Raw genomic sequence first — 144,179 nt, 5'->3', positions numbered from 1 at the left:
TAAAGATATGTCTACTCAGACCATGTGAATGTGATCTTATTGGGAAAAACCATCATTGCAGATGTAATTAATATAAAGCTCTCCAGATGTTCTCATCTGGATTAGGGTGGACCCTAAATTCATGACAAGTGTTTTCGTAAAAGAAGAGAAAGGTAGAAGATGTGAAGAAGAGAAGGCCATGTGAAAGCTGACGCAGGGATTGGACTGAGAGCCACAAGCCAAGGAATGCCAAGACCCACCAGACGATGAAAGAGGCAAGGAACAGGATCTCCCTAAAGCTGCTGGAGGGAGTCCAGCCCTACTGACACTTGATTTTGGACTTCTGGCCTCTATAATTGTGAGAAAATAAATTTCTGTTGTTTTAAGCCACTAAGTTTGTGGTAATTTGTTATAGCAGCCCAAGGAAACTAATACAGATACTAAACCTTTATTTCAGTGGAATTTTTCTGTGAATTCCGATATGTAAAAAAGTTAGAACTGTTCTGGCTCTTGAATAGGACGTCCTGCCCCACCTGCCCCATCTCTGTGTCACCACAGAGACACCAGGCCTGCTGGAGCACAGCTGGAACACCACTGATTTAGCCCAAACCCCTTTCTGTACAGATGAGAAGAGTGAGGCTTGAAGAGTGCCCCCCACCTTTTGACAAGCTAAGTAAACTCAGGCAACTTTATACCCCTTTCTTAATTTCTCCCTTGGAAGACCTGGGATCATTTTGCGTTCTTTATCACAGTTGGGTGTAGTTCAGTCAACTCTTCTCTCAGCAGGACGTTGATAATGGCATTTTTTTGCTTTTCACAAATGCATTTTGCTACCACACAATCACTTTTGTAAAGTTTTATTAACTTTTTTTCATGTTTCCTTTGGGAAGGATTTTGCATAACCCACCAGTGTCTTGCTGTAGATGCCTAGATATGCATCTTTCACTGGAAGTATGTATCCCTGGTGAATTCTTAATTCTGTGTCTCTGATTCATCATATGACTAAACTAAGCTGAGAATTCCCCTCACATCACTGCATGCAAAAAGCCCAGGATGGAAAAATGCTTGAGAAGGCAGGGCATTAGGGGTGCAGAAAGAATGAGTGCACCCTGTGTGAAATCAGGGAAGAGGGAAAAAAGTGCTGAGCAGCTACAATTAAGGTTCCATGTCACACAATATGCCACAGGATTCCTGTAGAATGAGGTATACATTTTTCCCCAACCTGGATGCTTCTTTATTCCTACCAAAAAAGAATTTTCCACCTTCCTCAAAACAGCATCACAAGACAACTGAGGCTGAAAAGGCTCCGAAGAGCTCGATGAGGTGCAGAGGCATGAGAAGGACCATTTTTAGGTGACATCACAGCCATCACCTTGCAAAGCTTATATGGATGTCTTCCAGAGTTTGAGCTCAAGATATGTCTTGTGCATTGGAGAACAGAGTTAGCTGAAGCTGAAGAAATAGTTTACAAAGACCTTCCACTTGACTCTTTAGCAATCACACAAATATTGTGAGAATTTTCAACAGTAGGTTTAAAAAACCATGATTGTTACATATTGGCATGGGGAATGTGGAAAGCAAGGTATGAAGAAACGATGCAGAATCAGGATGATCAATACAGAAATAAACACAAAAACAAATGGGGTGGAGCTTTTCCTATTTATCACAGCTAAGGGGTTTTATATATTTATAATGAAGAAGGGCACAGATGATACCATAACCACGCTGGGTATATTTGTAGTTTCTGATATATATAAAAAAAATATTTGGTGTGGCACATATATACAATGGAATATTACTCAGCCATAAAAAGGACGAAATTGAGTTGTTTGTAATGAGCTGGATGGACCTAGAGTCTGTCATACAGAGTGAAGTAAGTCAGAAAGAGAAAAACAAATACTGTATGCTAATGCACATATATGGAATCTAAAAAAACGGTACTGATGAACCTAGTGGCAGGGCAAGAATAAAGACGCAGACATAGAGAATGGACTTGAGGACACAGGAGGGGAAGGTGAAGCTGGGATGAAGTGAGAGAGTGGCACGGACATATATAAACTACCAAATGTAAAATGGATGGCTAGTGGGAAGCTGCTGCATAGCACAGGGAGATCAACTTGATGCTTTGTGACCACCTAGAGGGGTGGGATAGGGAGGGTGGGAGGGAGGCTCAAGAGGGAGGGGATATGGGGATATATGTATACATATAGCTGATTCACTTTGTTTTATGGCAGAAACTAACACAACACTGTAAAGCAATTATACTCCAATAAAGATATAAAAGAAAAAAAAAAAGAACGAAAAGGCAATTCATAAAATCAAGGGGAAAATAAAATAAATGACTCTAATTGCACATTGAGTTGATAGCTTAATTATGCAGAGGTGTGTTATTTTAAATGGTTTGAAAATACAGTAATTCACCTATATGTCTCTGGTAGGATATACCTAAGAACTGCAATAACAATAATATTTTCACTAATCATATATTTGATATTGATCTTATTTGAATATATGGGTGTGTTAAAAATGGGGTAAAGCAAATAAGCAATTATGCTATTGTCATTAAGAACTAAGATTTTTAGCATAAAAGGAAAAGATTCAAAATAAAATCACAGAAGTTAAGCAAAAAAAAAAAATTATATTTGGTAAACTGTTTACAATTTCTATTCCATTTTGTAATGTGGGTTCAGTCCTTTTTGTTGGGCTTTTATATAGTATAAATATGTCCCAAATATTGCATAGCACATATTGTACTTCCACTAATTTTTAAAAAATATTTATATGAAATTCAAATTTAACTGGGCGTTTTGTGTTTTTATTTGCTAAATCTGGCAACCCTATTCTAAGAAGTTGTTTGTGTCTTATTTTTAAGACAGAGAACTTTCCTGCTTCTTAGATCTAAATGAAATCACCTCACTGATTCTACTATGTTGAAGTCTCAAGGGATCTTCCAAATTTTTGGCAAATTTACAGGGAACTTATATTCTCAGATCTCTCCAAGTCTTTGGGTTTCTGCATCCTTGCATACTGTACCTGTCCTACAGCTCCTCAATCTGTCGTGATGCTCAGCCCTTTCTTCCGTTTTCATGGACAGCCCCTGCACACATTGCCACACACGCATACCAGGACTCCAAGAATTTGGTGTTTTGATTGTTTATTTGGTGGATGGATCAGCATGAGAGGCAATAATAACACCATAAAGTCCTCCTTTCCTCCCCTTCTTTCATCTTCTGTACTCAAATCCATTCTTCCTGGCAGCCCTCAGACAGCTAAATTCTTCACTGTAACTTCAGGGTCAGCCCTTTAGGCCCTGATGGTAGAAATTGGGAAGGGAGAGGAGCTCACCTTCTACACTAAAAAAACATTTTTCCCAAAGGAGGTTGATCTCTCTTGAGGAGGAATTCTGCTACCAACTGTGAAGATAATGCATTTTCTCCATCTTATTACATATTTATTATAAGTGTAAAAGCAAGTCTACAAGAAAAGCTGGGTTCAGTAATATGTTACATTGGAAAATCAGTGTGAATTCATGTCCTTAAAAGACTTACTTTCCAGCTCTCTCATTATTATAAATGGCCCAACAGCAGGGGCACTACTCTAATTTATTATCAACCCTCATGTACACCCCTAGCACACACATTTTGATCCCTGGAGGGTAGATGACTCTATGTCTGGTGCAAAGACAAAATGAGATGGATTCAAAACAATCTGTTGTTAAGCAGAAATCAAAGCTGCTTCTTGAAACATCATGGTAGAGCTTCAATGACAAAAGAGCTGGCAAATAAGGACAGAAGTAATAATGCTAATGGTTAAATTGGAACAAGTTAAGCCTGAAAAAAGCCAGGAGTTTACAGTAATACTCAAAAGAGGAAACACAAAGTGTGCAAAGAGGTACTTGTAATATAAAAAAAGAATGATTCCAGCAGGATCTTTGCATCTTTATTAATTTAAACAAGTAGGAAATTGTTGACACGTAACGTTTTATTCTCTGTTTAGCATATATTTCCATATGTTTAGCACATATACTCATTTGTGTAAAAAAGAAAAAGGAACAAAGATATATAAATGAACCAATAAGACACAGGATTTCTGCACAATAAGGTAGACGTTTTTCTTGAGGTAGAAATGACCGGGAAAAGAGGGCATACTAAATACTAAAGGAGGACCAGAATTAATGGTCTTATATAATAATGACTTACAAGGTTATTAACATTGATTACAACTATGGCATACAGGCATACACCATGGCCATTACAAAACGGGGTGTTTCAAAATTATAAATGATCCAAATGTTCTGAGAGGAAAAGCACAAAAATTCAATCCCTCATCTCCTAGGAGATGAAGTATCTACTTATTATGAATAAATCCTTATGAATTTTAATAAAATAGTAATAAGAAATATGTATATTTCAATACTTGAAACAAACCAGGTCAATGTATCATAATATCAAGTCAATGGCATAGGGACTTCTGGCTATGAGAAACTTAGGGAAAGAAAAGTTTTCAAAAATTAAAATTTATATTAAAGACAGGGATACATGGGTATCAGGATGTAATGAGTGAAAGTTTGATATAAAAAGGCAATCAGCCTGTTGCAGAGACATACGTTTGCTTTATCTTGGACCATACAACTAAGTGTCACACCACAAATGTAAATGAACGCCAAAAACCTGGATTCTGGTATTCTAAATTAGCATTGTTTTTCTTTTAGATCTGGAGAAATTTTTTTAAATCCCTGGAAGGATTGTAAACATTGGGTCTGGTAAAGCTTCAGAAAGCTTAGGAAGGTATAAATTAGAACCCTGAAAAGATGTAAAAATAAGAATTAAAGCACATTTCATTCATGGTATTAGCGCTTTTGCTACTAGTATTATTTTAAGGTATTGGGCATTATGAGTATTGTGTTTCTGTATATTTTTCTTGCTGTTTAGGGTATTTAAAGTATCCAGAAGAATCAGTAACCACTAAGTTGCTAATTGCAGTTCAAATTGTTTAAAGGAATTTAATCAATCAACCTTAAAATAATTAAATGTCCACAAAAATGGATTTTCCAAGTTTTGTTTTTTAGATATGTGGATTTAATGAATTAAGCATTGAATGAAAGGAACCATTACAGTTGAACTAAAATAACTCCTGAGATGTAATTATAAAATAATTTTGTTTTTGTCTTTTGCTGTTTCTTTAAATCTATTCTCTAAGGCTAGTTCTTCTCCTGTCTCTGTTGAAAATAAGGGCCAGATCTGTGGTTCTTCTAGTCATGGTTGCCTTAAGTTCAGACACAGTCTTCAGTTAATAATAAAATGTCCATTCTCATGTACTAATCAAAATTCTAAACTTAAATTTGAGATTTCTCCTTATTCCTAACTTGAACGAGGTTGGAATCCTACAATTGGGAAAAGATGTGGTTGGTTGCCTTCCTAGCACTTCCATTTTTCACCTTCATCCCCTTCCCTTGTTCTGGCTAACTGCACTTCTGACCACTTTGTAGTCAGGGTAGTGGAAGGGAAGAGAAGAACGAAGGTAGGAGAGTGTCAACCGACTGATGCTATCATTAACTGGTCCATGCTGTCTTGGACCATTAGGAGATTAAAGTAGGCTCCTTCTCTTTTAAGAGTACTTTAGAAACCCTCCCCTACCCCAATTATGGGGACATATTACCTGAAGTTCTTTTGACCCTACCAAGTGCATCTCTATTTTGCTTTCTCAGCCCTTTAACATTTCTTGATATCTTCAAATTCTCTCTGTTATTGTCAACTACCATGTGGTTTTCTTGGGTGAGACTTAAGACAACCTCACTCTAGGTTTCCTATGTGTGTGCCCCTCACATCTGGTCCATGGAAAGCGTTTATGCATTATTTACTCCGAATCTAAATTTATAAGCCAGCACCAACTCTTTTGCTCCATTGTCAAAACGGCAAGCTACCTTCTCTCTCACACTTTAGATTTCTTACCTGTGACTCAGAAACTTGTCCATTGTGTCTCCAGACTGCATGTGACACATATAAAGCCCTCCAAGTAGTCTTGAAACCACTCATTACATTCTCACGTCCCCTTGGGAGTGATGGGTGGGACTTGTGGCACAGTTCTCCCCAAAGAAATCTTCCCCTCCAAATTCTTTTGGAATATGCCACTCTTGATCTATTTAAATCCTTCTAGTGAGTTTGTGGTTAAAGGACATATGAATAGTTTCTTGAAACAACCTTTTTGAATTCTGTGTATGGTCTAATGCCTCCTTTGGAATACAATACCTATTATATGATTTTGTTTCTGCCAAACTTCCATTTTAATGTAGTAATATAAAGTACACATTTTAGTGAGTGTTCTGCTCCATGCACAAAATTTTCTCTTCATCAGAGATGCTTACAACAGTAAAGATCTGAGTTAAAAGACTTGGGATATTGTAAACATCTGTCAATAGCTACATGAACTGGGTAGACATCCAAGTGAGAACTACAGTTAATATTAAGGAACATTGAGCAAATTAGCGGCTCTACTTAGTGAGCAGTGCTTGAATAAGACTTTTTCCTAATGTTCCGTTAGCATGGTCTTTTATGTTTCCTATTAAGTTATTAGTACTGGGAGACGAAGTCAGAGCTACTTAAGAACCTTTCATTGGTGGGAGGAATCATAGGTCTTAGTTGTTAATTAACAGCACAGGAGTACTCCTGTTTCCTTAGGTCTGTAATGGAAATCTTGGCTTGAAGCCTTAGCACCTTTACTATTAGAAAGGAACCCTGAGGTATCAGGTGATTTCTTTCCATTTTCAAAAGCATTTATGGGGCTTCCCTGGTGGCGCAGTGGTTGAGAATCTGCCTGCCAATGCAGGGGACACGGGTTCGAGCCCTGGTCTGGGAAGATCCCACATGCCGCGGAGCAGCTGGGCCCGTGAGCCACAGTTACTGAGCCTGCGCATCTGGAGCCTGTGCTCCGCAACAAGAGAGGCCACGATAGTGAGAGGCCCGCGCACCGCGATGAAGAGTGGCCCCTGCTTGCCGCAACTGGACAAAGCCCTCGCACAGAAACAAAGACCCAACACAGCCATAAATAAATAAATAAATAAAATTAAAAAAAAAAAAAAAGCATTTATGGGCACCAAGTAGATTTTTTTCCCTTGAAGATGACTTTGTCAGTGTTTAATAATATTTATTTCAGAATCTCCTTAGTTTTTTAAAATTAAACATGAAGATTTCTAGTCCCCACTCCACATAGATATGAATCCGTAAAACTCTGATGGGCCCCAGGGGTCAGCATTTTAAATTAGGACTGAAGCTGATCTAAGGGACACACTTCGACTTAGAATTCCTTTACCTCCCTACCTTGTATCAGCTATTTCAAGGCACAGCTTCTCTTTGCATTTGGTCCAAAGAAGACTCATGTTTAAGTAGCCAGACCTGCTAATCATGCTGCACCGTCTTTCTCTGCAGCTTATGGAGAAGTGATAGGCAGCATCTAAAACCTCACTTCACATTGGTTTATAGCCTTTTTTGCTGACTTCCCTTTTTACCATCGTTCCTGCCTTGTTTCGCACGTCCCAAGTAAAGCATCAGCACTTTAATTCTTGTCTCAGGCTCCACTTTCTAGAGAACCCTGGCTAAGATCTGTGGAATTTATAATAACCTGGGTCTTTGGAGTGGGTTGTTTACTTTTCACAGCACCTAAGATATTTTATGATTTACAGCCCAATTAAGCAAAACAAACGTTTTGAATGTCTACTTTGTCTTTGTTTTGGAAAAAAATTCGTAGGGCTAAATATGACACAATGCACACGCATACATTAGAATTTATTTCTAATCATGAAACACACTGAAATACTTAATTTCTTGATTGTCATTAGTTGTAAGGAGGGAAACATATGCTCTAAGTGGTAAATATAATCAGGTCCTTTATTTCTGTATCAAGATTTCATTTCCAGTGAGTGATTTTGTTATATTCTTGTGCTGTCCTTGCTGCTCCTGGCACCATGGAAAGCTACAGGTAGTTACCTCAGTGGTCCGTTTTCTTCTCCTGATTGAAATCTCATGTAAAGTGTTCTTCTTTGTATTGAAAATAAGGACAGTTGAGCAACCAACAAGTTATAAACCTAATTGGCTCCTTAAATACAACTTTGGTTTTTTTTAGAATTGAAACTGATGGACCTAACAGAATACAATAGCGACTTTCAAAAGAATAATTTTTTTCTGCAGGGACTCGAAATCGAATGATCTTTCACCACAGAGAAAGTAATTTTTTAGGCAAAAGGTTAAAGGCTGGGGAGAGGAGTAATTCTGCATTGTAGTTATTTACATCAAATTTGACATGTAGTTATAAGATCGTACTTATAAACAATGTCTTTTGTGTTTCTCTCTAACTCTTGCAAATATTTGCCATTTTTAAGTAAATTGCATTTCATCCCCACTGAGAATCAATGAAAACGTGTATTGATCAACTTTAATGGCTGAGCTTGATTGGTCTATTTTATAATCATTCCAATAATAGTATTTTTACAGAAAGCAGTGAGTTAGCTTTCAAATTCTTTCAGTCTTGAAGCTGAAACAGGCCAATAAAAAGGTAAGTGACAGGATTTGACAATGAGAGCGTCTACATTTCAACTTCAAACTATCACAAACGACAAGAGCGGGGCTTCATCTGGCCCCATATGTACTGATGTAGACATACACATACCCACGTACATTTGTTTTTTGGTTTTTGTTTTTAACATCTTTATTGGAGTATAGTTACTTTACAATAGTGTGTTAGTTTCTGCTGTATAACAAAGTGAATCAGCTATACATATACATACATCCCCATATCTCCTCCCTCTTGTGTCTCCGTCCCACCCTCCCTAACCCACCCCTCTAGGAGGACACAAAGCACGGAGCTGATCTCCCTGTGCTATGCGGCTGCTTCCCACTAGCTATCTGTTTTACATTTGGTAGTGTATATATGTCCATGCCACTCTCTCACTTCGTCGCAGATTACCCTTCCCCATCCCCGTGCCCTCAAGTCCATTTTCTATGTCTGCGTCTTTATTTCTGTCCTGCCCCTAGGTTCTTCAGAACCAATTTTTTTTTTTTTTTTTTTTTTTACGATTCCATATGTGTGTGTTAGCATACGGTATTTGTTTTTCTCTTTCTGACTTACTTCACTCTGTATGACAGACTGTAGGTCCATCCACCTCACTACAAATAACTCAATTTCATTTCTTTTTATGGCTGAGTAATATTCCATTGTATATATGTGCCACATCTTCTTTATCCATTCATCTGTCGATGGACACTTAGGTTGCTTCCATGTCTTGGCTATTGTAAATAGAGCTGCAATGAACATTGTGGTACATGACTCTTTTTGAATTATGGTTTTCTCAGGGTATATGCCCAGTAGTGGGATTTCTGGGTTGTATGGTAGTTATATTTTTAGTTTTTTAAGGAACCTCCATACTTTTCTTCATAGTGGCTGTATCAATTTACATTCCCACCAACAGTGCAAGAGGGTTCCCTTTTCTCCACACCCTCTCCAGCATTTATTGGTTGTAGATTTTTTGATGATGGCCGTTCTGACTGGTGTGAGGTGATACCTCATTGCAGTTTTGATTTTCATTGCTCTAATGATTAGTGATGTTGAGCATCCTTTCATGTGTTTGTTGGCAATCTGTATATCTTTTTTGGAGAAAAGTCTATTTAGGTCTTCTGCCCATTTTTGGATTGGGTTGTTTGTTTTTTTGATATTGAGCTGCATGAGCTGCTTGTATATTTTGGAGATTAATCCTTTGTCAGTTGCTTCATTTGCAAATATTTTCTCCCACTCTGAGGGTTGTCTTTTCGTCCTGTTCCTGTTTTCCTTTGCAAAAGCTTTTAAGTTTCATTAGGTCCCATTTGTTTATTTTTGTTTTTATTTCCATTCCTCTAGGAGGTGGGTCATAAAGGATCTTGCTGTGATTTATGTCATAGAGTGTTCTGCCTATGTTTCCCTCTAAGAGTTTGAGTGTCTGGCCTTACATTTAGGTCTTTAATCCATTTTGAGTTTATTTTTGTGCATGGTGTTAGGGAGTGTTCTAATTTCATTCTTTTACATGTAGCTGTCCAGTTTTCCCAGCACCACTTATTGAAGAGGCTGTCTTTTCTCCATTGTATATTCTTGCCTCCTTTATCAAACATAAGGTGACCATATGTATGTGGGTTTATATCTGGGCTTTCTGTCCTGTTCCCTTGATCTATATTTCTGTTTTTGTGCCAGTACCATACTGGCACTGTGAGCCACAACTACTGAGCCTGCGCGTCTGGAGCCTGTGCTCCGCAGCAAGAGGCCGCGACAGTGAGAGGCCCGCGCACCGCGAGGAAGAGTGGCCCCCGCTTGCCACAACTAGAGAAAGCCCTTGCACAGAAATGAAGACCCAACACAGCCAAAAATAAATAAATAAATAAACAAACAAAGTAAACAATGCGTTTAAAAAAATACATTTAAAGTTTAGGCAAGCTGAGGGAAATATTAAGACCTTCTTAACTGAGTAAAGTTGGGAAAAATCAAGGGAGTTCTAATATGACTGTTTTTTCTCCTCTACAAAACAGAAGTCTAAATCCAGGTTCCTTTGTATATGAAGCTACCACATACTTGGCAGTTTGGATCATCTGCTTTTATCACATTTCAATATCACTTGATGATGATACTACTATGAAATATATTTAATGGGAATTCTGTAAACATTTAGCCTATATTTTGATGGAAAAGGAAGTGCTCCGTAACTATATGAGAACAGATTTCAGTGTTTTACAATTCAACATGACTAGCTCCTCATATAATAACAAACTGTCAAAAGTAAATTTCTTACTCAAGCTGAAAGCAAGTAAAAGGAAGACAGCAAGAAACAACAGCTGCAGGAATGAAAGTGATTTATTATTTCACTGAATGATCACTTCAGGAAGCAATAGTGATTTCTCTGGTATTTGGGTGGTTTTTGCCTTGTGGGGAAGCCAATGTGAAAATGGCAAGTCTTTAGGAACTGAAACGATACCCAACGATGCCTATTTTCATCATTTTTTGTTAATTTCTGTTGACGAAAATGACAGCTAGAATTATTTAAAGAAAGACCAGATGTGAATATTCTGAAAGGAAGAGTAATTTTTCCAAAATTCATCATTGCTCAGTTTTTACTGTGGAGAAATTTCAGAATACAAGGCCAAAAGAAAACAATTGTTTCACCTGTTGGACATGGTAAGCACTGTAGAGGTACTAATAGTGTTTAGTGGAGAGAAGAGATATTTTGGAGACTGAATTAAAATGTGGTGCAATTATTAAGACCAGTTTTCCTTCTGAATAGTTGGTTCAATTTAGTGCAGCCATATTTGCACTCAGGTCAGAACTATTTTTTTTCATGTAATTGCATTATATATCCCTAAGAGACATCATATAGTAAACTGATGAAATGTATTTACCCCAGATGGCAATGCTAAATTCCTTAAGCAAAATTCAGAGATCAAATTTTACATGACATATAGTTATACTCTGTCTACAAAGGGGGCTCATAATACAAAGTGGAAAGAACATTCTGTGTTTTCCCTCATGGGAAAAAAGTTTAGATTTTTTATCTCATGTTCTCCCCCATCTAAGTGTAGGATTCCATTCAGATATATGGGCAATAAAGAAAGTAAGTAATAATAGATTACTGAACAATGTCTAATCCTTGGCCTGGTGGAACAGAGCCTTTTCTCAAACTTCTGGCTGCTTCACTCTGTGTAAGTGGTTGGACACTTCAATCATCACCAAATAAAAAGGCAACATTTCCTCTGATGATTAATCATTTGGGCCTTAGCGAGCATCAGAGATGGCCTTTGAGACATTTGTTCTCTAAGAGCTCCCAACATTAGCTCTAATATTGTATTAATATAATAGTCCCCATGTTCTTACTATTCTTCGTGGTTTCCACCTGCTCTTTACATAGTGCGGCTGTTTGAACTCACAATCTTCCTTCTCATTTGCACTCACACCCCCACACTTTTTGCTCATTCCCTTTGGTTTCCACTTGACAGGTTTTCTGTGGCATGTGGTGGGTGGGTCAGCAAGTAGAGCACTTGCCCCAGTTTACTCAGAAATTGCTTCTAAATCTAGGATTGTGAGTTCTTCCCAAAGTTAGCAACTTCAAAATTCAAAAGTGGTCATTCATTATATGATAGCTGCTGAACAATAATTTAGTCTGAGGCAATCTGTGTCCCTGGGACCACCCATTCTTCCCATCCATTATTTCCTAGGTGGCCTTCTTTGGGTCACAACTCAAGGCCCACTTTGGTATTTCTGAGGTTAATACAAACCTCTCACACACATCTATACTACATTTTCTTAATAGCGAATTGAATAATTGACTTCTTAATTGTATATTCAGTGCTATCTACATGAAAAAGTAATAACTTCATTGAGAAAATAATATGAGGAGGAATAGAATCTATAAAAAAGAGTAAATGGCCAATAATAATTTAGGAAACATTTTTGTCTCTCTCTAATTTTTCATGTAATACAACTGCAATAAAACCAGATAAGGGAAGCAAAAAACTAGATATGTGTATCGTAAACTCTTTGTTTTTTTTTTTTTTTTTTTTTTTTTTTTTTTTTTTTAATTTATTTATTTATTTATTTATTTTTGGCTGTGTTTGGTCTTCGTTTCTGCGGAAGGGCTTTCTCTAGTTGCGGCAAGCGGGGGCCACTCTTCATCGCGGTGTGCGGGCCTCTCACTATCGCGGCCTCTCTTGTTGTGGAGCACAGGCTCCAGACGCGCAGGCTCAGTAGTTGTGGCTCACGGGCCTAGTTGCTCCGTGGCATGTGGGATCTTCCCAGACCAGGGCTTGAACCCGTGTCCCCTGCATTAGCAGGCAGATTCTCAACCACTGCGCCACCAGGGAAGCCCAACTCTTTGTTTTAAATCCACTTCCTAGGAAGCAATCTTTAGTAGTAGACTTTTTTTTTTTTTTAATATTTTCTGTACCTCTTAGGGTTGTGATTTTTTTTTTTTAATATTTATTTATTTATGGCTGTGTTGGGTCTTTGTTTCTGTGCGAGGGCTTTCTCTAGTCGTGGCAAGCGGGGGCCACTCTTCATCACGGTGCACAGGCCTCTCACTATCGCGGCCTCTCCTGTTGCGGAGCACAGGCTCCAGACGCGCAGGCTCAGTAGTTGTGGCTCACGGGCCTAGTTGCTCCGCGGCATGTGGGATCTTCCCAGACCAGGGCTCGAACCCTTGTCCCCTGCATTGGCAGACAGATTCTCAACCACTGCGCCACCAGGGAAGCCCAGACTTTTTTTTAAAAGACTTTTTTCATTTATTTTTGTTCAGGATGATGACAGTTTAAGGAAGGTAAAATAATATGTGACGTTGCGTGTGCTACCTGTAATTTTTTGTTTTTGTTTTTCTTTTTAGTAAAGGAGAAGCAGGTATAAAGAAAGCCCTGATCAAAAGATGAAAACATTTTCTGAGATTTCTGTGATACTTAGTGTCAGATACCCAGCTCTGCTTTGTTTTCAGGGGGCTCCAGAAGGTGATCAACTGATCATGTAAGTGACCTACCTAGCTATAACCAAAGCATGACAAAACTTCTCTCCAGGAGAAGCATGTTTTCTCTATTACATTGCTACACTAAAGGAAGGCCCATGGCAGTCCTAGTTCTTGTCTGGTAGTTTTAAATGGCCTTAGGTCAGATACAAAGGCAAAGAGATTTGACCCAGCAGTGTGAAGACATCAAATGAGGGGGTATCATGCTGAACAGAAATAGAGAAAGAAGTAAGGATGTCTTTACCCTAAAGCTCCCAAACTTGGGCTCAAACTTTGTGCCGTGTAAGTGTGTGGATTTGGCTCACTGAAGCTGAAATTCAGTTAGCTGTAGGGCAGAGCTTGACAGTGATTGTGTAAAAGATCACAGGGTCATGCAGTAATCCTTGATTTAGTGGAGAAAAGATGGAGAAGAAGCAATGATTAGAGACGATCTAAGCATTCTGCAAGTGGGAACATTCCACATTCCAAGGGGCAAGATGTAAGGTCTCATGTAATCTCAGCTTTTATTTACTTGCATTTTTTTTCCCATCAACACCCCACACGATTATTAAATGTCTTCTGTGTGCCAGTTGGAATATAAAAGGCACATTTCTCTGATGATTATTTTGTGGTTGAAAAGGCAAGGATTATGTTCAATAAATTAATGGGGAAATATAAAAAAAAATTAGATATAAAGTATTAGGTAATGGTGTAAGGACTCAGAGAAAGAAAGATGCTGCAGCCTTTGGGGATTTGATGTGTTTGTGTGTGTGTGTGTACCAGATATTGCAGTAAGTACAAGGATATTTAGGGGTTCATGAATCCCCTGAAATTGTATCAATAATTTTGGGTATATGTACACATTTTATAGGCACATTTTTTCTTGAAAGAAGATCCATAACTTTTGAATTCAAATTCTCAAAGTAATCTATGTAAAAAATTTTAAGGATCAACTACTGTTTTAGAGCCATCTGTATTTATGAAAAATTTTAAATAAATTACTGGGAAGGAGAATATTTTAATTTGACAAATAAAGAAGTATATTTTCCCATTTTATTTCAAGCATTATCTTATATTTCAGGAATCAATTATATAAGTATAGAGTATTAAGCATAATTTATAACAGTTATAAGGATAAATTGAATTGTTCCATAAATATGAGCCATTTCCAACCACCTTTGCCTTCTTTGGACCAATAAGCCTCTAATATTTCTATGTGTGTTTCTGTCATTTGGGTCAATGCCTCTTTGTAGATAGTCAAATCATGCTTGTTTGAATTTGGCTAACAGGTTGATCGACTGACTGAAAAGACTGAGTAACTAATTATGTTACTTGGTTTGATGAATCATCTTATGCTTAAATCCCTCCTGAAGCTAGTTTTTTCTCTCTGGTTGGGTTTTTTGGTCATTTAACCTGTTTTTGAGTAGGAGGTGGAGAAAGGTGGAAAAGGTAAGTTGATATTGCAATGGTAGGTAGAAGTATTTAGTTTCACTGCCCAGAGCTCTTTTATTGATCCTTTCTCCACGCAAACATTATTCAACAAATGAATAAGTTTAAAATTAAGTCAAGGCATCTTGAAAGGGAAAGCTAAGTCATCTTTATAGTCTGTGGAGTATATTTGTGAGAGTTGGAGAAGCATACTGCCAACGTTAATTAATTCCTCCTTCTGCACCTTCTGCCGTACTGGTCAACTCCCCAAGCCAGTGCTCAGCTTATAGTTTCCCCAGTATACTGGTCTGGGGGAAATCATGGCCGTCAAAAAAATTAGGTTGTGCTTTTAACACAGCTGGTTTTACTTCTCTTCAATGTGGGAGGTTTGAGCTATCCGTGAATAGGTGAAGGAAGCATATAGCAACAGTCAAAAGCCCACTGAATGTTGCCTGAAAACATGGGACAAAGTCTGCTGGAAATTAGACAAAAAGATGTGCTAACCTTATAAGACATACCTCACTTCCTACACACATAATTTTGCCATCATTTTAAGTATTCCAAACTTCTAGGAAATTATGGTCAAACTTTTGACATGAGAACTAGTCTCAAATTTTATGTCCTTTAGATCAGCGAGAAGCAAAACAACAACAACAATGCCCTTTTACCTTTGGAAACTCTATTGAGTTTACCTAATATCGTGAGAAGTAGCTAGATGGTTTTATATGATTTGTGTAATTCTGCATCTTAATCACTAATAAGAACCACTTAGCAATGGGGAACCATGAAAATTAGTTTTGCAGTAAGATAGAAAATGTAGGCGTTTGAATTACCAACATTTAATATAGGATAATGGGTAAATGTCAAATCAAGTCTTGGGGAGTATTAAATAAAAAGAATTAGCAACCTAGACACTAACAGTAATAGACAATTGGGTGAAATGGCTGTGCAGTTGTCGTCAAAGATGGCAGAAGCAGCCACGCTAATTAGTATTAGAAATTAGGCTTGTCACTCTTTTTTTTTAATAAATTTATTTATTTATTTATTTATTTATTTTTGTCTGTGTTGGGTCTTCGTTTCTGTGCGAGGGCTTTCTCTAGTTGCGGCGAGCGGGGGCCACTCTTAATCGCGGTGCGCAGGCCTCTCATTGTCGCGGCCTCTCTTGTTGCGGAGCAGAGGCTCCAGACGTGCAGGCTCAGTAGTTGTGGCTCACGGGCCCAGTTGTTCTGCGGCATGTGGGATCTTCCCAGACCAGGGCTCGAACCCGTGTCCCCTGCATTGGCAGGCAGATTCTCAACCACTGCACCACCAGGGAAACCCTAGGCTTGTCACTCTTAATTGTAGAGATAGAGTCAATGCTTATTCACAAGTTTTAGAGTATAAATAAAAATTTCCTAAAATTTCAGCTAACAGAATGTAATTGTCTTACTTCTGGTCATAAAGAGGAAGAACTATGATTTTGTACAGCTGCTATGAAAAATGATTTAGCAGAAAGGAACGCAGTGTGCTTTGAAGGTGAGGATGTGGTGACCGTGAAAGGCTTTTTGTTTTGTTTTTGTGAGTGATTCATTTAGAGCCTTGTTTCATGTGATGACTGTTGACAAGTAGCTTTATTCCAAAGAAAAAAAGTCATTTTTAATGGATTTATTGAATGTATATATTTCTAACAGTGGTTTTTATAAATTATATATTTTTTCATCTAAGAATGAATAGCCTGTGTATGAATAAATATGGTCTCATGGAGGTATATTTTGGGGAGAGATTAAGCAAATAAAAGAATGGGATTGGAATATAATGAAATCAGAGGGAGGAAAAAAAGAAAACGCTTGAACATATTGAATGCTATGGCAAGCACATAGATTTTGGAGCGTGTGTTTGAGTTCAAGCTCTGCTATTTACTAATTCCCCTCACTCAACCTTGGTTTCCTCTTTTAAAATGAAGAATATTATTACTTAATTCATGGAATTTTTAATATTTAATAACATATAATATATGCAAAGTACTTTGTACAGCCTCAAGCACATAAAGATGCTCAATAAGTGACATTGCTTACCCATATTGCGTTCATAGTGTGAAATGACTTGCTTCTCCTAAATGGATTTTATGGCTCAGTGGTTTAGCTGGTTCATATATTTTCTCTGATTCTTTGGAAAATGCCACCTGGAAGGATCCAGTCATGCAGGGTGGGACAGATGAAGTTGACCACAGTATTTTACCTCCCGTGTGGAAACCTATGCCATCACAAGTCATTATTAGGAAAATACAGAAATAGAATTGCTGATATAGGCTCTTTCTAAAATCATTAAAATATATATTTTATTTTTGCAAATTAAAATCTTTATTTTGGTTTGCTCTTTTTGTATTTTTATTTTAGCTTTAAGTAAGTAAAAGAGATAGACATAGTTTAATGGAGCTTTTGATGACGTGGATGATGTCTGTAAAGCTAATGTGCTTGTTTGGACCATCTTTCTTCCTGTTACATCAAGGGAAAGCACTTTTACTGTTTATGAGGTTCAGACTTAATTTATTTTAAAAGCTAGATTTTCCATCTTGTTGAAGACACCTCATTTCTTTCCTATTGTAGAGAGAGTCAAATAAAGTGACCTCACATTTCAGCACAACTAGAGATCTACTTCACAATTAATACAAAATAAAATGTCCCTCTTCAAATTGACCAGAAAATAACCTTATTCCATAGTTTGTTTTAGCATACTCTAGCTTATGTATTTTTAGTAACATGATTATGAGTATTATTACAGAGTGGAAAATTAAATATAATTACATTGTGGAATTATAGGTATTTAGGCCTATATATATATAAATTTTTAGCTGTGAGATGTTTTTAGTTTATTCTGTTTTGTTTTCTCTGTATCTTTTAAACAAATTTTAATTGTTATAAAAAAACACTTAAAATTTACCATCTTAACCATTTTTAAGTGTACAGCATAGTGGTGTCAAGTATCACAATGTTTTTCAACAGCTTTCCAGAACTTTTTCATCTTGTAAAACTGAAACTTTCTACTCATTAAACAACATCTCCCCTTTTCCCTGTTCTTCTTCCCTCAGCCACTGGTAACCACCATTCTACTGTATGTTTCTGTGAATTTGACAACCTTAGATACTTTAGATAAGTGAAATCACATGATATTTGCCTTTTTCTTTTCAAACTGGTAGGCCCCAATTTTTTTTTTTAATATTTATTTATTTGGCTGCGCTGGGTCTTAGTTGCAGCACACAGGATCTTTAGCTGCAGCATGTGGGATCTAGTTCCCTGACCAGGGATCAAACCTGGGCCCTTTGCATTGGGAGCACAGAGTCTTAACTGCTGGACCACCAGGGAAGTCCCGGTAGGCCCAAATTTTTAAAGTTGAAAGGAAAAATTTCAAAATACTTTGTCTAACAAATCACATATAATTAAGTTTGACAACTATATCAGTGTACAATACTGGGTGATAGCTATTTTCATCCCAATTTAAAGAAAATTATTTAAAAGTATGCTCAAGTTTGTATCAAACTATTTATATTTCTAGATGTCTTAATAGATGTGATGCTAAGAAAGTGTGAGTTGGTAATACTATAGAGTTTTGTGTAAATAGGTCATTAAGTGTACAAAGCATATATTTATCAAAAATTATTTTTGTATAATGTTTACACTTCAAAATGCCTCTACACTGAACTTTATTGACACTGATTGAATGGGGTTTTCCTTATAAAATAAAAAAATATAAATCTCTTTATAATAGTAGAATAAATAGAACTACAAAAAATATTAATTAATTATTAATATATTTGAAATACATAGAAATAGAGAATCACTGCGTTGTGTAATAGGAACTAACATAGTGTTGTTGGTCAATTATACTTCAAAAACACACAAGCAAACTCATAAAAAAGGAGATCAGATTTAAACTTCCAGTATAAGATAAATAAATACTAGGGATGTAATGTACAACATGGTAAATATAATGAACACTGCCGTATGTTATACCTAAAAGTTGTTAAGAGAGTAAAGCCTAAGAGTTCTCATCACAAGAAAAACTATTTTCTTTTTCTTTTATTTTGTATCTATACAAGATGATGATAATCACTAAACTTACTGTGGTAACCATTACATGATGTATGTAAGTCTAATCTTTATGCTGTACACCTTAAATTTATACAGAGCTATATGTCAATTATATCTAAATAAAACAATAAAAATAACTAAAAAGAAGAAATGATAACATTTGAAAATCATTTGATATTTATATTTCTTTACACCTAAGAGTCAGAGGACATATTCTGCAAAACAAAACATTAATTTTTAAGACATGCTCTGTAAATAAAATCACTAATTTTTAGTGAAACTTAGCAAAATCATTTGTGAGTAATATTATCTAAACAGACATTTATGAACACATCATTCTGTGAATTTCCAAAAGGACCGGGACTGTGTCTAATTTGTGGTATAGACCAAAACACCATACCTCTAGTTGGACTTCAAATATATTTTCTTTTATAAGGATAGCCCCTTGCAGCAAAGGAGATCAACTCCTAGATTACCCAGCTATGTCTGTGCAGAGAATACAGGCTCCTTTTAATAACAAAATTGAAACATTTATTACGTCACTAGTGGACCTGTATCACCTTTCTTTTTATTCTTGCATGAAAGTATTCTGTGATGTTGCAGATTTGAAAACATTGTAAAACAGGGCACAGCTGATTTATACTCAATAGCAGACAATATCACCTGGTCAACATTTTCAATAACTTCAAAAATGTATAGGTAGGGGGCTTCCCTCGTGGCGCAGTGGTTGAGAGTCTGCCTGCTAATTCAGGGGACGCGGGTTCGAGCCCTGGTCTGGGAGGATCCCACATGCCGCGAGCAACTGGGCCCGTGAGCCACGGCTACTGAGCCTGCGCGTCTGGAGCCTGTGCTCCGCAACAGGAGAGGCCGCGATAGTGAAGGGGCCTGCGCACCGCGATGATGAGTGGCCCCCGCTTGCCGCAACTGGAGAAGGCCCTCGCACAGAAGCGAAGACCTGACACAGCCAAAAATAAATATAAAAATAAATAAATAAATAAGACCCGGTGCAACCAAATTAATAAATAAAAATATTAAAAAAAAAGTATAGGTAGAGTTTGATTATATGCAGATTTTTTATGGCTCTTATAACATCATTGAAATTTGTTAAAAATGACAAGAAAATTCAGACAGGGTTATAGTTCATTTGAACATGTAAAGGATATCTGATCAGGCATTTACTCATGTAGCCTGAAGAACGTCTACTGGTGATGACGAATGGCTCAGAGGCCCTTTCCTCACTGAGTAAATGGAGCAGAAACACCACCCAGGGAAGCCCCAGCTGACACTGATGGAAATGCTCACAGGCGCCAAGGATAAAACAACTGAAGCAAACATAATGGGAGAGCTCAAAAGGAGAGTGTGCCAGGGGCTAGAAAACTTTGCTGCAGGAACTAGTAGGATGGACTGAATATACATAAAAGTCTCTATCTAGTATTCTATTCAGATGGTATATTCATATGCATGAGGAGGAGCAGCGGGATTGATGATGATGTAGTCACACATGTGGAGATCAGGTGGAAGAGAGCAATGGGAAGGTGAAAAAATCCTTTTAGCAGACCCTGATACAGAGAAGTGAATGCTGAGCCTGTAGAAATGGTGTGGACAATTGGGACTGGAATTCATTACAGAGGAAGAGGGTCGATATAGAGATCTTCCACTGAAGACTGGTGGTGGGGTAAAGGAAAAGATAATAGTCACTAATTGCAGAATGAAGGTAGTGATTTTGGTTTGTTTGTTTATAGATGGGGAGTTAATGGAAATGATGGTAGATTGAGAGGAAGGATCAGTGGAGAGAATGAGCGTTAAGAAGACAAAAGGGAAAATTTCGGAGTGCCACTGAGATTCCTTCTTTCCTAAGCAGAGTTTTTTTTGCCACACCACGTGGCATGTGGGATCTTAGCTCCCCGACCAGTGATTGAACCCACGCCCCCTGCAGTGGGAGTGCAGAGTCTTAACCACTGGACTGCCAGGAAAGTCCCTCCTGAGCATAGTTTGATAAATTATAGGCTACCATCCGTCTGAAAAGGAGAAAGAAGGATTTGAGATGGTGGCAATGGTGACAAGGAATGTCAGTAGAGGAGATAAATTTTAATTCACAGTTTTGCTTGTAGATTGACTTCTTAAAGGACTTAAGAAGGAGTAAGTGCTGAAAGTATCCGTGGAGCTCCAGCGTTTAATCATATGTGTACTGGGCTAAAGGCAGACTCCTCTTCTTACTCATAACTATTGACTGTTTCCTGTATAACAGGTACTCAGCATCTTCTCATTTAAATCTCACAACAACCCTTTGCAGGGAATACTAACATTCTCTCAAATTTATGTTGAGGAAAGCAAGGCTCAGGAAGGTTAAGTAAGTTGGAGGTGGTTATACAGCTAGTGAGCGTCACAGTTGGGATCCAATCCGGGTTTGTCTGCCGGGGAACTCTCACCTCTTAAATATACTCTACAGGATTAAGGCAGATATCTTTCTGACTTAATTCGGGGTGTGTGTGTGTGTGTGTGTGTGTGTGTGTGTGTGTGAGAGAGAGAGAGAGAGAGTATGAAAAAGGGATTCTTTGATTTATCATGTGTGAATTTTCTTTTCCACTTAATTAAAAGTTCCTTGTGTATAGGGACCCTGCCCTCATTTGTATTAAGTGGAACATTTTTATTTCGAAACTGCAAGCTCTTTTTTTTCTGTTCTTTACAAAAGGTATTTCTAGGCATTTATTTTCACAAAATATTAATCAAGGTGGCATTTTATATTCTAAGTAATAAAGAAACACTCCCTCTACTATGGATTTCAGAGCAAGTTGGACATAGCCCACACCTGCATATTGACTGTCTCTTTCTATCCTTTTCGTGTTGTCATTGAGTTTAGAGGGCATTTTATGACCTTGGGTAGCACTTACATTAGATTCTGAGTATAGAAAGAACCGCAGGGGTATCTTTTTTTCCAGTACCCATGTCATTATATAAGTTAAATGCTACCAAGAAAATGAGTCCATTTTGCTTTACTTAGACAGAACCTATTTAGAATTTGTCAAATGCTCCATACATAAATAACCTGGAGAAGTTAGTCACAAAGGACTTTCAGATACTTTATAAAATTACTCTCCCCCAACACTGCCCTAACTATTTCATATCTCTATTGAAATGTGCTTAGGGATCTTATGTGTCCCAGACCAGCATCAAAGTCAAAGTCCCATTTTGCAAGGGATATAAATCTCTGAATTTGAAATAGCTCTTGAAAATGTTTGGAGTCTTAATTTCATACTTGCCTAATTTTAATGTGGGTCAAGAAAATGGAATGGCAAATGCAACTGGTAGTTGGAATAATGGGACAACATCTAGCAAAGAGCAAAAAAAAAAAGAAAAGAGAGATAGCATTAATAATGTATTTTGAACCCATATGTGAAGAAGAGAAATAATTTATTGTTTTAACTAATAAAACTACATTATTTTGATGTTAATTGCTATGATATTAATTGAAACTCGTGATTGTTACTAATTACATATCTTCAACCCATGTTTTATTTACCTGCCACTGCTTTACTTTATCAGAATTTTCTGCTCTGACTTCAACAACCTACTCCTTTCTTTCCTCTTCAAGGTTCTTTGTACTTTTGTCTTAACAGTGGAATTGCTGGCAAGGCTTGCCTTAATTTGTACTTCATCCTTTCTGTTCTTTAAATTACAGTCTCCTTCCTCTGTCCCATCGAAGTCTCTTCAGGACTTTGAAGCTAATTTATAGTGATACTTTCACTGCCTCGACTTATTAAGGAGTGATAGGTGATGATGAGTGTACGCTACAACAGAGCGAGCCTGTTGAAGTCAGTGCTCTCTTATTTCCTGTTTATTCTCAACTTACTAAGCTTGATTGACTTATAAAATTTGCTTGGTGGGAAAAATGTTTTCCAACCAGGTTAACTGCTCCATTATTTCACTGTACAATTCTTGCTGTGGGTTGGAAGGTGATCTTGCTTTTCAGTGAGAGATCGTTGATCAGAGATCATACAAGTTTATGCCTACGAGATAGTACCAACACCCTGTAGAATTACTGTTGCTAACAAATTTAGATTCACTAGGATAATAACTGCCAAGCTGTCCTCATAAGGGGAAAACACAGAAGATAATTGACTCCGTGATAACTCAGAACTGCACGGTACTTCTCTGCCTTCTACTGAGGAGGGGTATTGTTGCTTGTTGGAATTCTCTCTCTACATCGAGGCTGTGGGGACATTCTCCCTTCCACTTCTTGGGTACAGAGGCTGGTTGTGAAGATTAGACCCATTGGAGGGTCCACCATGTGTGTCAATGACAATCAACAGGACTGTCATGCTCCTCACTCTGAAAACCCTGCCCCAGATCACTATTTCAGGAAATTCAACTAAGGAAGAGCTGTGTTGATGATGATTATTCCCACTACACCTACATTAGCATTCTGTGCACACCAGTCTCTTAAGAATGTTAACTAAATATTGAAGAGTGATTCCTTAATTTCATGTTGTTACCCCAAATAACCGCTCCTATTCTAAATCTCTAAACATACAATACCTGTACATCAAAAGAACAGTTTCTCCTAACATGTCAGTCAACTAAGTTTGCAAGTAATTTCAGGTTCTTCTGAGAATTTTGAACTGTGTTGACTTCTCAGGGTTCTTCCTGCACTGACATGAAAGCAATAAAGCCAGGGTGCACGTTTCTCTTTTTTTAGGGAGCTAGCCTACGTCTTCAAAGCAGCCAATAAGTATAATTGTTCAAGGTGACATCTTCTTTCCCACCATTTAACCCTAATTCCTAACATGGGCTCTATTATAAATAATTGGATCCCCTTTCCTTCTGAGTTGGGAGAATTTTTGTCTTTGTTTGTGGCCTTTTGTCATTTTGTAGTACCTCTTATAGCTTCCTCCCCTTCCTCCTGGGTTACTGGACCTCTCCATATTTTCTTGTTGTTCTTATCTTAGAGATTTTCTCTACAAAGTATTTGGTGATAGGGTATTAAGGGAACCATATACAATCAACATTTATTGCTGGGTGTAACTTTGTTTCATTAACTAATCAATGTGGTTCCCCAGTGTAAAGTCTCCATCATTTTTCCCTTTGGACCAATGAATAGGCTTCAATTTTCAGAAAAGATTAATTTCAGAAGACATAAAAACAGCAGGCTTAGCTTGTTTGACACTTCTGGCTAAAAAGACGTAACTATAACTATTCCTGTTAATGTGATATTTGAAAATTAGCATCAAAAGTAGTTCACTTTACTTAATATATGAAAATAATAATAATGCTTCAAATTCAGAATGATATTCATTAATTGTCTCCCACATCCCTACCGCTTCCTGCCCCACCTCAGACAGACACAGATACGTATCCAGCAGCGGTTATGACTACTGGTTATTTTTGTGAGTTTTGAGATGTTCATATTGTTCATAACATAGAGAAAGAGCATGATGGATTTAGTTTCAGAAATTAAGTGTGGCACCTACATCTGTTACTTAGCAGTACAACTTCGGGCAAGTCCTTAAATGATTCCCAGCTTTAATTTCCTCATCTAAAATAGGGGTTGTTGGTGTTTTACCTATGTCATAGGACTGCTCTCTGTCTCTTAGATGAGACTTCGCGTGCTAGCCTCTCATGAGTTTCATGGCTTATTCTGAAAGATTTGACCACTAAGGTGTTGCAAATTCCAGTGTTCCCAAATTGCCATTGCTTGGGCATGGTGAAAGCGTGTCATCCCTTAATGAGTTGAGAAGTAAGTTGATTTGCCTGGAAGCTATAAAACAAATCCATAACAGCCTGAGGGTTTTACTCTATTACTAATTCTACTCATGGATTTCATAGCTTTGCAAAAGTCCAGGTTTTGTAAAAGGCCATAGCATCACTTTGAGGCTTTTAAGTCATGTTTTAAAAACATATCTCCTTTCTAGCACCATTACTTCCATCCTGCATCCCAAAGCCTTTTCCTTTACTTAGTTGAATAAATTATCCTTATTCAACTAACACCATCGAAACTTAATATCCTCTGTTGTTTGCAAAGTATTGGGGAAAAAAGGATGAAAGACAGTCCCTGATATCAAGGGGCTTGTGGTGTAGTGAGTAAATTTGACAGGAAAATCACTAAAATTAAATGTAGTAATTTCTAAGAAGAGGGATATACGTAGGATTCAACTAGTGCAAGAAAACAACTAACACAGGTTTGCCACATAGGTAGCAACTAACATAGGTTTAATTCAGGACAGAATGTGGTGGGGAAAATAAGCAATATCAGATGTGAGTCCTAAATAAACATGTGTTATGCAGGGCAAGGAGAGAAGAGAGGGCACTCCATATTAGAGAAAAACATCCACAAAGGCACAGAAGCAAGAGAGCATAGTCTGTTTGGGAAACAAGAAATGGAATATGCTAGAATGGAGTATTTGTGCAGGGAAGTTAACTAGAAGTGTTACTAGGATTCTCCAGAAACACAGAACCAATAGGATATACAATAGCCCCCACCCCCTTATCTGCAGGGGATATGTTCCAAGACCCCCATCTGATGCCTGAATTTGTGGATAGTATCAAACCCTATCCTTGAAGGACATTTGGTCCTGTCCAAAAGGTCATTGATATTTGATCCTGTCCAAAGCATTCATAAAACATTTGTTCCACCCCAAAACGTCCTTGAAATTTGGTTCTCTCCAAAACATCCATAAGACATCTGGTCCATGCCAAAAGATCCTTGAAATGTGGTCTTGTCCGAAACACCTATAAGACATTTGGTCCATATGAAAATGTCCTTGAAATTTGGTGCTATCTAAAATGTCCATGAGAATATGTGTTCCATGCTAAATAGTTTTGGAGATATATATATAGTAGTCCCCTTTTACCATGGTTTTGCTTTCCATGGTTTCAGTTACCTGAGGTCAACTGTGGTCGAAAAATATTAAATGGAAAATTCCAGAGATAAATAATTTATAAGTTTTAAATTGTGTACCCATCTGAGTAGCATGATGAAATCTTGCACCGTCTTACTCTGTCCCACTTGGGACATGAATCTTTCTTTTGTCCAGAGTATCCTGCCTATTAGTTACTTAGTAGCCATCTCAGTTATTATATTGACTGTTGCGGTATCACGGTGCTTGTGTTCTAGTGACCCTTATTTTGCTTCATAACAGCCCCAAAGTGCAAGAGTAGTGATGCTGCCAATTCAGATATGCCAAAGAGAAGATGTAAAGTACTTCCTTTAAGTGAAAAGGAAATGTTCTTAAAAGAACAAAAGAAATGTTCTTAAATGTTCTTAAAAGAAAAGAAAAGAAATTGTACTCTGAGGTTGCTAAGATCTCTGGAAAGAACAAATCTATCGATGAAATTGTGAAGAAGGAAACCAAAATTCATGCTAGTTTTGCTGTCACACCTCAAAGTATGAAAGTTATAGCCACAGTGTGTGATAGTCTCTCTCTCTCTACATATATATAGACAGGGAGAGAGAGAGAGAGAGATTGAGATTTTAGAAGTTGGCTCATGTGTTTATGGAGACTGAGAAGTTCCACAATCTACTGTCTGTAAGTTAGAGAACTTGGAAAGTCAGTGGTGTAATTTAGTCTGAGTTCAAAAGCCTGAGAACTGAGAGGCCAATGGTGTGAGTCCTGGTCTGAGTCTGAAAGCTGAGACCAAGAATGTGATGTCCAAGGAATGTCCTGCTTCAATGTCCTGCATTGGTGAGTATGATCTTCTTTACTCAGTCTACTGATTTAAATGCTAATCTTTTCCAGAAACATCCTCACAGACACTCCCAGAAGTAATGTTTGACCAGCTATCTGGATATCCTTTAGCCCAGTAAGGTTGACACATAAAATTAGCCATCCCAAGATGGTAGTGCAGAGGTGGGCAAGGACCAGATCAAGAAGGAAATGGTAGGCTATCCTGCAGGGTTTAACTTTTCTCCTAAAGGTGATAAAAACCATTTAATAATTTTATGTAGGGGAGTAATGCAATCAGATTTATGTTCCGTGAAGATCACTGTAGCAACAGTGTAAAAGTTCATTGGTGGAGGGAATTTACCAAAGTCAACAAAACAGGTTAGGAGTATTGAATTCATCCTGATAACAGATTTTGAAGACCTAAAGAGTAAAATTCAAGCATGTAATGGCTGTCAATAAATATTCTTCAAAGAAATGAATTAATCACATCTTAGATGTGCATTGATCCAATGAGCAGAGGATACCTAGTTTACGCCTATTCCAGGTTTTAATATAGAAATCTACCATGAGGGAGAGAACAAGTGAATATACTTCAATAATCAGTGCTTTAATACAGAGCAACACTAGTCAGTATTTCACCAGGGTTACCTAGAATGGATACTATATCAGAAAGATGGTGTGTGTATGTGCACGTGTACTTGCGTGTGTGTGTTTGTGTCACAGTGTGTATGTGTGCATCCTCATATATCCAAGCTAACTGGAAATGGAGGGAGGACTAGAAAATTTAGTCAGCAAGAAAGAATGTGAGCCCAGGCAAGCTTTATGTTAATTATAAAAGTTCATAAAGTATGAAGGATTACATCAATAGAGGGTGACTCATAGTTAAATGAGGTTTTTCATACATAAGGCATTTATCGATAAAAAATGCTGTACTTACAAACGAAGCCAACTAATGCACTAACAACATAATTATAATGATTTTAGGTGTGACAAAAGGTATGCATAAATTTCAACCTAAGCACATAAAAATCTACAAGACATGACATTGTCTCAAAAGAACGGTTGGTGGAGTAGCATGGGTAGTTATTGCACTGGCAGGCTTCTTATTTATAAAGCATTTATAAGAAAATATCCCATTAACATCACACTTGAATATATCCTTACTAAGTGCTGTAATTTATAAATTTTTTTTTCTGTAGAGAAACATCTAATTTTCGTTTGCCCTTCTCCAGAAGGTTTTGGAATTTCTTTGGACTTGGAGTGGAATTGCTGATAAAGTAGGTTGTGAAGAGTTGAAAATTTAGAAAAGAGAGGGCATAAGATTGAGTGATATAGATGTAATTTATAAATGGAGACAAAAGGTAGAGTGGAAATTAAAATTCTTCCAATTTGTATTATATGATTTAAATAGAGTGCAATTTCCATGAGCCAGAGGAAAAAATCAATATAACAAGGGTCTGAAATGTAAGGAAATGCTTACGCAGCACATGCTCCCTCGGTTACCCTGACCGTCTCCTTTCTGAGGTTGAAAAAGTGGTGTGGAGTCATGAAAGAACACTGATTTCTCCCAGGAAAATGCTGTGAGGATAAAGAACTGCTTAACAGTGCAAACGAATACATTGCTGTGTATAAGAATTCAATATCCCCAGGCTTTGTAAATGAAAGGAAGTTTTAATATCAGCCTATGGGATTTTTCAGTCAAATTTTAAATTTTGGAACATGTGGAATTCAATATGCATGGATTCAATAAAAGCACATCACTGCATTTTGGATATAATGAAGCAAAAAAGGAGTGATGTTTCCATATGCAGAAGTCTTCCAATTTATATTTCATCAAAATTGTATTACATTTGGCTGTGGTACTACATGCATTTATCTCTAAACATTGTATTGGAAGAAGTATATTTTCTATTCCCTTTCCAAGTATAAGTTTCATTGTAAAGGTTTTATGTAGCTAAAAATCAGACTTGTAACATTTTCATTGCTAAGGCAAGTATTTCCTTCTTTTTAATCACTCTAACATACATAATAAAATAATATCTTGAAACTTCTCATTATTACATAAATAATCTTGCTAGTAGAAGAGGAAACTTGAATTCTTATGAAATTACACAAGGACTATTTTAAGAACACTTACAGAGTTTGTTTCCTGGAGTGCCTGACAGTTTTCTTCGGAATGCCTGCTTTGTAGAGAAAGTAGTAATTGTTAAACCTTTCCGCATGAAGCATACAATTTCTCAAATGTGCCCTGCATTGTTATATTTTAAGAAAGGTTTCAATTTGGTTACATAATTTCAGCCCTTGCTAGGCCCACAGTAATGATAACATTGAAAAATAACTTGGTATGCTGCATGTTCTCCTGTTGCTAAGATTTTATCACAAACTGCTAGTTTGCTAGAGATTAACTGCTAAAATGCTCTCCTGATTAATGTGCTAATTAATTAATGCAGCTGCTAAATTGTACTGCTGATTAAAATACACCACACAGGGAACACTGGAAAAACTCCTCAAATTAGTCACTCATTGCAGGTGCTTTTTACCCTAAAAAAACCCTCAGATACGGAGCAGAGTAGACAGATCTATGGCCAGCTTATTGGAGCAACTGGAACATGTCTGATTCAGGTCTCCTGTTCTTTTATCTCAGTTCTGAAATTGACCTCATGTCCCAAACTCAAAGATGAGGCATAGAGAAGAATTAGGACAAACTTTTCTCTTTTTCTCTAGCAGATTATTTTCTCTAGGGTGTCTCAGGGACTGAACTTTACTAAGATATGAAAGAGTTTGTAGTGCACACAATGTGTGTTGTGTCCAAGCTCAAGTTCAGACTTAGCTTGGTTAGCTATGTAGAAGTTTGGAGCAATAAACATTTCTTCCAGGTGATTCCAATTGTGGTATTCCTTCTCTAAGACCCTGATTCTCAGTGTTCATAGTCCGCCCAACAAAACAGGAATTATTAAGCATCTGCCATGTACAAGCATTGTACTAGGTAAAAACATAAGGCATTTTTACTCTCTTTAAGCACTTTATTTTATAATTTTGGGAATAAGGCATGCACCTTAAAAGCATTTACCATTACCAGGCAACAAATGGACAGCTAACAAATCAGTGGAAAAGACATTAAGAATTACAGGAACAGGGAGGAAGAATAAATAATTTGCATTTGAAGTGATATCTTCCCCAATGAAGAGGACATTGTTAAAAACCTTGAAGAATGAAAGGATTTAGACTGATGGGTTGGTAGTTGTTTGGCATAGAGAAATCATATGAATAGATGTGCAAAAACACAAGAGGGAGCAGGCCTAAAAGTGAATAAAGTTCAGTGCAGTTGACAAAAATGAGGCCTAATTGATGAGACCCATGAAGGTATCTGAGAGTGAGACTCAAAGCTAACAAGTCAACCGGGACCAGTGTAGAGGAGGCCTTGAGTGACAGGCAAGAACCGGGCCAGTGAGTCACTCATCTTTTGGATAAGGAAAATGACTTGTTTTGAGAAGACCAATCTCTGCACCAAGAAGACTGGATTGGATGAGGAAGATTCGGGAAAGGAAGAGACAAATTAGTAAATTTTCCCGTGATCCAGATATGTTATTTGTAACTTGGAAAACAGCTAATCCAAAACATCAAAGTGGACGGAGATGGTGCCTTGGACAATAGACCAAGAAGAGCCTCTGATAAAATAAAAACACAGGCCCTTTTATTCTTTGCTTTGTGGTCAACAGAGACCCTCAATAAATTACCTTTTCATTTGTACTCATAGTTCTTACCTAACCTTGGGGCATTGTGAGTACATTTAATTAGCTTTCTTCAGAGAATTCCTGAAGAAATGGTTCACATTCTGTGCACTTAGGTAAGTGACAACTCTTAGGTCCAGTACCATTGCTATGGGTTGAACTGTGTTCCCCCCCTTCAAACATGTATTGAAATTTTAACTGCTTGTATCTATTAATGTGAACTTACTTGGAAATAGGCTCTTTGCAGATGTAACCATGTTAAGATGAGGTCATTACTGTGAACTGTAATCCAATGTGACTGGTGTCCTTCTCAGAAGAGGAGAAGAGATACAAAGATAGACACACACACAGGGAGAAGATGGACATGTGACAACAGAGGCAGAGATTGCAGTGAGCATCTACAAACCAGGAAACACCAAGGATTTCTAACAAACACCAGAAGCTAGAAAAGGCAAGGAAGGATTCTCCCTTACAGGTTTCAGATGGAGCAGGGCCCTGCCAATGCCTTAGTTTCAGACTTCTAGACTCCAGAACTGTGAGACAATAAATTTCTATTGTTTTAAGCCACCCACTCTGTGTTCCTTTGTTACTGCAGCCCTAGGAATTTAATAGACTCAGTAACGATTCTAATAGTTAATTTTTGGTGAGCTCTTACCGTGTGCCAAGGGTTACAGTGAGCTCTTGCATGCATTACTTCACTTAGTCCTCACATTAACACTGTCTGGTAGGTATTATTAATACCCTTTTAATATAAATAAGAGAAAGAGAAATTAAAGGCTCATCTGAAGTCACAGTCTATCTGATTTCAGTGCTAGTGCACTATAACCTAATAAAGCAGGGCAGGGCCAAAAGTTTTGTAAGGTGATGAGCATTTTTCAACCCAGGCATCCTGGAATCCACTGTGTGAGAAAATCAAGCTGTGTTACTAGCTTTCATCCTGTTTTTCTCATTACCAGGCTCAGGAAGAGTACCCCTGTCTCTTCCTTGAAGATCCAGTGGTAGCTAAGATATTGGTTTGGGTATTAGCAAACATCTATGCCAATATTCCTTCTTAACAAGTGAGTGACAAAAGCTGAAGGTTTAAAGTGGAGGGTTAATATGGTCAAGAGCAAGTTCCACTTGGGATAGAACCAGATCCAACAGTCCAGTGGTATTTGTTTGTTTTTTCTTTCTTACCAATTTCATTTCTTCTGTCTTCCTGAATATATCATATTAGAATGAATCTTTTTATATTCCTTAGCCATCATTGCTTATAGCAGGGCTAAATCCCCCCAAATAGAGAATAATCTCTGGAAATGCATACTTTTTACTCGTGGCTAGGGATTCTGTACCAAATATATAGTTCTTTTTTTCCTTTTGGTAGGCATATTTTCCTCTGTTTTTTTTTTTTTTTTACGTTATTTATTTATTTATTTATTTATTTATTTTGGCTGCATTGGGTCTCCGCTGCTGCGCGTGGGCTTTCTCTAGTTTTGGCGAGTGGGGGCTACTCTTCTTGCGGTGCGCGGTCTTCTCGTTGCAGTGGCTTCTTTTGTTGCGGAGCATGGGCTCTAGGTGCGCGGGCTTCAGTAGTTGCGGTGCATGGGCTTAGTAGTTGTGGCACATGGGCTCAGTAGTTGTGGCTTGCGGGCTCTAGAGCGCAGGCTCAGTAGTTGTGGCACAAGGGTTTAGTTGCTCTGCGGCATGTGGGATCTTCCCGGACCAGGGATCAAACCCGTGTCCCCTGCATTGGCAGGCGGATTCTTAACCACTGTGCCACCAGGGAAGTCCCTCTCTGTTTTTTAAAGGCATGTGGATGGGCAGTTGGAAAACAGTGCTAAGGCAAAACAATTCTTCTCCAAATGATTCCCTCAAGTTTTGTAATATCAAAACCTCAAAAACTCCTTCCAAAGAAGGAAGTCACTACTCTAGTAGAAGAAGATATGCTCTCTCTGGGTCTTTTAGATTCTTCTCCAATAATATGGCTCCAAGAATTCCACACCCAGGCATACTGGCTTCATCACTTGTGCCCATGTTGTCCTTATCCCATAGTGGAGCTTCAACTTGAGAAAGGTGAAGGGTGGTAATGAGGGTGAAGATGGAGAAAGGGCATGGTGAAAGAAAACGAAATGTGGTCAGTAAATGCGACATAATGTATTAAGTGCTTTAGTAGAGATATGTAGAAGGAGAAAAAGTAGTACATACAAACAACCAAAGAACTCCGCCTGGGGTTTTTGGCAAAGTTTTCATGGAAAACATACTAATTGAGTCTAAAGGCTGTGAGACATTTCTCCAGAGGAGGAAGAGGGAGAAGAAAATTTCTGAGTTAATATATGCAGACCTAGAGGTAAGGTGGGACAATTAATGGAATGAGAGGATAGCGGTAAACCAGTGACGGCTGGACCTTGGGAGTGTCTCACACTGGGCACAGGCAGTTGTTTAGAACTTAAGACTATATATATATATATATATATATATATATGTCTTTTTTTTTTTTTTTTTAGAAAAGAGTATTCACCACTGACTTTTTTTTTTTTTTTGGCTGTGCCACACGGCCTGTGGGATCTTAGTTTCCCGACCAAGGATGGAACCTGGGCTCCCTGCAGTGGAAGCATGGCATCCTAACCACTGGACCTCCAGGGAATTCCCTACCATTGACTTTTATTTATTTACTTTTTTGGGGGTCTCTGCCAGCTATACAATTTTATGACACTGTCTCCTCTAATACACGTAGAATAAAGTTTATAATACATAGGATAATTAAGTACATTTTCAGATGCTCACTTCCACAATTTATATCAATATGATCCTGGTAAACAGAAAAATGAAAACAAAAATATGTTTAAAATTTTGGGCTGTTTTTTTAAACTGCCTTATTGAATAAGACTTTGTGCTAGAAAAGCTTTAAAAATCTACTAAAGTTCAAAAATTCTAGGTTTGTTTTTTTAATTAGGGTGTAGTTGCTTTACAATGTTGTGTTAGTCTCTGCTGTACAATGAAGTGCATCAGCTATATGTATACCTGTATCCCCTCCCTCTTGGACCTCCCTGCCACCCCTCCCCCAATCCCACCCATCTAGGTCACCACAGAGCACCGAGCTGAGCTCCCTGTGCTATACAGCAGGTTCCCACTAGCTGTCTGTTGACTTTTAAAATAATAATGGTGATAATGTTAAGCTGAATGAGTAAATTTTATCACGCAATTTAATTTTCTGCAGGAAAAAGTACCCACTTATTGCTTGCACCTAGAGCTCACCATCCTCATCACCCTCCCTTGACAAATTGTTGTAAGAGGAGATTATTACACAAAAGTATAGAGGGCAATATGGGAAGAAGTTTCCGTAAGGCTAGTGAAGAAGAGAGCCAACATTTTTCTAAAGGCAGTTGAAGCCATCATGTATATATTTCCTTTTTAATTTTCCCTATCATAAATGAGTACATATTTGTTGTCAAAACAATGAAAAATAGAGTAAAATATAAAGAAAAATTTTGGTTATTCATGTTCCATCCAGGTAGTGAGCCTTTGTTAACATTTTAGTTATTTATTTCTGTCTAGTATCTTTCCATGCACATACACTACATATGTTCATATTTTACATTTATGTTCATGACGTAAATGCAGTTTGATATCCTGCTTTTCTCTTAGCTATATATCATGAACATTTCCCCATACAAATAAAAATTATTTAAAGTCATTATTAATTAAGCCTTCTTAATATTCCATTATTTGGATGAATTAAAATTTTTATAATATCATATCATTGCCTTCCATAAGCTTACATTCTAAACTACTCATCCAGAGTACTCAAAAATTAGCTCAGCTAAGTTTGCTGCAGGGAGTCAACCCCCATTTATCTTATTGCCTTATGCTCTAAATTAGAATTGGGACTGGAATCTGACTGGATAGCTAAATGTACTAAAGCTATACTCTTTATTGACCCAAGGTTCTTCCTTATCTATTTCCTCAGCATTGGAGAAAAGAATATATATATTGCGGAAAGTTAAAGGGCTCATTATAAGAAAAAAGCTAGAGATGACTTAAAATATCTTCTTTAGTCTTGTACCTTCACCAAACTGGTGGCACTACTATATATTTTTCAGTAGCAAGGTATCCAAACAAAATGAGAAACTATTATTTTTGCCCTTGTCCAGCACTTACAAGATTGGGCTCCCACTGAAGCCCTATGTGTTTGTTTTAGATCTCCAGATTTACATTTTTTTCTTTTTAACTGAAGAGCCAGTTGTTAACTCTGCCCGCTGGTCACCTGGTCCAGATCTGACTGCACCAAGGATCTGAGTATAAGTGAAGATATGCATGACTCAGCCTAATTTGTTGAATGGGGTGCTTGATGCTGAAGTAGCTCAGAAGGGATCACTTTGGATTAGAAGGGAATAGTTATGGGGCATTGCCACCTGCAAATTTATTCATGGCTTTGCCTGAGTTTACAGCTGAGCTTTGGGCTGAAAAGCTCTTAAACATGATTTATCAATAGCTTCAGAAGTCTCCATGGGGTCTGCAGTAATTCAACCAGGACTTTCTGCTACTGAAAAGAATTTAAGCACCACTTTCCAGGGGCATTCATGACCTTCACAGATCAATTTAACGGGTCACTTCAAAGTTAAAAAACAAAAAAGTATTTTCAAAGCCACTAAAGTATTCTTAATATAACTGTAGTATCACTCATATTGTACCATGTCATACAAGTTAGAATTTTCTTCCTTCCTATTTTTTGTGATATGATTTCTGTCACAGGTTTATTTTAATAGAAGTCACTTTCTTAGGTTATAAAATCTACCTGTCATATCAGAGCTTCATTTTAGGGTAAGACCAGGATTCATTGTGAGACAGCAGAGGACTTCAACCAAGATACTGCCAGATAAGACATCAAATAATTTGTTGGATTTTTAACTTTGTGACTTCTGTTAATTGTAAAGGAGGAGATGCTGCTGTCTTGGGTAAGGGCAGGATGAAGCTGTTTATTTAACAAATTTGAATACTAATAGTTTGAATTTATTTTATTAAATGCTCCAATGTTCCATGAATGAATATATTTTAGAAAATGAAGTATCCTATGGGGGTTAATTTCATCATAAATAAAAGATACATATTTCTGTAGTACCTTGCATTTGTATGAAGCTTTCTTCTACTTCAAAGTACTCGTCTCATATAAGTCTTCTGGCAACTATATGAAATAAATAGGTCAAGGAGAAAGTTTTTATTACCATTGGAAAGGAAAAAAGCTGAGAAATCCTTTGAATGACTTTTTCTGGTAAAAGAACCTAGTTCTTCAATGATTGAATTTACATAATGGATTGAATTCTAATAACGAGAGTTTTTAGGAAAAGGTCAAAGTCACAAACACCTTGGGACCTATTCTATCTTCTTTTCCTTTGAAAATCTTAACAAAAGACTCTTCTGGGTATATGAGAAGTTGACTCTTAGTGATCAGCTCTCTTCTATTAAGGCAATCTTTGGACCAAAGAGGAACTGTTATTACTATAGTGATACATGAAGACGGAGACACTTTAATTATATGCATCAATTTCCTTTGTGCACCTATGTATCAGTCAGGATAGACTGGGTTATACTGCAGTAAAATCAACCCCAAATTTTAGGCCCTTATGATAATAAATGCTCTGTGTCCATGTCAAGTCAGCTCTGGCTCTGCTTCCTTTTCTCCTTCACTCTGCCATCCATGTTAATGTAACAGCCTCTATCTAGAATACTGTTTGTCTCAGGCAGAGGGAAACTAGACATGGTAATCTACAGTCTTCCTTTTAAAAGTTCTAGTTAAAATTGACTGCATTTCACTGTTGAAAAGAAGTCACATGACCAGGCTGATGCCAATGAATACAAGGTTGTATTATGCTGCCGCTGGGAGTGGAAGCTAATAATTGTCCATATTAAAATCTACCATACTCTTGAGAAGGTCATTATGAAATGGGAAAATGGCTTTGACCAAGTTTTAAGAAACAACATTTTGACTTTTGCTTCCAGATCTGATGGAATGGCTTGTTATAAACCAATGCTTCTGATGAGAATAAGTAGAACAGCTGAATTTAAAAAATATATTTTTAAAGATATCAGAGTGTCTCTCAAGCCACTGGGCCTTGACAGTCCGAGATCCTGGAGCGGAGAGAAGCTCATTGACTTGGGCCAGCATTCTATGCATTGCTTTCTGCTAGAGGGCATTTGCTGACTCTTCAGAGCCACACAGTAAGAGGCTAAGAAGCCAAGGGTAGGTGAGATGAGGCGGCTGAGAAGCAAGCAGAGTTTAAAACAATCTCATGGGACTAAGGATACAGAAAGTGGAGATCGAGAGTGCCAAAGCATCTAAGACTTGAGAGCCCAAGGTTATGGATAGGAGGGAGATGTAAAGAAGAGAGCCCACAATCTGCAACAGTTTTTCCCTTGGGTCATTTGCTGAGTCTTAAACTGCACAGAGCAAGAGGCTTAGAAGCCAAGAAGATAAACACTAAAAAGATAAGCAGAACTGAGTTTTTAATAGAAGCAATGGAAGTAAAAAGAAAATTAAATAACATCTTTAAGGTATGGAGGAAAATAGCTGCTTATTTTGATTTCTGAACTAAGTAAAAATATCCTTTAAAAGATAAAGGCATTTCTATACCAGCAAAAACTGAGAGAATTTGTTGCCAGTGGACCTGAATTAAAATATACATGAAAGAAATCCCTTTAAGCAGAAGAAAAATGATACAAGACCAAAAAATAGGGAAAAATAAGAAGAAAAGTGGAGAAGGTGGATATGTGAGTAAACCTAAGTGAAAATTGACAGTGAAAATAATAATACAAATAATGTACTTAACCATATGTAGAATTAAAATTGATGACAATAATTACACAGAAAGTAGGAGAGAGGAAAATAAAGTGAAAGTGTTCTAAGGACCTACCATTGTCTGAGAAGAGATAAAATTCTAATTTATATTAAATTTTAATAAATTAAGGATGTTTATTGCACTGTCTAATGTTATCCCTACAAGTAAAAGAAGTATAATCTGTTATGCATTTTTGCAAGAAGAAAGACAGAAAGATAGAATATGTGGGAAAAATTAGAAATGAAGAGCAAGACGATAGATTCAAATCTAAGTATAGAAATTATTACATTAAATGTAAGCAAAATAAAATTTCCCATTAAGAGTTGAAAAACAACACACATATCTAAGCTATTTGAAAGAAATACACCTTAAATCAAAGGAAATGTTGAAACAGAAATATTGACATTTCAACAGAAATGTTGAAAATCAAATGTTAGGAAAAATTATAACATGTAAACACAAGCCATGAAAGTGCTTTATAACTAAATTAGTATCAGACTTATGGTGAGTTATTAAGAAAGTTTCCATACATTTCAAACTACTAAATCATAGAGATTATTTCCTTTGATCATATTAGAATTAAATCTAGGATTCAATTACAACATAACTAGAAAATTCTCAAAAATTTGGGAACAAGCAACAAAATTTTAAAAAAGAGCAAAATTATGAGTAAGAAAATAAACTATAAGGGAATGAAAAGATATGTTTTATTAACCTATAAAAACAAAAGACATATACAAACTTTCAGATGCAAGACTATCAAAATAAGAAAGCCTTATATTCATATCTTAGAGAGCTACATACATGCAGTCATTTATTTTGTATAAAGATGACACAGAATGCAGGGAGGAAAGTATAAATTATTCTAGAAATTGATAAATTCAATAAATTGGATATCTATATGAAAAAATAAATATTCTCTACCTCACATATAGATACAGTCAAATTTCAGTTAACTGTACAATAAAAACAATAAGACTTCTAGAGGAGAGCCTAAAAGAATATTTTCTAATACGAATAGCATCTGAAAGGCACAAACCAAAAGGAAAGATTGATAATTTGGACTACTTTAATTTTAATAAAGAAAATCAAAAGACATTTAAGAATAAAAAGGCAAGGCACAGAGTTGGAGAATATATTTTCTCTCTATATATAGAATATACAAAGAATTCCTACAAATCAATAAGAAAACAACCACGTGGAAAAATTGGCAAAATGTTCAACAAACATTTCACAAAGAGGATACTCAAGTTGTCATAAACATGTGAAAAGATTCTTGGTCTCATTAGTAAACAAGAAAATTCAAATTAAAACTAAAATACGATAGTACTACACACCCATCAGAATGGTTGAAATTTAAAAGATGGACAGTACCACTTTTGATGAAAATGTACAGAAATGGGTACTCTTCCACATTGCTAGTTGGGGTATAAAGTAATACAACATATTTGAAAAATTGCTTGGCAGATTTTATACACCATTTGACCAGCAATTCTATTCTTATGTCCAACAGAAATATGTATATATAGAAACCAAAAGACTTATTCAAGAAGATTTGGAGCAGGATTATTTGTAATAGCCCTAAGTTAAAAACAAACTAAATGTTGGTCAACTGTAGAATGGATAAATAAATTGTGATATAAATCATACAAGGAAATACCATGGATCGATGAAAATGAATGACTATGCAACAATAAGGATAAATCTTACCAACCTAATATTAACTAAAACAATTTGGTAGCAGAAAGAACTATCCAATGGTGATGGAAGTTAGGGTAATTTTTATCTTTGGGGAAGAAAGTATACTAATTAGGTGGGGTCAGGAGATAGCTTGGGGTGCTATTATTGTCCTATTTCTTGATCTGTGAATTGGTTGCACAGTGGTGTTAACTTTGTTAAAATTCACTGAGCAGTATACTTGTTTATGTCATACCTAGATGAAATCTTACCTAAAAAAATCAGTGTTTTGCCTTGGAGCAACATCTTTTTAAGAGCTACTTGGTGACAAATGGAGAGAGGGCCATGTGTAGAATGTGATTCTGATTGCCTTTCTCATTTTATTCCTTTCTTTTGCTCTGCAAGTAGAAGCTTATTTATTTTCCCCCTCCATTACCAGAAGTGTGGCAAGTTCAGAATAGATGGTAGCTTCTTTTCTCTATATTAATTTATCTTTCTGAAAATCACCCAGATTGATGCCTCTGGATGTATTTGGAATGTCCATGGAAAAATTAGATATCAAAATGAAAAAGGCATAAAACAAACGAGCTTCTTTTCACGTTGTGACTTTTAAGAATGTAAATATGAATCAGCAAGTTTTAGAGGTAAAATCTTCTAGGAATAGCAAAGGGGAAAAATAAGAAGAGCAGGAATGCCAGTGCTCTAAGACATTCAAACGTATGTATAGGTAGAGTGAGCAGACATCAAGGGAAAAGAAGTAAAGAATGACAAAGTATTCTGAGATTTGGTTTCGCCATCGCTGAAACTGCAAACAGTTGTAAGGACAAATTTTCATTTTTTCTAGGTGAATCATGTTCTCTACCGTGGCTGTGTAACAGATCTTGCATCCAATTTCTATTTGAAATAATCACCTAGTGAGGACTTTGCTGTTATGGTAACTTGTTTAATGCTGTTTTGTGTGTAGCCTGCAGGCTGGCAGAAACATGACAGGGGCAGAAAACACAGGCAGAAGGGGTCTCTGAGCTAGAATGAGCAGAGCCAGAGAGAGTGGGTAGCGAATGAAGAATTTTTCTGCTATCACCTTATAATAATTTACAGTACTGTCATTCTGCCTTTGTTGTATCTTTGGACCTTTTTTTCTTATATTCTGAGAAAAATACATTATATTTTATGTGATATCTACAATGATTACAATATGATAAATGCACCAAGAAGCAGCTATTTAGTTTGGGTCATGGCTAAAGATGCCTGCATCCAGGCTTGCCTGTCTGTTTAGTGGTCCCATTCACTATCAAAAGTGTCCCAGTTTGTCCAATATACTACATGGTCATCTTAGATCAACCTTATTGACTTTTTTTAAAATAAATAAATTTATTTATTTCTTGTATTTTTGGCTGCGTTGGGTCTTCGTTGCTGTGTGCAGACTTTCTCTAGTTGTGGCGAGCAGGGGCTACTCTTCCTTTCCGTGCGCGGGCTTCTCATTGCGGTGGCTTCTCTTGTTGCGAAGCACAAGCTCTAGGCGCACGCGGGCTTCAGCAGTTGTGGCTCTCAGGCTCTAGAGCGCAGGCTCAGTAGTTGCGGCACTTGGACTTAGTTGCTCCGTGGCATGTGGGATCTTCCCCGACCAGGGCTCGAACCTATTTCCCCTGCATTGGCAGGCAGATTCTTAACCACTGTGCCACCAGGGAAGTCCAACCTTACTGACTTTGAACGTGGACTTAGGACTCCATGGGTGATTGCTCCGCTAAATCAAAGAGGATGTAAGCTATATTTTAATGCTGAAGAAAAATCCCTTCCTAAGAAGCAACAGCCAACTCATGTTAACAGGAAAATATAGAGGTTTTTTACTTAAGTAATAGACACATCTAAGTGTGTTCTGTCACATAAACTCTAAGACTATATAAGTCTAGAAATACACAGCCATTGGCCTTCATAGCAAAGGGAGGCCACGTGTATATGAAATCTGTGTAAGTTTTATATGATGGTGGATATCTTAAGGAGTAAAGATAGAAAAAACAATTTGAGTTACACCCAAATGGGCTGAGCCTTTGAAAAATATTTTATGTTCTCAGATGAGATTTGGCTATTATTGCATGACTTTGCTATTTACTTCCTGGTTTTTCATCAAAAGTAAAAATAGAACACCTGTATAATGGATATTTGTGTAGAAACAAAAGTGATTATGGCTATGAGATGCCTCCCCTCCCTGTTTTACTCCCTCCAAATTTTTCACTACTTTTGGGTTTTATTCAGTAGCTATTGATTATCTATTGTGCTCATGTATCATCTGTGGAAATTCATGTGTGCGCCCTTTCCCTGCAGGACTCAGAATAAGAACAATGTCAGACATTGCCTTTTGGTATGGGGCAGGAAGGCAAGAGCCCTCCCTGATTGTTATCCTTGGTTTGGCTAATTTTTAAACAACTGCCTGTATTTCTGCTTTTCTTCTCCCTGAGCTGACAGTCTATTTGCTAATAAAGGATTTTTATGTTCAAAAAGAGGGGCAATGTTTTATTAGAGATCAGAGTCCTATTTTATGCTCATTCAGAGGGAAGAAATCTCACTGCTGACCACACACAGATACCCTTACACACATGCATTCATGCACATACACAGACTCCAAACACTTGCCTTGTAAAAATGTAGTAGGTAAAGAGACTTTTGGTGCTCAGACTTCATTTATGTTCAGGAATTCCTTTGACTTCATATTTAAAAACATGGCTTGTTGCAGTATTATGGAAGTGCAAATTACTGCCACAGAGCATAGCTCATTCTGTATATAAAATAGAAACCAGGGCTTCCCTGGTGGCGCAGTGGTTGAGAATCTGCCTGCTAATGCAGGGCACACGGGTTCGAGCCCTGGTCTGGGAAGATCCCACATGCCGCGGAGCAACTGGGCCCGTGAGCCACAACTACTGAGCCTGCGCGTCTGGAGCCTGTGCCCCGCAACGGGAGGGGCCGCAATAGTGAAAGGCCCACGCACCGCGATGAAGAGTGGACCCCGCTTGCCACAACTAGAGAAAGCCCTCGCACAGAAACGAAGACCCAACACAGCCAAAAATAAATAAAATAAATAAAAAATAAAGTAGCTAAAAAAAAAAAAAAAAATAGAAACCAAGCTCAAAAAGAGAAACCATGCTCAAAAATCTGCAGTTGCAGCTAGCTAACCTCTTCCAGTATTTCCTCCTCTACAGCCCCCTCCTGGGTCCAAGCAGGGATGTCGATTGAAAGCACCATCTCACTGGCCTACTGCATGTATAATACTGTATATTATATTCTGTAAAAGGCAAAACAAGGTGAAACTTTTCAAACAAACTTTTAATAGGAAACTTAAGGGAAAAAACAAAACAAAACAGAAAAGCACTGAAATGGATGAGTCTAAAAAACCTCATGTTTCTAATCTTAACCAAAGATGACCACGAAGGGGCTAGGCAGGCAGAGCTCAGGCAACTGGCAGTCCTGGTCTCTTTACCAGACTTACCGCATCATCTTGGGAAATCCTGGCTGGAGATGTACCGCCAGCCCTTCCTTGCATCCTTGCCCCTTTCTTTACCTTCTTTATTTACCTTCTACCACAGTCACCTAACTTAATGGGGAAGATGAAAACCACAGACATGGATACCTTCCCAGAAAGATCCTTCTTTCTCTTCCAGTGAAGAACTTAGAGCCATCCATTCTTAATTTTAAAAGTAATGCATATTTATTGAAGGGAGTTTAGAGAATCAATTGTATAAAGAAAATAACAATTTACATTGAAAACAATCATTGTTAACATTTTTAAAAAACTATTTGTAATATGATGATCACGTTCCCAGTCAATGAACATTATTAAAATACATTATTTAAATGACTTTTCATTCTATTATGCTGAAGTTTTATAATTTAATGTATAATTGTTGGATATTAATATTATTTCTAATTTTTCACTATTAAAGATGATGGCATGATAAATGTCCATGAATAGAAGTCTTTGCACTTTTGGAGGCATATTACCTAAGTGTATTCCAGACAGGTTATACCAATTCCATTTCTACTAATAAGTATATGATAAGTCGGTACTGCCATGTCTTTAGAAGAACTTGCTACTTTTAAATATATATTTTTCCAATTTGATAGGTTAAAGAACGTATGTCTTCATTTTGAGGGGAGAACATTTAAAAAAAATCTATTGACTGTTTGCTTTATGAATTTCCTGTTTTTGTTCTGTGCTCATTTAAAAAAATAGAAGCCAGTGTATTTTTTACCTCTTACTATATTCTTTACTTATCTTTTTTTGTTCGTTCTTTTGTCCTTCCTGCCTCTCTCTCTCCTTCTCTAAGATAAACAGATTTCACTGGAAATACTTCTTAAAATAACATTTACAAAATTGTGCTTCCAAGATGAAAGATTTTCTGTTGACTTTGATTTATAATTTGGAGTAGGTTTATAGTGCTTGCCCCTCTTAAGGAACAAAGTATTTCCTCTTCAATGTGTAAAAGAAAGAAAAAGATTGAAACTTAACAGTGACTTATTTTTTTTCTTTTAAAACACCTGGTTTCCTGTTCCCTGATATTAGATCTAATAGGTCTTATGATGGAAAGATTTATTTTTTCCCTTTCTTTTCTGCCTGCTTTGATTTATGCTGAATTAATATAGTACCTGGATTTAATTGTGCCTGCATTAATGAGTAGGCTAAAAGCAATGACATTTATACTCTACAGTATAACATAGAAGACACAGAGATACAGTCCAGCCTGTGAATTTCTTCTTTGATGCACCATCCACCATAGGCTACTGTTTTCTAAATTTACCTATTTTGTTAGTAAGGACATTTGGGAAAGTTACTTAATCTTCCTGACCTTAGATTTCTCAGACACAAAATGTGGATCTTTGTTGGGCTTGAAGTTTTGTTTTGTTTTGTTTTTCCCTAACTTTTTAATATAATTGTAGGTTCACATGTAGTTGTAAGAAATAATACAGAGTGATCCTGTATATCCTTTACCAAGTTTCTCCCAGTTGCAACACCTTGCATAACTGTAGTGCAGTATCACAACCAGGAAATTGACCTTGGTCCAATCCACTGACCTCATTCAGATTTCACCAGGTTGACGTATGTGTGTGTATCTTTTTCTGTGAAGCCTGGCAGTTTTTTAATTGCCTGATACCTGCCTACCCTGGGGTAGGTTCTCAACAATTGTTTAATAACAATCTTTGCCTAGCTAGTATTTCTTCTCCTTTTCTTCAAATAGGAACCTCTGGGAACTCTTAGGCTTTGATGGCTTATCACAGTTAAAATGATGATTTGTTCAGTGCTACAGAACTCACACTTAATTTCTTACGCTACTCCCAGGCATCTCACAGAAGGAGCTCAGGGTTGTTCAGTGGCAGAGCCAGGGCTTGACCCCAAATCAAATCATCTGACTCCTTCTGCTATAGTATTTGTTTCCCAACCTTGTTAGACTATATGCATCACTGAGGTGGTGATTCTCACACTTAAGTGTGTGTACAAATACCTGGGGATCCTGTTAACTTACAGATTTGGATTCAACAGGTCTGGAGTGCAGCTTGATATTCTGCATTTCTAACAGGTTTCTAGGTGATGCTGCTGCTGCTGATCTACCACCAACACCTTATGTTGCAAGAATCTCACCACTTGCTAAAAGTTCTGATTTCTAGTGCCTTCTTCCCAACATTCTAGTTTAAGAAAGCTAGAGTGAAGTCTAGGACTTCGTATTTTTATCTAATATCCTAGCCAGTTCTTAGGATAAATTACTTTTGTCAAACACTAAATATCATTTATATCACCTCCATCCAGAGTTTCTGATTCTTCCAGTTCCTTTTAAACATACACATATTGTTTACCTTAATATTGTGGCTCAGAGATTTGGTGCAATCAGGTTTTTTTTTTTCTTTCTTTTTTGGCTTTTTTCATTGTTTAATTTTGCTTGGCTTGGCTTTCATCTCTTGAGGGCCCAAAATCCCGAAGTAGAATTGACCTCTTTTGCTGAAAGTTTAGTTCAACTAGTAAGAGCTTTAAGGTATTAAAATAATTTCAGTACCATTCCATTTGACATGCAGGGATTTTATCAGTGCTTTAGAAAGTCTTCCTAAACCTGTATATAACAGCTCTTTTTCTGATCTAAGTAAATAACACATTGGACTTGCAACCAGAAATTTTTTATCATCTCTGAATTTACTCTTCTTAGGTCCAGATAAAAAGTGGTGCTTAATCCCCTGAAGATATAGACAGTTACGTGAGCTGGTCGTATTGATAAAAGAGAATCATGGCCAGAGACGTATGGCTGGGTTCAACTGTAAAAGCTGAAGCTGTATAAATCATCAAATAACATGGGAATTGGAAAATATAATTATAAGCAACTTGTGTGAGCCCCTGATGTTTTAAATTAGCCATGAAATGTGACTGGCTTTGTAATATTTCAGAGCTTCTGAAAATCCCAGCTTTTATTTTTTTTATTTTTTTATTTTTTTTTGTTTTGTTTTGTTTGTTTTTTTATACTGCAGGTTCTTATTAGGCATCAGTTTTATACACATCAGTGTATACATGTCAATCCCAATCGCCCAATTCAGCACATCACCATCCCCACCTCATCGCAGTTTTCCCCCCTTGGTGTCCATATGTCCATTCTCTACATCTGTGTCTCAACTTCTGCCCTGCAAACTGGCTCATCTGTACCATTTTTCTACGTTCCACATACATGCATTAACATACGATATTTGTTTTTCTCTTTCTGACTTACTTCACTCTGTATGACAGTCTCTAGATCCATCCACGTCTCAACAAATGACTCAATTTCGTTCCTTTTTATGGCTGAATAATATTCCATCGTATATATGTACCACAACTTCTTTATCCATTCGTCTGTTGATGGACATTTAGGTTGCTTCCATGACCTGGCTATTGTAAATAGTGCTGCAATGAACATTCGGGTGCACGTGTCTTTTTGAATTACGGTTTTCTCTGGGTATATGCCCAGTAGTGGGATTGCTGGGTCATATGGTAATTCTATTTTTAGTTTTTTAAGGAACCTCCATATTGTTCTCCATAGTGGCTGTATCAATTTACATTCCCACCAACAGTGCAAGAGGGTTCCCTTTTCTCCACACCCTCTCCAGCATTTGTTGTTTGTAGATTTTCTGATGATGCCCATTCTAACAGGAGTGAGGTGATACCTCATTGTAGTTTTGATTTGCATTTCTCTAATAATTAGTGATGTTGAGCATCTTTTCATGTGCTTCGTGGCCGTCTGTATGTCTTCTTTGGAGAAATGTCTATTTAGGTCTTCTGCCCATTTTTGGATTGGGGTGTTTGTTTCTTTGATATTGAGCTGAATGAGCTGTTTATATATTTTGGAGATTAATCCTTTGTCCGTTGATTCATTTGCAAATATTTTCTCCCATTCTGAGGGTTGTCTTTTCGTCTTGTTTATGGTTTCCTTTGCTGTGCAAAAGCTTTGAAGTTTCATTAGGTCCCACTTGTTTATTTTTGTTTTTATTTCCATTACTCTAGGAGGTGGATCGAAAAAGATCTTGCTGTGATTTATGTCAAAGAGTGTTCTTCCTATGTTTTCCTCTAAGAGTTTTATAGTGTCCAGTCTTATATTTAGGTCTCTAATCCATTTTGAGTTTATTTTTGTGTATGGTGTTAGGGAGTATTCTAATTTCATTCTTTTACATGTGGCTGTCCAGTTTTCCCAGCACCACTTATTGAAGAGACTGTCTTTTCTCCATTGTATATCTTTGCCTCCTTTGTCATAGATTAGTTGACCATAGGTGCGTGGGTTAATCTCTGGGCTTTCTATCTTGTTCCATTGATCTATGTTTCTGTTTTTGTGCCAGTACCATATTGTCTTGATTACTGTAGCTTTGTAGTATAGTCTGAAGTCAGGGAGTCTGATTCCTCCAGCTCCATTTTTTTGCCTCAAGACTGCTTTGGCTATTCGGGGTCTTTTGTGTCTCCATACAAATTTTAAGATGATTTGTTCTAGCTCCGTAAAAAATGCCATTGGTAATTTGATAGGGATTGCATTGAATCTGTAGATTGCTTTGGGTAGTATACTCATTTTCACAATGTTGATTCTTCCAATCCAAGAACATGGTATATCTCTCCATCTGTTGGTATCATCTTTAATTTCTTTCATCAGTGTCTTATAGTTTTCTGCATACAGGTCTTTTGTCTCCCTAGGTAGGTTTATTCCTAGGTATTTTATTCTTTTTGTTGCAATGGTAAATGGGAGTGTTTCCATAATTTCTCTTTCAGATTTTTCATCATTAGTGTATAGGAATGCAAGAGATTTCTGTGCATTAATTTTGTAACCTGCAACTTTACCATATTCATTAATTAGCTCTAGCAGTTTTCTGGTGGCAGTTTTAGGATTCTCTATGTATAGTATCATGTCATCCGCAAACAGTGACAGTTTTACTTCTTCTTTTCCAATTTGTATTCCTTTTATTTCTTTTTCTTCTCTGATTGCCGTGGCTAGGACTTCCAGAACTATGTTGAATAATAGTGGTGAGAGTGGACATCCTTGTCTCGTTCCTGATCTTAGAGGAAATGCTTTCAGTTTTTCACCATTGAGAATGATGTTTGCTGTGGGTTTGTCATATATGGCCTTTATTATGTTGAGGTAGGTTCCCTCTATGCCCACTTTTATAGGGGTCCCAGAAGGAGAATCCCAGCTTTTAAATCGAAATTTTCCTATTTGGCAGCAACACAGCAGGCCTACAAAATAATTTACAACCATTTGCTTTGTTAGTTATCCCTTTTAAGCAACCCTTGAGGGGAGGAAAACATTATTAATCCCCATTTTATGGATGATAGGATTGAGGTATTAAGAGGACTCAAAGCTTTGATTTAGCCAACATTGCATTTCTTAGTCTCAGTCCAAAGCTCTCATCTTTACTCAGGCCAGGATGCCTGCCCTTATTATTTTGGTTTATCTTGGTAAAGAACACAGACTCAATTTTCAAAAGTCAACTTAAACCACTTAGAAAAATTGGGGTAAATATAGCAGCATTGCTTTCTCAGATTGATACACTAAGGTTTTCAGTTTTGCAGCGATATTTTATTTTGTAATTGCTATGAATATTAGCATTTGTACATCTTCTCCAAATCATACCATAGGACTACTATTTTAAAGGAGTTTACCTCAGTCATTTTCAACAATCGCATAAAGGAGAGAAGACATTGCAATTCTAATTGAAGTATGTATCTGTACATTGTGGGCTGTGCTGCCCCATTCCCTGAACATTTTGTTCTTTATAAAATATACACTTTGCCTTGGTGTTTCACGTTTGGAGAAATATTTTTACATACAGATTTTTTAAAAATAAATCTTTGCTATAACCTTGTGATTCTACAAAGCAGATCTTAAAAGATGAGGTCATTGATGCTCCCTCAGAAAGCTGAAGAGACTCTTGTTCAGAGGCAAGAATAGAGCCCATTTATTATAGCTTTTGCTTCAGTTCTCTTTCTATGGCAAAGGAAGTATTGATAATTGAAAGTAATACAATGATCATCATCCCCGCTCCTGGACTCAATATATATTTTACTGACTTAGTTTACACAGTTATTTCTCTAAGTGTGGTACCCAGGCACTCGACATCAGAATCACCCCAAGATCCTGACTAAAAGAAAGATACCTTTAGTGTACCTGGCAGCTACAGAAAGAGGATTGGGGGGGAAATCTTGGAATCTGCTCTTTAACAAGGTCTCCAAGTGATTTTCATGCTTACTAAAATCTGAGATCCATGGCATAAGAGTAAGAGGCTTGATTCACATCTATCATAGAAGCTATTCTGCTCATGGAAGCTGTTTGAGATCTGTAACTGGATTGCTTTGTTTCAATACAGAGTGCACTTTTTTCTCAGTGTAATCTTCACTTACTTTCTTACTGAAATAGCCTACATCTAGCGAAACTGTTTAAACATTGCAAGCAATCCAGGTTAACAAGATGGTTGAATGTTCCTGAAACCTTCTCACATAACATTTTCACCTAGGTGGGTGGACTCCTACCAAGGCAACCTTGCTGTTCAGGCTAAATACCTGGGCCTATAGTTAGATTTATTCCTCCTACTGGACTTTCTGGGAGTGGCTAATAGTGACCTGTGCTTGCTGTAGAGGGTACAGCAAGTTTTTCTTAGCTAGGCAATTTGCTTTAACTATCTACATTTTTATTACCTTCTTATCTCAAGTGCTAAATTTGACATCTCCTTTAAAGTGCGTAAACATTTTACTGAACCTAGAGCTCAGCCATACAATAACCCAGAATTAAGGGAGGCATAAAATGTAAAGGGCCACTCTGAGTTCTCTATTACTTCCTCATATTCTACTATATGTAGTACTAGTACTCGATCTTCAAAGAGAGCATGTTCTAGTTACCTGGAATAGTACACTAAGTGAAGAAATATTGTAAGGTATAATGTGCTAGATAAATATGCAACATTATTAACATCATTATCAAGAGAAATGACATCAAATAAAGTTCTCTTGTTTATTTAAAGGAGCAAAAGCAAGGCACTTTTCAAAAAATTTTTCTAAAATCCAGATTCCATAGTTTTGACATATTGTATGCTCATGTAATTTCCCGTTTTTAAATTTTCTAAGCTCCCTTCATACAGAAAAGTCTTTCTATCATCTCTGTTTCCATTGCTGCTTACATATTCTTGGACATTAACTCAAACTTTAGACAATGGACCAGGGTGAATTAGGGTCCAGAAAATGCCCAGGGGTACACTGAACCTAATGGGTGCTTAAGACCTTGGCACAAAGAAAGGAGGAAGGAAGAGTAAACTTTGGTGTGATTTGGGCCAAGCTTCTCAAGCTTCTTGAATTTTTCTTCTATAAAAGCATGTATGTGGGGGAGACCTTCAAGATGGCGGAAGAGTAAGATGTGGAGATCGCATTCCTCCCCACAAATACATCTGAAATACATCTACACGTGGAACAACTCCTACAGAACACCTACTGAACGCTGGTAGAAGACCTCAGACTTCCCAAAAGGCAAGAAACTCCCCACGTACCTGGGTAGGGCAAAAGAAAAAAGAAAAAACAGAAACCAAAGAACAGGGACGGGACCTCACCAGTGGGAGGGAGCTGTGAAGGAGGAAAGGTTTCTACGCACTAGGAAGCCCCTTCATGGGTGGAGACTGCGGGTGGCGGAGGGGGGAAGCTTCGGAGCCACGGAGGAGAGCGCAGCCACAGGGGTGTGGAGGGCAAAGCGGAGAGATTCCCGCACAGAGGATTGGGGCCGACCAGCACTTACCAGCCCGAGACGCTTGTCTGCTCACCGGCTGGGGCAGGCGGGGCCTGGGAGCTGAGGCTCGGGCTTCAGAGGTTGGATTGCAGGGAGAGGACTGGGGTTGGCTGCGTGAACACAGCCTGAAGGGGGCTAGTGCACCACAGCTAGCCGGGAGGGAGTCCGGGAAAAAGTCTGGAGCTGCCTAACAGGCAAGAGACTTTTTCTTGCCTCTTTGTTTCCTGGTGCGCAAGGAGAGGGGATTCAGAGCGCCGCCTAAACGAGCTCCAGAGACGGGCACGAGCCGCAGCTATCAGCGCGGACCCCAGAGACGGGCATGAGACGCTAAGGCTTCTGCTGCCGCCACCAGGAAGCCTGTGTGCAAGCACAGGTCACTATCCACACCACCCCTCCCAGGAGCCAGTGCAGCCCGCCACTGCCAGGCTCCCGTGATCCAGGGACAACTTCCCCAGGAGAACGCACGGCGCGCCTCAGGCTGGTGCAACGTCACGCCGGCCTCTGCCGCGCAGGCTCGCCCCGCCTCCGTACCCCTCCCTCCCCCCGGCCTGAGTGAGCCAGAGCCCCCGAAGCAGCTGCTCCTTTAACCCCGTCCTGTCTGAGCAAAGAACAGACGCCCTCAGGCGACCTACACGCAGAGGTGGGTCCAAATCCAAAGCTGAACCCCAGGAGCTGTGCAAACAAAGAAGAGAAAGGGAAATCTCTCCCAGCAGCTTCAGGAGCAGCAGATTAAATCTCCACAATCAACTTGATGTACCTGCATCTGTGGAATACCTGAGTAGACAACGAATCATCCCAAAATTGAGGCGGTGGACTTTGGGAGCAACTATATATATATATATATATATATATTTTTTTTTTTTTCTTTGTCTCTTTTTCTGAGTGTGTATATGTATGCTTCTGTGTGTGATTTTGTCTGTATAGCTTTGCTTTTACCATTTGTCCTAGGGTTCTGCCTGTCAATTTTTTTTTTTAATTTAAGTACAGTTTTTAGTGCTTGTTATCATTGGTGGATTTGTTTTTTGGTTTGGTTGCTCTCTTCTTTCTTTTTTTTAAATTACTTTTTAATACTTTTTTATTTTTAATAATTATTTTTTATTTTAGTAACTTTAACTTATTGTTTTCTTTCTTTCTTTCTTTCTTTCTTCCTTCCTTCCTTCCTTCCTTCCTTCCTTCCTTTCTTTCTTTCTTTCTTTCTTTGTTTCTTTCTTTTCTTTCTTTCTTTCTTTCTTTCTTTCTTTCTTTCTTTCTTTCTTCCTTTCTTTCTTTCTTTCTTTCTTTCTTTCTTTCTTTCTTTCTTTCTTTCTTTCTTTCTTTCTTTCCTCCCTTTTCTTCTGAGCCGTGTGGCTGAGAGTGTCTTGATGCTCTGGCCGGGTGTCAGCCCTCTGCCTCTGAGGTGGGAGAGCCAAGTTCAGGACATTGATCCACCAGAGACCTCCCGGCTCCATGTAATATCAAACAGCGAAAGCTCTCCCAGAGATCTCCATCTCAACACTAAGACCCAGCTCCACTCAACGACCAGCAAGCTACAGTGCTGGATACCCTATGCCAAATAACTAGCAAGACAGGAACATAACCCCACCCATTAGCAGAGAGGCTGCCTAAAATCATAATAAGGTCACAGACACCCCAAAACACACCACCTGACATGGTCCTGCCCACCAGAAAGACAAGATCCAGCCTCATCCACCAGAACACAGGCACTAGTCCCCTCCACAAGGAAGCCTACACAACCCACGGAACCAACCTTAGCCACTGGGGGCAGACACCAAAAACAAGAGGAACTACAAACCTGCAGCCTGTGAAAAGGAGACCCCAAACACACTAAGTTAAGTAAAATGAGAAGACAGAGAAACACACAGCAGATGAAGGAGCAAGGTAAAAACCGAACAAACCAAACAAATGAAGAGGAAATAAGCAGTCTACCTGAAAAAGAATTCAGAGTAATGATAGTAAAGATGATCCAAAATCTTGGAAATACAAAGGAGAAAATACAAGAGACGTTTAACAAGGACCTAGAAGAACTAAAGAGCAAACAAACAATGATGAACAACACAATAAATGTAATAAAAAATTCTCTAGAAGAAATCAATAGCAGAGTAACTGAGGCAGAAGAACGGAGAAGTGACTTGGAAGATAAAATAGTGGAAATAACTACCACAGAGCAGAATAAAGAAAAAAGAATGAAAAGAATTGAGAACAGTCTGAGAAACCTCTGGGACAACATTAAACGCACCAACATTCGAATTATAGGGGTCCCAAAAAAAGAAGAGAAAAAGAAAGGGACTGAGAAAATATTTGAAGAGATTATAGTTGAAAACTTCCCTAATATGGGAAAAGAAATAGTTAATCAAGTCCAGGAAGCGCAGAGAGTCCCATACAGGATAAATCCAGGGAGAAACGTACCAAGACACATATTAATCAAACTATAAAAAATTAAAAACAAAGAAAAAATATTAAAAGCAGCAAGGGAATCCCTATAAGGTTAACAGCTGATCTTTCAGCAGAAACTCTACAAGCCAGAAGGGAGTGGCAGGACGTATTTAAAGTGATGAAAGGGAAAAACCTACAACCAAGATTACTCTACCCAGCAAGGATCTCAATCAGATTTGATAGAGAAATTAAAACCTTTACAGACAAGGAAAAGCTAAGAGAATTCAGCATCACAAAACCAGCTTTACAACAGATGCTAAAGGACCTTTTCTAGGCAGGAAACACAAGAGAAGGAAAAGACCTACAATAACAAACCCAAAACAATTAAGAAAATGGTAATAGGAACATACATATCGATAATTACCTTAAATGTAAATGGATTAAATGCTCCAACCAAAAGACATAGACTGGCTGAATGGATACAAAAACAAGACCCATATATATGCTGTCTACAAGAGACCCACTTCAGACCTAGGGACACATACAGACTGAAAGTGAGGGGATGGAAAAAGATATTCCATGCAAATGGAAATCAAAAGAAAGCTGGAGTAGCAATTCTCATGTCAGATAATATAGACTTTAAAATAAAGATTATTACAAGAGACAAAGAAGGACACTACATAATGATGAAGGGACCCATCTAAGAAGAAGATATATAACAATTGTAAATATTTATGCACCCAACAGGAGCACCTCAATACATAAGGCAAATGCTAACACCCATAAAAGGGGAAATTGACAGTAACACAATAATAGTGGGGGACTTTAACTCCCTACTTTCACCAATGGACAGATCATCCAAAATGAAAATAAATGAAAATCATAACAAATTTTCCCAGACAAAGTTGATTTAATAGCCACTTGGCCCTTAGTTAGTTTCATGAATTATTCTTGTATCCCTTTGGATACTACCTGTAGTTGATCGAGTTATATGGCATCACTGATATGGACAACGTTATGCTTGGCTTGTAGAAGCCAGTAAATAGAAGACAGTTTATTAGAGGAATGCTAAAGGTGGCTGTGATAAATCTAAAATGTTATTTCGGTTCATTTAAAAAGCCTCTGAAATATAAATAACCCCAGTGTGAATGGTAGGGCACTTATCCTATCCAATTCCTTTGTTTGCTAATGACTGCAAAAGTTCACTCTCACCTGCAGAGTCATAAAAGTTTATAAATAATAACAATACATGAACAGACTCTCTGCCAAAATTCCTTGACCATGTCTTACTTTATTGATTCTACCCTCTAAATGTTCTACTAGAGGAAAAATGAATACAGATATTTAACAAGATTTTAGGAGAAATCAATATTAATGTATTTACCAGCTGAGTTTAATTTTTAAAAGGGAAAAAGTCTGCATTAAAAACGCTAAAGCTTAGATTTATTTGTATGCACTGAGGAACAGTTGGAAAGGAAGGGTGTTTTGAAGTTCAGTCAGCCGGACAGATCACTGGAGGGAGCTCTAACTTCACCACAAAACCAGAACTGAACTCTTTCTTTGTTCTTAAATTTCACATACAGCCGATGCCCACCCGCCCCCCGCCCCCATAAAATCAATAATAAATACGAAAAGTGTCTGGAAAGGAAAAATGTGTTTTTTGGGGCATCACATGCCACATTTGCTTACAAATAAAGACAGAACCACTATTCAGAACTGGCAATATTTAAACAAGTCAAAAATACAAGACTATATATAGTGAGAGCCACAGTATACACTTTGTATGAAAAATACTTTGAAAAATATACTTTAAAACTGTCCACACTATCGTACCTCAACCCCATTGTAATAGTGTAAATCCACAATGACACCACTCTCAAGGCCAGCCAGGCAGAATCTGGCTTTGGTGTTCACAGAATTCACACAAGCTCTTGAGTACTTTATACGGGAGGAGACTTTGTAAAGGCGTGGGTGATACCTTGGGCCCATTCTTAGCAACATCACAACTGTTTCTGTATTGGACCAGCTTTATGAAGGGCATTTACTTTTTCAGAGGCTGAGTGATGTGCTTGATAGCACCCTGGGTTGGGAACAAGAACACCTAGATTTTCATCATTGCTGAAATCCTAACTATATGTGAGCCGGTGGGCTTTATCGTCTTCACGTTCCTGATGAAACAGAAATATGAAAAGGTTTAACTAAATGATTTCTAAAGTCCCTTCTAATTTTTAAGTTATGATCATCAAGTTAAAATTGTTTATTTGCTTTTTCAGTACTAACTGACTCTGATTATCGTATATGTTCATAGAGAGTGATATTTAGAATTCACTTCTGTCATTTAGAAACCCCCCAAATGCTGTGTCTATCTTAAAAACATTTTCCAAGACTTTTCTTACACCTTCCTTCTTATATACCCTTCCTCCTCCTCCCATTGCTTACCTGGTCCTTTTACAGTTGGCTCCAGCTAAGAAGCAAATCTGTACTAATATTCTGAAAAAATGACTCTCTTAGTATCTTCAGGATGAGGCCTAACCTGGTAGGAATTCTGGGGACTTAGGCAGGCTATAGAGCAGGGTCTTCTGGCAGGGATTTGTTTAATTAAGGTGTTACCTCGAGCCAAGTACATAATTTGCAGGACCCAGTGCAGAATGAAAATGCAGGGTCCCTGCTCAAAAAATTATTAAGAATTTTCAGATGGTGACAGCAGACCATTAAACCAAGCCCAGGGCACTTATGAACGTGGGGCCGTGTGTGACTACACAGGTCACATACCTAGGCAGCCATTCGTGCCTGGAGTGGTGGGAACCCTGGGTTCAGTGTCACAGGTGCATAGGACTGAGTTTGACTCCAAAAGTATTATCCATGAAAAAAAAACCCAATACAAATAAGATAACATAAAAGCAAGCCACTCTTGCCAACTTATTTTTTTAAAGGTTGCAAATTGTTCCAACAAAGAAGCTCTGATTATGTTTGGGCCAAATCCTTAGAAGGATAATCAGTTAAATAGTTTTGGTAAAAGCACTGTGGAAAGGGAAGGTGTTGAAATCATATGACCATTTTGTTTATACCAATTAAAATTTTCATTCTGAGAAGGTGTAATGGTTTCTTCCAAGTAGTTTCAAGAAATTGGAAAGCCAGCTGGAGATGCAAACAGTGGCACAAAGACTGACAAGAAGTTTCCTGGAGGGACTGGCAAAGTGTAGGGAAAAGATGCTTTCAAAAGGCTAGAGGCATTAGTTTACCTCTACTACCCAAAGCTCTAAAATAAAGTTTGTAATAGATCAACTGTCTAATTTCTTCGTGTTTTTTTCTAACATTTTATTTTTGTCTGATTCTGTTATTCTAGTGGGGAGAAGATTACCTTGGCAATACATACACTGTATTGTAACCTTTGATGGGATATTTGTGGTTTCAAAACAACTTCAAAGCTATTTTTTCCCTTCAACAATAGCCATTAGTCAGCATTTATTGACTTGATGACAGTGTTCCTTGGCATTTATTTTTATTTGAGCTCAGAGGTCCAAGTAAATTGTGTTAATATTTTAGGTAGCATCTTGTGATTTGCATTGGCTGAGATCTGGAACAAGACAATTCACAGCTGTGAATTTGTTTTTTCCTCTCTACACAGCACAACTTGGTGGCATCCTGACTGCTTCAGAGAAGCGCCATCATCACCTTTGAGATGGAGTCTTAGAAGGCTTTCTTCCAGCCAGTTGTAAGCAGGTAAGTTTGCATTAGTGCCTCTGCTGCCTTCTCTCCCTCTTCCCCAGGTTCTGAGTCTCCTACTCCTACCCTCATCTGTGAACAGAAGCTTATACTTTTAGACTTTCAAGTTTTCCTTCTCCTGCAGTAGTCCTCTTTCTCTCTTGAGTTAAAAACTAGCCAATCTGCTGAACTAAGTCTTATTAGTTTGTCTACTGGTGGATGACTATACACATAGGTGCACTTCTAAGTACTATGTTTGCTTTTCCTTTGAGCCTGCTGCTATGAGAAAATTTAAGCCAAGTGAGAGTCAGAAACGTAGAACGATGTCACGAGGAAGGCCAGAAGGAGAGTTGACTTGGGTAAGGAGTGATAGATATATTGTGACCTTAAAATAACAAAGTTGCTTACTTTCTACCATAAAGGCAATCCTAATTCTTAGATAGTATATTTCATCCTTTTAAGGGTGTGTTGGCCGACCAAAGATAATATAGAGAAGCTAAAATTTAGGAATCTGAAAACAGGCCTTAATTATGGCCTTTGCATTCAATTCACAATGAAAGCAGACTGAATTTAAACTTCCCAATAACGTAGCCCTCGGGGCTAATGCTCTTGGGATAAACTTAAAATGAAACTGTTTCATACTGAAATCCATTAGTCATTTCTTAGCAAACCCTCTTAGGTAGGGCCCCTTTAGCCTACATTTCCTGATTCTGCTGTACTTTATGGTGTTATGACTAGGTCCCAAAGAACACTGTGGAATGCAATCTGTGAAAGCACTTTTTACTTAAAATTTTAAAATGAAAAATGACTGGAGAAAAACATGGTAATTATAGCTTAACATAACAATGCAGAGGATACAGCCTGCGATGTAGTAGTTTCAATCATCATTATTATTAGCACAGTTTTTAGAAGTCATTAGTTGCTGAATTTTTAAATGTTTTGTTTATTAAGATAAAAAATATATTTTTATTTATGCAAAAGATGCCATCAAATCAGTGTTCCGAAGGTGGTGAGGAATTAGTTTTCTCATTATCACAAGATCTTCCCTCAGGCATGCTGCAGAGGTATATTTCACTTACAGCTAAAATCCACCCAATTGCATAAGGAAACAAAGGACATTTCTGCCCAAGGATTTGGTTTACACTGTTAATTTGGAATCATTTTAGACTTACAGAAAATTTGCAAAAATAATATAGAGAATTCCTATATACCCTTCACCCAGCTTCCCCTAATGTTAACATATTACATAAACATAGTACAATGATCAAAGCCAGGAAATTAATATTGGCAAAATGCTATTAACTAAACTATAGATGGTATTTGAATCCCAACAATTTTCCCATTCATGTCCTTTTTCTTGGTCACAGAATCCAATCGAGAATCCCACATAGCATTCCGTCTTCAAATCTACTTAGTCTCTCCCGATGTGTAAAAATTTCCTCAGTCTTTCCTTGTCTTTCTTGATCAGAGTCATATTTCAAACAGGATTTATTCCTTTGAGTTGAATAATAATGAAAGAACAGAAAACTCCCCAACATTTGGGAAATTTAAGAGAAAAATTATATATTTTCTTAGAAATCTTTCAAATTATTAGAGTATGCTTTGCTAATTTTAAATGTATATATTTAAAATTATGAATTAAAATCTGGATGATTTAAATATTTTAAAAATATTTTTGAACGAAAAAAATATTTTCTGCACATTGCTGTTTTTTTATTTTTTGTTTGTAATGACCTGTCTTGAGCAGTTTAAATCTAAAATAAGACTCCTTTGGGAGTGGCTTTTGGATTTATAATTTAGAAGAGTTTTTACAGAAATGGAATTAGTATAATTGCTCTATGGCCTCTTTGGCTTAAATTAGAAAGAAATTCTATTAATTGTGTGGTATAAATTTACTCCTTTAAATAGCTTAAAGTAAATTTCAGAGTAGTAGTAGTCAAATTTCAGTGTAGTCAAATTCTGCATGTAAATACTTGTATATATTCTATGTTCCTAACGTAAGTTCCTGAAAACATTATTTATAAATATAATTTTATATATATATAAAAATATATAATTTATATATATAATTATATATATAGTATGTATATATATGTAGTCTGTATATTATATATATATAATCTGTATATGTATGCTTGTGTGTGTGATTCTCTGCAGCATTGTTGAATGCTTTACTGAGAGCACATGAAAAAAATACATATTTTTCAATAAGAGCTATTTCATGTAGCATAAATGCACTACTTCATCAGCTTGGAGAACAAACAAAGGTCACAATAATTCTTTTTAAAATAAAAATTAATGTGACTGTCCTCCCACCTTACCACTCAACGTATGTCCTCTCTCTGCCCCAGGGACAGCCCTCATAGAGTATTCCAAATCCTGAGGGGGCTCACCCATAGTTCAGCCCCAATCTGACCTCGCTTTCATTGGTGTCCAGAGCCCAGGTGTGGCTCCTTGAATCTGAAGCATGCCCAGGTATAATCTTAAGCCAATGCTTTGGATTGGATCACCTCCCTGTCAAGCTGGGGACTCTCTCCACATCCTGTTGTACCACTCCTGAAAGCTGCAGCATTCACAGCCAAGGGAGCAGTTTCTCTGTTCCTGAGGCATCATCTAAAGTACCACATATGGTTCCTAGGACCTTGCAGAAGGAGAACCAGAGGACTCAAACCAGTGCCACATAGTGCCACCTTTACGTCAGGTGGTTTCCTAATGTCTGCTGACGTCCCTGTCTACTTAGTGTTCACTGGTAGTACCATCTTTTCTTGAGGTCAGTGTTTGCATGTGTGGAGGGAGTTGCTGAGCTGGAGAGAAGAAAGTCTTTCCTCACCATGTTATGTTTACTGTGGTCACACCACCAACATTCAGTTGAGTTTCTGGTACCATTACCCTTGCTGTTCTCATACCCAGAAGAGTGGCATAACAAGGCTAGACACATTAAAAGGAGTTTCAGAGTCAAGGATAGGGCCCGTGTATTACAAAAATGTGGTCTATTCAGTAGAAAAGCTATCCAGGCTTGTCAGACATGTTCATCTATTAAAAAAAATGTTTATTTTTATTGAAGTACAGTTGATTTATAATGTGTTAGTTTCAGGTGTACAGCAAAGTGTGTATGTGTGTGTGTATATATATATATATACTTTTTCAGATTCTTTTCCATTATAGTTATTATAAGATATTGAATATAGTTCCCTGTGATATATAGCAGGTCTTCGTTGTTTGTCTATTTTATATGTAGTTGTATGTATCTGTTATTCCCAAACTCCTAATTTATCCCTCCCCCACTTTCCCCTTTGGTACCCATAAGTTTGTTTTCTATGTCTGTGAGTCTATTTCTGTTTTGTAAATAAGTTCATTTGTATCATTTTTTTAGATACATACATTCCACATGTAAGTGATATCATACGATATTTGTCTTTCTCTGTCAGAATTACCTCATTTAGTATGATAATCTCCAGGTCCATCCATGTTGTTGCAAATGGCATTATTTCATTCCTTTTTACGGCTGAGTAATATTCCATTGTATATGTATATACATCTTCTTTATCAATTCATCTGTCAATGGACATTTAGTTGCTTCCATGTCTTGGCTATTGTAAATAGTGCTGCTGTGAACATTGGGATGCATGTATCTTTTCGAATTGGAGTTTTCAGACGTGTTCATCTTTTTAATGATGAATTTTAACCTCTTTGGGTTAAAATATCTATATCTATCTATCTATCTTTATAGATAGATATAGATATTTATACACACACAAACACATACAAGTACAGAGAGCTGGAGGGATACTATAAAAAATATAGGATACTCAATTGTGAGTGGGTTGTGCTGACAACCCAGTATGTGAGAGCTCATTTAAAATAAAGGTGTCCTGCAACCAATTAGAGGGAAGGAACAAATCTTGAAACAGGGACAAGTTCTTCAGGTCATCATTGTTCAGTCAGTGTTCCAGATTTTCTACATGGGAAGAACCAAAGAAAACAGTCTTACTGGAATGGAGGGAGGGGTTGGAGGAGAGACATCTTGAAGCTGCAATTACAGAGCATCCTCCTCCACCTCCTTCTTTGATTCTCTTTATTTGGAGGTGGTTTGGGAATAGATACTGAAGGATTAGATTATATGGAGGCAGAAACACCCTGCCCCTCAAGGAACCTCTTGGTAATCCCAAACCACAATGCAATCTTTGTGCTTACTTTATACACAGAATTTATTGTTGAATTTCTCTGCAGCTCAAAGGCTTTTTGAAATTAAGTATGAAATTTTTTTGGAGTAGAAACAAAACTAGGATGTTAGCTCCAAGAGGGCAAAAATTTTGTGTTTGTTCTTTGCTCTGTTTCGAATTCCTAGAACAGTGCATGATCCATAGTAAGAACTGAATATTTGGGGGATTGGTTCAAGATGGTGGAGTAGAAGTATGTGAGCTCACTCCCTCTTGTGAGAGCACCGGAATCACAACTAACTGCTGAACAATCATTGACAGGAAGACACTGGAACTCACCAAAAAATACCCCACATTCAAAGAAAAAGGAGAAGCCACAATGAGACGGTACGAGGGGCGCAATCACAATAAAATCAAATCCCATAACTGCTGGGTGGGTGACTCACAAACTGGAGAACACTTATACCACAGAAGTCCACCTACTGGAATGAAGATTCTGAGCCCCACGTCAGGCTTCCCAACCTGGGGGTCCAGCAATGGGAGGAGGAATTCCCAGAGAATCAGACTTTGAAGGCTAGTGGGATTTGATTGCAGGACTTTGACAAGACTGGGGGAAACAGAGACTCCACTCTTGGAAGACACACACAAAGTAGTGTGCACATCAGGACCCAAGGGGAAGGAGCAGTGACCCCATAGGAGACTGAACCAGACCTAGTGTTGGAGGGTCTCCTGCAGAGGCAGGGGGTGGCTGTGAGTCACTGCAGGGACAAGGACACTGGCAGCAGAAGTTCTGGGAAGTACTTATTTGTGTGTGTCCTCCTGGAGTCCACCATTGGCCCCACCAAAGGGCCTGTAGATTGCCTCAGGCCAAACAACCAACAGGGAGGGAACTCAGCCACACCCATCAGCAGACAAATGGATTAAAGTTTTACAGATCTCTGCCCACCAGAGCAACGCCCAGCTCTACCCTCCACCAGTCCCTCCCATCAGGAAGCTTGCACAAGCCTCTTAGATAGCCTCATCTGCCAGAGGGCAGACGGCAGAAGCAAGAAGAACTAAAATCCTGCAGCCTGTGGAACGAAAATCACATTCTCAGAAAGATAGACAATATGAAAAGGCAGACGGCTATGTACCAGATGACGGAACAAGATAAAACCCCAGAAAAACAATTAAATGAAGTGGAGGTAGGCAACCTTCCAGAAAAAGAATTCAGAATAATGATAGTGAAGATGATCCAAGACCTTGGAAAAAGAATGGAAGCAAAGATTGAGAAGATACAAGAAATGTTTAACAAAGACGTAGAAGAATTAAAGAACAAACACCTAGAGGAATTAAAGAACAAACCAACAGAGATGAACAATACAATAACTGAAATGAAAAATACACTAGAAGTAATCAATAGTAGAATAACTGAGGCAGAAGAATGGGTAAGTAACCTGGAAGACAGAATGGTGGAATTCACTGCTGTACAACAGAATAAAGAAAGAAGAATGAAAAGAAATGAGGACTGCCTAAGAGACCTCTGGGACAACATTAAACACACCAACATTCACATTTTAGGGGTCCCAGAAGGAGAAGAGAGAGAGAAAGGACCTGAGAAAATATTTGAAGAGATTACAGTTGAAAACTTCCCTAACATGGGAAAGGAAAGACCACCCAAGTCCAGGAATCACAGAGAGTCCCAAGCAGGATAAACCCAAAGAGAAACATGCAGAGACATATAGTAATCAAACTGACAAAAATTAAAGACAAAGAAAAATTATTAAAAGCAACAAGGGAAAAATGACAAACATACAAGGGAAGTCTCATAAGGTTAGCAGCCAGTTTCTCAGCAGAAACTCTGCAAGCCAGAATGGAGCGGCACAATATATTTCAAGTGATGAAAGGGAAGAACCTACAACCAAGATTACTCTACCTGGCAAGGATCTTATTTGGATTCAACGGAGAAATCAAAAGCTTTACAGACAAGCAAAAGCTAAGAGAATTCAGCACCACCAGACCAGCTCTACAACAAGTTTAGCACTTAGATAAATAAGTGCACACATGCACACAAATAAGTACTTCCCAGAAGGAATTTCTTTAAGTGGGAAACACAAGAGGAGAAAAGGACCTACAAAAACAAACCCAAAACAATTAAGAAAATGGTAATAGAAAGATACATATTGATAATCACCTTAAATGTGAATGGATTAAATACTCCAACCAAAAGACACAGGCTTACTGAATGGATACAAAAACAACACTCATCCATACGCTGTCTACAAGAGACCCACTTCAGACCTAGGGACACATACAGACTGAGAGTGAGGGGATGGAAAAAGATATTCCATGCAAATGGAAATCAAAAGAAAGCTGGGTAGTAATACTCATATCAGATAAAATAGACTTTAAAATAAAGAATGTTACAAGAGACAAGGAAGTACACTACATAATGATCAAGGGATCAACCCAAGAAGAAGATATAACATTTATAAATATATATGCACCCAATATAGGAGCACCTCAATACATAAGGCAACTGCTAACAGCTATAAAAGAGGAAATCGACAGCACAATCATAGTGGGGGACTTTAACACCTCACTTACACCAATGGACAGATCATCCAAACAGAAAATTAATAAGGAAACAGAAGCTTTAAATGACACAATAGACCAGACAGATTTAATTGATATTTATAAGACATTCCATCCGAAAACAGCAGATTACACTTTCTTCTCAATTGCACATGGAACATTCTCCAGGATAGATCACATCTTGGGTCACAAAGCAAGCCTTGGTAAATTTAAGAAAATTGAAACCATATCAAGAACCTTTTCTGAGCACAACGCTATGAGATTAGAAATAAATTACAGGGGGAAAAAAACGTAAAAAACACAAACACTTGGAAGCTAAACAATACGTTGCTAAATAATGAAGAGACCACTGAAGAAATCAAAGAGGAAATGAAAAAATACCTAGAGAAAAATGACAATGAAAACACAACAATCCAAAATCTATGGGATGCAGCAAAAGCAGTTCTAAGAGGGAAGTTTATAGCAATACAATCCTAACTCAAGAAAAAAGAAAAATCTCGAATTAACAATCTAACCTTACACCTAAAGGAACTAGAGAAAGAACAACAAACAAAACCCAAAGTTAATAGAGGGAAAGAAATCATAAAGATCAGAGCAGAAATAAATGAAATAGAAACAAAGAAAACAATAGCAAAGATCAATAAAATTAAAAGCTGGTTCTTTGAGAAGATAAACAAAATTGATAAACCTTTAGCCAGACTCATCAAGAAAAAGAGGGAGAGGACTCAGATCAATAAAATTAGAAATGAAAAAGGAGAAGTTACAATGGACACCACAGAAATACAAAGCATCCTAAGAGACTACTGCAAGCAACTGTATGCCAATAAAATGGACAACCTGGAAGAAATGGGCAAATTCTTAGAAAGATATAACCTTCCAAGACTGCACCAGGAAGAAATAGAAAATATGAGCAGACCAATCACAAGTAATGAAATTGAAACTGTGATTAAAAATCTTCCAACAAACAAAAGTCCAGGACCAGATGGCTTCACATGTGAATTCTATCAAACATTTAGAGAAGAGCTAAGACTCATCTTTCTCAAGCTCTTCCAAAAAGTTGCAAAGGAAGGAACACTCGCAAACTTATTCTACGAGGCCACCATCACCCTGATACCAAAACCAGACAAAGATACTACGAAAAAAGAAAACTACAGACCAATATCACTGATGAATATAGATGCAAAAATCCTCAACAAAATACTAGCAAACAGAATCCAACAGCACATTAAAAGGATCATACACCATGATAAAGTGAGATTTATCCCAGGGATGCAAGGATTCTTCAATATACACAAATCAATCAATGTGATACACCATATTAACAAATTGAAGAATAAAAACCATATGATCATCTCAATAGATGCAGAAAAAGCTTTTGACAAAATTCAACACCCATTTATGATAAAAACTCTCCAGAAAGTGGGCATAGAGGGAACCTACCTCAACATAATAAAGGTCATATACGACAAACCCACAGCAAACATCATTCTCAATGGTGAAAAACTGAAAGCATTTCCTCTAAGATCAGGAACGAGACAAGGATATCCACTTTCGCCACTATCATTCTACATAGTTTCGGAAGTCCTAGCCTCTGCAATCAGAGAAGAAAAAGGAATACAAATTGGAAAAGAGAAGTAAAACTGTCACTGCCTATAGATGACATGATACTATACATAGATAATCCTAAAGATGCCACCAGAAAACTACTAGAGCTAATCAATGAATTTGGTAAAGTTGCAGGATACAAAATTAATGCACAGAAATCTCTTGCATTCCTATACACTAATGATGAAAGATCTGCAAGAGAAATTAAGGAAACACTCCCATTTACCATTGCAACAAAAAGAATAAAATACCTAGGAATAAACCTACCTAAGGAGGCAAAAGACCTGTTTGTAGAAAACTATAAGACACTGATGAAAGAAATTAAAGATGATACCAACAGATGGAGAGATATACCATGTTCTTGGATTGGAAGAATCAACATTGTGAAAATGACTATACTACCCAAAGCAATCTACAGATTCAATGCAATCCCTATCAAATTACCAATGCCATTTTTTACAGAAGTAGAAGAAAAAAATCTTAAAATTTATATGGGGACACAAAAGACCCTGAAGAGCCAATGCAATCTTGAGGGAACAAAATGGAGCTGGAGGAATCAGACTCCTTGACTTCAGACTATACTAAAAGCTGCAGTAATCAAGACAATATGGTACTGGCACAAAAACAAATATAGATCAATGGAACAGGATAGAAAGCCCAGAGATAAACCGATGCACCTATGGTCAAGTAATGTATGACAAAGGAGGCAAGGATATACAATGGAGAAAAGACAGTCTCTTCAATAAGTGGTGCTGAGAAAACTGGACAGCTACATGTAAAAGAGTGAAATTAGAACACTCCCTAACACCATACACAAAAATAAACTCAAAATGGATTAAAGACTTAAATATAAGACCAGACACTATAAAACTCTTAGAAGAAAACATAGGAAGAACACTCTTTGACATAAATCACAGCAAGATCTTTTTTGCCCCACCTCCTAGAGTAATGGAACTAAAAACAAAAATAAATAAGTGGGACCTAATGAAACTTAAAAGCTTTTGCACAGCAAAGGAAACTATAAGCAAGACGAAAAGACAACCCTCAGAATGGGAGAAAATATTTGCAAACGAATCAATGGACAAAGGATTAATCTCCCAAATATATAAACAGCTCATGCAGCTCAATATTAAAGAAAACAAACAACCCAATCAAAAAATGGGCAGAAGACCTAAATAGACATTTCTCCAAAGAAGACATACAGATGGCCAAGAAGCACATGAAAAGCTGCTCAACATCACTAATTATTAGAGAAATGCAAATCAAAACTACAATGAGGTATCACCTCACACCAGTTAGAATGGGCATCATCAAAAAATCTACAAACTACAAATGCTGGAGAGGGTGTGGAGAAAAGCGAACCGTATTGCATTGTTGGTGGGAATGTTATTTGATACAGCTACTAAGGAGAACAGTATGGAGGTTCCTTAAAAAACTAAAAATAGAATTACCATACGACCCAGCAATCCCACTACTGGGCATATACCCAGAGAAAACCATAATTCAATAAGACACATGCACCCCAATGTTCATTGCAGCGCTATTTACAATAATCACGTCCTGGAAGCAACCTAAATGCCCATTGACAGACGAATGGATAAAGAAGATATGGTACATATACACAGCAGAATATTACTCAGCCATAAAAAGGAATGAAATTGGGTTATTTGTAGAGATGTGGATGGACCTAGAGACTGTCATACAGAGTGAAGTAAGTCAGAAAGAGAAAAACAAATATCGTATATTTTCGCATATATATAGAACCTAGAAAAATGGTGCAGATGAACCGGTTTACAAGGCAGAAATAGAGACACAGATGTAGAGCACTAATGTATGGACACCAAGGGGGGAAAGCGGGAGAGGGTGGTGGTGGTGGTGGGATGAATCGGGAGATTGGGATTGACATATATACACTAATACGTATAAAATAGATAACTAATAAGAACCAGTTGTATAAAAAAAATAAATAAAATTCAAAAAAAAGAACAAAAAATAAAAAAGAACTGAATATTTGTTCTAGAATGAACTTGTGTATTTAGCCACAAATTAGTTAAATTAGTCAAATGCATTATCTAATTCATTATGGCAGTTGTTACAATAAAGTATTTTGCAGTCATTAGGATGGTTTATACCAGTATGTATTGTCATAGAAAAATATTTATGATATAGGAAAAATAAGTAAATGTCTTATTTGCATGAATTATCTTTATTTGTAAATTACTTTAGAAAAATATATATTATTTGAAAATTATGTAGGTGCATATATAGATGCAAAGTCATAGACTTGGATGTAAATAAAATAATTCTTAGGTGATAGTATTCAGATTAGTTGAATGGAACTAGTGGAATTCAAATGGAATCTATAGAGGTGATTTAAAAAAAATAATAGTTGGAAAAAAATAACAATGGTTGAATGTCAGCACTCAATATTATTTGTATTAATATTAGCTAAAATTATTAAAATTGAGCCATACCAGTGGTAGAAGTTATTGGAAATTATGGCATTAAAAAATAAAAAAGCAAACACACTCACTTCTATAGTTGAACAAGTTACAAAAACTATACAAATGGGCAAATGATATTGAAAAAATTACTGATTTTTTTCCCCAAGCCAAGAAATTACTGGCTTTTTGGTAAAGATATAAAATTATCTTATAGATAGTGTTAGCATCAGTCACCCTACTTTACTAATGTCTAAGATGGATAACAGAGGGGATTTTCAAGGTGCCCTGTGCATAAGACAAATATCTCATACTTTTTGGGTTTATATATATTTGTGTTCAACCCTATCTCCCCTCTAGATCATGGAACATGATACCAGCACAGGATAGGCAGTTAATAAATCCTCATTGAATGAAGTCCTGATTGTCTGGGTTTAGTTGGAAACAGTGTTACAGATACTGTAAAGTAGGGGCAATGGGAATGATAGTAGCAGTATCGTGGACCCAAACTTTGTGTGGTGGTGTAGACAAATTCAAAAGATCCTCACCTTTCACTGGCTTTTGAAAATTGGCTCTTGTATAACTTTTATCTGTACCCAAATTTAAATTGTTTTGTCTTCCATTCTTTTTGGCAGTAAAAGTTTTTTCCTGCAAACTCTGGCTATCAGTAGATGAAGTAAAACCCTAATTCTACCTCACCCTCCAGCACCATCAGAAGCTAATAGAGTTTTACGTACAGGATATATCTCCTCATCATTGTATTGAATTTTTAGAATTGCTTCCTCAGTGCAGTTGTAAGGCTTTGAAAAGTTCTGTTTGTAGAGTTGGTGATTGGGTAACATATTTCGAGTGAAGTTGTAAAGAGTCCATGAATAAAAAGAGCAGAAGAGAAGAAAAAGATATAAGGATGTTAAAATGCAATTTTAGCTTTTTCTCTGATAACAGGCTCTGCCTTCGGTTTCTTTCTACATTTGAATGAGGTACATGGCAAACTGAGCTACTTTTAAGAAAAGGCTACACTGTGATTGTTTCTTTTTTTCTTTTTCTTCATTTCTTCTTTCCTTTTTTTTTTAAAAAATAATATAGGCAATCTTTTCCAAAAGTTGATGTCTTGAAGTAAATACTATACTTCTCTTCTTATGGTGGTTTGACTCAATGCTTCAGATTGGCAAAGAAGAAATTTGTACTCCATCTTCTTGTGTTTTTACAGCTTCGTTTGCATAAATGTGCAATTTATGTAGGGGTTGATGTACTGTATTGAGAAATTCAGAGACAGCTGCCAGGGCCATCTTGCAGTGAAGCTGTGCTGAACCTGAAATTTAATTTAAATATTTCATTTCATTATCATAGATTGCAATGTTGGTAGTAAACTCTCCCTTCTTTAGAATCAGCACTAATCCAATCCATGAAAATTCAATTGCCCTGTCCACAAATTTTGTGACTGAAAGCAGGGAACTGCGGACTTTGCAATGTAGATTGCCTGAAAGAATACTTTTGACTTCTTTCTTAGAAGGAAGAATCTTCATCTTAGGAATTCAGGTAATAGAATTCAATTTAATTAACTAAAAAATTGTGCTTATTAATGTTCTCCTGCTACATCACCAGGCATAAATGCAAGTCAACTGACATCTTTCACTTTCCACTAACCTTTTTGAAACTAGCCATTTTTGTTAAGTTTAGCTGCTGCAATTAACTGCTGATTTCACCTCTGCATGGGCCTTGCTTCAGATGGTGTTAGGGGTATCAACATCATTGAAGTCAATGGCACATGCTGGTGATTAATAACTACTTCGTTACTCAGAAAAAGGCTTTTCTTCGTTAATAATGATTATGGAAAATTTCCTATAAAAATATTGTTTCTAGGACTTCCCTGGCGGTCCAGTGGTTAAGGTGCCATGCTTCCAGTGCAGGGGGCACGGTTGGGGAACTAAGATCCTGCATGCCATGCAGTGCGGCCAAAAAAAAAAAAAAATTATATATATATATATATACACATATACATATATATGTGTATATTATTTCTACAAATACATGCCTAGTTATTAGCTAAGATTGTAGGCATTATTAGAATCATGAGAATGTCAAGACTGCAAAAATACATTATGATTTCCTTGATGTGGTAAAAACCATTGTTGCAATTATTGTTTGATTAATGTATTAGGAGAGTGTGGCTTTCTCAATGCTCACCCTCATTTTGGTTTAGCTATGAATATTAGCAAATGCTTTTTGAAAATAATACTTTAACCCCTAAGAGTAATTCTGGTCCAAAGAGAATGATTTGAAGCTGATGAAGTCATTGTGTTTTTCACACAGCTCATGCTAACTTATTCAATCTTTATGTCTAGTTGCTTATAGCTCAAAGACTACATTAATGGTGCATCAAATTGTCCATCAATGAAATAAATGCATGCACACACATAAAAATATGCTCACATCCCTGCTCAATCTTACATACAAATACAGTGGATATGACATATCTTCTGGAAAAAAATAATTTTTTCTCTCCTCTAAGCTAACAAAGGGCTAAACTGAATCTTTTATTTTTAGAATCTTTTATGGGTTGTGCCATCACCTTCATCTTGGACCTTGAAATTTCCATAAACCTCTTCTCATCTGGGTTTGAATAGAGAACATATTGATGGATTCAATATTCAATCCTGAAAAGACCCCAGGGGAACAAATGTAGTCAGAATAGACATGTAGGTAATCAGTGTGCTTCGCTTTCCTCCTAAGATGGATCAGGGCCTGTTTGGTCACATGGAGGTTTTTAGCCATGGAAAGCAAATTCCTTCACTGTCTTTATTGGGGATGGACTCTGTCTGCATATTCATGACATTGAAATTCCAATGTAAGATGCATCTCATCCCTTCTGAGTTTGGGCCTCCTTTCTGCTGACAGTGTTCATGTTAAGTTTGGAAAGGATTTGCCATTGGCATGTTTTTACTTCTGTTTTTTAATTATTTTTATTGCCACATAATTTTGAAATTTATGGGCAACATTTAAATGAGTTGTAAACGGCTAGAATTATGAAGTAATAAAAATAAATGAAAACTGCTTCATATTTTAATTATTTTTAATTTGTTCTTAGAGATAAAAGAAAATAAGGATGTACCGAAAGGGTCACAGCTTGGAAGGAGGTAACAGTTTCTGCCTTACAGTGCTATTTTCCCCCAGGTGAAAAGTAGAATGGATCATAGCGGGGTCACCAGTCATGGACTATGTTTGATTAATATTGTCTTCGTTGAGAGGGCTCACTGTACACAACATCCACGCTCATGAACAATATTCTATTGAGAGTGGGTGAGATTAGATGCAGGCCACAGGCATGAAAGTATGTGTGTAATATCAAAAGTTGATATTAAGCTTCTTATTCTTAAGAAACTCATACTTTATTGTGCAAAACAATATACATACAAAAAAGAAAGACCCAGAGCAATATTAGTGGTACTGTATTTACAAGTGCTAATGGTTTGGTTAAAAAAAAAAAAAAAAAGTACTAAAGGGATTCAGAAACTGCAGAGATAGTTGTGGTCTGGGGTTATTCAGAATATGCTTTTGGAGAAAGGTATGGTTTGCTCTGCATCTGAAAATATTTGTTAAGGGAAAGGAGAATAGGAGGACATTTCAGCTGGAGAATAAACTTGTAGAGATAAAGACTTCGCTGTATCAAAGAATAATATGGAGGGGTTTTTTTTAATGCAAGTGAAGATGAACTTAATGCATAGCAAATTAATGCTAATAAAAATAATACTGACAAACAACCAATATTTACTGAATGGTTTCTGTGGCCCAAAGCATTGAGCTAAGTGCATTACATGGATTATCTCTTGTAACCCATTTTTTAAGATTGACAGCAACATATTGGGAGACTTCACTTTTGTACTTGAGTCCCTTGGCAATAGGAACTAATGTAAATCTTAAAATATTCACTGATTTGATTTGGATGAGTGGATGTGAGATGGAAAAAAGGCAAGAAGAAGAGCTGAGAGATTACTCTGAAAATCTGAGTGTTAATGAATTGTACCATTCTGCATGAAAATAGTGGATTTATCCAGTGGTGTGCTGGTAAATATTTAACAGTTGACTCTCTAGGGGGAAAAGCCCTGATTTGGTAACTTGCCACTTTCTGTGGCGTAAATACTTTCACAATGACTGAATTCAAGCTGCCAATTCGAGGTCAACTGGCTCACCAAACTCCTGACAGCAACAGTTGGCTTTTGTCAATCAGTATGAGCTGGCTCTGCACACCATCAAATTAATCTCAGACATAGAGAAACTGAAGAATGAATGAGATTTGGATGGTTTGGCTACGTGGAATAGAAGAGACTCTATCAAAAGTGGCATCCAGTTTTATAGCTTGAAGGAATGACAGCCTGGGTGTCACTGCCTTCTAAGAGGGCAAGTCCAGTTGTGCCTCAACTGGACAAGAGTCACGTAGAGACTTAGCTCTAGTAGCTCCTTCAGGCAAGTATCTGAGGGTTTTACTTGCTTGGAGGAGAAAGTTTTCTGCGTGGGTGACTAGGGGAGGCACGTGATACTGGGGCAACTAGAGGATGGTGTGGCAAATGTTCCTTGGTCCAGTTCAAGGATTAAGTCTGAGCCATCAAAGTAGAGAGGCTAGAGACTGATTTGGGAGGATTTCTTTTTCACTGAAGGGCCCCATGAAATGTTATCTATTTCTCCTGGAGGAAGGGTATGGTGTAGAGCAGGGAAAAGAATCATTCTTTCCAGCTGTGTACATCCCTGTGGCACTGTGAGAGCCTCAGAGACATGGGACACTTTCTGGAGAGTCCTAGAAGTGTTTAGGGGAATTGGAGAAACTCTCAATCAAAACGAAGTCCTATCTTTGCAGATACGAAGTGAAATTTGAATGTTAACAAATATGCAAGTTTGTACCCAAAGGCTTCTGAAGCCTGGGAAATTTGGACAGGGGGAAAAAGGCAAAAGGTGTGCATGAACCTAATTATGTTACATATGAGATGATAAGCAAGAAAATGTGTCTTGTAATGCAGCTGAAGCTCTATTGAAAAGACCAGAAGTAAGGAAGAGAAATGGGAGTCATCACCCAAAAGATGACACTTCTTGGCTGGGATCCAAATCAGGGAGAGTGTAGAAAGGAGATCAGATTGTCTCTGGTGAAGCCCACAAGAACATATCACAACATTCTAAGTGAAATCAATATATTTCACCAGTCCACAATCCTGAGTGGGTATAATAGATAAATTCATTTTTCCTGGGCATGCCTTAGAAACAAACATTTCTGTGCCATGCTCATTCAATTCCTAGTTTACAGATCTTCATAGGTTTCTAAACTCCTCCTGACTTAATGACATTTTTGGTAAGTAGGGTCAGGCAACAGGCATGCCATGCCTGTACTAAATAGTCCATGTGCCGAGATAGAATGCTTCTGTCTTTCTACTGTCTAAAGACTTCACAATGCATTGTGTCCTCACTGATGTTTTGGTGGCAGATGGCTTTTATTGTGTTTGAGCAGCAGGGATGATTTAATTTCCATATTCCTTTGAAGGAATTCCTTATTCTTTAGCATTTTTCTCTTTCTCCTTGTCCTGAGTGAGCTCAGAGCCAAGAATTTACATCTTTCTTCTTTTCCTTCCCCCGTTTAGCAATTATTATCAGTACAGAGCTTTTCCTAAATGTTCCAATCCCAAACCGTACTATAAACCCTCTTTTCTTCTTGCCGGCCAACTTCTCAATGTTTGATTAATACATTTGGCTTAAAATTTGTATTTCCCTCTCAGTCTTCTGCTAAAAGTATGGCATCATAAGACCACACACACACACACACACACACACACACACACACACACACACACACAGTTCCAGCTGAAATGGCTAGACTTACCGGTGTTATTTCAATATATAAAGTCCATGGAGAAAAATAGTGGTTCCATGCCCCCTGCCCATTCACCAAAGGAAGGACTTAGACTACATTTATCTCTGTTGATCTTATCTCTGAAACCCATGGTCTCAGGCCACTGAATTTAAGTTTTAAAGTTAAAAGTATTAAGGAGAATAAATAAAATTTCAACATGCACAAATCTGGTACATAGATTCATTGCATTTTCACCTTCACACTTCATTTCTTTACTTTTACATTTCATTTCTTTAGGTTTTAAGATTTTTGTTTGCATTTATGTTACACTTTATAGCTCTTCTTCAAAGGAAATATGCTTCCTTTGTATTTATTGATATGTCCTAAAGATTTAAAATTTTGCTCAATCTCCTATTATCATTCCAAACAATGAGAATGATCTCAACTTTTGCTTTATGGATTTGAGGTTTGCTTCTTCCTTCTCTCACATTCTTAAGTTTAAATTCATGAATTTTTCCCATATTTATTTATTTAAATTATATAGTTCATGCCCTTATTTCTAAATCTTACCTTCTATTTCTTTTTTTTTTTTAAAGAAATTCACGTTCTTTTATTTATTTATCTTTTTTTTAAATTTATGACTGTGTTGAGTCTTCGTTTCTGTGCGAGGGCTTTCTCTAGTTGAGGCAAGTGGGGACCACTCTTCATCGCGGTGCGCGGGCCTCTCACCATCGCGGCCTCTCTTGTTGCGGAGCACAGGCTCCAGACGCGCAGGCTCAGTAATTGTGGCTCACGGGCCCAGTTGCTCCGTGGCATGTGGGATCTTCCCAGACCAGGGCTCGAACTCGTGTCCCCTGCATTGGCAGGCAGATTCTCAACCACTGCGCCACCAGGGAAGCCCTTACCTTCTATTTCTAACCTTCTTTAGATTGGCTTCAACTTCCTTATTTTCACTGCTTCCATCTCTCCCACTCAACTGGCTTCTGTTTTAGTATATAAACATTCTCAATTCTCTCCCATCTGCAGAAATATCCTTTCTCTTGATGCTGTCAACACTTGGCACACTCATCCATTTTTCTTTCTTTAAGCCAAACACCTTATAAGTAGTCTGACTTCACTGTTACCATTTTCCTACTTTTCTCTAATTCCTCAAGTTTTTACAGTCTTGTTTTGTGCTCCCATCACATTACCTAAGTATGTAAAAAAATAAGGAAACAAACAAATATGTAAACAAATGCTCTTTTGGAGATTATAATGAGCTCCTAATAACCAATCAATATCATTTCTTAGTCCTTGTTTCCTTTTTCTCTAAAACTGTAGGATTCGACACTACTAATAATCCTAATTCTCTCTGAAATTCTCTCCCCACTGGATTCTACAAGTCAGTTCTATCTTGGCTCCCTTTCTACTTCTCTGATCATGACTCTTAGACTTTGTTCTCCAGTCTCATATATATTTTCAATGGGATCAGTTCTCTGGCTCTTTTTTTCCTCTCTCTTTCATTTAGTTAAACAATGTTTCATTTAGTTAAATGAATGCTTATTGATCACATATGATCTGTAACTCCTTTGAGTCTAAGGATGCCTTGGGGTACCACTGTGGTCCTGTTTGAGGACAATGGAAAACCATCTTGTTCAAAGAAATCTTGAGAGACTTCTAGGACCTTTCATTATGTGTGAAATTTCCATCCTTCTTTACTGCTTTTGGCTGAGGAATGTATGATCCTTGTTGAAATGCAAAAAATATTCTCCAATAGGCCTTATGCATTGTCAGCCAGGTCTTTGGTCAAAATAGAAAAAAAACAGATGGTCAAATTATCTAATAGAACACAGATCCAGAGGCGTGAAATACAGGACAGGTATATTCTAATGAGGTAAGGGAGAAAGGTGAGAGAATATTGGGTAAAAGGAGGTGCTCCCTAGAAAGGTAAACAAGTGGTTTGTCCCCCTGGCTGGCCTTGGAAATGCCTAATTAAAAAGACACAAAACAAATATTGTAAACAAATTCTCTCAACTGGATAAGCTTAGCATTTTGAAAACAAGAGTTTCTTTGCAGAGTATATATTCCCACTGCTGTTTGTTTTTTGTTTGTTTGTTTTTCCTGAATTCTCTCATGGTTCTTGGTAAATGAATCTGAGTCACAAGAGATCAGCTCCCTGGAGGTGCTTAGTCTAATTAAGAACAATAATAAAAATCTCCATTAAAGCCTTTACTCTGAGAAAGCCATTAGGAAACTACTAGAGTGACAGCAGTTTTTCTTCCAAGTTCAAGTGTTTCCTTTTACTCTAGTGCATGATTATAAATAAATATTCTTTGATATCCTACTAAATATCTCTGGATGGACCATAAGCTAGTTTGTAATATAAATGATTTACTAGGCTAACACGAAAGGTGATTTTTGCTTATGAATGAAAAATGATATAAATTTAGTCCCTGTCATTTCTAATAAAACATTACTATTTTCATAATATGATCTGGAATTTGGTAGTCTTCGAAGATGTTTTAAAAAACACTTATGGATTTAAAAAAAATTAAAGAGCCGTAATAACAGAAACTCTTTATTTTATGGTATTAACTGAAAACTACCAGCTTCATAGTGTTTTCTTCATTTTAAACTTGCCTTCTGTTCATACTATTTCACCATAGATTCACCAGTGGGGTTTTACTAAGTTAGAAATTCTTTGTTATGTGGGGTTCTTACTCTGATATTTATGTGGGGAGTTTGAGACTACATATCCTAGCATCTGCCTCCTTGACTATGTGCATATGAAATTTAATAGAACCTAGTCAGTCCTTACCAAAACAACAATCTTATTTTCTGCTTTCTATATTTTAAGGAGAATAATGCATTTGAAGAACATCAATAAGTAAAGAGCCTTCCTGAACAATCACAAGAGTATTGATTATTTAAGGATTATTCATATAAGTACTCCTAAAGAACAAATGTTTTAGCATTGCCAGCAAAACCAGCAGGGGTTAGTTTGCAGATGATGCTATTTATGGCATTTATAGTTCTCTGATGACTACAACTTTTGTTTGCATACCTCTGCCATCACAGCACCTTCATCATGCCAACCACTCAGATGCCCAGAGCTTCCTGGTATAAACATGGTGGCCTCCATGCTCCTGATTTTCTCACTTTCCTTCTATCCCAGATTTGCTTTTTTTGTGTGAGTCTTTCTCTCCGTGGGTGACGGGTATGAATTTGTGGTGCTTATACAACAACTAATATAAGGACATCACAATTCCTGTCTAACATTTATGACTTTGGCTTCAACTACTGAAAGGAGTTTCAGGTATCATCATAGGTTAATAGGAGAGATGTTTTGGGCTTGGGATCTTTCTTATCACTTTTGATTTCAAATTTCTGGATATTTAAAGGCACTTAGAGTAACTAATTTGAAGATATAAAATAATTTAATGTTTTTTGGAAACCTTTTATGTAAGTCATAACAGACTTTAAAGATATATAAAAAGTATAAGTTTTTATATATTAAACTTTACTGAGTTATAATTGACATTCAATAAAAGGCATATATTTAAAGTGTACAATTTGATAAGTTCTGACATATCTATATACCCATGAAACCATCACCACCATCAAGGTAGTGAACATATCCACTACCTACTAATGTTTTCTCATGCCCTTTTGTAACAAAACTCTCTTACACTACCCTATCATCTGTTCCATCCCCCACCTACAACCAAACATTCACTGGTTTGAAAAGCTAAGACTTTTTCATACCAGACTATGCTTTGTGGTCAACACACTTAATGAAATCATGAGAATCCCAACCACAAGTGTACCATTTAGGGTTCAATTATTTGTCCTTGACAAATTGGGTTAATCTGGGTCTGCCATGCAACAGGAGGGCTATTCTAGAGCACCACTGTGAATGGTCAGATCTGTATTGTGAATGGTGACTTCAACAGTTTAGTGGTGAAAAGAAATGAGAAGAAACAAGAATTATATGCAAGCAAAGACCTGAAGCAACAGCTTCTGAACCTTCTTAAGACCCTAAAGCTTGCATCATGGTTTCAACTGGTGTTTGCAACTCTAGCTGCACATTAAAATCGCTAAGGGAGCTTTAACTAGTTAAATCAGAATCTCTGGTAGGGACTGAATCTTGGGATTCATAAGTAGTATTTAAAACTTCCCAGATGACTCTGATATGCAGTGAGAGTTGAGAATCATTGCTGGTGTTTTACTAATAATTAAGTGTTCTTTTTCTAGAACTGGTTTCAGGTTTAATTTTCTTAAGGAGTTCACCCAGAATTGATCATTCTGTATTACCGTTTTCTCTTAGGAGGTTGTCTTACTCTGTTCAAGAAACATTTCCTCAAGGAAAAGTAAATGTGACACAGAAAAAAGAGAAAGATATTAAAAGTATTTATTAAAAAAAAAAAAGTAAATGGTTGTTGTTTACCCACGATTTTGATTTGTCTTCCTGCCTTATAATAACCTAAAATTCTAATCAAATTCTGCTGTGTTCTGTGATCAATTTTACCTTTCCTGTACCATTTTCTGTTTCAATATGAATGAGAGGCCACAGGAAAATCTGGCATGTTTAGGTGTCGCGCTCCCTCATGCCTCTGATCTCTCTCTTCAGTGTCTCCACTGGGAGACACTACTGTGTCTCACTATTGTGTCTTCAAAGTGGCTCCTAGTCCTCCATTCTGCCCCATCCCTGGGTCTTCCCTCTCTGCTCTCAGACTTATCCTGACTCCTTCACTCCAGGAAAATACCCCTATCCTCTTTCCTATTTTTAATGTCCACTGGTTGCTAGATATCTTTTCAAATACATGTATTTATGTCAATGGCTGCCAATATTTGAATATGGTATCTCAGGCAAGCTACTATTATGTTAATCTCAGCCTTTCGCGGATGATGCCATCACCTAAAGAACTAACATTATTTTTTTAATAATACGTTTTATTTCCTTTTCATTGAAGTATAGTTGATTTACAATGTTGTGTTAGTTTCTTGTGTACAGCGAAGTGACTCAGTTATAAGGATATATACCTTTTTCAGATTCTTTTCCATTATAGTTTATTACAAGATATTGAATATAGTACCCTATGCTATACAGTAGGACCTTTTTATTTATCTATTTTATATATAGTAGTTTTTATCTGCTAATCCCAAACTCCTAATTTATCCCCCCCTCCCACTTTCCCCTTTGGAAACCATAAATTTGTTTTCCAGAACTAACTTTATAGTGGGAAATTCCTGTTTCTGTTTCAAGCTGATGGGAGAAAAATTTGAGGACAGGTATGCCAGTCTGTGGCCTCCATATCATACCATGGACCAGAGTTCCCTTTTACTTCTGTAAACAAAAAAACCCTGCTCTGTTGGTAGTGTCACCTTTTCAGTGTGTTAAGGGACATTGGTGTGCCTACCTCTGAGAAAAATGAAGCATCTGCGTGATAGTGAAACACTGATGCTTCACTGTGAATTAATGGTACAATGTCATTTTTCAAAGTACTTTTATGACTGTGGTGCAACAGGAAAACATTTCTGCTCAATGACCCTTGAATGCAAACTTCCATTTGTGAGGCTACTGAGTGTTTTAGCATATTGGGCTCTAAATTAAAGATGTAGAAATTGATTTTTCTCAAAAGGATGTTAGAGTTTTGTGTTTTTTCCCTCCCATCTCTATTTAGCTTCAGATACTTGTTAAATGCAGGAGTTTGTAGAAAAAAAGACATCTCACTATTGTATATCATTCATGATAGATATGAGAAGGATTTTTTATTGTCCATATTATATACTCACTTCTAGAAATTAAAATTGCATTTAAAGTGATATAGTGAAAGGTAACTGCAATATTATATGTTTATGAACCACAAGTTAGTCTTATATTTGCTTTGTTTCTTTTAGGAGAATTTTATTAGCACATGTAAAAGTAGCTAAGAGGTAAAACACTTTCCTTTTGTTTACATGTAACTTGGGAAACATTTTTATTGCTGACCATAAATTGAAAAACTGTGATAACCATGATTAAGTCAGTCTAACATAGAAATGTTTTTTGGGCACCTGCTACATACACAGCACTCTGATAGAGATGTGGGGATATAATACATTATATCTAATTGGTATGATTAAAGAATTTAAAATGTATTAGGGAAAAATGTGGGCACAACTATGATTGGAATAAACCTCTGTTATGATAGTAGGCTAATAACTTTTCATGTATTTAGTATCAGTAAAATTCCTACAAATTCAAGTGTTTAAGGAAGCTTTCAAAATGCCTAATTTGTCAATAGGAGTAAAAGGAATAAAAGCATAATAAAGATGACCTAAAAGTTAAGACACCTAGGTGAACTGATAACTACCTAGTTCACTTAGGTAATTGATGAGCAATGGCTTTAACTTTTAAGTTTCCTGAGACCTAAAGGCCTCACAGTTTTTATTTTCTGACAAAGAAAAGACACAATTTATCTACAAAGATATTTTTATGACAGGGCACTCAAATAGGAATATATCTCAAAGGGCTCAGTAGAGTGAATATCATACTGGCTAATAAAATCAACTACAGTCTTACAAACAGCAGGAAAAGTAAGTCCACAGAAATGATTCTAGGTTATAACTATCTATCTGTGAGACTAAGGACACTGCTTGAACTAAAGAAAGATTTATATCAGGAGTTGAGATCATATAATACAGAGACATTTTTCAATCAAAAAATTATATCATAAAATATTACATGTATTTGAAATAAATTTAAACAATAAATAACATGAAATTAAAGTGAAATTCTCCCTTCTCTTTTTTTCCCAACCCTCAGTTGTATATCACATAAGTAATTTATTTAACCCTTTTGATTTCCACTTATGGCAGTTAGCCTCTAAATACTAAATGCTGTTCTCATACAGCTATTTATTCACTCAATAATTTGGATAAAGTCTAATATCTTCTCACTGTGACAGAGGGGATATACTCTCCCCTCTTTTACTCTTCTCCCAATGTTTGTTAATTACCAATTTTTATTTCAGCTGCATAATTAGAAAAACTAACCCTCTAAAAATTGTGAATCACTATATTGTACACCTGTAACATATAATATTGTACAGCAACTATACCTCAATTAAAAAGAAAGACTAACCCTTGATTCTTTACATCAATACATATTGGAGTGTCTCTTGAATCTCAACATCGCAAAGTGAGGAATTTGGAATTTCTACTCATCTGTCAAACTCGGCTCTAAACTCCATTTCTGTTGTTATGGCATTACTTGTACATTGCCAACAAAATATTTTCCTATGCACTAAACCAGTGCTGCTGAAAGAGATTATTCCAAGTGTCATGATAAAATTCACTCTTTTTCCTTACATCCTACCAATTGCCAAAATTATGCCATATTTTACATTCGTTCATTGTTGAACCATGAGTTGAATGCACAACTTCTTGTTTTCCTTTGAATTTCTAGTTGTCTTTCTTTTTCCTTTGTCACATACAGTACATCCCTTCATCTTACCATTAAGATCCTACATACAGTTTATGTAATTCCAATCATATCCACTTTCTTCTTGAAGACAATCTTTGATCTCTCAGCTTTCTGTTCTAACAAAGAAAAATTGCCTCTAAAACACTTGCTCCACTGTCACACTGAGACTTCTTTTTAATGTATTCTGGGTAGTTATTTTGATTCCCAGTACTTCCTTTTTCTTAGATCCCCTTTTCAGTTTGTTGGCATTCTCCTTCTCCTTCTTTTTTGGAAATGAGCCTGGGCAATAACGTTTTGTCTCTTGCTTATCTACAAAGTCTTAATTTGCCTTCAAATTTGTTTGAGCTATGTGTGAAAATCTAGGTTTCAGTAATTTTGGCTCAAAATGTTGAAAGCATTCCTTCATTGTCTCGATTGTCATCTAGTGTTCAGTGGGCTCTGCCAATTAATGATTGAATTCCCCAGTGTTAACTTTTGCTTTAGATTTCCCTTAAATTGTACCATCTAGTATTTTACATACTGGTGAGAGGGAACACATCTGTAGAACTTTAAGAATCAGATTTACATTCTCTCTTAAAGAAAAGGCTAAATGATAATTCACCTTTTCTGTTTTTCAGAAAGTAGCTTAAGTTAGAATCAAGCAATTTCCAAAAGCCTTTCTTGAGATCTCACAGTCGTGTGTCACAACATGGAAAATTCTCAATGTCTTTAAGAAATACAGTTATATACCCAAAGCAATCCAAATAATTTAAAGCATTTCCTTTTTTTGGACTTGGTACTTTATCATGAGATGTTTTCTGTGGAACCACTTTGAGTTTGTTAATGTTAGCTAACTCTGAAGCTGATTCTGATAATGGCAAGAAACACTCCATAAGAATAAAATTCCCCTAATCAAAAAGTGTATATGCCTGAACTGGTAAGTACCAAAAAAATCAATTAATGTATTTTCCCCTTAAAATGTTCTATGTTCTTTTACAATAGTGTTCTTTTACAACAGTGTTTTCTTGCCATTTTGTTTCACTGTTTGAGAACTTCCCTAGCTAAAAACTGTTTCTTGACTCTGACTCTTTGTCAGCTTCGGTTACTCAGTTGGCCAAGTCCTGCCTTAGAAATGACAATTCTTAAAGCTACATCTAAGCTTAGTACTGATTACTTCCAACTCATCATAGAACTGGAAGGAAACATGAAGCATTTCTAATGGCTTCTAAGCCTTTAGAGGGGACCATCTAGTATCATAAAAATCATAGGATTTGGAGGCTAGCAGGAGCTTTCAATATTCACTAGCCCAGGGGTCCCCACCCCCCGGGCCGCGGACCAGTACCAGTCTGTGGCCTGTTAGAAACCAGGCTGCACAGCAGGAGGTGAGCAGCGAGCAGAGTGAAGCTTCATCTGCCGCTCCCCAGCGCTCGCATTACCGCCTGAACCCGCCACCAGTCCGTAGAAAAATTGTCTTCCACGAAACCAGTCCCTGGAGCCAAAAATGTTGGGGACCGCTGCTCTAGCCCCTTTACTGAAGAAATTGAATCACAGCAAAGTTAGCAATGTCTTAAAGTTACAGGCTAATTAGGCAGGACTACTGAATGTAGTTTTGCAGGTGTGCACAGCAAATTCTAGGAGGGGCCTCTCACCTCTGTAGGCTACAAAAATAGCACCCATGGTCTTGTTCAGTGCTGTATGGATCTTCTCAGCAGTCAGGAGTCAATGGCAGAAGCCACGTGCCCCCACCCTTAGCTCAATGCTCTTTTCATTTCATTGTGACGCTGATACACAATGAGATATATGTACACATGCTTGAATGTGGGTTTGTGATGTTTTGGGCTTTCAGAGCTTAAGTAATTATAGAAACCCTTTATGACATTTTAAACGTATAAAGGATTAAAGATCATAAGCTAGCTCTCTCAACATATTGATGTACCAAAAGGTTCCAGAATGAACTGAAGGGCTTATTGGACTATAAAACCAATTTATTATTTGTGACAAAATTTGAAGGTAAAGAGAGTTAAGGCTGGGATGACAATAAAAAATATTATGTAAGCACTTTGTTGTAGTTTCTTTTTCCTTATTGAAATATGAAAGCGACTAGGATGTGAGGAAAATCTGTCAGGCCAACATGACAGCCACTCAGTACATGCCAAGTTGACAATATTGGATTTTAAAGATGATATCAAATATTTACTCTACCTTTAGAATTAAAATAGAGATAGAGAATAGTTCAGATAAAACATATATTTCAAATCAAACATATTGAATAATGTTTTTCTTTGGTCCTGTGGTGCTGGCACAGCATAAGCTCTGCATCTTGTTTGGGCCCAGTAGCTGTCAGTATTAGGCTGTTGTCAAAAAGTCTGGTGTGGACATAGAGCTAGATCAAGAGTAGTTAGCAAGCAGAGGAGTTGTTCTCTGACCGTAAATATTTTTTTCAGGTAAACTTGTTTGCCTCCTCTATCCTTTATAGCGTCTCACATTTTATCTTTTTCAACTTCTCTGCTAATGCAAAAGGAAAAGAAAAAAAAACACTTTTCTCCGATCTGTGAGTGTTCTTTTTCTTTCTCTCATCCTTGTGAATTTCACAAAGCCTCCTCTGATTAGGTGGAAAAGAGGTGTGAAGTTTTTTCTTCAAACACACTGGTGCTAGAAAAACTAAAAATATACTCATCAAAATATATCTGTTTGAAATTCACTTGAATGTATGCTGTTGGTGGCAGAAGTGCCTGTCTTCCATTTTTCATATCTCAACCATATGCCAAGCCATTTAAAATCATTATGGCTTGGAGTTCATAATTGTAGGGGGGTAAGAATTTTATACTTGATCCAGTGAATTCACACTGAGAACAGAGTACTAGAGTGACATTCGGCCATTCATATAAAGAAGCTGGCAGTTTGGTTTTTACAAAGATTAAGTAGACTCTGTCTACTCTGTTTTAAAGCAGTATTTTAAAATTTTGGCAACAAATATACTTAGATCTTCTTTCGGTTCATTCTTGACAAATGAATGCATTTCCTACCCTGTCAGAAAGTCATACATATTGAAAAGTTTTTCATTTGCTTTTGTTTTTCCTAGAAAGAGGTAGTTTTGGTTTGCTCAAAACTATCTTCTATTGGTTCATTTTATCCACAAGTGCCCAGTTTTTTACATTCTCAAGGACCTTGACTGATGTTAGAAGTGCAAACAGTGAATAATTTTTTTTTAATCTCTTTTCTCTCCAGAAAGTTAAAAGGTCAACATGGTAGTAGAAAAACAGTATACTTGTATGTTTATAATTGACCCTCATTGTTAAGATCCCTTTGGTGACACTATGCTCTAAGCAGAGCGTCTTAAAAAGAGAAATGTTCAAGAACTTGTGAACTTTCAGGGCAAGATACTTTTCACTCTGAAACTTACCAGCACATGCTCAAGAATTTCTGTCTGCTAGCCTAGGGCTATGGAATGTCCTCTCTTTTCAACTGAGGACAACCACTGAGTTAGCTTCCTTTTATGTTCTATAGGTTTAAAGATCTTTTATTTCAAAAGGCCTTGGCCATGGTACACTGATTTTGTTTGATTTTTATTACTGATTTTAATTGCGTCTGCAGTTGTATATATTTTTGGTACTCCAGCTATATTGTTCCTTGTAAAATACCTGAAGTATTTTCTAAGAGGGAGAATATCTTATGAATTGTTTTTTGTGTGTAATTAAATAATACATAATCTTTATGTTACTGACTCCAACTTCCTAAAAATTTTAGAGTAAATGCAAGGTGTACCTTATAGATTTGAGGAAAAATATTTAAATAACAAATTCTTTTCTCAAATATTCTCTTCCACAGATTTGATGCAAATGAAATAAAATAGAAAATTCATGTTTTAGAAACTGCATTAATTATTTCTAGTTGCCTTTTGGGGACATCTTGATTTTTCACTTTAAAAATGGTTTAGCTTTGTTTTTTATGACAAGTCAGATGTTACAGCTACCTTTTGTGTGTAACATACAAATGAAAAATTAGAATTCCCTGTTGAAATGTAAAATTCAGCAAAGAACTTCTAAGTGCATCCAGTCAAAAAAAAAAATATATAGCAACTACTTATTTACAATGGGATGTTATAAACTTAGTTTGCGGTTGTTATAAATCTCATTAAAATAGATTTTACCAGACAGATATCTTTTCAAATATGAAAATAGCTCTATTGACTTAAATATTTTGATGGAATCAACAGTAGCCAAAAATGATGTAATCATAAGAGTTTTGTATTATCAGATTGATTACACTTCTTTAAAGTTACTTTATAAATATTGTGGGCAGGTAATCTCGCCTGCTCCCGGACTAGGTAAACAGTCTGTGGTGAATCAAGTTGACTGACTCTCCTAAATCTTCCCTAGTTCTCTTGTATTTTATTAGAGACTTTTTATAAAAACTCAACTATATTCAAATTTTTGAATGTAAATGACCTCCTGTGATCACAAGCCCAGTGCTGCATAATTTTCATAGCAATATAAAAATTTAATTTCTGTTGCTGTGTGGACATCTTTCTCCACTCTTTGGGATGGAGGCTAAGGGGGGAAAGGGAAAAAGAAAAAGAAGAGAAGAAAAGCTGATTTGCTTGTTTGAGTGAATTTGGGGCTTAGGGAAGAGTTTCTGTGATGGAGTCCCTGAGGCTTGTCTTCAATTAGATGTTATTGGTAAATTTAATTTTATTTTATGTGCACTGAGTAGTTTATGTTGAGAAGCACAGTATAATATTGGGTCAAGATAGGATAACAGATCATTTTACCTGCATTAATATCCATGTATTCTGCCAGTATTACTGGAAATATTGTTTAAAAATTACATAGATTATTTACATAAATGAATTCCATTTCACAGGTTAGAAGTGCACAAAATTAAGATTATTTATGCCTCAATAAAAAACTATATGGAGAAGCCAATTCTTGTCCTTAGAGCCTTAGGTATTATGATTAAGAATTAATTTTTCTATATCACTATCAGGAACAAATTGTAAACCTTTTCCAAATTTGCAGAGTACATTTATGGAACATTACTCAAGGTATTCTCTTAACACTAAAATGTAATGAGGTGAATTTGCATATTTTTCATTAGCTAAAGTTCTTGTATTTCTCCAAGGCTGTCTTAATAAAATGTGTATAGTCTGCCCAGTCTCCCATTTTCAAAAATGTTGAATTAATGAATTTTGAGAAATCTTCCTATCATCCACTTATTGGTGTGATTATTTGGATAATCATAACACTTGTAACTCTGAACAAAATCTTTAAACTTTAAATTCAAAAGCAATCTCCTAGAAAACATTTTTAAAGCTTCTGCAATATTCAGTTCCTTACATGATGCATTCCTTTGGGAAATTCTCCCCACTTCTGCTTTTTATGAGGCTTCACCTCACTGCTTCTTCTACTCCTCTGGCTATTCCTTTTTTCCTTTTCCTACTTCCTTCTGAAACCCCAAGACTTATCTCTTAGTCCTCTGTTTCTCACCCTGCATGCTCAGGTCAGAGTTCTCCTCAACTCACAGATGCAGTGGCCATCACTTCACTCTCAGCTGTAGTCACCTCCTGAACTCAAGTCTGACCTCCCTAAGAGATGTTGAAATCCAACACAATTACCTGCTCATTCTTCCCTAGTACCCCAGTGGAATTTTCCCTCTAGTTTCCTTTCTCTGTCAGTGTTATTCTTCCTTGTTTAGCTCCCAGGGATGAAATTCCAGATAATCCTTGCTCTTCCTTCATCCTCAGCCCACACATTCAGTACCCAAGTTTAGTCCTATGTTATGCCTTCCTAATCAAATTATTTCCTCTAATTTCTTCATTTCTACCTTAGTCCAAAATTTAAGTATTGCCTAAATTATCTCTAAGATTCCATTCCATCTTATTTCTTTTTTATTTTACACCTTGCAAAACAAAACAAACCCAACATTGTGCATGTACTCACAAAAATCTTAATTGATACTTGAAGGTTATTTGGAGATTTAACTTTTTGCCCCACCCCTACCCCCGAATCCTTACCCTCACACATCAACACTAGAACACTGTTTGGAATATAAAGTCAGGGAATGCCAGAATTTGATCCAAAAACTTGCCAAGGGTACCATTAGATACCAGAAAAAAATTAAAGGAATTGTTGCTATTTAGTTCAATTGACCAAAAGGACCAGATATGACCTTCTATATTGAGGAAATAAAAAACAGTAGGATGTCTGTGCAGGAGACCTTTGCACAGTCCAGGGATTCCTTCTAATTTTAGGGCTTAGAGTTGGGGCAAGGACAAGATGCAGAGCAACTGGAGACCATACCACTTGGTATTTTGTTTACTGTGGTTAATTAGCAATAAAAAGCAGCTACACTGGGAGTTGCAGGGCTCATGAGGTAGTTACACTGAGCAGAGAATGAGTAGTGCAGTGGAGTTTTCATGATTGAGCACTAGCAAAGAGGCATTTCTTCCTTCACTATTTTAAATGACTGCAATGACTCAGTTTAAAGTAAAATATAGTAGAATTCTGAATAAAAATGATGATAATAAATAGAAAGTGCACAGAACAATTTGTTATCTATTTGGGGGCTTTGGTGCCTGCCTTAATCCATACATATCTGTATTATTCCATGAGGTAACACACCTGTATATTTTCAAAGAACTCTTCCTGAAATTCTAAAAATGAGCTTCCAGATATGGGTCAAACTAAGACCTATTGTAGAGTAGGAAGTAGTTGGACTTGGGATTCAGAGAGAAGGATTCAAATGCTACCTCTGCCACTTAACTTTTCTGAGGCTTCTAATCCTAATTTTTAAAATGGGAACAAGAATCCTTACCTTGAGAAGCACTGTGAGGTTCAGTGAGATAATTATGAAAGAACTTGCCCTTAGTAGATTCTTTCTACCATCTTCACCTCCCATTTTCCAGAGGAATTTCTTATAACATTTTAGTGATAGTTGTTTCCATGTTGCAAGTGTGCCTGTCTTTCCTAATCAATAATTCACTTTACAAAACAATTTAAAGTGTACACTTACATTATAATCTCCCTTGGGGCATTGAATAGTTTGTTATTCAACAAAGAAGCAAGAAGCAGAAAAGTCCAAACTTCAGTTGCACCATTGCCAATAGCAAACCAATGAGGAATGATGGTAAAGCGTATCTGCAATGATAATTCAGGTCCATGAAAACTTATGCTGTAACTTATAAATAATCAACTGACATGTGATTTTTAAGAACATATGTTGACTGAAGGGAGGTGACCCTGTGGCAAGAATTCAAGCATGGTTAACTTTCATGAGTCCTCTGAAAACTTTATCAGGATTTGCTAATTGGCAATTGTTTAAATTCTAACACTTCTCATCAACTAATAATCAGTGAACATTCTTACACATTCTGTTGTCTTTTGGGCTCCAGAGCATCTGGCTCTGAGATATGCCATTATAAAATGTCTGAACACTATAAAACTCTTAGAGGAAAACATAGGAAGAACACTCTTTGACACACATCACAGCAAGATCTTTTTCGACCCTACAGTAATGGAAATAAAACAAATGGAATGGAAATAAAAACAAAAATAAACAAATGGGACCTAATGAAACTTCAAAGCTTTTGCACAGCAAAGGAAACTATAAACAAGATGAAAAGACAACCCTCAGAATGGGAGACAATATTTGCAAACGAATCAACTGACAAAGGATTAATCTCCAAAATATATAAATGGCTCATGCAGCTCAATATTTAAAAAAACAAACAACCCAATCCAAAAATGGGCAGAAGACCTAAATAGACATATCTCCAAAGAAGACATACAGATGGCCAAGAGGCACATGAAAAGCTGCTCAACATCACTAATTATTAGAGAAATGCAAATCACAACTACAATGAGGTATCACCTCACACCAGTTAGAATGGGCATCATCAGAAAATCTACAAACAGCAAATGCTGGAGACGGTGTGGAGAAAAGGGAACCCTCTTGCACTATTGGTGGGAATGTCAATTGATACAGCCACTATGGAGAACAGTATGGAGGTTCCTCAAAAAACTAAAAATAGAATTACCATATGATCCAGCAATCCCACTACTGGGCATATACCCAGAGAAAACCATAATTCAATAAGACACATGCACCCCAATATTCATTGCAGCACTATTTACAATAGCCACGTCCTGGAAGCAACCTAAATGCCCATCAACAGACGAATGGATAAAGAAGATGTGGTACATATACACAGTGGAATATTACTCAGCCATAAAAAGGAACGAAATTGGGTTATTTGTAGAGATGTGGATGGACCTAGAGACTGTCACACAGAGTGAAGTAAGTCAGAAAGAGAAAAACAAATATTATATATTATCACATATATGTAGAATCTAGAAAATGGTACAGGTGCACCAGTTTGCAAGGCAGAAATAGAGACACAGATGTAGAGAACTAACATATGGACACCAAGGGGGGAAAGTGGGGTGGTGGGGTGGTGGTGGTGGTGGGATGAATTGGGAGATTGGGATTGACATATATACACTAATATGTATAAAATAGATAACTAATAAGAACCTGCTGTGTAAAAACCAATAAATAAAATTCAAAAAATAAAAAAAATAAAATAAAATGCCTGAAAAAAGTTTGCAAGCCTTAGCTGTAAATCGTAAAAATTTTTGGTAAAAAGAAGTAGATTCCAATTTGAATAGGTTTATAAAAGGGGAGGGCTTCCTTGGTGGCGCAGTGGTTGAGAGTCTGCCTGCTAATGCAGGGGACACGGGTTCGCTCCCTGGCCTGGGAAGATCCCACATGCCGCGGAGCAACTAGGCCCGTGAGCCACAACTACTGAGCCTGCGCGTCTGGAGCCTGTGCTCCGCAACAAGAGAGGCCACAACAGTGAGAGGCCCGCGCACCGCGATGAAGAGTGGCCCCCGCTTGCAACTACAGGAAGCCCTAGCACAGAAACGAAGACCCAACATAGTAATCAATCAATAAATAAATCTTTAAAAAAAAAAAAAAAAGGGGAAATGCTGGGAATTATCATTCTTTTTTATTGGTTGAATAAATAAATGAAACTGATTATATGAAAGATGGAATAAAAAATATTCCTAGCAATAAAATATATGGTTCTGAGCAACTTGTTCTTCATGTACTACTGGTTTAAAACTAAAACAAAAAGTTCTGAAATGTCTTATGTTTTTTGCAGTTTTTGCCTGCACTGATGGAACAATTCAGTCAAAATTAGAAGATTCTGTGTCCTCATTTTCTCTTTCTTTCTTCTCTCTCTAAATACTGTGGAATAGGGAAACAAAGGTTATAATTTTAGATGGAGACAAAAGTATAAGGCTGAGAACTCATGACAAATACTTTAAACATCAGATATTAGGGTATGCAGGCTGGGTTCTATAACAAATTTATAAGAATTGAAAAAATGTTAATGCCAAGAAAAAAATAACAAGGCATTTTAGAGGGTAGAAGAAAAACAGGAAACTGGCAAATAAAACAGAGTCCAAACCTTATCCTTTGTTAAATGAGGAACTGAATTTCTAAGAAATCAATCTCTGGCCTTGATGTTTGGGAAGCAAATGAAATGTTTATTCATATATCAATTTATTCATTTAAGAAAACCTTTGATATTGAAGATGATATTATAAAATAAAACTCTCTCGGATTTCTTTAAAGAGTTACAGTTCTTCCCAGAGTCAGAAAGATTGGTCCTTAGTAATAGGAGCCCTGAATACTTAAAATTGCTAAAAGATTAGACTGTACTCTTAAATTAGAAATATTTTTTCTAACCAAGGCAGTCATATCACTAGGTTTATATATTCATGGATTCAAAAATGAAACTGAAAGGGTCCCTCCTGTTAATATATTAAACTAAACTGGTATGGGAAACCTTCCCCCATCAAATACATTTTGGATGAAATATAAACATATACAAAAAAGTTAAATACAAAACTGGGCTTGAAATAGAAGAAGAAGGAGGAGGAGGAAGAGAAGGAGAAGGAGAAGAATGAGAAGAAGAGAATCCTCAGTGTCAGAACTGAAGAGAGAACTCAAAATCAGAAGAGTTCAAAAGTGGTTCTTTTCATGGATTTAGTCAGTGAATTCCTTTCGTGTGTGTGTGTGTGTGTGTGTGTGTGTGTGTGTGTGTGTGTGTGTGTGTTTAGGGGCTATTTTGTTGATACAGGAAGGAAAATCTCAGCTTTAGGCACTGTGCACATGGGAAACCTGGGACAGAACTTCCTTTTTAAAAGTCATAAGTGATCAGGTTATATATGAAATTAAGACAAGAAAAGCTTGACCTCCATTCAGGCCAGGAAATCAGCAAGGAAGCTTGTCAACTGCAGAAGTGAGGGGTGAAAAGAAGAGCTACTTCTAAGAGATAAGAAGCTCCAGGAGCCCTGAGCAGAGTTGTCTGGATTTGTGGTAATTCCTGGGAATGAGGATACCCACTGGAACCCTTTATACTGGGGTCCTAAAGCAGAGGCAATCCTCAAACTATGCTGCAGGGATACTCCCACACTCCAGGGCATGTAGGACTCCCACAGGAGTAACCCTTGATGAAGACAAGTTTACAGTAAAATAACAAACCTCATGAGAAAACAAACCACCATGAGAAGAGTCAACAGATAACAACACATGGGTGAACTTATACCTCATGGACTGGAGATTGCAGAGCACACTCAAGAGACTTTAATGTAAATTAAAAAGACAAAATAGAAAAGAGAAGGATAGACTAAATTATTTTGAGAAAAAAGGGGATGCAAAAGAACCGCATGGAAGTTAAAGAAATTAAAAATGTAAGCCTTGACATAAAACCTCGATGGGAGAGGTTATATAAAACTAGATTCAGCTGAAGAAAGAGTTAATGAATTAAAACTCAGATCCAAGCAAATCACTCAGAATGTAGTACAAAGAGTTAAAGATAGGAAACATGAAACTGAAGTTTGAGTTGTGGACAATGAAAAGAGAAGATCCAACATAATTATAATACAAATTTCAGGAGGAGAGGATAGAGACAGTGGGAAGGGGACTTTATATGAAGATAAAAAAGGGAAATAATTATCAAAAATTTAAAACAATGTTAATTCCACAATAGGATAGGTAAAAACAAATTTGCTCCTAGAAACATCATAGTGAAATTGCAGTAGAGAAAAGACCAATTCAGATTTTAAAGTTTTCAACTGGGAGGGGGTATATAACCTACAAAGGAACAGCAATCAGATTCTTCGCAGACTTTTATCTGTGTCTACTTTTATTAGAAGACAATGGAATGACACTTCCAATAAGCTGAAAACAAAACAAAACCTGTCCACCATTTTTGCATTCAGACAAGTAATTATAAAGAGTAAGGGAGGGAATAAAGACTCTTACAGATAGAAAAATATTGAGTTTACAACTCACCTATTTTCCAAGAAAAAAAAATATTTAAAAATATAATACAGTAAAATAAAACTGAACTCAGAAAGATGAGTGGGATGCAAAAAACAATGCTGACAAATAAATTGGTAAGTGTATTGTATTGTTAGGATTAAATACATATTAGCATTATTAAAAAGCTAATTTGAGGGATGTTATAGAGGAATCAGGAAATCAAACTGAAATAGTTTAAGAAGTGACATAGGAGAGATTGAAGCAAAAGCATCTTAAATTCCTGTAATTGCTTTTGAGGTGGAATAAATTTGTTTAATCTCTGTTTGTAATACTTAAAAAGTAGAATTAGCCCTTCACAAAGAAATAGGTTAAAAAAATTGTATATTTATATAATTAATAATATACAGCCATTAAAATGAATGAAATAGATGAATACTGATGTAGTTTAATCCCAAAACCTAATGATGAATGAAAACAGCCAGTTGAAAATAGATACTTCATATATGGTAGCCCTATATAAACTTCTAAAACAACACCAAGCCATCCTATGTATTATATATTCTATTTATTTTGAATGGATATATTGTACATTTTTATATGTACAGTGACAAGAGAAATTGACCTTGGGATACTTACTGATATTTTTCTGTTGTCCTTGTGGTTTTGTTTGTTTGGGAGAAAAACAAATGTAGGCAGCTTATCTAGTTTGGATAACTTGCTTCCAGAATCAGTGCTCTGAAGAAACAGCAGCCCAGTGGGAAAAGGCAGAATATTCTTGATAAAGTTGTTGCCTTAGAGAGTTAAAGTTCTGCAATTAAAGGGGCCTTGATAAGATTTGATATTACACAGTGATATCTCAGTGTGTGCAAAGATTTCCAAATTTATACCTTCAGATAAAAAGATACAAAATGATATGCAACTTGGGAAACTAAAATATTTCAAGATCCATGATTGCTTCAAACAAGTGGTATATTTTACTCTATTTTCTCCTCAGGGGAAAATAGAATCTACCTAAAAGCAAATGTAATTTTGTTTTTCTTGAAATTCTAGACAAACTATATCTCTAGAATTTATTGACACCATAAACTATGTTTTTATCAAACCAACTTTCAGTCCTTAAAGATTTATATATGTGCTTAATGAGTTGAAGGATAATTTATTTATAACGTGTAGTACCAGAATATTAGATTTTTTTTGTATTTCATAAAAAATGTGTGTTTAACAAACATAAAATAAGTGAGACTTTCAGTGTATCTTCTATATAAAATATGCATTTGGTCCAACACCTACCAAAAAGAATAATGACATGTGTCAGACTATCTCAGAGGAATTTTGAAGGATTCACATTGCTTCAATGTGCTTTTCGGAAAAATAGTGTTTCCATTATAAATTTTCATCAAAATGACATTCAGTGGGTCATCATCAGTGTGGCTCTGTGTAGCCATACCTTTAGTTAGATACCCGTAGTTTAAAACTGATTACAACCTGAATATAAAGTTTCCATAATAAAGGCAGTTTTAGTCAATTCCTGTATTCAAAAATCCATCAAAGCAGTATAAAACTGATAAATAAACAATAGCAGAGCAAAATGAAGAAAAGGGAGATTATATGTTCAATGAAATAAGCAAACAGACACAACTCTGGATCAAAATCTATTAACCTGACATCCAAATTATGAAAATTGGGGGCCAAAATGAACGAATCCAAATCTGAGAGCTGATGCAAACATATTCAAACCTCAAGCCCAAAGTAGCTGTCCCTAAAAGCTGGTGGTCCAAACTAAAAGGTGTATCTGAAATACCGACTTCCCCCCGTTCAAGCCTTTGCGCGACCTGTTCATCATGTCTGGAAGTCCACTTTCCGCAGACCCTTCTCTTGATTTTTTCACTTAGACATTATCTCCTTTAAGTTACTGCCACTTGCCATACAGTAGCACAGCATCCCACCTTCATCATTCTCTAGCCTCAAATCCTATTTTGTTTTCTTCTTGGCATTTATCATTTCTAAAATTACCTTCTTAATTTATTTGTTCCCGTGCTTTTGGTCCTTGCTTTCTGCCAGAAGTTAAGTCTGAAGCAGTTAGGAACTTGAGTGTCCTCCAAACTTAGATAATTGCCTGACAATTAAATGATTCTGAATAAATAAATGAAATAATGATTAAAAAACACCTAAGCAGCAGAAAATAGCCCACCATTGTAAAGCAATTATGCTCCAGTAAAGATGTTAAAAATAAATAAATAAATAAAATTTAAAAAAACAACAACACCTAAATTAGGATTAAAGTAAGTAGTGAGATAAATGAAAAATGTTCCTGTAGTAACCAATTTGTATATCACAGTGTGTTAAGGATATAGAGGTAAAGAGAAACCACACTGACATGCCATCATAATTTTCTGTAGTCTGGTTTTCTTTCTAATCTAAGAAATTTGGAGAAGTGAGGTCTGAAGGCTGGGGTGGGAGGGTGAGAAGCAGCGATCACCAGAGTGCAACACGAATGACCTGGGATCGAAGGGCTTTATCCAACTGATTCCTGCCATGTAAAAACTGAGGCGGGGAGCTGGTTCAAGGAGGAAAGAATTGGGGAGAAAATTCTTGTAGCAAAAATTGCAACAAGGCTGCCAAATGTTCTAGTTCTCCCCACTGTTCCTCTCTTACATATGCTTCATAAATTAGTTTAGTTCATTCTAAAATGAATAATAATAAACAAGGAACCAGCACCTGTCTAACACACTAATACAATAAATAAACAGACAAGCAAAGGAAAAGAAAGCAAAGCACATTAACAATCTGTGGAATGTACATCATAATAGAGAGTATTCAAAAAATCAAGACATAATTCAGTTAAGTGCCTCCCTGTATTATCAACAAAATTATAGTCAACCTGAGAATTTATAGAAAAGATTCAAAGGTTAAAAAGGAGATAAGAGGATGCCAGAAAGAGATGAAAATCAAAGAAATTAGAAAGGAACGGTTAAAAATTTTCATAAAATAAAAGTCAAAATAGAAACAACAAACATTACAAAAGAATAAACATGATGAAAATGACTCTTAGGAACATGGTGGGCAGGCTTGAGAAAAGCAGTTAAAACTACAAATGGAAAAATAAGAAAGATATAAAATAGATTTAGAGAAAAAGATAAGGGAGAAAGTCAAAGTATATTTAATATAGACTTAATTGTACTTCCCTAAGGAAAGAACAAAACAAGTGGAACAGGAAGCAAAATTCAAATCTCTTAATATAAGAACATATTTCTTTAAATGAAAGAACATGGAAAAACTTTGCTTGAAATAAAACAAAAAAAAACTAAACTAACTGACAGTACAATACAGCTCTACAAATGACAAATCAGAATAAAGTACGCAGGATTGGAAAAGCAATATTGTTGGTACTGATGATGAAATTTAAAAGTTGACAATAAGATAACTGTCAATGATTTCAAAACCATGAGAAATGGAAGATGGAGGAGACTTAAACGTATAAGTTTTCTAATTTTTAAAATCAGGGAGTCAATAGACACTGTAATTAAAAACAAACTATGTTGACTCCAAACTCTTAATGGTTTTCATAATCATGTTTCTTTAGAAGAAGTTTTGAGAATTTATTACCTCCTATGGTAAAAAAAATTTATCTGAAGTTCAGCAATTAAATAATTCTGTTTTTATATTTTTTATCTTTAAATTCAATAAACTTATATTTAACATTTTTTCTTTAAAATAGCATATGTGACATAAACCATTTTTTCTACATTTTAAACCTTTGTATCATTTAGCCTATATATATGCATGGACCCAAGAGATATAAAGAATTATGTTAACAACAATGACTTCTGCTTGGCAAATAATATTTTTGTTTTACCTTCTACTTTTATATCTTTGGTATATCTGTTTTATAAAACAAATGAGTACTTTTACAGAAAGTTCTAATTAATAAAAGTTCACATTTAAATAGTATTCTGTGCAGTCATTTTCATGTAAGCAATAACGTCAGTAATACCAGTGTAGCTTGGAATATTCCTTATAAATTTTCATGGAGTTACCTCTAACATAAAGGCATGTCATGGCTGCATGATAAGTACACTTATGATGTTATTTATATGTAGTAGTGCTGTTGAGCTATGTCCTACCTGGTTATCTTGATAAATTTGCATGCTCTCTTATCTAAAAAAATATTCTAGAGAAGACCAAAATAATTTATAATAAATATGTTTTAAAAATCTCATGAAGAAATTAGGAATTAAGGCAATTATCTAAAACATCTACTTGTGATAATGGACATCCAGGTGGGGCAGAAGCCAGGTGATTTTGTACTTTTTTCCCTCATATTCTGAGATTGATGCTCCCTGACATGTGAAAAAATAAATTATAAAGGCACAGTCTTTGTCAAGAAAAATTTATGAGGATGTTTTAAATAATTATCCAAACATGCTGTTAAACTATCAAGGTGCTTTAATATCTTTGGTGATTTTTTTTTTCAGTACTGCAAGTTAATTTTATTAATTAATTTATTTTGGTAACAGATCTGGGTTCATTACAAAATGTGTTCTCTTTCTGAACTCTTTCTCTCTTTTTTAAATTGTGGTAAGAACACTTCATATGGACCTCCCTCTTAAATCTGTAAGTGAACAATACAATATTGTTAACTACAGATACATTGTTGTACAGTAGATCTCTAGTGATAGTTTTATTATTCAGAATATATTCATCACTCACTGAAAATTTTCAAAAACATTCATTTTCTGAAATGAAATTGATACATGTTAGAGGATTAAGGTCCAAAATCAGGGCACTCCATAAGCTGATTACAACTTTTCTTTCCAACTTTATCTTCCATTCATTTTTCCTCTGCATGAAGGCTCAGCTCCAAGCAGGTCAGCTCATGGGTAGAACAGACACTCACTGAGTACCTACTCTGTGTCAGGCCGTGGGGTAGGTTTTGGGAAAGTAAAGAGATGAGTTAGATCCAGTCCCTGTCCTTGAGGATGTCACACTCTAGTAGGGAAGGCAAACATTCAGCTAGTTATAATGACAATGTCCTAAATGATAAAATAAAAATATGCATAAGGTGCTGTGGGAGATGTGATAGCAATTAATACTGCCTAGAGGTGGTGAGAAGAGGACATGGCTAGAAATGAAATTGAAAACTCTGTAAATTTAGTGTAATAGGGATAATATATTTAGACCTTCTATTCTAACGAAGACATTTTACCTACCTTCACTATGTCTGACCGGTAAGTGGGCAATATGAACATCAGCTAGGGAAGAAGTGAAAGAAAGTAAAAAGCCTGCTCCTACCCCCTTCTAAGAGGAACAGGAAGGCAAGGAGATCAGACACCAGATCTAATCCACTCCAAGTTCTGAGTTGATCTACAGGGTTGGAGGGCTAAAACCACGCAGACTGATATGGAATCTGCTGAAAACATCAGGTTCATGTCCTACTATGAAGACATAGCCTTCAGCCTCTGGTGCTGGGAGAAGTCTGGTATTCGGCTTGGGGGCACTTCCAACATCATGTCAGAGCAGTAGAGAAGCTTTGGCAGCAGGAGGTGGCAAGATAGAAAGCCCTTAGGGAGATGTCTAGGCTCCTCATATTCTGTACATAGTTCACAGAAGACCAAAAGTTCCTAGTGTCCCAGTGACAGAGAATGGAGGGTCTGAGAATACCTGTGGATGAACGGAGACCTAGAGCTAGAACACAGAGCACAGAGCTCTGGCTGTACATCAGGCTGGGGGTGCGTGGGAAAGATCTGATCACTTATATAAGACAAAGCAGCTGAGGTCGTCTTTGAGTTGTAGTGTCTAAATGAATGTACCATATAATTATGGGGCCAGGTGAAAAAAAAAAAGGCAGGCTATGTTAAGTTTCTTTTATTTAATTAATTAATTTATGTATTTTTTGGCTGCGTTGGGTCTTTGTTGCTGCACGCAGTCTTTCTCTAGTTGCGGTGAGTGGGGATTACTCTTTGTTGCAGCGCCTGGGCTTCAGTAGTTGCGACATGCAGGCTCAGTAGTTGTGGTGCATGGGCTCTGTTGCTCCGTGGCATGTGGGATCTTCCCGGACCAGGGATTGAACCTGTGTCCCCTGCATTAACCAGCAGATTCTTAACCACTGTGCCACCAGGGAAGTCCTATCTTGGGGTTCTTGAACTTTCTCCAATTAAAAATGAAACGTTTGGAAAGATTTTAACTGAAGACCTGGCAAGTTTTGTTTCTAGACTATCCATCTATTGGGAGAATAGGGATGAATATTAAATGCAAAGTAGCTAGGGGAAAAACTAAACTCGGTGAAACATGATAGAAACCTGTAGAAACAACAAAATAAGGCCCTTAGATAAGGCAGTTAGATAATGGAAAGAAGGTGGTAGAATTTTTGACTAATGAGATATCCCAAGGAAGTACATTTGTGGGAAGTGTTCATGAGAAAGGAGAAAAGTCCTAAAAATGGTTTGAGTTTTTTATTACGAGCACCTGGATATGTAGGGTTATAATTAATTTATACTGCAAATAAAAGAGGACAGGTGGGGTTTGATAGGAAGAAAATGTATTCTGTGTGAGGCATGTAATGTTTAAGGCACCCATGAGGTATTTAATTAGAAACAGTCAAGAAGCAATATAGGTGAGGAGCCATTAGGTAATGAATTATTAATTCATTAAAGTAATATTTTGAAAACACACACTTTATCAGATACTTGTTCAGCATTACTCATATACTGGCAAGTATAACAAACAAGATTCATCTATGTACAAATTTGTGAGCACAAATCATTGGAATTTAAGTTCCAATAGTGAAGATAGATATTAAGTAATGACAGCAAAAAGCCTAAACCAGAAACCGTGATAAGGGTCATGAGGGAAAAATACATGAGGGATTAGGAAAAAGCACTGGGAAGAAATTGCTTAGTCCAAGAGGTAAGGAAAATCTTCATCACGGTATAAAAAATCATTAACCTGAGGTCTAAAGAATACATGGGTTTAAACTCTAGTGTGCGTGTGTGTGTGTGTGTGTGTGTGTGTGTGTGTGTGTGTGTGTGTGTGTGTTGGTATGGAGAGCAAACATTCCAAGGGGTTGGAGTAATTGCAAGGGCTCTGAGGCAGAAGGAGAAAACAGCATATTTGAAAAACTAAAAGCAGGCTGTTTTGGTTGTTTTGGTTGAGTGCATAAGAAAGTGAAGAGATACTTACAAGTTTAGGTGAAGAGATCCCCTTCAGATAATGGTAGAAGAGCTTCTACCAATCTTTCCCTATAGATAACTATTATAAATTCTGGAGAGACCCCACACAACAACTTGAAGCCTTTATAAAGCAACCCAAAAGAAGAAGAAACTTGAAAGAAGGGAACTAAACTGGGTAAAATTTTCAGTTGAGAGCCCTCCCCAGGATGCTTGGTGCTAAGGCAGCTATAATTGAAGCAAAGATCACAATGTTACTAGAGTCATAGGACAAAGAGGAAGAAAGCAAGAGCAACTGCAAAGTGAGGATAGAAAGGAGTATAAAATAGGGACAATGAATATTTAAAAAACAAATGTCCACAAATTTGCCAAATTTAATAAAATGATACACCCATAGAGCAAAGTAACTAAGTAGATGTTAAGTAGAAAAAATATAAAGAAAACTACACCCAGGCACATCATAAGCAAACTTCAGAACACCAAAGAGAAAGAAAAAATTATCAAAAGCAGCCAGAAGAAGCAATATAGTACATGCAGAGGAACAGTAATAGAACTGACGAATGGTCTCTCTTTAGAAAAAATGAGGAAAAATGAGCCAGAAGACATCAGAATGACAATTTCAAAAGGATGGAAGAAAATTAGGGACTTCCCTCGTGGCGCAGTGGTTTCGAATCTGCCTGCCATTGCAGGGGACACGGGTTTGATCTTTGGTCTGGGAAGGTCCCACATGCCGCGGAGCAACTAAGCCTGTGCACCACAACTACTGAGCCTGAGTACCACAACTACTGAAGCCCGGGTGCTAGGGCTTGTGCTCTGCAACAAGAGAAGCCACCTCAACGAAGCCCCCACTCGCCGCAACTAGAGAAAGCCCGCACGCAGCAACAAAGACCCAATGCAGCCAGAAATAAATAAATAAATAAATAAACAAATAGATAAATAAATTTTTATAAAAAGAAAGTTAAAAACCTGTAAAGTCAGAATTCCATACCCAGCAAAAATGTCCTCTGAAACTGAAGGAGAAAGACAAACATTAGCAGAAAAATAAACCAGACATTTTGCTGCCAGCAGACTGCATTATAGGAAATGTTAGAGAAAGTTGTTCAGGTTTAAGTAAAATGACTCCAGATGGAAACTTGGATTCTACAGAAAGAAACAAAAAGAATTGGAAAAGCTGAAATATGTAAGCAATATAAAAATTCATATATATATTTTTTTCCTGTCCTAATTTTTCCAAAAGACATATGGCTGTTTAAACCAAAAATTCTAACTCTGTATTATGGAGTTTATAACGTATGTGGACTTAATATATACATGACTATAATAGCACAAAGGTTGGTGGGCTGCTAAATGGACATATATTGTTGCAATATGAAATGATACAATATAATAACTTTACGTGGACTGTGAGATGTTGAGGATACATATTATATCTCCCTCCCAAATACCCTCAATAATCTGGATTCAGTGCAACACAATTTTCAACAGACTTTTCTTAGTATTTATAAATTGACAATATAATTCTAAAATCTACATTGAAAAATAAAAGGACTACAAGGCCAAAAAGATCTTGAAAAAGGAAAGCAAAGCTGGTAGATTTACACTGATTTTAAAAATTACGACAACTGTGATATTAAAGACAGTATGGTGTTGGCATAAAGACAGAAAATAGAGTAAGAGAGCTGGACATAACATTTAGAAACAGATCCACACCAACATGAACATTGATTTTGGTAAAGGTAGCAAAGTAAATTTGATAACGATGGAAAGGAAAGTATTTCCAGTAAATGATATGAGAACAACTGAATATCTATATGAATATAGAAAAATAATTCACAGTAGATTATAGACCTAAGTGTAAAATCCCAAACTGTGCATCTTCTAAAATAAAACATAGGAAAATATATTTTCTCCCTATGGGTAAGCAAAGATTTCTTAGGATACAGAAATAAATAAACATAAAGTATGATAAATTATACTTCATCAGATTGAAAACTTCTGCTCATTGAAAAACAGCATTAAGAAAATAAATATCCAAGAGAACGTAAGAGACAACTATGAACAATTAGTTGTCAGCAAAGTTGACAACCTAAAAGAAATGAATAAATGCCTAGAAATGTAAAACCTACCAAAACTGAATAATGAAGAAATAGAAAATCTGAACAGACCAATAACTAGTAGGAGATTGAATCAGTAATCAAGGAAGAAAAGCTCTGGACCAGATGGTTTCACTGGTGAATTCCACCAAATATGTAAAAAGAATTAACCCCAATTCTTCTCAAACTTTTCCAAATTCATTCAATATTACCCTAATACCAAAGCCAGATAAGGACACCAGAAGAAAAAAAGAAAACAATCTACAAGCCAATATTCCCAGTAAATATGCATACAAAAGTTCTCAACAAAATACTAGCAAACTAAATTCAACAACACGTTAAAAGGGTCATACACTATGATCAAGTGGGATTCATCCCTGGAATGTTCCTATTCCAATCCAAGCATTATTTAAAATAGCCAAGACATGGGCGTAAGTGTTCATCAGTGGATATATGGATAAAGAAGATGTTATATGTATAACAAACATACACACAAAATGGAATATTATTCAGCCACGAGAAAGAAGGAAATCTTTCCACTTACCACAGCACGTATGAAACTTGAGGACGTTATGCTGAGTGAAATAAGTCAAAGAGAAAAAGACAAATACTTATGATCTCACTTATATGTGGAATATTAAAAAAAAAAAAAAAGAAGAGCTAGAAATAGAGAGTAGCTTGCTGGATCAGGAGGAGCTCAAAGGACTCAGGGGCAGCGCTACTTTATAGTTCAATGGTACCCTCACTATGTCCTTTAGCAGAAGTATGCCCCCTTTAGGAACCAGGACATCTAACTCTGCAAAACTCAAAGTTATTGCAGACAGGAAGCCAGATTCCCCTGGTGGTAACCATTTGGTTCCCAGACCCATGTATTCTTCCTACTGAAGATATAGTGTGTATAAATGTCTTTGACTCAATGTGCATACTGCATCCAGAAAAACCATACTCTATCCTCACAGAGTATTGCCTCCAAGACAGTCCTTCAATCATGTGTATAGAGACTGTTTCAATGCTCTCTCGTGCCAGCTGCTTCTGGGTGGTACAGTATGTAATACAACCTGTGTACCCCCTGGGCATAGGCCCACTCCTGTACCACCTTTACGTAGAGTGGGTCCCCTGGTCTGATGTGACGTCATGTGACATCCCATGCTGACAGATAAGTCATCCTGAGAGCCCTCAGATAGTGGTATTGCATGGTTGGTAAGACTGGAAAATTAGAAACATCTAAATGACTATTAATAGGAGAAAAAATAGTAGTCTGGTTTATTGATATAAAATATCACTTTCAAAGAACAAGATAAAGTTACATGTATTGCCGTAAAAGTGTTGCTAAGACATACTATTAAGTAAAAAACAGCAAGTTTCAGAATAACATAAACATTATGATACCCTTGGTGTTACAGATTTGTGCGTGCACACGTGTGTGTATCAATGCACAAAAAGTTCTAGGATACACACCACCAAACTATTAACAGTGGTATTTAATGGGGATAGAAATGAGATTGGGAATGGAGTTTATCAGGCAGAAGGGGGAGAGACAGTGTGGGATTTTAACTTTGTATTCTGTAGATTGTTGCATCATGAAAATATATTCAAGTATTTCTTCTGTAAAAAATATAGACTTTAAAAGTTGAAAATGCATTAATGTACCAGAGAATGCTAATTAAGGGATTAAAGGCCTAGAGGGGCCTGGGGTTTCCAGCACTTACTTAACAACCTCTCTCCAAAGATGTATTTTTAGCACTAATTATCTCTCCGTGTTTCTTACCATCTAATCCTATGCTTCTTTAAATTGTTATTTTGCTTTTAATTTTTTTGTGTGTGTCCTGATTCCCATATTATTACAAGCTCTTTGAGGTAAGGAACATGATGCTTTACATACAATTTATCCAACCCCTTTCCTCATACGCTCTCACCCGTTTTCAGGGCTCACAAAAGCCATGCATGTGGGAGACATTCTAAATATTCATTAAATGAAAAATTATGTTCAAAAAATTCCGTGTAGAACAGTCTCTACATTACCCTTTAATCCTTTCCATTAGTGTATAATTTTATACTTTAAAATCCATTTGATATACATTACCTCATTTGATCTCACATTAACATAAAGTTCTAGACAGTGCAGGTGATATTTTGCTGTTTTCTCAGTTTTCAGGAGAAGGAAGTGAAGTTAAAGGTCACTTGACCAACTAAGTGAGAGCTTAGAATGAAGCTGAATCTTATGACTCCTCATCTAACGATTTTGTCACTGTAGTGCACGGCCCAAAATATTTCCACAGATCAGTCTACTTGAAACTCAAAATACAAGGAATTGAAGTAAACTGCCTGATTTTCTGGAAAAGAAAACATCAGATTCAGAAATTCAATTGCATTTTAACAATAGCTAAGACTAAACAAATGGCATTGTGGAATTTATATAGAAAAATTATTTGCCCAATTTATGAACAGAGGAAGATGTTGTATAATCTCTCAGTGTTGCAAAGCAGAGTGATACTGTCCATTAAATGGAAACACACACATGGAATGAAAACACTGTGCTGCACTGTTCTTTATTCATGCATGAGCCACCAGAACTGATCTGGGGTGACTCACCTGCCGTGTTCCTCCTAATTCACTTTTCGTCAGGCATGGTCGATGCAGCATTTGGGGCTGCTGCTGGAGTTGCCTCCTCTCCCCTGGGACTCCTTCTGATCTCCTCAGCCACCTCAAGGGTTTAACCTCTTCTCTAGACTTGGAGTTTTAGTCTTACTGTGACATATAACTTTCTTCTAATTGATGTAGAGAGCGTTTGGCTTTGTTGTGAGTAGAGAGAGGGGAATGCACATCACTGGACAGTCATCAAGATCAAATATATACAAAAATGCAGCACACTTATGTAGACAAGCATTATCACCTCCAAGTCAATCTCCAGTGTATTACTATGCTAACAGTATCCCTGTCTCTCTTTTTTTTTTTTTTTTCCTGCTTTAAGTTGCTTCAAAGTGAAACTTTTTATGTCATGCCCCAGGGAAAGGATGTGGTGGAAAAGGCATTCTTCCACAGTTGTCTCCTATATTCGCTTTGATTATTTCCCCTAATCTTATAGTTGACACTAAAGAAGTGCATAGTACAATATTATAAATGTATTCTTATTTATAGAGTCAAAAGTGTTTGGTAATATTTGGGTTTAGAATAGAACTATTTTGGGGAGAGGAGGGACTCATATGAATGTGTTCTGTTGATTTTACACAAAAATTTAATTTTTTTTTTTACAAATTTGATATTTTGTCTTCTAATATATAACAGAACAGATGCGAGATGGCCTAAAATAAATTATTAAAATTACTTTTGTGGGTTTAAACTTAAACCACACATGAATTCCTCACACCTCTGGGTTTGGACCAGGACAACATAGCACTTGTATAGGACTTTTTTGCCAGTGGGTACCTGGTACTCTAGTTAGTGAGGAAGATGGGAATTATTAGATCCCTATATACTAGCATTGTTACCAGGACCCCTAAGGAGTATGTTGTTTGAGTGAGTTCATTTCATTAAAATGAAATCTACTGAGTAAGTTCTGGTCATTAGAATGTCAGTAGAAGTGATCTATTTCCAGGCCCATAAAATTCTCCCACCATGCAGCATCTCTCCAGGATCTTTTTTATTCTGGCTGTTGGGGTAGAGATGAACTGAAGAATAACCATGGAAGGCACATGATAAAGATCACAGGGCCTGGATAGTTCTGACTTCCTGAATAACTGTGGAGGAAGGCTGTCTAGCAAACTCTTCATCCCCCTGTGGTGTTACAAAAAGCAAAAAATGAAATTTTATTCTGTTAAAGTTATTATGTCTATATGTTGCAGTGGTGAGCTTACCCTAATTCAGAGAGCAAAGAAGGACTTTCTAAGGAGGTGACAGTAAGCAGAGATTTGAAGAATGAGTAAGAATTGTCTTAATTGGTGGGGGGAGAGGGAGGGAGGGAGAAGGGAGGGAGAGGGAGAGGAGGAGGGGGAGAGAGAGAGAGAGAGATTGATTGAGAGAGATTGAGAGCAAAACTTCCCAGAATTGACCTTTGGACTTTTTTGGACTTAACTCCAATTATTCCCATACATGAACTGCATGATCCAGTCAAACTAGTCTATTTGTCAAATCATTGAACATACCTCTGCTTGTGCTTGCTACATAACTCTCTTTCCCTAATATCAAATTGCCATGTGCCTTTCCAAGTATAGTTCAAGTGCTATCTTTTCTGTGAAGCAATTATCCCAGCTGAAATTGACCTCTTTTTTTCTCTCCTCAGTTTTGGCAGTTTGAATCTTTTATTAGAAAACACAACTCAAGAGATCAAACTTGAAAGAAAAAAAGAAGTTAACTTAGAATAATATGTATATATAGTGTTATATATGGTAAAAATGAGATCAATTTTCTTATATAAGCTAGTGTCAAAATTCTCAGCTTTAATTTCTTGGGAGAATAAATGAAATTTTAAAAGATTTGCAACTATCTGGTGAATTAATTAGTGCAGAAATACCATAAGCCACAGAACATATCAGCCATCTCACATGTATCCTTTCCTGAACACATTTCCTTTCTTCTAGGGGGAAAGTCATCTGTCATTTTCAATAATCATTTTCTTGCTTTTTTATAGTTAACCACCTATGTTTGCATCCCTAAACATGATAATCTGGTTTTGTCTATTTTTAAACATCATCTAAATGAAGTCATACTGTCTACATACTTCTGTGACTTGTCTCATTCATTCAACATATTGTGTTCGCTGTGTTTAGCAGTAGTTTATTCATTTTCAATGTTGCATAGCATTCCATTTTATGTCATTATTTATTTTCCCATTCTAATTTTCATGGATATTTGGGTTATTTCCTGTATGGAACTATTACAAACAATGAGCAATAAAAACTCTTTTATGTGTCTTTTGGTGCACAAGTGCATGAGTTTCTCTGTGATTATACCTAGGATAAGAACTACAGGATCATAGGCTATACACATTTTCAGTTTTACTGGATAATGTCATATGATTTTCCACAGGGATTGTACCAAATGGCACTCATAGTTGCAGCTCATATGAGTTGGAATTGTTAGACTTCTGAATTTATTCAATCAGATGAGTGTGAAATTGGTTGATTTTCATTTTTTCTAATAACTTGTGAGATAAAACATCTTTTTATAAATTTCCTCTTTTTGAAGTATCTATTAAGATATTTTTCCCATTTTCTACTGGGTCTCTAAACAGTATCTCTTTTGATTCTAGACATTATATATATCTTGGATACCAGTCCATTGTCAGTGTTGGGGAGGAAGAATTTTTCCTCTACCCTTTTAGGTTCTTCTTGCTGGGCTAAGCATTAAATTGACATGGGACAGATTAACAGGAGAAAATTAAACAAAAGTTTTGTAACATGTATACATGGGAGAGACTCACCAAAACTGAATAACTCACCAAAATGGCTGAATCCCTCACCTTAAATAACACCCTCAGCTATAGACAAAAGAGGATGTTGAGGGTAGTGGTTTGGGACCTCAAAGGGGAAGAAAGCAATTGACGTGGAGATGGAAAAACACCTAGAGAGGTGGGATAGGGAGGGTGGGAGGGAGGGAGATGCAAGAGGGAAGAGATATGGGGACATATGTATATGTATAACTGATTCACTTTGTTATAAAGCAGAAACTGCCACACCATTGGAAAGCAATTATACTCTAATAAAGATGTTAAAAAAAACCCACAAAAAAACAAATGTTTAGTAAACAAATATTTGCTGGGCCATGCAGAGACAATAGGACACAGAGGAGAATTTTACAAATAGACTTGCTAGGTTCCTCCCTGTCTGCACACCTAGTTCATTCTGTAGTTACTTATGGTGACAGCTTCCTTCCTGGAACAGGTCCTCTGTCTACATTCTTTAGGTAGTTAGGGAGAAGGTCAGGGTTTCTTCAGAGTTTTTTGGGCCTCGATTGTTTTCAGCTTGAAATAATCTACATGCCGAAGAGATATTTTGGGGTGACAAATTTTGCTTCTTTACATCAGTTAAATATCATGCAAATATATTCTCCTGTTTTGCAATTTCTCTTATTTCTCTAGATGGTGTATTTTGATGAACAGAAATTCCTTTTAAAGTGGTAAATTTAGCTTTCTTTGGTCTTAAGAGTTCCTTCCCTGCCACAAAGTAATGAAAATATTCACTTGTATTATCTTCTAAAAGCTTTATAGTTTTGTCATTTGCATTTAGTTCTATAATTTATCTAAAATTAATTTTTTGTGGATGGAGTAAGGTAGAAATCAAATTAATTTTTTCCATATGTATACAAAAATAACCTAGTAGCGTTTCCTGAAAAAAAAATCTGTTCTTTCCTTGCTAATCTGCAATGCTACATTTAACAAATATTTACATATGCATGGATTTATTTCTGGACTCTCTATTCTGTTGCATTGATTTATTTTCCTATTGCTGTGCCAGTAGCCACACTGTCTTAATAGTGTCGCTAATAGAGCAAGTATTCCTTATTTTTTTTTATCTTTTAAAGTGTATTTTTGCTATTTTGACGCGTTTTTTTTAATATAAATTTATTTATTTTTAATTTTTAGCTGTGTTGGGTCTTCGTTTCTGTGCGAGGGCTTTCTCTAGTTGCGGCAAGTGGGGGCCACTCATCATCGCGGTGTGCGGACCTCTCACTATCGCGGCCTCTCTTGTTGCGGAGCACAGGCTCCAGACGCGCAGGCTCAGTAGTTGTGGCTCACGGGCCTAGTTGCTCCGCGGCATGTGGGGTCTTCCCGGACCAGGGCTCAAACCCGTGTCCCCTGCATTGGCAGGCAGATTCTCAACCACTGTGCCACCAGGGAAGCCCTGACGGGGTTTTTTTGGTACAATTTTCAGAGTTGAGAAAAATCTTTACTCTATTGAATCTATAGATCAATTTGGGAATATTTGGCATCTTTATCACACTGAATTTTGCAATTGTTGGGGAGCAAAATTTGCCACCCCAAAATGTCTCTTTGGCACGTAGATTATTTTAAGCTGAAAACAATCAAAGCCCAAAAGGTTCAGGAAAAAACTTTGACTTTCTCCCTGTCTAAAGAATGTAGACAGAGGACTTGTTTCAGGAAGTGAGCTATCACCATAAATAACTATAGTATGGACTAGGTGTGCAGACAGGGAGGAACCTAGTAAGCCTGTTTGTAAAATTCTCCTCTGTGTCCTATTGTCTCTTCATGGCCCAGCAAATATTTGTTAACCAAACATTTGTTTTTCCATCTCCATGTCAATTGCCTTCTTCCCCTTTGAGGTCCCAAACCACTACCCTCAACATCGTCTTTTGTCTATAGCTGAGGGTGTTATTTAACGTGAGGGATTCAGCCATTTTGGTGAGTTATTCAGTTTTCCTGAGTCTCTCCCATGTATACATGTTACAAAACTTTTGGATAATTTTCTCCTGTTAATCTGTCTCATGTCAATTTAATTCTTAGATCAACCAGAAGAACCTAAAAGGGTAGAGGAAATTTTCTTCTTCTGCCACACAATCCATTTGTTTTATGTCACCTTTAAGCACTTTTTCTTTATTGTAAGAAATTAAGTCTCGATTTACTAAAGTACTCATTAGAGAATCTGTGCTAGGAAGTGTGTGTATATGTGTGTGTGTGGTGAAATCTTTCTAGTGAGTCTTTCCATCTGGCCTCAGAGAATAGAAAAACATCGACTCTCTTGCTGTTGACCTCTCTCTTCACCACTTAATAGTTCTTCATTTTAGTAGAGGTGCTAATTATTATTAGGTTGTGTTTCACTAGTGGAGATGGTTCTGTCTTAAAGGCCAATGCTCATGTGAATCATGGTCTCCTGACCACATCCTTCTAGTTTCTGATGAATCCAGTTGCCATTATATTTCTGAATTCAGCCCCATTTCTGTGCAGTTTATTGGGTAAACAGATTCTGGATCTACTGCTCTGCTGGCCCATAAGAACAAGAAGACTCAATTGAGTCTGGGCTTAAGTCACATTCTCCAAATCAGCTTTTGCAAAGCAACCTTGTATTTGTAGGGTTATAGCAACCTTGCCCAGCCAGTGTTGCTTCCAGTACTCTCCTCTCCATTTGGCTATTAGTCATATGAATATGGAAGTCCAGAGCGTAAAGGTAGAATCCAAGAACTAAACTGTTCTTAAACATCAATGCTAAAATTTTCACAGAACAAGTTGTACCTTTATATAATTACAATTAATAACATTATTATTTTAAAAAATCATTTTGTTTTATTAAAATAAAAATATGGCCTTTTCTTTTTACTGAATATTAATATTATCTGATTCTTTTAAGCCTGAAGGTGAAGGTCATAGCTAAATATTATAAAATAAGCATGCATGTGAGGGTATATGCCTTTTCAGAACTGTACTATATTGAGTTTATTTGGCAAATACAATTAGCATGAATCAATGCAAAAGAAGTAATCATCATAATAATTATTATATGTATTTTTCAGCACTTTATAGTTTTCAAGTCACTTGAGTACTCATCATCTCATTTGTTCATTACAAGCTATTTGCATAGGTAAGGAAAATATTTTTTATACCCATTTTGTACTTGAGGAAACTGATCAAAGAACCTAGATTAGTTTCTGAGTTACTAAGATGAAGAGCAGTGTCCGCTGTGATAAATGAGATAGACAAAGGCTCCAATTCTAGGGTTGATAAATTATAAAATTATATTTAAAATATATTTCTATTTTACCCAAGTAACAGTGCAGAGTAGTAGAAAGGATACAGACTGGGAGTTAGACACAAGTCAACCATCTACTAACTGTGTGACCAAGAACAATATACATAACTTCCCCCAGCCTACTCTCTTTATCTGTGCAATGTGTAGTACCTAACCCTTAGATTTTTTGCAAGATTATATGAAAGCCTCTAACATGGAAGAGTTTTAATAACTTGTATCAATTATTTTAATAATTAAGCTTTTAAACGCAAAATGGAGATAAAAATCAAGCAAGGCTATATATTCCAATATGTAATATTAAAAAAAATTCCAAACTTGAGTTTGAAATATCTACTCTTCCTACTTGAGCAGCTCTTCATTTCTTTCTGCATTGAGGAACTACTTTGTGATGTGTTTGTTTGAAAGGGTCAATGTATGCTTCATGACTTGGAGAGAAAAATAATAATCAGGAATGGATGCTGTGATATGCTGTCCAGATTCCTATTCAGTACTGAAGAGCTCGTTACCCTAATTGCTGGAAATCCTCAGTTGTCATCCTTCTCTGGAAATAGACCTTGGTTGGAGGAGCTGCTTCTCCCAAAGTCACATCTCTTTCTCGAGGTAGTCTACATCCTGTGACTGGTTGATTCAGAGTATAAAGACTTGACTTTCTTACAACAATGTGGAACAAATCTGAAGGACCATTCCACCTTCAGAGCTGTTTGTGGCATTTAGCTTTGACCATTGTTGAGACTGCATTTCATCCCATCTTTCCCATCTGCCCAATCTTGCTTTCTTTCCTCCCCTTCCACACATGGTGATCCTAAAAGCACTTCTCAACAAGTTTTATGAATGCACATCTCTAGTTCAGAGTATGCTTCATGGTTCCTAACCTGTAACACAATCTTACTCTGGTTTTCCGTGACTTTCTGAACCAGATTTTCATGTAAGACTACTCTTAATAGATATTAATTGACAAAGTTGGAGAACACAAATTGGATTTAAATCTCTTCAGATACCATGTTTCACATAGGTGAGCACAGGTCCTGTATTTGGTTTCTCAAATGGTTGTTTCATTGATAATTCTTTCACCCCTTAGCGATCAAGTTTCAAGATAATAGATTTATGCCATTTAAGGAGCAAAAGTGAATGGCAGGGTGGAGGAGTTTTTTCACTCCTCCAGGAGTGAATGGAGATATGGATATATAAAATTAAGGGTTGCAGAGAGAGCTGGAGTACTTTTATTAAACAATAGTGTTTCCCTGTTGTCACATAAAGTCTCAATTTTTTTTTCCGCAAGTTAAGACTTGCGAATATATTCTGTTCCTCTTTCCTGTAAACTCTCATCTACAGCAGTGGGGAATGCTACGGCAAGCTACCCTGAAGAAAGCAAATCCTATTTTGCTATAGTTTTAAAGTGTTTTTATGGCATAACTATATCCAGGTAGTCAACTGTGGATAGAAATGTACAACATACACAGAAATTCACAATATACGCAGAAATTCACTGTCCTCAAGTTAAGAGATAGAAGATGTGCCTTTTAGTTAAATACAACTTGACTGCCTCAGGGCTACCTCTTCCATGTCCTGGAGCATTTCTTTTCTATAATGCTCTTCAAATTGGAGAATGTGGACATACTGGTGAGTAAAGATGTGTACTGCTGCAGGAAAATCATCTTTCTGTGCTGTGAGTTTTTCTCAGTGATTTGGAAAATATCACATTTTTATCCTCTTAATTTTTTTGGTCACATTGTACCTTCACAAGCAAATTATAGGAATATCACTTTTCCATTTTGGTGAACTTCCATTTTGTCTCAAAAGTCTGGAGCGTTAGAGACTTAATGTGTAGGCAGTGACTGGAAAAGTATGGTAGTTTTGTGTTCTGGAAAGACCTAGTGCTGTTAGGACCAGAGCAATGTAAATAATGCACCCAAAACAAAATGTACTAAAGTCACCAGTCTTTAGATTGATGTACCAGAAGGAAATACAAGGAAGAACAAAGTATATGAAGCCCAGGAAGAAAGCTCATGGAAAGAATGAAGTATATGAAAATGCATACAACTTGTTTGTTGAAAAAATTAGTTTCCTCAAGTCAGTTAAATAGCTTGCTTTTTAAATATGTCTGTGAAGACATGTTAATTTCACCATGCTTAATGATAAAAAACCCAAAAAACTTGTGAACACATTTTATCAACAAATGTGTGATTTTTATAAAGCATTATACCATCTAGGAAAAAAATATATCTAGAGAGATATGTGCACAGGTGGAGTCAAATCATGACAGACAAAACATTGTACCCTGCACGTGTACCTGCAGCCACTTCATTATCCATGACAAATTACTAAGGAAATCATAAGGCAATCTTTTTGTAGCAGTTTGCTTATTTTGGGGACAAATGGTGAATAGCATTAAAATGACTTTTTTATAAAATAGAAAGTAACTTTCTCAATCCTTCTACAGATAAATATACTGAATGGAGCTGTTTATCAGTTTTTAAGTTCATGTCATCTATTTTCCTTCACTGAGGGAAAGGCACTATAATAAAGGGTAAGAATCTGTCTACATGAATTAATTCATTGTTAAATTTATTGAAAAGAGTGTATCACAATGTTTGCTTATATAGCAATTTTTTTCAAGGCTAAATACTTACAATCAATAACTGCAAGGCAAAAATCTAATGATTTAACTGCCTACAACAAAATGGCTTCCATGAAACTGATGCTTGAGATTTGGATGAGAAGTTAATTGTTGAGAAAATGAGTCATTTTAGATTCTTAGTCCATTTGCACGGAATGAAAATGAGAACATCAACCAGCAAAGAACACCAACAGCAATCTTTCTTTACTGAAAAAGACCTTTCTGCAAATTTTTCCTTGAGATATTAATAGAATCTGATTGGTTGATTGGAGACATTTTCAACCCAGCACCTGACGATCATTATCTTGACATTTCAATAAGAAGATGCAGTTAATGAGACTTCCATTGACAACACTCCCAAAACTTTGCACTTTCCCACTTCTTCAGTAGCTTTCTGGAAGTCTTCTGTCATGATAATTAACAAAGTCCATAAAAAAGAGAAAAAAAGTACCAATTGCATTCCCTTAATAGGTAAGAATGAAGTCTTGTAACATGTGACCCTGAGACTAATGGGAAATTGTATAAAAGATGTCAACTCTGTTTCAATTCAAGCTAATTTGCCAAAGTTGACAGATTCAATGCAATTGAATTGTTCATAATCAATAAGATATGAAAAATATTTTGAGGTCTATTGCTTAGCCGATTGGAAAATAATTAAAATGATTTTGCATTCATTCCACAGATATTTACTGGTTGCTTAGCAAGATGCTAGGCTTTCTGATAACCATTCAAGATCTAGCTGGAAATAAATGGTCTTTGCCTTCATGGTCATTAAAACAAACAGAAATATAAAATGAACTACACTGCTAAATTTGCATGAGTTTTAAAAAAGAAATTGTTTTTAAAGAAATTTTAAGCGTTGCTTTAGGCTATATCTCCAGATTCATAAATTGCCCATCTTCACTTTGCTCTGTATTAAGCACACTAAATTAATACCCCATGAACTCAAACACAGAGAAACACTGCTTCTCTATTAGTTGTCACTAGTATTCTCTATTGTCCCATGCCATTCACATAGAGTAGTTTCCAAGCCCAGATCTCTTGAGTCTCTGAAGAAATAAAAGTCCCCACTAGTTGTTCAGTTCCTATCCCTGACTCTTTTTTTTTTAAGTCTTTTTTTCCTCATTATCTTTTACTTTTGATGTCTAGTGTTAGTAACATGTATAACATCTACAGTGTTTTGTATCATATAAGAAAATATTGATGTAAGTACTGACAGATAATTCATCCTGTAAACAGGCAATGCAAACTCTCAGTATCAATAAATACAGTACTGTACCTAAAATGTATTTTCTCTTCCTTATGATTTTTCTTAATAACATTTTCTTTTCTCTAGCTTACTTTATTGTAAGAATATGTATATAGCACAAACAGCATACAAAATAAGTGTTAATTGACTTTTTTTTAACATCTTTATTAGAGTATAATTGCTTTACAATGGTGTGTTAGTTTCTGCTTTATAACAAAGTGAATCAGTTATACATATACATATGTCCCCATATCTCTTCCCTCTTGCATCTCCCTCCCTCCCACCCTCCCTATCCCACCCCTCTAGGTGGTCACAAAGCACTGAGCTGATCTACCTGTGCTATGTGGCTGCTTCCCACTAGCTATCTATTTTATGTTTGGTAGTGTTTATATGTCCATGCCACTCTCTCACTTTGTCCCAGCTTACCCTTCCCCCTCCCCATATCCTCAAGTCCATTCTCTAGTAGGTCTGTGTCTTTATTCCCATCTTGCCCCTAGGTTCTTCATGACCACTTTTTTTTTTTTTTTTTTTTTTTTTTAGATTCCATATATATGTGTTAGCATACGGTATTTGTTTTTCTCTTTCTGACTTACTTCACTCTGTATGACAGACTGTAAGTCCATCCACCTCACTACAAATAACTCAGTTTCATTCCTTTTTATGGCTGAGTAATATACCACTGTATATATGTGCCACATCTTCTTTATCCATTCACCTGTTGATGGACACTTAGGTTGCTTCCATGTCCTGGCTATTGTAAATAGAGCTGCAATGAACATTTTGGTACATGACTCTTTTTGACCTATGGTTTTCTCAGGGTATATGCCCAGTAGTGGTATTGCTGTGTCGTATGGTAGTTCTCTTTTTAGTTTTTTAAGGAACCTCCATACTGTTCTCCATAGTGGCTGTATCAGTTGACATTCTCACCAACAGTGCAAGAGGGTTCCCTTTTCACCACACCCTCTCCAGCATTTATTGTGTGTAGATTTTTTGATGATGGCCATTCTGTCCAGTGTGAGATGATACCTCATTGTAGTTTTGATTTGCATTTCTCTAATGATTAATCATGTTGAGTATTCTTTCATGTGTTTGTTGACAATCTGTATATCTTCTTTGGAGAAATGTCTGTTTAGGTCTTCTGCCCTTTTTTGGATTGGGTTGTTTGTTTTTTTGATATTGAGCTGCATGAGTTGCTTGTATGTTTTGGAGATTAATCCTTTGTCAGTTGCTTCATTTGCAAATATTTTCTCCCATCCTGAGGGTTGTCTTTTCGTCTTGTTTATGGTTTCCTTTGCTGTGCAAAAGCTTTTAAGTTTCATTAGGTCCCATTTGTTTATTTTTGTTTTTATTTCCATTTCTCTAGGAGCTGGGTCAAAAAGGATCTTGCTGTGATTTATATCATAGAGTGTTCTGCCTATGTTTTCCTCTAAGAGTTTGATGGTGTCTGGCCTTACATTTAGGTCTTTAACCATTTTGAGTTTATTTTTGTGTCTGGTGTTAGGGAGTGTTCTAATTTCATTCTTTTACATGTAGCTGTCCAGTTTTCCCAGCACCACTTATTGAAGAGGCTGTCTTTTCTCCATTGTATATTCTTGCCTCCTTTATCAAAGATAAGGTGACCATATGTGTGTGGGTTTATCTCTGGGCTTTCTATCCTGTTCCATTGATCTATATTTCTGTTTTTGTTCCAGTGCCATAGTGTCTTGATTACTGTAGCTTTGTAGTGTAGTCTGAAGTCAGGGAGCCTGATTCCTCCAGCTCCGTTTTTCTTTCTCAAGATTGCTTTGGCTATTCGGGGTCTTTTGTGTTTCCATACAAATTGGGAAGTTTTTTGTTCTAGTTCTGTGAAAAATGCCATTGGTAGTTTGATAGGGATTGCATTGAATCTGTAGATTGCTTTGCCTATCCCTGACTCTTGAGCAAGGGGAACATCTGTCATTTTTTCTGAGACACTAATTAAAATCTCTACATTAGTGTCAACTTTTAGAAGATCCATCTTCAATGTCTTGCTTTTCTATTGGCCTAACTGCTCTCTGTCTTTCACATTTAGGCTGCAATATTACTTGCATTGGCCAAGTATTGAGTTAAGAATTAGTATCAATGAATCTAATCACTCATTCACAAAATTTATTCATCAAATTTTGTTGAGCATCTACTACTTGTGAGTCAACAAAATATACTCTTTGACCTCATGGGATTTAAAATTTTGAGAAAGGATATAAAGAGTCATTCAATTACTTGAAGAGTCATTTAGCATATATGTATAGGTAGTATCATGCTGTAGGTTTTTTTTTTTAATAGAGGTTGTATTTTTTCTAATCATTAGAAAGTGGGAACTTTGAGACTGTGCTCGTTTCCTCTTACTCCTATTAGGTATAACAGTTTCTTCCCAGTTTCCTAAAACAATACGAGAGACAAACCAACCTAATATTTTCCTTAATCTTTCATTTCTCCTGACTTCAATTTTTAGCCTGTGTCTCTAGTTTCTGAAATTTTACTTCAATAAAACACCTTTCTACATTCCATACCAGATAATAAGTCATTGACTGTATCTTTTATTTCTGATTTTCCAGTACCAATGCCAGGTAGCTGTCAGTTGTATCAATAGGTACATATAAATGTATGTATATTTACTAAAAAATAAAGCATGTCATTTCAAATGGGTCTTATATAGCTTGCTTTTCCAATTAGTATAGGAACTCCTAGAAGGAGAGACCCATGCCTTAGGAATCCTTCATTGTGTAGTGTATTATGAGGCATTTTCATTGAGGAATTAAAGGTCAATTTTTAAAAAATTTATACAGTCAACTTCTTCTTGGAGGAAAATTTTTTTTCCCCAAATTATGGAGTAAATAATAGGTTAGACTCTGAAGAAAGCACTATTGTCAGAGTAGATAGATGAGATTAAAAACAAGATCAGGAAGGAAAGCTATTTTGTGGGAGGACATGAATCTTCACCAGAGAAAATGTCAGTGCATCATATGAAAATGCCCTGGATGGTGTGTAACAGGAGTTAACAGAGGGACTGGAGTCATGGCAGCATCACTGAAATGAGGGCATTGTTTCTGCAGAGACTCTAGTGCTAAAATATTTGGATGTAAAAGATCTGTTAGGTTAAAAAATATCCCACCACTCTCATTGCTTTTGTTAGCACAATTCAGCTGTAACACAGTGTTCCATTAGGTGTCTAAAATGAATAAGTGCTGAAGAGGAATTACAAAAAGGAAAGGTCAGTGTGTGGGATAATCAGATGAGGTTTCTTGGGAGAGGTGATGCTTGTCTGCAGACCCAGTAAATTTGGAGTTCAGATAGAGGCTGGGATACTCCTCAGAAGAAGGTTCAAATTTCTTCCTTGCCTAACAGAAGCAGTAAACTAGGTTATGCTGAAGTAGTATGAATGCTGCTTATACATTAGCCAATTTCAAGAGATTTGCATACTCTCATAATTACTCAGTACACCTATATTATGTTGACTGAATTCAATAACTTATGATATACTAGTGCATTCACATTTCTACAATCTCAAAAATGCAGCACAGTACAAGGTGGCATTATGAATTTATATTTAACTGACTCTTCAAGAACTGAACTTCGAAATGTGCCTATTAAAATTTTTAATTATACTATTACCAGGAGAGAAACTCACTTGATAAATAAACCATTCTTTTTAATGGAAAACTTTTCATGTTGATTACTACTTAAAGTTAACCTGAAGTAGAGAGCAGTGAAGGAAACACTTCTTTTGCCTTCCAAATTGGATTTGTTCAAATCTATCTATGTGAACACTCTCACTTATGTTAATAATTATAATTTAAAAACAAGTGTTAAGTAGTGATTGTCAAGGGATGAGGAGAGAGGGAAATTGGGACTGAGTACAAATAGGTACACGATTTATTTTGGGGTGATGAAAATGTTCTAGAATTAGGTAGTGGTGATGATGTACGACATAGTGAATATAATAAAAATCATATGAGTCATATAAGGTTGGTAAAATTGTTTAAATCTACCAGGGTCTCATCCTTTTGTAATTAATAGAATTTTGCTGCTTCCTCAATTTTTTAATGGTTATAGTTTGATTCTGGCCTTCTATTTGCTCGAGTCAATTTGCTAATAATTTTGAAAATTGTTCTTTCAATATAATTTTCAATTTTATTTGCATAATTTTTCCATGTATTTTCTTTTGATGCTTTTAAATCTCTGCTCTATTTATACGTATGTCTCCTTCAACTTTCCAAAACCTAAAAAAATTGTTAATACTGTTGATCAGTCTTGCCTCTTTTATTTTTAAAGCTTTTTTATATTTTTGATCTTCTCTAGTCTTCCCATTAAAAAAATAGTTTCTACTCTTACTATTATAATCTCTTCATTCTCAGGGTTTTCTCTCTTGTTCTGTCTCTAGCTTCTTGATTTGGCCACTTAGTTCATTAATTTTTAGTCTTTATTATATGTGTATCAAAGTTAAACATTTTTTTTCTTTGTACTGCTTTACAGACATTTACACGTTTTAATCTCTATTGCTTTCATTTTTATGTAGATCCAATTCATAAGTTTCATTCTAATTTAGCCTTTGGGCAGTGGATTATTCAGAAGTGTATTTTCAGTATTTTCTGTGTGTGTGTATGTGTTTGTGTGTGTGTGTGTGTGTCTGTGTCCTATTTTGACTCTTTATAACATTGTGGTGAGAGAAAATAGTTTATATAAGATATTCTTTTGTACATAGGCATACTTCATGACTAAAAGGATTTATTTTCTCTTTTTTTTTCCATGAAGGTGGTCTACATGTTTATAAGGTACAGCTTAATAATTTCACCTTTTATATTTTCAACAATCTCATTACTGTTTTGTCTGTTTGATGTTCAGTTTCTGAGGAATATATCTGTAAAATCCCTAACTGTATTTACAGATTTGTCAATTTCTTTTTTTGCTTATGTTAATTTTTGCCTAAAATCCATTTTAGAAAATGGAGAGCCTTATATTTTAAACCACATTCTAGTCTTAGAGATACCTAAAGCTAGTTAACGTCTCTATGCTATTGCATACTAATGCAAGGGACTAAAAATATGGAAACACTAATCTCTTTCTATTATTTTCATGCTATTGTTATGTTACCAGGTCTGTTAGCTCTATCCTCTCCTATTAATCCTCATTATTAATTTGTTTTTAAAGTCTATAATTAAATAGATTCACCCACATGTTTACCAATGTCTATATTCACTACTTTTTCTTTTATTTTACTTTTGTGGTTATCTTCCTTCTTTTTTCTTTCTTCTTTTCTTCAAAAATACTAACTTAAGGCAGTATATAAGTACATATATATATTATACTGTGGTCTGGGTGACAGACAATAAACATTAACATAATAGCTAAATTATAGTAAGTTAGTAAATTATAAATATTCTGGAAAAGTGAGAGCAGAAGGACAGAGATTAGGGCAGGTTACATTTTTAGACATGGTAATCAGCCATCAGCCATGATTCACTAAGAACATGTTTAAGCAAAAACTTTAAAGAAGTGAGGGAGTGAGCTATGCAAATATTAGAAAGAAAAACATTCCAGGCAGAGGGATTATAGCTAATGGAAATATCCGAGATGCAAACATGACTGCAGTATTTGAAAAAACAATACAAAACAAAACATGGTGGGTAGTGTGGCTGGAGCAGATAGAGGGAAGGAGAGAGAAGGAGATGAGGTCAGAGAAGACGCAGGTCAAATCACATAGGCTTTGTAAGCCATTATATGGACTCTGGGCTTTTGCTGTGAGTGAGATGGGAAGTCACTGTGGGATTCAGCAGATCTCATATACCTTTTAAATGTTGACTCTGGCTGTTGTGTGGAGAATTGGCTTGTAGGAAGGCAAGAATAAAAACAGGGAAAGTAGTTAGAAGACTGCTATGGTCTGACTCTTTGTGTCCCCAAAGTTCAAATGTTGCAATCCTAACCACCAAAATGATAGTGTTAGGAGAGGGGGCCTTTGGGTGGTGCTTAAGTCATGAGGGTGGAGTCTTCATGAATAGCATTAGTGCCTTATAATTGAAACACCCCAGAAATCCCTAGCCTTTCCACCATGTGAGGACACAGTGAGAAGTAACCAGCTATGAACCAGGAAGAGCGCCCTCCCCAGAACGCAGCCATGTTAGCCCCTCAGTCTCGGACTTCCAGCCTCCAGAACTGTGAGAAATAAACTTCTGTTGTTTATAAGCTACCCCGTTTGTTTTATTTTGTCATAGCAGCCTGAATGGACTAAGACAAGGATAATTACCATGGTCTAAATAAGAGATGTTGACTGAACCAGATCTGTAGCTGTGGGGTTGGTGAGAGTTTCTGGATAACTTTTGAAAACACACACACACACACACACACACACACACACAGAGCAGGTTTGCTTCTTCATTTAATAAGGAAATCACTATGGCTATAAGAAGAGATCCTGGTGATAACCAGCATGTGGTAGTTAATTACAGTAATGCAAGTTTTTAGAGAATAACTATGCTACCAAATCTCTACTATAAATATACTTCATATATAAACAATTTTATTGAAACTCCTACTTAAACAAACTCAAAGAGCTGGAACTTTGTAGCTTACAATTTTGACTGGTTCCAGGAATGGCAGATTTGTTTTCTTTGTTGCTGTTACTAATTAGAAATGACCCTATAATATTAGTAACTAGAAATAATAATAAAGGTCAAGAAATAAGAATATAAAGAAGGAAGATGGCGGAAGAGTAAGACGCGGAGATCACATTCCTTCCCACAGATACAGTAGAAATACATCTACACGTGGAACTGCTCCTACAGAACACCCACTGAACGCTGGCAGAAAACGTCCGACCTCCAAAAAGGCAAGAAACTCCCCCCGTACTTGGGTAGGGCAAAAGAAAAAAGAAATAACAGAGACAAAAGAATAGGGACGGCACCTGCACCAGTGGGAGGGAGCTGTGAAGGAGGAAAGGTTTCCACGCACTAGGAGCCCCTTCGCGGGCGGAGACTGCGGGGGGCGGAGGGGGGGAAGCTTCGGAGCCACGGAGGAGAGCACAGCCACAGAGGTGCGGAGGGCAAAGCGGAGAGGTTCCCGCACAGAGGCTTGGCGCCGAGCAGCACTCACCAGCCCGAGAGGCTTGTCTGCTTCCCCGCCGGGGCGGGCGGGGCTGGGAGCTGAGGCTCGGGCTTCGGTCGGATCGCAGGGAGAGGACTGGGGCTGGCGGCGTGAACACAGCCTGAAGGGGTTAGCGCACCACAGCTAGCCCGGAGGGAGTCCGGGAAAAAGTCTGCAGCTGCCGAAGAGGCAAGAGACTTTTTCTTGCCTCTTTGTTTCGCGGCGGGCAAGGAGAGGGGATTCAGAGCGCCGCCTAAACGAACTTCAGAGAAGGGCGCGAGCTGCAGCTATCAGTGCGGATCCCACAGCAACAGGGGCGCAGAGGGAAAATCGGAGAGACTCCCGCACAGAGGCTCGGCGCCGAGCGGCGCTCACCAGCCCGAGAGGCTTGTCTGCTCCCCCGCCGGGGCGGGCAGGGCTGGGAGCTGAGGCTCGGGCTGCGGTCGGATCGCAGGGAGAGGACTGGGGCTGGCGGCGTGAACACAGCCTGAAGGGGTTGGCGCACCACAGCTAGCCGGAAGGGAGACCAGGAAAAGGTCTGCAGCTGCCGAAGAGGCAAGAGACTTTTTCTTGCCTCTTTGTTTCGCTGCGCGCAAGGAGAGGGGATTCAGAGCGCCGCCTAAACGATCTCCAGAGAAGGGCGCAAGCCACGGCGATCAGCGCGGACCCCAGAGACGGGCGTGAGACGCTGGGGCTGCTGCTGCCGCCTCCAAAAAGCCTGTGTGTGAGCACAGGTCACTCTCCACACCTCCCCTCCCGGGAGCCTGTGCAGCCCGCCACTGCCAGGGTCCCGGGATCCGGGGACAACATCCCCGGGAGAACGCACTGCGCGTCTCGAGCTGGTGCAACGTCACGCCGGCCTCGGCCGCCGCAGGCTCGCCCCGCCTCCTCTGTACCCCTCCCTCCCCGCGGCCTGGGTGAGCCAGAGCCCCCGAAGCAGCTGCTCCTTTAAACCCGTCCTGTCTGGGCGGGGAACAGACGCCCTTAGGCGACCTACACGCAGAGGAGGGTCCAAATCCAAAGCTGAACCCCGGGAGCTGTGCGAACAGGGAAGAGAAGGGGAAATCTCTCCCAGCAGCCTCAGAAGCAGCGGATTAAAACTCCACAAACAACTTGATGTATCTGCATCTGTTGAATACCTGAATAGACAACGAATCCTCCCAAATTCAGGAGGTGGACTCTGGGAGCAGGAGATACTAATTTTTCCCCTTTTCCTTTTTTTTGAGTGTATAGGTGTATGCTTCTGGGTGAGATTTTGTCTGTATAGCTTTGCTTCCACCATTAGTCTTAGGGTTAGGTCCGTCCGTGTTTTTGTTTTTGTTTTTGTTTTAACTTACAAAATTTTTTTTTCCTAATAAATGTTTTCTTAATAATTTTTTCCTTATTTTCTATTTTTAGAAATTAAAAAAATTTTTTAATAAGTTTTTTCATATTTTTTATTTTAAAAAATTAAAAAAAATTTTTTTTTCTTAATTTTTTTCTTATTTTTTACTATAAAAAATTAATAAATCTATTTTTAAAAATTAAAAACAATTTTTTTTCTGAATACATTTATTCTTAATAATTTTTTTCTTATTTTTTATTATAATAGCTTTATTTTATTTTATTTTATCCTCTTTCTTTCTATTTTTTTCTCCCTTTTATTCTGAGCTGTGTGGATGAAAGGCTCTTGGTGCTCCAGCCAGGCATCAGGGCCGTGCCTCTGAGGTGGGAGAGCCAACTTCAGGACACTGGTCCACAAGAGACCTCCCAGCTCCACGTAATACCAAACGGCAAAAATCTCCCAGAGATCTCCATCTCAACATCAAGACCCAGCTTCACTCAACGACCAGCAAGCTACAGTGCTGGACACCCTATGCCAAACAACTAGCTAGACAGGAACACAACCCCATCCATTAGCAGAGAGGCTCCCTAAAATCAAAATAAGGCCACAGGCACCCCAAAATACACCACCAGACGTGGAAGTGCCCACCAGAAAGACAAGATCTAGCCTCATCCACCAGAACTCAGGCACTAGTTCCCTCCACCAGGAAGCCTACACAACCCACTGAACCAACCTTAGCCACTGGGGACAGATACCAAAAACAACGGGAACTACGAACCTGCAGCCTGTGAAAAGGAGACCCCAAACACAGTAAGATAGGCAAAATGAGACGACAGAAAAACACACAGCAGATGAAGGAGCAGGCTCAAAACACACTGGACTTAACAAATGAAGAGGAAATAGGTAGTCTACCTGAAAAAGAATTCAGAATAATGATAGTAAGGATGATCCAAAATCTTGGAAATAGAATAGACAAAATGCAAGAAACATTTAACAAGGATGTAGAAGAACTAAAGAGGAACCAAGCAATGATGAAAAACACAATAAATGAAATTAAAAATACTCTAGATGGGATCAATAGTAGAATAACTGAGGCAGAAGAAAGGATAAGTGACCTGGAAGATAAAATGGTGGAAATAACTACTACAGAGCAGGATAAAGAAAAAAGAATGAAAAGAACTGAGGACAGTCTCAGGGACCTCTGGGACAACATTAAACGTGCCAACATTCGAATTATAGGGGTACCAGAAGAAGAAGAGAAAAAGAAAGGGACTGAGAAAATTTTTGAAGAGATTATAGTTGAAAACTTCCCTAATATGGGAAAGGAAATAGTTAATCAAGTCCTGGAAGCACAGAGAGTCCCATACAGGATAAACCCAAGGAGGAACACGCCAAGACACATATTAATCAAACTGTCAAAAATTAAATATAAGGAAAACATATTAAAGGCAGCAAGGGAAAAAAAACAAATAACACACAAGGGAATCCCCATAAGGTTAACATCTGATCTCTCAGCAGAAACTCTGCAAGCCAGAAGGGAGTGGCAGGATATACTTAAAGTCATGAAGGAGAAAAACCTAGAACCAAGATTACTCTACCCAGCAAGGATCTCATTCAGATTCGATGGAGAAATTAAAACCTTTACAGACAAGCAAAAGCTGAGAGAGTTCAGCACCACCAAACCAGCTTTACAACAAATGCTAAAGGAAATTCTCTAGGCAAGAAACACAAGAGAAGGAAAACACCTACAATAACAAACCCAATACATTTAAGAAAATGGGAATAGGAACATACATATCGATAATTACCTTGAATGTAAATGGATTAAATGCTCCCACCAAAAGACACAGGCTGGCTGAATGGATACAAAAACAAGACCCATACATATGCTGTCTACAAGAGACCCACTTCAGACCTAGGGACACATACAGACTGAAAGTGAGGGGATGGAAAAAGATATTCCATGCAAATGGAAATCAAAAGAAAGCTGGAGTAGCAATTCTCATATCAGACAAAATAGACTTTAAAATAAAGACTATTACAAGAGACAAAGAAGGACACTATATAATGATCAAGGGATCGATCCAAGAGGAAGGTATAACAATTGTAAATATTTATGCACCCAACATAGGAGCACCTCAATACATAAGGCAAATACTAACAGCCATGAAAGGGGAAATTGACAGCAACACAATCATAGTAGGGGACTTTAACACCCCACTTTCACCAATGGACAGATCATCCAAAATGAAAATAAATAAGGAAACACAAGCTTTAAATGATACATTAAACAATATGGACTTAATTGATATTTATAGGACATTCCACCCAAAAACAACAGAATACACATTTTTCTCAAGTGCTCATGGAACATTCTCCAGGATAGATCATATCTTGGGTCACAAATCAAGCCTTGGTAAATTTAAGAAAATTGAAATCGTATCAAGTATCTTTTCCGACCACAACGCTATGAGACTAGATATCAATTACAGGAAAAGATCTGTAAAAAATACAAACACATGGAGGCTACACAATACATTACTTAATAACGAAGTGATTACTGAAGAAATCAAAGGGGAAATCAAAAAATACCTAGAAACAAATGACAATGGAGACACGACGACCCAAAACCTATGGGACACAGCAAAAGCAGTGCTAAGAGGGAAGTTTATAGCAATACAAGCCTACCTCAAGAAACAGGAAACATCTCGAATAAACAACCTAACCTTGCACCTAAAGCAACTAGAGAAAGAAGAACAAAAAAACCCCAAAGCCAGCAGAAGGAAAGAAATTATAAAGATCAGGTCAGAAATAAATGAAAAAGAAATGAAGGAAACAATAGCAAAAATCAATGAAACTAAAAGCTGGTTCTTTGAGAAGATAAACAAAATTGATAAACCATTAGCCAGACTCATCAAGAGAAAAAGGGAGAAGACTCAGATCAATAGAATTAGAAATGAAAAAGGGGAAGTAACCACTGACACTGCAGAAATACAAAAGATCATGAGAGATTACTACAAGCAACTATATGCCAATAAAATGGACAACCTGGAAGAAATGGACAGATTCTTAGAAATGCACAAACTGCCGAGACTGAACCAGGAAGAAATAGAAAATATGAACAGACCAATCACAAGCACTGAAATTGAAACTGTGATTAAAAACCTTCCAACAAACAAAAGCCCAGGACCAGATGGCTTCACAGGCGAATTCTATCAAACATTTAGAGAAGAGCTAACACCTATCCTTCTCAAACTCTTCCAAAATATTGCAGAGGGAGGAACACTCCCAAACTCATTCTACGAGGCCACCATCACCCTGATACCAAAACCAGACAAAGATGTCACAAAGAAAGAAAACTACAGGCCAATATCACTGATGAACATAGATGCAAAAATCCTCAACAAAATACTAGCAAACAGAATCCAACAGCACATTAAAAGGATCATACACCATGATCAAGTGGGGTTTATCCCAGGAATGCAAGGATTCTTCAATATACGCAAATCAATCAATGTGATACACCATATTAACAAATTGAAGGAGAAAAACCATATGATCATCTCAATAGATGCAGAGAAAGCTTTCGACAAAATTCAACACCCATTTATGATAAAAGCCCTGCAGAAAGTAGGCATAGAGGGAACTTTCCTCAACATAATAAAGGCCATATATGACAAACCCACAGCCAACATTGTCCTCAATGGTGAAAAACTGAAACCATTTCCACTAAGATCAGGAACAAGACAAGGTTGCCCACTCTCACCACTATTATTCAACATAGTTTTGGAAGTGTTAGCCACAGCAATCAGAGAAGACAAAGAAATAAAAGGAATCCAAATCGGAAAAGAAGAAGTAAAGCTGTCACTATTTGCAGATGACATGATACTATACATAGAGAATCCTAAAGATGCTACCAGAAAACTCCTAGAGCTAATCAATGAATTTGGTAAAGTAGCAGGATACAAAATTAATGCACAGAAATCTCTTGCATTTCTATACACTAATGACGAAAAATCTGAAAGTGAAATTAAGAAAACACTCCCATTTACCATTGCAACAAAAAGAATAAAATATCTAGGAATAAACCTACCTAAGGAGACAAAAGACCTGTATGCAGAAAATTATAAGACACTGATGAAAGAAATTAAAGATGATACAAATAGATGGAGAGATATACCATGTTCCTGGATTGGAAGAATCAACATTGTGAAAATGTCTCTACTACCCAAAGCAATCTACAGATTCAATGCAATACCTATCAAACTACCACTGGCATTTTTCACAGAACTAGAACAAAAAATTTCACAATTTGTATGGAAACACAAAAGACCCCGAATAGCCAAAGCAATCTTGAGAACGAAAAATGGAGCTGGGGGAATCAGGCTCCCTGACTTCAGACTATATTACAAAGCTTCAGTAATCAAGACAGTTTGGTATTGGCACAAAAACAGAAATATAGATCAATGGAACAGGATAGAAAGCCCAGAGATAAACCCACACACATATGGTCAACTTATCTTTGATAAAGGAGGCAAGCATATACAGTGGAGAAAAGACAGCCTCTTCAATAAGTGGTGCTGGGAAAATTGGACAGGAACATGTAAAAGTATGAAATTAGAACACTCCCTGACACCATGCACAAAAATAAACTCAAAATGGATTAAAGACCTAAGTGTAAGGGCAGACACTATCAAACTCTTAGAGGAAAACATAGGCAGAACACTCTATGACATACATCACAGCAAGATTCTTTTTGACCCAGCTCCCAGAGAAATGGAAATAAGAACACAAATAAACAAATGGGACCTAATGAAACTGAAAAGCTTTTGCACAGCAAAGGAAACCATAAACAAGACCAAAAGACAACCCTCAGAATGGGAGAAAATATTTGCAAATGAAGCAACTGACAAAGGATTAATCTCCAAGATTTACAAGCAGCTCATGCAGCTCAATAACAAAAAAACGAACAACCCAATCCAAAAATGGGCAGAAGATCTAAATAGACATTTCTCCAAAGAAGATATACAGATGGCCTACAGACACATGAAAGAATGCTCAACATCATTAATCATTAGAGAAATGCAAATCAAAACTACAATGAGATATCATCTCACACCGGTCAGAATGGCCATCATCAAAAAATCTAGAAACAATAAATGCTGGAGAGGGTGTGGAGGAAAGGGAACACTCTTGCACTGTTGGTGGGAATGTAAATTGATACAGCCACTATGGAGAACAGTATGGAGGTTCCTTAAAAAACTACAAATAGAACTACCATACGACCCAGCAATCCCACTACTGGGCATATACCCTGAGAAAACCATAGGTCAAAAAGAGGCATGTACCAAAATGTTCATTGCAGCTCTATTTACAATAGCCAGGACATGGAAGCAACCTAAATGTCCATCGACAGATGAATGGATAAAGAAGATGTGGCACATATATACAATGGAATATTACTCAGCCATAAAAAGAAATGAAATGGAGGTATTTGTAATGAGGTGGATGGAGTTAGAGTCTGTCATACAGAGTGAAGTAAGTCAGAAAGAGAAAAACAAATACAGTATGCTAACACATATATATGGAATCTAAGGGAAAAAAAAGAAAAAAAAAAAAAAAAAGGCCATGAAGAACCTAGTGGCAAGACGGGAATAAAGACACAGACCTACTAGAGAATGGACTTGAGGATATGGGGAGGGGGTGGGGTGAGATGTGACAGGGTAAGAGAGTGTCATGGACATATATACACTACCAAATGTAAAATAGATAGCTAGTGGGAAGCAGCCGCATAGCACAGGGAGATCAGCTCGGTGCTTTGTGACCACCTAGAGGGGTGGGATGGGGAGGGTGGGAGGGAGGGAGATGCAAGAGGGAAGAGAAATGGGAACATATTGTATATGTATAACTGATTCACTTTGTTATAAAGCAGATGCTAACACACTATTGTAAGGCGATTATACTTCAATAAAGATGTTTGAAAAAAAAAAAAAAAGAATATAAAAATTAGGGTAGGATAAAGCAAATAATATGAATTCTTTAAAAAATTACTTTTAAATTAACTTTGGGGCTCCTTTATGTTTTGTATTGTTTGACCCCACAGGAGACAGAGTTTGTTAAATTAAGAGAGTTTGCTATAATATGCATAACATGAAGAAATAAGGTGTTTTTTTTTTTTTTAAACTAGACCTTTGAATTTTTATTTATTTATTTATTTATGGCTGTGTTGGGTCCTCGCCTCTGTGCGAGGGCTTTCTCCAGTTGTGGCAAGCGGGGACCACTCTTCATCGCGGTGCGCGGGCCTCTCACCGTCGCGGCCTCTCTTGTTGCGGAGCACAGGCTCCAGACGCGCAGGCTCAGTAGTTGTGGCACACGGGCCCAGCCGCTCCGTGGCATGTGGGATCTTCCCAGACCAGGGATTGAACCCGTGTCCCCTGCATTGGCAGGCGGACTCCCAACCACTGCGCCACCAGGGAAGCCCAAGAGATAAGGTTTTAAAATTTAATTGTCATATAGATCACATGAAAAGCCATGAGTATGGCTAATACTGTGTAGCAGTGTTAAAAATATAGTCACAGTGTCTAGACATTAAATAAAGATAATTGCTTTCTTGTGACAAACCATTTGAGATAGAGAAACTAGGCATCCATCTTTTTCAAAGATCACCAGGACCCATAATTACTATGGGTATATAAACCTGCTTTTCATTAACAGTGCATATGAGTGAATATAACTTCTGAAGAAACATTATGTACAAAGTCCAGGTCAGATTGAGGAGGGTAAAACATTATATAAGAGAATTAGTTCAGCAGCTTCGGTCTTCATGATAAAGACATACAACCAGTGCATAGCAGATAGGGAACAAGAGATCAGAAAGCCTAGTGTTGTGCTGGTGAATGTTTAATAATTAGCACACTGGAAAAGAAAAACAACACTGGTTTGTAATGCTTGCAGACTTCCATGATGTAAATACTCCTATTGTGGCCAATTTCAAGCTACCAGCCTGATGTCACTGAAAGTGGTGTTAGGAAGACTTCTCACAGTTAAGCCTTGCAAGCCCATGCGAGTCAGTTTCAGCATGTCACTTCCTAGACTTATTATTATCAAATAGCCGTGACAGTTTGAATAACCCTGAGTTTCCTCACTTACAAAATCAAGAGGTTGGACTAGTTATTTTCTTATGCCCTTTCCAGATTTATCATTCTTTTTAAAGGAAAGTAGTGAGATGATTTTTGTCTCCTTAAATAAAATAAAATGTATATAGAATATCCCCATTTAAAAATCTTACATACAACTACAGGTGGAAGTAAAGGTTCAAACACACTTTTTCCATTAATTGCTGTTTTAATACCCTTATCTTTAAATGGAGTGACCGATTTGGGAACATCATATAGATGAACTGGCATTAAATACGTAAAGTGGTTCCAATTCGATGAAATTCTCTAATTCCAATTGTTATACCAATGATAACAATGCAAAGAGATACCTTCTTGGCAGTAGAAAATATGTTTTCTATTATATTCTTCATACAACCTAAGTCTGTGCAAAGCTGTGGTAAACCTGTAAGATTCCAGCTCGTGATATTCATACCCTTATACAATTTCCTTTCTTTGAGTGTGGGCTGGATCTTGTGACTCATTTCTGGTGGATGGAATTCAGCAATATTGTTGAATATTACTTCCCTGATTAGGTTGCAAAAAGACTATGATTTCTGTCTTGCATGCCCTTCCTTTCTCTCTTGCTGGCTGACTCAGAGAGGCATTCAGATGACTGTAGCCTCAGCCATTTTAACTGAAGCTTCAAGAGTGACCTGAGACCATCATGTGGCTTGGCCTCTCCTGGATTCTGAACACTCTGAAACTAAGATAATAAATCTATTTATTTTAAGTTGCGGATTGTTGTTTAGATGGGATCATTTCTATTGATCTATTTTCAACACTGTCTTCTCTGTCATCTTCATTCTGTTATTGACGTTCCCAGTGAATTTTCTGTCTTGTGTATTGTATATTTCAGTTACAAAACTTCTGTTTGTTTTTTCTTTATGTCTTCTACTTCTTTGCTGAAAATTTATATTTTTTCATCATTTCTGGAGTGTCCCTGATTGCTAGAGCATTTATCTAATAACTACTTTAAAGTCTTGTCAGATATTTTCAACAGCTGTGTCATTTTGTTGTTGGAATCTGTTGATTGTCGTCTCCTACAAGTTAAAATTTTCCTAGTTTTCCACATGGAAAACGATTTTGGCCTGTATCTTGCAAATTTTGAATGTTATGCTATAACCTTCCTGATTTACTTTAAATCCCAAGGAAAACATTGACATTTTTGTTCTAGCAAGCAGTCAACCTGGTTAGGTTTATGCTGAGAGTTCCAACATACTTTTTGTGGGCTGTGGTTCCAATTTCAGTTTAGTTTTCAAAGCCTTTGTAGTGCTATTTGAATCTGTCCCTTGTGTGTACCACCCAGTAGTAGTTTGGGACCTAGTTGGTAGTTTATGTGTTAGTTCCGTTCTCAATAGCTTTAATACACTGATCAGGAGTGGATCTACGTGTGCACAACTTGGTGATGAGCCCAGGAACTCATAAACAACTTTATAGGGTTTCTTTTCCAAGCCCTGCCCTCCGTCTGATCTCCCTGGTACTTATAGGTTCCCTGGGACTTCCTTTTTCAGTCTTCGCCCAGAAAGCTGAGGCTTTCATTACTCTTCTCTGCCACTCACTTTTACAACTGTGCAACATTCAGGGCCAAATGGTGAGAGTCCAAAGGGGAAAAAATGGTCACCTCAGTACAGATCTGGTGGTTACTCAAATGCTCATCTTCTTACCTGTTGTACCTGCTACCATATACTTTTCAGGGTCTTTGAATAGTTGCTTCACACATTCTGTCCATTTTTATAGTTGCAGTTAGTGTGAGAGATAGAGTGGCGTGTGCTTAACCATCTTATGCAGAACAAGAATTCCTGTTCATTTATTTTTAGCATAATCATTGATATGGATTTGTTTAAATTTATCAAGTACAGGGATATGAACTAAGGGGTACATACATGTTCCTCCTGGATGTTAGTTATCTGGAATAATTCTTGCTTTTTCTATTGTATATTAACACTCTACATTAAATTTTTCATTGAGAATTAGCACATGTTGATTGCAGAAAATTTGGAAATATAGAAAGGTGTAAGTTTGATTAGAAACTACTCCAACCAGTCAGTGATAATAATAGATTGTTTAATTTTTCCTTTTACCTTTACAAAACATGTATGTGTGCATCTGCTTATAGAAAATAAAATAGTACCGTATTCATAAGTTCTTTTCATTTTATAATACATTATAATCAGTATTTGTATTGTAAAAGTTTAATAGCTGCACAATATTCCACTATGTGGAAGTATATTAACTTTATAATACACCCACAGTTTCTAAATTTTCTTCCACAAAGTTTAGAACTTTCTAGAACCTGCAGTTCCTTACAGAGTATTCTTCCCACAAGTATATATGTCAGGTTGTTAAAAATGAATAGATAAATATCATACGAACAGTCTAATAAGAGATGTCAAAACAGTTTTCTTTTGGATACTAGTATGTTATCATTAACTTGTCTTAATTACTTTGAAACTTTCTTTTTAGTCTGAAACCTTTTGATTTTATGATTCCTTTATCTTTTTTCTTTCCAAGTGTTTAGGGAACAGTGGGCTAAGGACAAGGTAAGTTTTTTTCTGTGCAAGTTTTGATGGCACTAGGAGAATAAAATTTATTACTTTGTCCATTTAAAAAAATCACCTACCTGGCATATCACAGTTTGATTTTACACACAGATACATACACACACACTAACACACACTTAAAGAAAATAAAGGTTTCTTTAGTACGCATGTGGGAGAGAGTATACACTATGATTTGTATTTATGTGGAAAAGGAAATGGAACAAAAGAAAAATCTCTCTGAGTCAAATATATTTATTTATACTTGTAGTTTCTATTAGATGATTATCAGAACTACAAGGATATATAGCAAATGTGGATAAACCTAAGTATGTCTAGCAAAATTGTAACTAAAAAATAACAAACCACTTATTAATTTGATAGATTCCTCAATAACATTATTCATAGCCCATTTTCATAATCATAGCTTTATTTGATATTTTTTAGGAGAGCTATTCAAAGACATTCTATTATAGCAACACTGTAAGTTTAACAAAGATATTATTGTTGCTTATGAAATGATTTAACTCTTTGAGGTATAGTACCATATTCCATTTTGGACCTTACATAACTTTGCCCTAAATAACATAGCATATTATTATTTTAAAGAATTGTTATCAATTTTACTAAATAATTGTATTTCAATTTTCTATGGTTTTTGAAAAAGGTAACCACATTTAACAGGGAGTATTATTCATCATATTGAAAGGAGTTATATCTTTTCATGATTTTTAGGTCACAATATAAAGGCCTTTATATATAAAATAAATAATAGAAAGAAATAAAATGTAACATATATCCTTGTAAAATAGTTAATAGTTAAAATAAAATTTTATACTGTTCAAAAAAAACCACACAAGATTAACAAAATTTATATCACAATTCAGGTAAATTAGATTTCTTATTCATTTTTAGGCTGTCCAACAAGCCCTGTGGTGAGAAATTTTAAGTTGTCAGCTTTAGAGTAAAGGTTACAATTTATATTTGGTGACTTTTGTCAATTTCTGCTAAGGCCCTTTACACCTCCCTAATGTAAAGTGGTATTTTTGCATTTTTATACACCTTGATTCACTTGTAACTGACAAGTGGCATATCTTAGATTGACAAAGATATGCATGAAGCAGATGTCAGAAGATGGAAATGATTACAGTATGGAGCACTTCTTTTGTAAAATATATGAGTTAATCCGCCAGGCATGACAGCGAAGGACTGAGAAAAGCTTTCTTTGTGTGTCGTGTTGGCAGGTGTCATGAAACTTCCGCCAAGCAAGATTATTAATTCATAACCTATTTTCCTTATTGCCATTACAGTAGCACCTTTTTCCAAAAGGACAGCCATTTCCAACAGGCAGACCTTCAAATTATGCATGGGGTATGAAGTAAATGCAAATCTGCATCACAAATTTAAAAGCAAATAGTGCTCTTGACAATCCAGTGCTTATCTTCCCAGGTTAAAACTTTCCAAGTTCTGATGGATGGTTTCTGCAACCCTGCATTTACCTTAAAACCCATGTTTCTCCAAGACTTGGGTGGCAACTCATGGAAGAGAAACATACTTTTCTTGAGAATGAATTGTATCTTTTACAGAGCTAGGGTTAAAAGAAATTGTAAGAGCAATGTCCACAAGCTGATATATGAAACTATTACAAAGGTCCTCTATTTTGTCTACCAAGAGGGGGTCTGGAGGAAGTCTTATAGCAGATGTCTGCCTTTAAATAGGTAGGTGTCCTGTTTCAAAGTCTCTCATGACTTTTAACCTCATATTCTTGTGTTGAGTCAGGCAGTCAATGTAAAACATATCTGGGCAGAATCATCCCTCAAAGACATTACTCCACTGTGCTTTAGAATCTATCATTGACCTATGTTAGGGGAATTTCTGGAAAATTGTTCTGTCAACTTTTCTGCTGTGTTGTTGAGGATGTTATTTGTTTATCATATTATTCACTGACTTCTTTTTGAGGTCTTTGGTCTTAGTATCAGTTGTGATTTTCCTGAGCATTTGGTTTACTTGTGCCTTATAATACTAAATCTTTCATCTGATTTTCCCTATTTGTGTGGGAAAACAATCTTGTCTATCACTTTTAACAAATGTATGACTTGTTATAGCATGCTTCTTAAAAACTTAATTTCTTTCCTAGGTACACGTCACTAATTTAAATCTTAATTTTTATTTTGACTCATTTTTTTCCTGAAGTGTAAATTAGGTTATTTTTCTTGGTTTTGCTGCATCTTTGTAAACTACCTCAAATCATTTCAGACCAAGGTAGGATGCAACTTAATAATACTAAAATTTATAGCTCAAGATGAAATTCAAGTCACTTTGCAATCTAAATCCAATTACTTTTCAAATGTTAACTCTAAGAACATCTTTATATACCACTAGTTGTAATCAGCTTTGTCACCTCCATGTCCCTATGCAAACCAGGTTCATTTTCATTTGGCCCACATTGAAAATGCCTTCTTCTTTAACCTCTATCCATCCAAATATTATCTTTCAAGGTCCATTTTTTATTATACCTGATCATGACATTTTCCTAATGATGAATTCATGGCATTTATTTACTTAACCGTTCGTCTAGATCTTGACTTTGTTCTCTCTACTGATGATTCTCATATTGCTTGATATGTCATGTACCTTCTTAATATATTTAGTACCAAGATCTTGGCTTTCAGGTAAACAATGAGTTCCTAAAAGTGAGGAGATGAGTCTTGTCTAGAACTCCTAATATTTGCATTCTGGTGCATTTATTGAAGGCATAAACATTTATAAAATAATAAATCAATTTATATGATGAAATAAAAGTATTAACTAAGACTGAGAGGCCAAAGCAGATTTTAACACAACATCATAAGTTCACTGGAAATTCGAAAGTATTGCGTTGGCCAAAAAGGTCATTCGGGTTTTTCCGTGACATCTTATGGAAAAACCCAAATGAACTTTTTGGCCAACCCAATATTTACAATTGTCGCAATACTTAAGATTTCTATGTACTGAGCACTAACTTGGGTCTTGAACAGAAGTCGCCAATTTTTCCTTATATTTTGTTATTCCATTCCATCTCTTTGTAAAATTTGGGATGGCTATGTGCACTCTGAGTTTTTCTGGAGTGAAGAAACTTAGGCAAGAATCCTATCTGAATTCAGCAGTGACATTAGGGTTTACATTGAGCAAAGGGTCAATCTATTGATCTGTGACAATTTACTAGGGTCACAGATTGTCATGGCTTGGTGACATTGAGAGATGAGTCATTATGATTTTTCTGGATGATGACCAGTGGTGAAGTCAACAAGGCTCAGACTAGGCTACCCAAATGAAGCAGTTGTTTTCCAGTGTATTCTTATACCTTACACACAGGTAGAATAAAGTATAGGGCATATTTGGAAGCTCAGGAAGGTACAAAGATAATTTCTCTGCTATTCTGAATGACTGCCATCTTCTTGCATGCTGTGACAATTTTCTATTCTAAACACATAGTTCACTAAACATTCATACTACATTCCTTAAGGGGTTTTGTTTTTGAGGGCTTCCTTTTTTTCTTTTCTTTTTTTTTCTTCAGAGTAGATAGTAGCATGCTGTTGATAAAACACTTGAACTCCTGCTGTTAAAATTGTTGGGTTCTGTTCAGAGGAGTGAAAAAATGTTCTGCCATTTGTTCCCAGGTGCTGAGACTGCTGCTGAAATGTACAAATAAGTGCTCTAATGTGGGTAGAGAATAGTTCTTTGTAGGGTTTAAGGCAGTGCAGAAGCGGGGGGTGTGTCACCTCTTTCCTTGTGGGATGTTGAACTGCTTGTTTCCCCTGCTGGGACTTTCATCCCTCAAAAATTCTTATGTCCTAACACATGGATCACTAGAGGTTCTTTTTTTTTTTTTTTTTTAATTTGTTTTATTTATTTATCCCCCAAAACAACCCAAAGTTTGCATTGTCAATGACAAGGTAACTCCCAAGGTTGCTAGATCAGACTTCTGAGAAGAGTTTAAAGTGCTTTAATCTGTCATTTAATTAATATGGATATTCCGAATGATCGGTGTTCAAAGTGTTTCATTTTTACTTCAGAGAAGTAAACCTCTTTCTTGACTTTTTACTTTGTTACATTTTGAAAGCAAGTTCTTCTCTGTACCAAAATAAACTAATGTCATAATTTTTTATCAATTCATTTTACCTAGATGATTTGATACTCTGAGTTTACTGGAGCCAGGGATGGATGATCTGTTCTAAGCAGACTGTACACATTCACACATGCCCACTCACTGGAACACATTCACTGTTTACCACACAATCTTTTAAGATAATAGTTATTTTCCATCTGGTACATGCTCCCCCACTACCAACTACCATTACTAAATTTTTTTAACGAAATAATCCTCTTGTGGGTAACATCTCATTTTGCACATCCAAAGATATTCCCCGTATCTTTACAATAACGTTTATTTTCACTCAGTCATCATATATCTATTAGGCACCTAGTACTTGCCAACAGTTCTGATAAGCCTTAATGTTACAAATTCAAATCAAACAAAATCCGTGCTTCCAATAAGTTAACAATGTGGAGTATAAAGTCACAAATGCCAATAGACCACTACTATGTGCTGCATGCTGTGATGACCGTATTCTATGTGTTCTACAAGGGGTCAATGATTATGTTCTTATTTGCATAGTATATAGGGCTAGGCCCTATACAAATTTCATATCTCTGGGTACATTTTAAAGAAAATAAGATATATAATACCACTGTAATATATTATAAATATTACATAGAATGAAATTTTGGTGCTATATTGCTGATGAGTTTCTGCTCTAATTGATTGGATTGAATTGAAATCAGAAGTTCAAAGACCAAGGTTACGGAGCTACTTTACTCCGCTTATATCAGTCACAAGTACCTACTGTCTCAACAGACAGATACACAAATCAGAAATGAGTTTCCAGGTGTCGGTAGAAAATGTGGCCACTTTTTATATCTTTGGAGGCCTAAGAGTTGGGAGTAGAGGACTTGATTCTAAATGTCAGTTCCAAGAAGGGATTATATACAATCTTTTTAAAGTGCTTATGTTGGTGCAAATCCCCATGAATATGACCTATTTATGAGTGAAAGAAATCCTCTTTGAGCATTTCTTACAATGATGCTTTTCCACTTAAGGATTACCCATCCGTTTTTATCTTTGTTGCTTATTGCATATAGAGATTGCCCTTCTCTGTGATTTACTTTTTTCCAAATGCTGTTATTTTAAAGACCTAAGGATGAGACTGCAGATGAGAATTGAATTGATATTGAAACTACAAAGAAAAAAAAACCCAGGTTTTATTGTAACTCTAAAAGCGCATTTTAAACCCTGGAACACATTAAGAATAAAAAGTTCAAACTCACACTTGTCAAGGCATTTATAGTTAAGTATCATCTATTGTTAATGTTTCCTAATTTGCCATTACTTGCTAACAGTTATGTGTTAATAAGAGAGGCCTAAATCTTTTATCATGTGTCTCCTTACTGGGTTTTATGACCTCCAAAGATGAGGCTGCTGGAACTCCTGCTCAGACAGACAGAAAGGCAGCACATAGCTCAGGAAATTGGTGCTGATCTGGACATCAAAAATCCTCTCTCCTCATTTTGGCCTTTTTCTCTTTAAAGACATAGGCTGGGTCAATCGTAGAGATAGAGAATAATAACAAGAAAAAATTTAAGAGGAAGTTTAAACTTCTCTTCCCCCGAAAGCTACTTTGAAGAAAAAGTTTCTTTCCCATTCCTATTCCAGAATAATCTTTCTTCAGTTGCCTTTTAAACACAGGTTCTTCATGTCTCAAAAACACACTCTAGCATGATGGTTTACATGAACGACTTGGTAGATGGTGTTTGTGGTAACTGTGCATAGGATGAAATGTTGGTGCTGTATTGCTGATCAGTTTCTGCTCTAATTGATTGGATTGAATTGAAATCAGAAGTTCAAAGACCACAGTTACGGGTTCTAAGAACCACCAGACAGCATTACTAAAACAATGGTCAGAATGAGTCACTGCAGATTGTGTCCACTGAATCTTCTGGTCAGTACAGTTCTCCACAATCATACCAGGTCCATTTCAGAAGCAAATTTTCTACTCTTGGCAAAAAGAATTTGCCTCCTGAAGTTCAGCCCACTTTGGGGTGTGGAGCTATAGTCCCATATAGTAAGACTGCGGCCTTGCGTGCTTTGCTTACTTTATCCATACATCTCCCATCCAGGAGCTTCTCAAAACGAGTGGCTGGATCATGGTAAGATGTTAGTATTCCTGGATACATTCTAGTATCTTATCCGCATAATAAGGTTTCTCATCAAAACCTCAGTGTGTCTGTCTCTGGAAAACTGTATATAATTATGTTAGAGCTGAAGAGTTATAAATAAAGCCATAATAATCATGCTTTGTTTGCATTGTGTCTTTTCATTTACAAAACATTTCACCACACGTTTTAAAATTGGTCCTCCCAATCATTTCATTAGCTAACTAGGGATGTATCATTTATATCCATTTTCCAGATGACACTAGAGGTTGTGACAAGTGTAAGGTCATGAAACTTGTAAGCAGAAGAGCCGACACCGGCACCTAGTAAAGAGGTTATTTTACGATATAGACTGAATCTAACAAATAACCCCATGAAGATGGGTGGGCAGTTTGTATCAAATTATTTTTTAGTCTCCCCTAAAATCTGCATCAGTAACCATTGTAAATGAGTGTTGATGAAATGAAGGAGCTGTGCTTCATCTCATTTTCCTGAGTCTAGGAGAAGCTTCTTTTTATGGTGGGATTGTGAAACATGCAGCTCCTGAACAAATACTTGAATGCTATTGATTTAGAGATAAAGGAAACAAGAAAAGGACTTTGTAGAGGATGAGAGAGGAAGATGCTTGTATAACATTTTACACAAAATACAAAGTAAGCCAAAAAACACCCAAGTAACCCAAAAAACCTTAGAGGAGAAAGAAAGGAAAAAAAAGAAAAGTAATACTAGGCACACGTTTATCCCATCAGAATGGTAATGTGAATAGTGCACAAATATAGTCCCATCTTCACTCTGGGCTTTTTTCCACAGAGTGTAGGGTCATCAGGATGATCAGGACGAATAAACATCACATTCTGCATCGCACAGCCCAGTAAGCCTCTATGGCATCAGGTAGTAGGAACTAAGTGAGGTTCTATCAACCTCTGGGGAAGAATACGCGCGGGGAGGGAGGAATAACAAGGCCCAGAAAATTACTTGGTAGTCTCTTATCTAGATGAAACCTTGCTACACAGAGGATGCAGTGTCTTGAGGGAGCTTTGAGCCTCTGTTAACACTTAGACTTCTCTGCCCATGATTCTTGCTGGCTTGGTCAGCGCTGGATTCCTAGGATAGAGCATCCCTTAGATTTGAGTCAGCATCCTGGATGGAGAAAGGATACTAATAGATGTTGCTGCTTCCTACACTTTGGCTCTAAAGAGAACAAAATAGTGCTTTAGAATAATAACTTAAAAAGTAACCTTTTTTTCTGGATGGTTTCCGGATGGTTTTTGTTATTCTCCTCAAAACAGGCAGATTATAAAAATATATTCAGAAAATTTTCAGCTAAATTTGTATGTTAGCTGCAAAATGACTGATAACGAAAACGAGGCATGTTTGGAAGTTGTTTGAAGTTGACTTAATTAAGAGCAGCTATCGCGGCACCTCCCCAAAGCTCCTAGATGCCAAGGGTGGAAATGCTGAATTGAGCTGGATGGCATCTTTGATTGATAAAAGGAGAATGGGTAGAAAGCTAACAAGACAAAAGAAAAAAAAAGGGAAGAAAATATATATTCACTGAGCATAATATGCAGTGGGTTCCAGCGTTGTGCTGTAGCCAGCTAGTACTGGCTCACCTGAAACAGCTCATTGTTAAATTTTCAAGAATTTTTCAAAGCAGTTATTAGAAACATCCATTATTAAAAATTAAATTGTATAAACCTTCACTTAACTAAAATATTAAAAGCAAAATTAATAAACACTCAAAGCTCAATCACTTCCAAATTATTTTTCATTTTTTATTATTTATGTTCTCGAGGTTATCCATACCTATTGTATCTGTGGTGGAAATCCTGTATAACAGTGCACTACTACACATCTCTTTTCAGCTCTGTATTCAGTGACATCATATTGGCGGCTTAAATTACCCATGGCTGGCAAATGCTACAAATCAGGTATTGATTTATTGTTTTGTTGATTGTCTAATCTTGAGAAATGTTAATGATGCAAATTAAAATGGAAAGTGTGTCATGCAGTTACATTATGAAGAATATAAAATTAAGGAAATATTCATTTATCATTTGAAAACTATTATCTGATTCAGCAAAGATGCGATGCACGTCATTCATGAGCAAATAAGATTCTGACACACATCTTAGTTGTTTCACTTTCCTCCTAACTTGTTATAGTAAACAAAAATATCAACCAGCTTTGATGTCGCATATCAGATTTAATGATGAGGCATTTATTGGGAAAAGAGATGGCAGATTGGGATCTGACTCTTTTTGCCAAATCCTGGTTGAATTGAGGCCATAATTTGTCTATCACTACAAGAGTTTGGAAAATATCACTGGAAGCATTGTTAGAACCAATTCGTTATGTAGAATTTACAATAATAAGTATTGTGTATTTTACCATTAATTGCTAATTGTGTGCTACACATTCATGTCAATAACATTTATAATAAACTTATATACGTACTTTTTTCTTCAGAGAGCCTGTTGTTTAATATTTGTCAGCATACTACTGATAATTATTAAAATTTTCTCCTATTCCCTTATTTAATTCTGGAACAATTCCTTGAAGTAGGTATTATCCATATTTGTAACTATGGAAAATGAGGCCCAGAAGAGTTTGGAAACAGTACCAATGTCACATAGCTGTCAGAGAATATAGTTGGGTTGGGGTCTCAGGTATATTCTGGCCAGGGCCTGGGCTTTTGTACTGACACCACTCTGACACTGACATTTACTAGTTAAAGACCTCAGTTAAGTCACTTGTGCTACCTTCTGGCCTCAGCATCCTCTTCCATGAAAGGAGAATGACACTATCTATTCATTCTTCCTCAGAATTGTTGTGAGGACCAAATGTGAAAATAATTTGTAAACTTAAGGTGCTAAAATATTACCTAATTATTTACTTAAGAGCTAGACATTTAAGATAACATTTTGCTTGCAGAGCTTTACTATTTCGAGTCTGACTCAGGCTCCTTGAAAATGAACTTTTCCATATACTACCTGAAAAACAGAATATGCACTTCATTTTCTTTTGGAAATACTTTCTGTTATAAATTTCTAGATATTTTCCTGTTCTGGGCTTCTTTGCAAGTCTCCAACATCTATTTTGAAAACTTAAGCACTGTTAATTTTTTACAGTAATAGATTGATGGTTTCTTAAGGTGTTTGGCAGCTCTGTATGCCCACGTTTTTATCAGCCTAGAGCATCCCTGAGGGTAGTGTGTGACCAGAGGATTCTGGAGAAGCAGCCAAAAGCTAAAACCAATGCATAAGTGAAAAGAAAGAAAAACAAATTATTTTTTTGAAAAGCGATCAAGTTGTTTGCGTTAGAGTATTGTTACTTATAACCTTGGATAATTTAAAGTTATTGGAGAATGTAAGTACATTTTAATACCCTCTGATACCTCAGTATTAGATTGAGGTATGGATAATAGATAATTTTGTCCTATATCTGTCTCCCAATGCCAAAGCACTTCCAGGTGATGACATTTTCTATTGCAATTCTGAGTGTTTACAGGCCTTGATTCTGCTAGGTAATTATAAAATCTACCGTGACAGTAAGGCTCACTGCATGAGCTAATGCCATGATATAGAATTAATCATACCTAAATGAAAAGGTCATTAGAGAGTTAAATTATTTCAGTGATACCAGAGTAACACCACATAAGCAAGAATTATCCTCCATTTTGATATAATAGATCCTGAAATTTAGTCATTAGTTTCACCTCACTAAGCCTATTTAATTACTGATGTGGTTAATTACTTAAGCCCATTGACCACTGTTTAGTATTCTGTTACTTATATTTTTGGCTCTTTGAAAAAAATGTTATGTCACATTCTTTTTTTTTTTTTTTTTTTTTAAAGGGTCAGGTTTTTTTTTTTTTTGTTTTTTTTTTTAAGGTTTATTTATTTATTTATTTATTTATTTTGGCTGTGTTGGGTCTTCGTTTCTGCGCGAGGGCTTTCTCTAGTTGTGGCAAGCGGGGGCCACTCTTCATCGCGGTGCACGGGCCTCTCACTATCGCGGCCTCTCTTGTTGCGGAGCACAGGCTCCAGACGCGCAGGCTCAGTAATTGTGGCTCACGGGCCTAGTTGCTCCGTGGCATGTGGGATCCTCCCAGACCAGGTCTCGAACCCGTGTCCTCTGCATTAGCAGGCAGACTCTCAACCACTGCGCCACCAGGGTAGCCCAATGTCACATTCTTAACTTATCGTTATGCTTCACCTTAATTACTTCCTATGAGCTAACAGAGATGATCTAATAAAACACTAACAGTACAAGGCATAACTATTTCTTAAAAAAAAAAAAACCACTAACAGTTATTTATTAAACTTTTACTATATAGGGGATTGTGCATAGGTATAAAGGGAAATTGTTCTTTTCATGGTAAAATAAGTGAATTTCCTAACACATTAGAATGGTATTCAGTTTCTAAGGGGAGCTTTAATGGCCTCCTTTGCCATTGTCCCTGACCAGAACAGAGCAGATTAAGAATCTGTGTAGAAATGTGCTTGAAGGAGTTCTGGATAATTTTAGGCAGAGAAATGGTGCAGTGTCACTTAACAGCTGAATGTCCATTTTCTCTGGCAGGTTAATGTAGTTTGCTGATGTAAATGTGTAATAGTCAGGATAGGCTAGGTTATGTTGCACTAACATACATTCCCATTATCTCATTGACAACAAAGATTTATTTCTTGCTTATGCCACATGTCCCCTGTGAGTTAGCTCAGTCTTACATCCTCTCTGTTAGGGGCTAAGGCTGACAGAGGCTTCATCTTAATTTCCATAACCATCATGGTAGGGGGAAGAGCACATAGTGAATTACACACTTACATTTTCCCCAGAATTAACAACCTTACCACGTGCCCCAAAGAAACAGGACCAGAATATTCATGTCCAGCAATAATGACTATCATCCACCACCACTAAGGGCTTCAGTGGAGGGAGCAATAAATGGAGCAAGTCTCAAGAAACTCTGTTGTAGTTCTTCTTGCTCTGTGTGATCACGTCACTCCAGCTAAAATTCTATAACCTTTGAGCAGTATTAGATGAATTCAACTGAGCATTTTGGGTTACATGTGTGCTCTTTTTTTTTCTATATAATCTGTAATCTTTCAGAGATGCTTCAGTCCTCCTTTTACAATCTCACTGCATCCTGATGTTCTCATATAGAATTGATCAAAAGCAAAGATTTAATTATTTGAATAATTATTTTCCTATGTACAATGGGGGAAGGAACTGTAATCACTGCTTTTCCAAAGCATCTCACTCAGTGCCAAGGTCAGAGTGTTGCAAAATAAATGTAGGTTATGTGAACAAATGAATGAATGAGAAGATAGAAATTCCAGCCAATTTGAAGGGGGTTGTCAGTTGGAAATATTTAATATCTATTTCTATTTTATTTCAGTTCTTATCTTTATCATTTCTTCATTCTACATCCTTTGGGCTTAATTTGTTCAGTTTCATGTTTTTCATTTTCTTAAAATGGGAGCTTAGTTCTATTTACACCTTTCTTTTTTAATATAAGCATATAAGCATTTAAAGTTATATGTTTCCCTTTAATCAGTACTTTTTCTGTGCTCCACAAATTTAGATATGTTGTATTTTCATTATTATTGAGTTCAAAATATTTTCTAGTTTCTGCTGTAATACGTATTTTGATCCACATGTTATTTAGAAGTGATTATTTAATATGCAAATATTTGAGGTTTTTTTGGGTATATCATTGCAAATGAAGATAATTTAATATCATTTCATAATTAATGAAGACTTACCTTCTGGTTGAGCATATGGTATCTTTGTGAATATTCCTTGTGCACTTGAAATAGATGTGTATTGTTTGCTATTGTGTTCTATAATTTGCAATTAGTCAAGTTGATTGACAGTGTTGTTCAGATCTTTTATCTCTTTACTGACTTATTTCTACTTGTTTTATCAATTTATGAGATATAGGTGTTGAAGTCTCCAAATATGAATGTTTTTTTCCTAGTTCTGATTTTAATATTTGTTCATAAAATTTTAAAAAATATTTATTATATTGTTAATTGCAAAATGGTGAATTTGTCCATTTCTTTTATTCTGTAAGGAAGATCTCTCTCTCACACATAGCCTCTTGTCTTTCTTAAAAGGTATCTTTCTGGTTGTATTGATTCATTTTTTTGGTCAATGTATTATAAGCCATTATGATTATTTTTTTTAAATTTTTAATTTGTCCTAAATATCACCAGGAAAGTCCTTTCAGGTAATCTCTGTACCCTTTTAATGTATCAGTTTTAGTATATGAACACGTCTTTGATTTCTGATGCAACAAAATATTTCAAGCTCACCTTTTACTTTCCCAGTCCCAAACCTCATATCTTTTAGTTAGAAGTGACATTTAAAAACCAACATCTGGGGGCTTCGCTGGTGGCACAGTAGTTAAGAACCTGCCTGCCAATGTAGGGGAC

The sequence above is a fragment of the Balaenoptera acutorostrata genome, chromosome 7, assembly GCF_949987535.1.
Source record: "Balaenoptera acutorostrata chromosome 7, mBalAcu1.1, whole genome shotgun sequence".
NCBI classification, from domain to species: Eukaryota; Metazoa; Chordata; class Mammalia; order Artiodactyla; family Balaenopteridae; genus Balaenoptera; species Balaenoptera acutorostrata.
Note: the sequence above shows the minus strand (reverse complement) of the source record.